This window comes from Pteronotus mesoamericanus, unplaced genomic scaffold (assembly GCF_021234165.1).
Source record: "Pteronotus mesoamericanus isolate MK-2021 breed Mesoamerican mustached bat unplaced genomic scaffold, CSHL_Meso_final contig_220, whole genome shotgun sequence".
Classification (NCBI taxonomy): Eukaryota; Metazoa; Chordata; class Mammalia; order Chiroptera; family Mormoopidae; genus Pteronotus; species Pteronotus mesoamericanus.
In genome coordinates this window covers 8,584,442-8,724,400 of record NW_026555091.1, presented here as the reverse complement: position 1 = coordinate 8,724,400, position 139,959 = coordinate 8,584,442, and the positions used below count along the sequence as shown (strand labels likewise).

The window sequence follows — 139,959 nt, the reverse complement described above, 5'->3', positions numbered from 1 at the left end:
GACCGTGTTCCCTGAGTTGTGCCCCATCCCTCGTTTAGAAGCAGCTGAAGCCAGGGCGGGTGTTCACGCGGGCGGGGCGCTCACCCAGGGCCCGGCCAGCGCCCCCGCAGGCAGGGCGTTGGGTAGAACTGTCCGCATTGTGACTCCAGTTTCTCTCGCCGGTCCTCCCCGCCGCTCTCCGCACCTGCCCGGTCTGCGTGCGTGTGGGTCCCGGCTCGCTTCCCGTCTGGCGTCGTGACCAGAGACCCCACATTGCACCTGCACGGCCCCTCACGCAGCAACCAGCTCGCCCATGCCTGGTGTCATTTCGTGTGCCCCCGCCCCCGCCCGTGCCCTTTACTCGTCAGTAAGTGGCTGACTCTCTCGAGTATTGAGGTAGATCAGATTGTTCCCAACGCATTAACTACACTCCGAGTCTAACAGACGGGAACTTCCGAGGAGGCAGAGGACGGGGCCTCACGGGAGAAGCACGCGCCGCCCCTGCTTCTCCGAATGCGCGCGCTGCTCTTCTGGGGGCCTGCAAGTCCCCATGCTGCCCCGACGCCCCGGACGGCTCGGTCCCCAGAGCGGTGGCATCTCGTGGCTCGTGCCCTGAGATGGTCGCGCTGGGGATGGTGGGAATTAACCCACCGCTGGTCACTCCGGGGTTGTCGCTGTGAGAAGATCCGTCAGTTTGTGAGTGTTGATGGGGCCCTTTCCTGTGTTCATGGTGCAGACACGGAAACGCAGGAGATGTGAGGTCACGCGGCAGGGGAGTTAACCTCGCTCGCGCCTGTGGCCCTGGGCACGTCCCCTCATCTGCCCTGGCTTCTGGGTAGGCGACGGAATCCCCTCTCCCTGGCTTCTTCCGGGAAAGTAAAAGAGTTACACGCGCGCACAAGCAGTCACGCGGGACAATTGCCCCACTGGGAGAGGACTGCGCCCTTATCGCCTTTGTCCCCAAACGCCCATCGCGGAACGGTTTAGCAAATAGCACGTGAGGAACGAACTTCTTTTCTCAAAAAGGCAGCGTATGTCACATCCAGGTGAGAGGAGGGTCTCACCTCAGACGGCACGGCCGAGTCAGGACCCAGAGGCCCTTTGCGCGACGCAGGCGGCCGATGGGCTCGGCTCCCTGGCCCCTTCCCTGTCACTGGCAAGCGCCCGCCCTGCTAAGTTTGTTCCTCGCGTCGTCCAAGGCCTGGCTGTCAGGGGGCTCTCCCCGGCCAACAGGCGAGGGGCGAAGTGTGGGTATTTATGTATGTAAATACCTGATTTGCATAGCTAATTGCCTGGGACCGACTGCCCGTGCCCAGGGCGGCCAGCGAGCGCCCAGCGGAAACCCTCCGCCCACAGCGCCGTGGCCGAGCGCGGGGACAAGCGGCCAGTGCCCGCGCCCCGGCCCGCACGCTCTGTACCGGTGGCTGTGGTTTATGTTTGTTTCCCAATTAACTGACTTAGTTAATAAATTTAAATTGCTTTGTAGGTGGGTGTTACCAAGTGTGAGTGTTAATTATTGTGATTTGCGAACACTTCTCAAGCAGTGCGTCTTGTATGCAAATGAGGCAATAGCTAGCCTAATTTGGTAAAGAGAAATAAATGGTAAGTGGAGGTTGTGTCAGCAAGTGCAAACCTTTACTCCGAGAAGAAAGGATGGATTAGAAGACTCTTTGGTGGGAAATCGCCCTTGGGCCACCAGGCTAATGCATTGTCGCTGGCTGACACTAAAACACCCCAAGGGGAGCTGAGGTGAGACGGAAGGACAGGATCAGCCCCGGCGGGGGGCCGGCGGGGGGCGGGGGCGGAAATCCAAACAGATCGCCTTGGAAACAACAGGAGGCCCCGCAGCCCCTCCAGCTGCCCTTGGCCGGAATGAGTTATTGGACTCATGCATCTGAACGGAAAGGGGACGAGGCGGCCGCGCTCCCTGGGTGACTGGTGGGGGAGTGGCCGCAGGAGGGACACGCAGGAGGGACACGTGCTAACGAGTGATTACCAGCCTCTGAGGAGTTCACAGTGGGATCCCAGGTAATTAAGCAGGAGGAAGGGAAGTGCTGTGGGGCGGCCCAGGCCGCTCGGCCCGGTGGGCAGTGGGCTAGGCCGAGGCTCTGGCCACCGCACAGTGGGGGACCGGACAGGACCCGGGAGGGCCAGCCGGGGAGGCGGCGGCGAGGACCGCGGAGGGGAGCAGGCCAAGGAAGTGGCCCAGCGGAGCAGCGCAGCTCCCTCATCCACCCCCACCTAGGACACCTCATCCCCCCCAGGGACAGCGTCTCCAGCCCACAAGAGCACCTCTCTCCCCGGGCCCTGGACCCCAGGGAAGTCCGGCGACAACAGAGGGAATGTGAAACGCCAGGGTTACGCTGGGAAACATGCGAGTCTCAGGAAGCCGGACGCCTCGAAGCCCTGGCATAGCAGGTGTTTATCTCTGCAGTCACCTGAGCAGGCGCATAATCATTTTCCCTCCTGTCTTCGCCCCGCCCTCTGGCCCACAGACACTCTCCCCGCTGCGGGGCTCTGTGCGGGCACCCACCCCCTTCCCACTCGAGGCCCCTGCTTGCGCGCTGTCGGGGGAGGCCGGCCGCCTCCTTCCAGGGCAGCCAATCGGGGACGGGTAGCCCCTGCCCTTCCCAGGCGGCCGGGGCAGGGGAGGAGGCGTGGGGCCCACCTCCATGGACGCGTGGGGACCATGCTCCGGCCAGGCTGTGCGTGTTGGGGGGCGGGGGCGGGGGGGGGAGGCCCTGTAGAGACACCGCGTAGGCCGAGAGAATTCAGGGTGGCCCCAGGACATGCTCGAGGACAGCCGGGTCCCTGGTGACATCCCGACCAGCCCCGCCCCGCCCAGACCACAACCCCTCACAGGAACCCTGAGAGCGGCCGACCTCGGCTGCGGCTGCGGGAGGCCTCCTCTGGTTTTCTCTGGGAGTGCGGACCGCACGGCACACCCCCCCTCGCGCCGCACCTGCAGGGGCACAGGGACGCCTGTTCTGCCCGGGGCCCCCGAGGTTCTGCCCGCGCCGGAGCCGGGGTGGGGGGCCATCCACGGTACCCCAGACTTGGCAGAGGGCCGAACCCCGAGCTGCTGCAAGTCCGACTGCCTCGTGTGTGTTCACAGGCCATGACCCAAGTAAGAGGAGATAAGCAGCCGCTCGTCTCTAGGCTGCGGCCTGTCCGCAGCCCCCTCCCTGCACCATCCCCCCTCCCTCGTAGCCACGCCTGCGCCCGCCCGGCTGAAACCCAAGGCTCAGGGAGGGGAGCTGGTTTGCGGATGACACGGCGTTTGCCTGACTCCCACCCCTCGCTCTTCCCACGTCACCAAAACACAGTCAGACCAGAAACAGGTGGCTTGTTATCTGTGATAAATGTCACTTAACAGCTTGTACAAGAAGGGAGGCAGCAAAGCAGAACAAAATTAAGAAAACAAGCACTTATTTTAGGCTTTCCTATATATATTTTTTAAATCCTCACCCGAGGATATGTTTGTTGATTTTAGAGAGAGGAAGGGGGACAGGGAGAGAGAGAAACATCCATGTGAGAGGAAAATATCCAGTGCCTCCCCACGTGCCCCAACTGTGGATCGAACCCGCAGCCTCGGCTCGCGCCCTGCCCGGGCTTCACGATGTCAATGAACGACCCCTAATGTCCGGCAGAGGTGGCCGCTGTGTTGCTCCAACCTCTCCACTGTCAAAAAAGAGAAAAAAATAAATGGGAAAAATATCCAAAAATTACATTATTTAGAATACACAAAGAATTTGTACAACTCAATAATAAAGATGAATAACCCGATTTAAAAATCAGCAAAGATTTTAACAGACATTTTTCCAATGAGCATATGCAAATGGCCAAAAAGCACATAAAAATACTCCACATTATTAGTCATTAGGGAAGTTCAAGTCCAAAGACAAGGAGTTACCACCGCCCCCCCGCTGCACCCCAGACTAGAATGGCTAAAATAAAAAACGACCAAATGAATAACAAATGTTGGCAAAGGATGTGAGGGAATTACAACTTTGGTGCCTTACTGATGAATATGCAAAATACACGTGGGAGCAGGCCGCGCTTCAAAACCTCACGCCAAGTGAGCGAAGCCAGCGACAAAAACCGTGTGTTTGTCATTTCATTGCAGCAAATGTGCAGAATAGATGAGTCTACGAGACAGAGAGTAGAGTAGTGGCGGCCTCAGACTGTGGGCCAGGAGCCTGGGGCCCAGGGGGTAGAAACCAGGGGGGGCGGGTAACAGGTATGAGCTTTGGGTGGGGCTTACTAACAATGTTCTAAAATTAAATGATGGTGATGATCCTAAATGGACATTGAAGCATCACACACTTTAAGCGAGTGAACTTTGTGATATGTAAATTATAGCTCCATAACGCTGCCCTCCCTCCAAAAAGGGGTGCTGTTCAGTCAGATGGATAATCAAGCCCTCTGAAACATTTTCCTACGCCAACAACACTAGACCGTTCGTTCAGGAATCGCTCCTCTCTGCGGCCAACGCACCTGGGGCTGCCGAGGGCAGGTGAGCTGCTCAGCGGGCCGCGGTGCAGGAGACAAAGGCACCCACCCCAGCGACAGCGGTCCCTCCCCTGACAGAGGCACGTGCTTTGTCACATTGGCAACGTCATTCAACTGAAATAGCTACCACACTTTGGGGATCGTACAGGTAACCATGCGATACGTTGGTGCTGCCTCTGTTATCTCCATTTTATGGCTGAGAAAACTGAGATGCAGAGACGATTTTTTTAAAAAAATTCCCCAGTTAGGAAGTGGCTCAGATGCACATTTGTCTGACTTCAAAATGGCAAGTCTTCTCTGCTGTGTGCATGGTGTTTTCTTGTTTAGAAGTTCAAATCTTTTGTGCTTAATTATTTGCTTCAAAGCCATTGAAAAGTCATGGAAAATAGCTGTTATTCCCTAAGGTGTACAAAGGGTAGACGCCAAAGCAGCGCCGAAGCTGTCAGAGAGAAGCTCGGGGCGTGTTCGCCCCGTCCTTAATCTGGCGTTCCTGAAACACGCTTGAATGGTGCGGTGCTACTCAGAGCCAACATCTAATTTGGTTTCCTTTAATTCCTGTGATATATTTAATCTTATTTTCTCCTTAGAAAAGCAATATAATTAATGCACTGATGTTAAAGCAAAAAAAAAAAAAAAAAAGAGAGAGAGAGAGAGACCTTTCCACTTAGAGCAGGCGTTAAATTACCCACCAGAGGACCCTGGGGATTTCCCAAATGTAACACAATGGCGTTACAGCGGCTGCATCATTAAAAAGGGAAACGCTTTTTAAACTCCTGTTCTTCTATCTGCACCAACCGCGTCTCGGCCCCTTGGTTCCCGGAAGGAAACACACCGAGCTGGTTTGCGCCTGCACGTGAACGGCCACATCACTCGTTCCCTCCGGGATGAGATCCACGGGAAGGGCGGAGCCGCGGGTCAGGGCCCGTGGCGGAAGGCTCCGTCAGAGGCCGGGAGGCGGGCCGGGGCGTGGATGCTGACGGGTGATCGTGGGAGGCTGGGTTCGCGGATGGGAGCGGCAAGGGGCCCCCACCCCGGGGGGAGTCCAGTTCAGTTCCGTACAAGGCACGTGCGGCGCCTGTTATGTACCAACCAGCACTGACCAAGGAACCCTTCCCCCTTTGAGAGTTTAAGGTCTCCCCAGTCCTGATGCAGCACCGTGAGTTTCATTTTGCAGGACGGGGGACAGAGACGGGGACATGGAAACAGCAGAGTCTCAAGATAAAGGGACCTTCACGTAAACCTTACATTAAAAGGTACTTAATGTTGGCACATTGTATTGAACAGGTTAAATGAGTGTAACACATGATTTATACAGATGTGATGTTCGTAAGCCCTGTGAGATACGACCGTCCACATTTCCCAGGTGAGAACAGGTTAAACGAGTGTAACACATGATTTATACAGATGTGATGTTCGTAAACCCTGTGAGATACGACCGTCCACATTTCCCAGGAGAGAGCGCACAGAGCAGTTACGTGCCCCCAAGCGTAAGGCCTGTGTCCCCTGCCCCTGGCAGCTCGAGTCCCCATCCTTGCGGCGAGCATCTTAGTGGCGGATTAGGCAGACAAGGTCGGAAGGACATCGCCACAGGCAGGCAGGCCAGCAGGAGCACAGTGCCGGCCACCGTGGCTTCCTCGAAGGGCTGCCATCCTCTGGACATCACTGGGGCTGGGAGTGACCAGGAACAAAGGGTGGGACGTGAAGCCAAAGGATCGGCAGGGACCAGGTTCTGGAAAGTGCTGTAAGGAATGTGCAACGGTCAGCTTTTGCCACATAACAAACAACCCTAGATCTCAATGGCGTGCATTCGCAACGCTGACTTCTTGCTCACATCTCCATGGACCAGCGGGATGACTCCTCCGCGCACATCTCGTCCGCCACGAAGGATTAGCAGGCCGCGGGGCACGCTCTTTCAGGACAACAGCAAGCCCAACGTAAGCGCCCGCCTGGTTCTGGCCAACGGTTGCCGGGGGCCAAAATGAGACACAAGGCACAGCCCAAAGCTGTGGGGCGAGGATGTGCACTTTGCCTTCGTGGCGGGAATACCAGAGGCAAAAGCAAAGGGCGGTGCCGGGGGGATGGAGAGCTGGGGCCGGCGACTCAGGAATACGCCGTCGCAGGGGCTCCTGGGGGGCCTGGCCAGCAGCTGTGCAGGAGGCGGACACAGATTCGTTCTAAGGGGAGGGAAGCATTGGAAGAAGAAATCCCTGCATGGGGCGCATAGTTAGAAATAACTTTTCCCTTCCCTGAAACGTGTATGGAACAGGGAGATCCCACTCTGGCCAAGGCTGGAACACAGGCGCCGGAGGGAGGCAGACGACGTCTGCGACCTGGCGCTGAGCAGGTGCCAGCTCTGAGCCCGGCAAACACATGTGTAGTTTTCATACATGTGTTTAAAAAAAGAAAGTAGAATGGGATTTCAAACTTGCTCAAAATTAAGCAACAAACTTATATCTTTACAGGTGTATTTTTCATAATTTTATTGAGTAGGCAACGATTTCAGTTTCTGCCCAAGTTTTATTCAACGTGGGCACCATGTCCCGTAGATGGAAGCGTGCGACCGCGCTGTGTCTCTGAGGTGCAGGAGCCTTTCTGCGGCCCTACTGAGCCTCCCCCGCCCCCTGAGCATGCTCCCTGCACGAGATATGGCTGAGCATGCTGGCTCTAAAAGAGATCTTTTTCTTCATTTCTTCTTTTAACTTTGAGGTCACGTATCTGCGAACTTAACTTTTCTGAGCCTCCGTGTCCTTGCTTTTAGAAGAGAGGCACTGATACGGACGTTAGCGGGCAGTGCAGACGTGGAGGACAGTACGCAGGGGCGGCGCGCCTCACCCAGCGCCTCGGGCGGCCGGAACTCGGCGTGGTCTCTGTGCTGCACCGTTCCGCGTAAGGGCCCCTGACAATCCTGTTGAAAACTCAACAATAAAAAGAAAATGCTTTTGTTTCTTAAAACTCATGGACTGGAGGACTAGGTTACTGATAAAGTGACAGAATCTTCTCCCCCGCCGCGGGCTGCAGTGCAGCTCTGCGGGGAGGGGCGGCGGGGCGGGCGTCACTGCCTGCGGGGCCGAGTGCAGCAGGTGGGCGTCTCCATCGAGGGCTGCGGAGGCCGGGGTCGGGTCCGGTGACACGGACATCCTTTCGTGGCCAGCACGCCTCACAGATCCTGAGACGGACGCAGATCCCCCTGGGCGTACCGGTGTGCGGCTGTGGCAGCTGCAGCTCCGAGGCAGAGCGCCTGGCGGCAGGGAGAGGCTCCCCGTCGGCTTGTGGGTTCTCCCCCTTCTGCAAGAGCGAGCTCAGCAACTCCACGCAGAGCATCAGCGTTGCAGGGCACCACGGACCACCCGCTTCAGACTGTGCTCACGTAGCGTCCGTGGTATAAACGCACCCACATTTTACCGGCTTTTTATTGCCACACACCTTTGCAAGTTGTGTGTGCTATGCCATTTCCTATTCCTTCCAAAATTGGAGTGTGAGACACCTTGATGGCCTGTTAACCATCAAGAGAAAAAAGCAGTGCATTTGGATTTAACTTCCCGGCCGTACGAACGGAAGAAGGGTTGCCTGGCAGACCCACCAGCTCAGGGGCCTCCCTGGCAGGTCTGAGGGGCTCAGGAATTGAAAATAGCCACACAGCATGTTCTGATCACACACACACACACACACCCCCACACACACACCACACACACCCCCCCCCACACACACACACCCTCCACTGAGCAGATTCGATTACTCTTTACCTTGAGCAAACCCCGTTCGTTGTTCCTGTGTGTTTGGAAGAGCAAACTTAGAGCATCAGGGCAATCGCTCCTCTAGGCCCCCAGAGACCGGTGCCTCTGCATCAGGGCGCGGCGGCCCCAACATTCCCCATCGTCACCTTTCCCCGAGGGCCTCTCTAAACCACGTATGTTAAATGGTAACTCACCTGCTCCCACTGGTGTGAAAAAATATGTAAATCTCCATTTTACTTTTTATCTAATTCTAGAGATTTCTCTGCTCCATGTACTCTCCCTGCCTCCCTCTGCCGCCAATGGGTTTCCTGTATCTTTTCCCTTTTTTCCACCTTCTGTCACCATATATTTGGTCCCTTTTACCCTCTACGGTCCCCGGTCCTTCCCTCCGGGGAGCACCATCCTGCTGTCTCTCTGTGGGTGTGAGTTCCAGTTTTATATCCCACGTATGAGTGAACTCACGGGTTCTCAGCTTCTGCAGACTGGCTGAAATCGCACAGCATGACGTTCTCAAGGTCCATCCGTGTCGCTGCCAAGGGCGGCATTTCACCCTCCCCGTGGCCGAGTGGTGCTCCGCGGTGGACAGGTGCCGCGTCCGCTCTACCCAGTCCTCTGCCGAAGGACATTTTGGTTGTCTCTCACGCATCCTTTCTTATTTCTCCTTCTATTCTCAGGTATATAAGGAACAGCAAAACTGTTACTCTTCGGAGCATTTTCTTAATCCTTTGAGATTTTTGTTCTGGTTCTGGTTCTCAGCTTTGGATCAAATCCACTCTTTAAACCTTTCTGCACATATGGAATTACCTTTGTTGAAAAGCTCAAGAGTCTTAAGTTTCTCACAAGGTTCCTCATTAAATGTTAAAGCAATTCTTCTCGTTGTACTTGCTTTATCACATGTGAAGAATATCCGTGTTTGTTTATTTGTTTTAACTACTTTGGAGAATAAGACTCTACCTTTTGTCTAAATTCGTCCAACAAATGTATCATTGATGTGATGGTATTTGGGCTCTGCATCATTTTCTTGAGGTGGACAAGAGCCAGGATAATTAGCAGATTGATCGGAAGCCAGCATCCCAGGTGACTTTAATAACAGGCCGTGACGCAGCCTATGAGGTAACGAAATGAACAAGGATGAGGTCCCACCCACTTGTTTGGGGAAGGAGGAAGGAACTAGGTTTTGCCTACTTTTCCCTGCACCTACTTGAAAAACTCTAATATTCCCTACATCTATCCCTGAAACGCAAGGACCAGTAAGCGGGTGGCAATGCCAGGCGAATCCCGCCGAGGCCGCCCATGAGACAGGCCACTATCGGGCTTTGGGAAAACGGGGCGGGAAGCGCTGAGCGCAGAGCGTGCGCCCGGGAAGGGCCACGCCGCGGTCAGGAAGCCGGCCCGCGGGCATCAGGTGCGGCCATCTCAAGAACACAAGTGAACGGTAGGGCCAGAGCTGAGACAGGCGTGAATATAATGTGGGGACAGAGGAATAAAGCCAGAGCTCAGGGCAGGGGACGGGCAGCCCGCCGGCCACTTCTCCACCGCAGCTTCCCGGGGATGAGAGGAGGCTCCAAAGACACTCTCTTCTGTTGGTGATTATGAGCAGGCTCTCAGTTTGGTTGCCGTATTCTAAGGCTATCATAGAGTCTTCCAGAAAGATACATCTGTAATCTCACCAAATGTAACATGAAAGCGACATTACCTTTGCCATATTCGGCTGGAGAAAAGCAAGCCGCAGGCCGCCCCTCCCACTCAAGGGAAAAAGACCGCCGACGTTGTGAGAGCCCGGCGGCAGAACCTCTGGGAGCTACCCCCCAATCCGTCCGCCACGCCAGCCTCCTTTATCTGAGGGTGGAGGGTGGCTAGAGGAAAGAAGGCTGCAAGAGACAGTGAAACAAAACCCAAAATTGCACAGCTCCACTGCTCACAATCCTCTCTCTCGAGCCCATTCTGTGAACGATCCCTGCGCTCGCAGGGCTTGGCGCAGGCTGCGTGGAGGGCCGCGAGGCACCACCGGAGGGTTCCCGCGAGGCGGGACACCTGACTTGCTCAGCTTCTGAAAGACAATGAAGCGCTTATACTATATGCACTTTCGATATCTGTTTTTCTAATATAAAACGCTGGAAAGGACATTAATAGGAGTTGGCCACCTAGTATTTGTCACACATTCTTAGAGATGCTTTACGTGGGCTTTTTAAAAAATAGCGAGACAATCCCATCGTACCTGTGTTTTATGGAAAAGGGACATACAATTCAGAGAGGAAAGAAAAAACTTTTCAAGGTTCTACATCTAGAGGCTGTCAGGGCTGGGCTTTAACCAGAGCTACTCAAGCTTTCTAATCTTATTTCATGGGAGGCTCTATTTGCTTCACCTCACAGCTCTGGCCTATAACCTTGGTACATGAGAAATGATTGTGCACGATCAGAATGTAAATCTGATTTAGTTTGGCCTTTTTCATCAGCAACTAATCACGTTATCCTGAGTCAAAAAGGAAAACAAATAAGGCAGCAGTTTCTGTGGAATTGTCTCCCTCCCGTGGGTTGGCAGGAAGGGAGTGAGAAAATCAAAAGCTACAAAAGCACCTTTGAAGATAGAAATAAAATATTACACTACTGAATAACATGGTGCCTTTTTCTGGCTGCTGACTCTTCTTAAGTCAAGAAAACGGTAACTTGGCAGGAGTCAAGAGGAGAAATGTGAAAAATAAAAGCTTTGCCCTTTAGCGGGGGTGGAAATACAGAAGATTTATCTAAAACCTAGCATCTCTACTCAACTCTCCAAATCCCAGGGCTTCCCTGAAGATAGAAATTAAAATTCCTGGAGAAGTACAGCCTGGCTCCACCGGCTGGAAATGCTTCCATGTTCCCTAACTCCTCCCTATGGACTTCCCATTTCTGAAAGAGTTGTCAAGGATAGAAAAAACGAAGATGAAACCTCAAACAAGAAAAAAAAATCTGCCTTTAGCCACGTTCATAAAAACTACAAATAGCCGCATGTTTGGAAAGGGAGAGTGTGAAGAAGTGGGCGGTCAGGGGTAGCGAGGGGCAGGGACAGCAGAGCGGGTAAGACCGGTGGCGACCGGTTTCTGAGGACAGAGGGACAGGGCAGCAGGCTCGCCCCTCCCCTTCAACGCCCCCACCTCGGGTCCAGAATTGCCCACAGCGCCTCACCCCCTCCTCAGTCCGTAACTGCTAGGTGAGTTTACGCCGTGGACGCTGTTCACTCTTCTAAATGTTGCTGTTGTACCAGCAGCACCAGGCCCAAATGGTCCTGTCCTTTTTAAATACGATTACAGCTGCTTTTCAGCGGTTTTAATAAGATCACAGCTGTTTTTCGCCTTGTCTGGAAGCCCATTTCGCTGCCTCAGTCACGGGGCTTCGTGGCCCTTCCCTGCGTGGGAGGCAGCGGGGCTGCGCAGAGCCGGACGGGCGGGCCCGGCGCGGGGCCACCAGGGCGGGACCCCGGGGCCGGGCAACGGGCAAAGCCTGAAGCCCTTGCGCGGCCCCGCCCTTAAGCGCTCGCCCCTGGAGGGATCATCGAGGCCTCGGCCGGGTCTCCGCTCCAGGCCCAGAAGAGCAGCACAGCCGGCCCAGCGATGCCAGGGCTGACGTCAGGGCCAGCGGCACCGACGCGTGACCCCCCGCCCCGGTGGCGCCGACGGATCCGTGGAGGCCGCGATGAGCCTTCTGTTGGGACCCTCCCCCGACACCTCCGCCAAGAGCCCCGGGGACGGAGGACCCAGCCCTGCCCCCTCTGTGGAGCGCGCCCGAGCCTGGCCCTATGGCATCTCTCTCCCGCCCTCTCTCCCTCCTCTTCCTCCCCTCGCCTCCCCTCCCCTCTCTGCTGCCGCCCTTTCTCAGTGAGGCAGGTTATGGAAGAGCCGAAAGCTGAGGGGAGGTAACGAAACAAGCCAGAAGCTGGAAGCCATCACCACACCTGCCGACCCGGGGGCACCCCAGAGCCAGCGCCTGGGCACTTCCCCGAAACACTGGACGACGGCGGGTGTGTCTGCCAGGGCCGGGCCCCGCACAACGTCCTGCCACACCTGGGACACTGCCCACGGCTGCTCGGTCCCTTCCTTCTCTCCTCCAGCCTCCCCCGGCGCCTCCCGCTGACTGACCCCATCAGGGGGCGGGTGACCGGGGAGGACGCTTGAGCCCGCAGGAGTGAGCCCTACTGTGCGCCAAGCAGAGCGGGGCAGAGGCGGGGGGACCCAGCAGGGCGAGCTCAGGGCCCACGTGGCCACCGGCGGTGCCGCCCGGCGTCCGCGCTCACGTCCCCCTCGAGGGTCACCGTGTCTCCAAGGGCCACGGGCCAGCGTCTGCTCCCAGAGCGAGCTCTCGCCTTCTCCCCGCTGAGCTGCGTCCCCTTGGTCACTGCAGCCATTGGAGACCAAGGACCCCGGGGACCTGCTGGGACGGGGACGGGACTCCGCTGGGTCTGATCACATCCTGCCCAAACGCTGCCGGCCCCCCTCAGACGGGAGAGTAGGAGCGAAACCGTTGCGTGCGCACAACCGACCCCGGGTCCGCCTGCCGCAGCGGGAGCCGAACCCGTGAGGCGGGTGCTGGGGAGGAGGAAAGAGGGTTATTCAAGCGCCAGCCGCCTGAGACGATGGCGGCTCCGGTCCCAAAGCCCACCTGCCCCTCTCAGCGCAGGCAGAGGCGTTTCTACGGAGGGAGGGGAAGCAGAGTGAGGAGCTCAAGGGAGGGGTTGGAAAGGTCTCTGTGTGCAGACGAGCACCGTCCGTCCCGAGAAGGACCTTGCAACTGGTCCAGTGGTGGTCTGCGATGGCCATCCTGGCTTTCATCATCTTGGTTTCATGTCGTCCTGGGTCTGTGGTTGAAGGCCAGCAAATGTCCCCAAGCTGGGACGCCTCGTGGTGCGAGACGGACCTTCTGAAGCTAGGTCCTAGGATTCCGACACAAACGTGCTGGTCATCCACAAGCTGCACAGTAACCAGAGTCAACACGGACAGAAACAACGTCAAAAGACCGGCGGGCGGGTGACAATTCCCCGCTGACAAACACAACAAAATCTACTGCTCCTTCAGTCTTCTTTTTTATAACTGGTCAAGAGGCAGTCGTTAATATTTATTTCTTCCCTCATCCCCATCCACTGCTTGACAATCTCGCCTCAATTAGCTCCTTAACTGATTTGCATTCTTTGCCTAATAAAATCCTCAGTTGTCCTCAATTACCGCATCTTTGTAGCTGCACGGTGACTATTACCGTTGAACCTGGGATTGCTGAGAGGCACTCTAAAGAATTCCCTCGTTTACAGATATGTAATTCCTACTCTCATGGCGAACATCAACCCAATTTCTCCTTAAAAATTGGGATCGATTATCCCAAAGAGTACAGCAACCTTAAGGCCCAATTGCTTCAGAGCCTAAGGAGCCAAAAAACAGTCAAATGGCGGACGCACCTCCCACCTGCACGGGTCCAATGTTGTACCCACAGATGCAAGCGTTCCTTTTCTGAAAGCGAGGACCCCTAAACCAACAAGTCTCCGAATTGAAGGAACGGGAAGCAAAAGCCCCCCACATGTTATTCCTGGGCCTGGTCCATCCCATAGGCCACCCTCTAAAGTAGCAATCCAGCCTCAAGGAAGGCTCTACGCTAGTGATACCAGGCGTACACGGACATTTAACACGAATTTATCAGGCTAGTTGCGTCTAGAATATAGGGTATGTGTCAAGACCAGAGCAGCTGACAGAAACGTGCTGGGCATGTAAATTGAGCCTGTCCCTGGGCGTGGAGCCCCCGCGCCCCCCATCCATCATGTTAATGTGATCAGCCCGCCCGCAGGGAGCCGGCTGGCCCCCCTGGAGGGGATCCGCAGGCCCCCAGCGAGGGGAGGGTAAAGAAATAAAATGGAGGCACTGCGGACGCGCTGCAGAACCGCTAAAAATCGAGTTGTCTGAGGCAGGAAGGGAGCAACTCCATTCTTGCTTTCACCAACCTGGGGACTGAGACTTTGGACCCTTTCAGCTGTGCCTAAGAGCACACAATCTCGTTCACTCCTCTGCTGTCCAATCGTAGGGCTTTCCCCCCCTGGCTTTCCCCCGCCTTCATGTAATCTTCCTTACTTCCCTCCTTAAGCCAAATGTATAAAAAAGAGCTGCAAAAGTGTCATTCCTCGGAGCATTGGGGATCTTGCTTCCTGGCAGGTGATCGTTTGGCTCACATAAACTCATAATAATTCTCTCCAAGCGTGGATGTTCCTTAAGTCGGCCACGCTGACTAATAAGCCAGCAAATGGAAGTAAAGCATTGGGTGAACCATTGCAGAGAACTAGGGGGCCCGAGGAGCTGCCTGTGGGAGCCCCGGATCCGTAGCCAGCCCCTCGTAAGCATGGGTGGCCCAGGACTTGCAGCTCATGTCTGAAGCGGGGACAGTCCTGTGGGACTGAGCCGTTAAGGCCGTGGACTCGGCCGCTAACACCGGGTAGCAAGCATCGGATTTGAAATAAACGGCTGGACACTCAGCTGGTGTCTGGAGAATGAGCTGTTCGTGTTGGAACCAAGCCTTCTCGCTGAATTCAGAATCCTTGGCTAACTGGCCAAACCGTAAGTCATTTCCCACGAATACATCACGTCTACCTCTCCAGCTATTTCTCCTTCTGTTCGAAACGGCCAGCCTGGTATTACCTGGGGAAGCTGCACACCCTGGCAGGACCACCCGTAACCACCAATCTTCAGCCCCCCGGGGCGTCTTAACGGGGCCACAATTCACTTCTGGCTGATGCCAGTATATTACGCAGAACCTGCAGAAAACCAGGGCAAGATTTTTTCCTTCTCACTGTCAAAAGTTCAGGAAAAGAATTAGTAAAACCCATGAACCACTGAAGTAGTGATTAGCAAAAGTTTTTTGCACACACGGCAGAAACAGTTTGCAAACCGGGAGCCCTCCGGTGGGGAACGAGGCTGGGGTGGGGGGGCGTGTGCAGGGGCCTCGCGAGGGAGCGCGAGGGAGCGCGAGGGGCGTGCACCTCTCCAGGGAGCGTCACAGGGGGCCCCCAGACAGCCGGGCCGGGGGAAAGGGTGAGTATCTCCCAATCGTGTTGGGGAAGATGATTTCAGGTTTTTGTGATTGTCAGAGGAATTTACAAGACATACCCTCAGTTAAGCTTTGCTTGCATTTACGAAATAGGCTAGATTTAGTTTTGCTGACGGGGCTTTCATGGCTTTGTCGGCTTAGGAAACCCTCAAGTCCAATCTCCATTTTGTATTTAATCTGAACATCACTCACCGGCCAACGTTTGCCCCGAGGCCCGCGATCTGGGCTGGGGAAAGGTTAGGGGGTCTGTCCGCCTGCCGCGTCTCCTGCAGGCCGGGCGCAGCCTGGGGGTCTGCCTGGGTATATGCTGCCTCCACGTCACGATGGATTTCTGCTGCCACGTCAGCCTTGCAGTTCAGTGACTAGATACCAACCAACTCATAATGGGAAACTGAAGTCTCGCTGTCCCATGATACCTCGTGGCGAGGGGCAGCCTCTGCCAGGACAAACCGTTAGAAGGCGCCCATCATCAACAGAGGAGCGGCGTCTTTTCTCTAAGCCTCTCAGGGCCGACCATGGGGCTCTGCCATCAGGGAGGCCCCTTCTGTAACCCCCGCCCCATCCCCAAGCACATGAGACCCACCGGACCGTGGGGCATGGGAGCTCGTACCCCGGCCCCAACCTGCCACTCAACAGCAGCTGCCTCGTGGGTTATCCCGCTCCTGGGTTGGAAGAGCACATTCCCAAATAGCCCCGGACGAGTGCCTGATAGGAGTGTGTAAGGCTCCTGAGGTGCCCCTGTGGACGCGCGCCGGCTTCCCACACGTGCCTGTTCCTCTGTGTGAGCCCCCGCTCGCCGCAGGCACTCCTGTGTTAAAAGCGAAAGAAAAGAGAGAAGCCTGCAGACACCCAGCCACGCCATGGTCAGGACCTCCAGAAATGTCCCCATTGAATGCAAGGAGGCCACGTGTGCCCTTGACCAAGGATCAATGAGAGCGTTTCTGACTCCCCTGCATCTTACCCCTGCAGGTGACAGGTTGCCTAGGCAACTGCTCCGCGCGCTCATTCGCCCCTAGTTATGCCCCGGCCTGGAGCCTCCGAAACACTACAGAGCCAACTGTTTCACCAAAACTTCAGTGGCACAATTCTCTCTGTTGTTTATTTAAAGTAAATGTTTTATTTTTACAGTAGGTTAGATTTCCAGAGAAATTGCAAAACTTGTACCGGTAGTACATACCCAACTTTCCCCATTTTTAATGTCTTATGCAAGCACAGTACATGTGTTAAACGCTACATTTTCCTTTATTTACACCTAGTATTTTCTCTTCCAGGGCCCCAACTGGGGCGTGACATTTAGCTGTCACATCGCCTAGGCTCCTCTCCACTGGGGCCGTTTCTCAGACTTCCTGTGCCTTTTTCCGGCCGGGGCAGCTTGAGAGCGTATTTGTCAGGGATTCCGTAGAATGCCCCTCAATTACTGTTTGTCTAATGTTTTGTCACGGCCGCACTGGGGCTCCGGGTTAGGGAGGAAGTGTCATCTCTGTGCCATCGCGTTGAGGGAGGACATGTCAACGTAGGCGGTCCCCGCGGCTGAGGCTCTGCCAGGTTTCTCCAGGGCGAAGCCACCGCTTCCCAGCCCGTTCCCCTGTCCCCTTGGGAAGGAAGCCACTGTGCAGGGGGTGGGGGGTGTCACGTTTCGCCCACCCGAGGGCCGAGTGTGGCCGCGAAGCGTTAGGAACCCTGTCCCACGTCTGACTGCCGGCCCTTCCTCATCCATCCATGCAGCCTTGCACATCCGTGTGGAGTTCGGGATATTGACTTTGTACATTGGATTATAACCCAGGAGTGTTTTCGTTCTTTGTTGGCTTAAACTTTTTGACTTTAGCCTTCGGAAGATTGTCAGTTGTCTTCTGAGTCTCAACGATCGCCATCACATTGTGGTTTTCTTCAGTGTGCTCACTTGCTTTATTTTGTTTTGGTTTGAGCACTTCCTCATTTTTTCTGTACAACAAGAAGCCTCAGGCTCATCTTGTGCGTCATTCTCTCAGTCCTAGAATTAGTCATCTGTCCTGGGCGCCCTGGTGCCTTTCACGGGAGAACAGGGTTAGAAACCAAGACCCGAGTTCCGGGGCGCTTGCGGCAGCTGGGGTGTTCCTGCTCCTCGGCCCGCTCAGCTGGCAGAGACAGGGGAGAAATGTGCCTACAGACCCAGGTGTGCACACACATCTACGAGCGCTTCTACCCGTGATGTAAATGAGCTCACACTGACGTCTGCGACTCCGATCCAGCACCACGTGGATTGTCCTGGGACCCTTCCCTAACTTGTGCCTACAGCTCCAGCTCCAACAAAGAGAGGCCCGGCTCCAACCACATCCTGCGCGTTTATTGGGTGTTTCAATGCCTGCAGATGCATGTAATAGTATCAGGGCCTCTCACCTGTCCCCCCGGGAAAAGCAACTTCAACAACTACAGTGCGGTGCCCATATGCAGCTCCTTCTGCCTTCAGACTCACAGGCTCCACTGATCTCCAAAGTGACTTAGCTCAGCAGCTGATTCCCTGACCCCCTTCAGGGAGACGGTTCCATGAACTTGTGAGAGCGTTAGAAAGCTTTGTCACATTCTGCGTTCTGGACTGGGTCCCCCGATTGCCTAAGTAATTTTTGAATTTTCAGACATTAAGGTTCACTCGCTGGGCTGTAAATACCTCTAAGTCTTCACAGACGTGTAATGTCACGTACCAACTAGTAGAGCATCAGACAGAATAGTTTCATCGCTCCGAAAATCCACTCGTCCACACCCCCTCCCCCACCGCCCCCGAACCTCAAGCAACCACTGATCCATTTGCTGTCTCTACAGTTTTTATTTCTCAATGACCTATAATTAGAGTCATGCAGCATGACGCTTTTCAGACTCTCTTATTTTACTTAGCAGTACGCATTTAGGAGTCATCCATGTCCGTGTTTCATAGCTCATTTTTCTTTTCAGTTGAATAATTTTCCATTGTATGGCGGCACCGTGGTGTTTTATTCAGCCACCCATTGAAGACCATCTCAGTTGCTTCCAGTTTTAGGTGATCACAAATAACATTTTTATAAGCCTCCTCGTGCAGGTTTTGTGCGGACAGAAGTGTTCGCATCCACTTGGACGACTACGTCTGGCGTGACTGCTGGATTGTGCGGCAAGGTCATGTTTAGTTCTGTAAGAAACCGCTCAACTGCTGGGCCCGTCGCGGCTTCATTTGCATTTCCACCAGAAATGACTGGGAGTTCCTGTTGATTCACGTCCTAAATAACTAGCATTTGGGGTTGTCAGTGCTTTGGATTTCAGCCATTCTAATAAGTGGTAGTGGTAGTGCACCGCTGTTTTAATGTGCATTTCCCTCCTGACAGATGCTGCTGAGCGGCTCGTCTTACGCTGATTCGCCATCTGTATGCTGAGCTTGCCCTCCGCCATCGCAATTAGATTGACTTGCTTTTCTCATACTCACTTAAGAGAATGAAAGATTTTGGCGGCAGTGATTGATATCGAGGGAGAAGGGGAAATACCTTTGGATTCTAGGTATCTAAGGGACAGCCGGAGCTACTGAGATACAGCAGAGAGGCTGTGCGCGGGATGAACCCGGGATGAAAAGGGACAGGCAGTAGAGACACAAAAATGGAGTCGCGGCACACACGGCGTGCGCACGCCTTCAGCCCTGCTCTGGCTGGGCGGGCGAGGGGCACCGGCGCACGCGCTTCCCTCCCCGTCCCTTTTGTGCGGAAGAAGTTTTCTAACTTTTACAGCCACAGATCCTCTCCCTGGCCCCACCCCCACTCTGTGACCTAACGTGTTTATGAAGATTCTCTTTTGAAAATGACTGTGCATGAAAATATAAGAGAACAGGGCGGTAATAGACACATTGATACGGTGATAATGAACCCAAAGGAAATGAGAGTACTTTCTGATGACCTTGAGGCGCTACTGAACTCAGACGGGCGAAGGCACCCATAAGAACATGCTTGGGTCAGCGGCGAGAGTATTAGGACGCAGGGCCAGAGGAGCAGGCTTTGTAGAACTTGCGTGTCTCCCTCTGTAGGCGAAGCATCGACACGGCCAGGAAGATGGGATCAGCTCAGCCCGCTCACAGCCAGGAAGCAGCCCTCTGACGGCTTCCTGCGCGGCCCAGCCCCATGTTCCGCGGACGGAAATCGCGGGGACCCTATGCCTCCGTGCAGATGAACAAACGGGGGCTGCGCTCCCCAAGTCCTGCTTCCCCAGGAGCTTCGATAACTCTGTTCAGCCTCTTCAAGCCGGGCCATTTCAGGGGCTGACAATACTGAGTAACCGATGGGCAGAGCTTCAGGGCCAAGCCCTGGCTGGGCTCACCGAGGCCCCCAAGTCACTCATCCTGGAGTGACCGCACGGTCCCATCTCCGCCAGCTTGCCTGTCAAGAGCCGGCCACACCGCCTTTCCTACAATATCAGTAACCCCACGGACGAAATTATGTTCCAAAAGGCTTCAAATGGTAAAGTAAGAGGCAACGTAAAAGGTAAAGTAAATGGTAAAAAAAAAAAAAAGGGAAACGGTGGCCAGTCCCTCCTGGGGAAGAGCCTCCCCTCAGGGACTCATTGGGCTTCTTTTCAAGGCCTTTCTCCTCTGTCTCTTCCTCTGAGGCTGAGCAGGCCACTCAACCGTCCCCTGGCCTGAGCGCGGGGGAAGGGCTCTTGATTAGCAGCAGAAGTGATTGCACGGAAGGCTCTGGAACAGCGCAATCAGACGAGATCTCCGGGGGCCTGCTTGGAGAGGGGCAGAGCCTGTGCCCAAGCAGCCAGGCAACGGCCAGAGCGAGCGAGGGACTGAGACACAGCTCGGACGCAGCGCGGGAGAGGAGCGCACCTCTGAGACTCTCTTCTCACGGGCTCCGGAGCGCGGCGTCCCGCACGTCCGCCCAGGCGTCTGCTGCCGGGTGGGATGTGCGTGTTCAGTTTGATGAAGGCTGCCATTAGTGACGGACGGGGCATGGAATCCCTTCTTGCAAAAAAACCCCAAAATCACATAAAGGTGATTCGTGGCTTTGGCGTGTAGGTGAGTGCATCTGTCTTTCTGGAGGAAAACCGGCAACGCTTCTATTCCGCTTCTCTGGGGAGGCCTGCAGAGCAATGTCCCCAGTGTCCACAGGATGGCGTGGAAGGAACAGCCGCCCTCAGAGCCTCAGGCCCGGCGGTTACAGCTCGGCCCCGACGCGACCTGGGCGGGGCCGAGGAGAGGCTGCCTGGGGGGGTGAGGCTGGGTTTCTCTAACCCTTCCCCACTCTCCCTGGGTTTTTTCTGATAACACTGACACAGCTCACAATATGTGCTCAGCTTCATTTTGTGTGTAGAATAACAACGATAATGCAAAGCCTGATCAAATATTAAGGACACAAACAAAATTCTGATTAAATTGTGGATTTACCTTCTTCCGAGAGAAGAAACCCGTGCCAACTGATACACACAGGGGAGAGCAAAGGCCGGGGTGCTGTGGCCCCTCCTGGGGGCGTGGGGACACAACGTTCCAAACCCAGGTCTGCAGGGCAGTGGCAACTTCGTTAGATACTCGTCAGTGGGTAGATAACCCAAATACTCACATGGGAGGAGTTGTGCGAAGTACCACGTAGAAACAACTGAACAAGAGGGGCGCATGGCCACCCTGGGCCCCAGGGGGTTTGCACAAAAGGAAACAAGAGCTCCTGGCCACGAACTGCCAGGCCGTACCGCTCCAGTGAGAAAGGGCAGGATCCCCGGACAGTGAGGACTGAGCTGGCTCCACAGAAAACTCAGAGGCCTTTGCCCGGGAGGCCTGGGAAGGAGGGGCTGTTGGGCAGGAGGGTGGGCAGAGAGGGCGCGCGGCTGCTGCAGCCGGGAGCGTCCGGGCAGGCAGCAGCCGCCGCCACGGTGAGCTCGGGATTCACGACACAGGCCTCCCGACATCTGATGTATCCCTGGCAACCCAGGGAGCCCGCGTTGCATCATAATACCCATTAGAGTCCTTAGGGCGATTAAAAGGAGTGATGTATTGAAAGCGCATTAAACATCCTTGAATTATGGAAGTGACTAAACCTAGCAGATGACGCAAAGTTCGCTTTTTTGGTCTGCGGTTCCATTGGTTTTATTTTTGTTTGTGCTTTTAAGTGAAGAGTATTGCCTATGAGCTTTGCTCGTGAATGGAAAAATCAATCTTCTTCCCCACGGCCGGCGAGCAGGCCGTGCCAAACGCGCCACCGGACTTGTTTCTGCCTGGCCTGCCGCCTGCACAGAGGGGCCGCGCAGGGACGGCGGGGGCGGTGAGCCGCTGCCTGGGACACGCCAGCCGGGTCCTCTTGAGGCGGGCAGGGCGCCCAAAGGTGTCAGGAAAAGCTGGAGCGGTCCGCCCAGCTCACCGGGACCCAGGACGGCAGTGCAGCGCCGGGCAGGACGCAGGGAGCTGGCAGAGGCCGCCGGACGGGGGCAGCCTCTATCGGGCAGGAGCTCGGTGGGGACTCCAGGCACAGCGAGGACCACGGGCTGCTGAGCGCGGCCCTGGGGTGGAGCGTGGCTGCCAGCAGCGCGCCCCCTGGCGTTGGGGGTTTCAGAAAGACAGCGCGCGGGTCTTTGCCTTTTCTAATAAAACTTTATTCTTGAGCCCTGGCCCTTGAAAAGGGTAATTACTCTTCAAAATTAGGAAAAATGGAAAAGTGTGAAAAACGTTTTAAATCAACGACACATCACCTCTGAGAGAACCACTGAATCATTTTTTTAATATATTACTTCCAGTATTTGTGCCAAACTTTTATATAAACTTGAAATATAAATGTATGCATGATGCTTCCTGGGGCTTTTTCACCAAAAGTTACCTCTATAAGCCCATTAAGGAACCCTCATAAATATCTGAATCACTGCATAATTTTTTTTACTATATGGATATAGCAACAGATAAAGAGATAAACTCTACGTATTTGAAAAATTTAAACCTATATTAAACAACTCATAGGTCAAAAAAGAAATCAAAAAGTGATTTGAAAATATTTATATTTGAAAAATGACTACTTCTACCCACTGAACTTTAAAAGAAAATTCGTCGTCAGAAATGCTTGCTCTGTAAGAGAAGAAAGCCTGTTAGGAAGGACTAGGAACAGCCAACGCGGCGGCAGAGGAGCCCACGGAGTAGGTTAGAGCAGGGATCAGGGAAATACAAACAAGGCGGACTCCCCAACGCCAAAAGGAATGTATTCGACTCTCCTAATGGAACAGTCAAAGCAACGGTGAGCGAGCACAGCGAACACCGCAGAACCGCCCATCCTCAGCCTGGAAAGCGCAAGGCTCCTCTGCGCCTCATGCCAACTTTGTTTTAGACTGAAACACACGTCCGGACCGTAAATTGCCAACTCCTAGCGCTGTTCAAAGGCCAGCTTTTCTTGCTTACAGTGCGGAGCGGGGCAAGGTCTGGGGCCAGGGCTTTTCTTTGCACAGCAGGCCAGCAAGGAAGCGGACTCCGGCCTCCTTTGCAGAGCTTTGTTCCAACGGAGAAGAGTCTCCCCCGTGGGCAGCTCTGCGAGCTCAGGCCGCCGCTGCGCGGAAGCTCCCGCCCTGCTGTGCCCACCACTCGCCCCGGGGGCGCAGCTCCTGAAGCCCTGGAACCAGATGGCTGTCCCCAAATAACGGCCCTGCGGATCTGCGCTGCACTTGAGCTGTGGCATTTCCTTTTTTCCCTTTAAAAAAACTCAAGTAATCTAGTCCTGGTAGGAGAATAGGAAACACAAGTAAACAAACCTCAGAAAAGCCACAGAGAATTCCATTTTCTATAAAGAACCATACTTAATGTATTGGTTTATATTCTTCCAGGCTTACATGCATATACAAATATAATAAACCTATGCCTCTACTAATCTACATTTTTTCCTTAGAATGCAAGTCTCTCCTTGTGATAAATAAAATAGTATATCATTTTAAATAACTTCTGCTTTGAGTATGCCATAAATTAAAATTTTTTTTTTAGCTAGAGGCTAGAGAAGAAGCTCTATCAATAATAATGGACTCTTAAGGACAGAAAATGGCAAAAGATCTTGGGAGACCGTGTGGCTGAGTAGTTTATATTTTAATAAATGAATCAATTTACTAAAACCATTTGCAGCAAGTCTTCTGCGTACATGGCAATCTCCTAGGGTGAAAGAAAGGAGGTGAAGCAGGTAAGGATTATGATCTCACAGGCTTTCCTATGAAATGAGGGAAGGGACAAGGTCCTCGAATGAGCATTTATGCAACGCGCTCCAAAGCACATGAGAGCTTCCCAGGTGGCGTAAGAGCAATTGCAGAAAAGGTGTCATGATTATACAGAGAGGTAGCGATCCGCGCTGGGTGAACGGAAGGAGGCGCTGTGGGGAAAGTGGCATTTAACTGGGAGCTCCAAATGGATGCATCTCCGGTCCCAGTCGATTAGCAAAGTAAATGCTAATCGGGTAAGTAAAGAACAGCCATGCAGAACACGCGGCAGGGAAGACAGAGCTGAGCCTGGGCGCTCCCAGAATGCATTGCAGGAGAGACACACCTGGGCCTGGGAGCTCCCAGAATGCACTGCAGGAGAGACACACCTGCGCCTGGGAGCTCCCAGAATGCACTGCGGCAGAGGTTGCCTGGGAGTTCCCAGACTGCACTGCAGGGAGAAGGCACGGATGCCGGGGGGTCGGCGGACCGCCGCAGCTTCCGCCTCAGTGGGAAGAGGGGCCACGGGCTGGAGCTGTCAACGTCAAGGTCCACGTCTGGGTCCTCGCTGCTCTAAACGCAGCGCGGGAAGGCAGCAGTCAGAGCCGCAGTTAAAGCCATCACAGCTCCACGCCCCGAGCTCCCGGCTGCTTCAGCGTGATTTACTGGGCGCCGTAGAGGGCGCCCCCGCCTGTTTGCTCGGACCTGCCTGACCCGCTGGGACTCAGCGCACCCGGCCCGTCCCGCAGGGACAGTGCAACTAAGCGCTGGAAGTCACCGCACGTTCACGCGAATGAGCTTAGAGACTTTCTCGGAGCTCCACCATGGCCGCCTCGAAGGGGATGAAATGCAGGCAGAGCCCTGAAATGAGAAGCTGCGTGCAGGGGAGGCCCGAGTTCGTGGCAGAGCCCCAGCGGGGAGTTGAGGAGGAGGGGCGAGAAGAGGGGGTCTCGGGCCTGCCGAATGGCAGGCACGTGTGAACGTGCGCGCAGCCCGCACTGGAAGTCACCCTGCAAAACAGTGGCTGCTGTGGATGCGTCTCTAGCTATGGTGACAGGCGACTGCTGGAGGTTGAGAAGCAATCTGTTACACACACACACACACACACACACACGTCTTATATGTACATGGAGCGTGAAAGCGACGCGTAAAAGTTCGAAGCTTCTCTTGGGCCATCAAATTATCATCTTCTTACACAATGTCGTGATTTTCCAAATGCCCTTTTAAATGAACACTGACCAAGTGCCCTTCATACGGTTTTTAACATCAGTAAAAAGAGTGCGTCCCCTTCCCTCAGGACGTTACAATATAATAAAAGAAATTTTAATTCCATAAAACGTGTGCTCAGGTCCTTTCCACAGAACCCAGGATCATAAAATGCTTCCTCTATATCAAATATCTTGATCTGCCAAGCTCTGGTCACATAGGAGAGTGGAATATTAAAAACTCATTTTTTTCCCTTTTGGTGTGGTTAAAAGAGAAAACTATCATTATAACGCCTTCTTGTAGGAAGTGTCCACATAAATAGTCAGTGTCACACAACGGAACTCGGGCTGTCAGGGTCTGCACATAAAAAGGACCCTCAGCTACACGTGAATTTCTGACGAACACAGTATGGTTAGCGCCAGCTGTCCCCTGCAGTGCTTTGTGCGCTCCCCCAGCTACTGCAAGTGGAGAGGGGCCGGGCGAGAAGGCTGTTTGATCTCAGACTCTCCCCCGGGCGGGGCCTGGGCTGACCCGAGCGCCTACGCCAAGGGCTGTGGGATGGGACGATGCTCCTTCTGCGGCTCCCGTCCCGGAGAGGTGCGACTGACGAAAAATTTGGGGACGAAAGCTTTGAGGATTTTACGTGTGTTTCATGGACTTAAGGTTTTTAGCCTTCTTTTTCTAATAATTTTTAAAGTCATATAAGCTGTTTCCAGGTCCAATTAGCATTTAGAAGGATGTGAGGGAAAGCCCTCCCATTATACCAAGAAAGAGTCCAAAGCAAAGTTTTAAAAATTTCACCGAAGAGTTGAGGATGCAAAGAAACTGGAAAGAGTTTGTCTCTGAGGACAAGCCCCTCGGCGGGTGGGGGACTCGGGCCCCCTCTGGTCTTGAGGGAATCGGCGGCAGGTGTGGTAGAGGAAGCCAGCCAGAGGGAGGCGGCGTGTGAGGTGAGAAGCAGCGATGCCCACTACTGATAAGTCACCTCCGAGTCTGCAGAAAATGCAAAGGCAGAGACGGGCTTGTTCCCCAGGAATTCTTTCCTGCAAGGGTTTTGCTGGGGGCAGGGGGGCGCGGAGTGCAGAGTTATTGCCGTAGGCTGTCTGCGTAAATCCCCAGAACAGAACAGAGATCCAAACACATAGTCCATGGCAGACAGAATTTTGAAAACTTCTGAAAGTTGTTTTCATAGTGATGCTGGAAAAGGCAGGGTCCTCTGGAATGGAATATCCTTGACCTCTAACTTGAGATAAACCATAAAATTACCTTGAACTCCATCACAGAACTAAACACGGAAGCTAAAGCTATAAAGCATCAACAGGAAAGCGTGGAAAAATTGTTCTCAACCTTGGAGTTAGCACAGATACCTTAGAAAGTATACGCACAAAAAAAGCACTAATGAATAAAACATAAATTTATTAAGTTGGAATTTATGAAAATTTAAAATTACTGCTTTTCAAGAGACTGCTTAAACATGAAAACATGGACTTATAAATCTTTGTTTCCACGTTATTGTTAAAAATGAAAAAAAGCAAGCTTTTCAAACTTTTTTAAAACAATGAAAATGGGAGAAAATAGCCACAATTCTGGTAAGGAATTCTACCAAAAAAAGGTATAAACTCCAGGAGCAGTAAGAAAAGATAAACAACTAATTAAGAAAAGGTAATTGGAAACAAACTGCAAAACAAGATAGGCCAAAGGCAAAAAGCACATAAAAATGGGTCCAACATTGTTGAGTTAAGAGGCAAATGCAAATTAAAACCGCACCGAGATCTACTTCACATCCACTGGGGTGGCTGAAATTAAAAGAAACAAACAAACAATCACATCAGTGTCGACAAAGACACGGGGCAGCCGGGAAGCTTGAAAGTAGCAGGTGGAAGTGGAAAACATTTTCAGCCATTTTGCAAAGTAATGTCTTTTAAAGTTATACATGCACTTACCATAGACTCAGAAATTTTACTTCCCAAAAACGCAAAAACAGATATCCACAAGAAGACTTGTATAGAAATGCTCTTACCAGCTTTTATTCTGAAATCCAGAAACCGCCCGGGGAACGAAGCACCGACCGTGGCAGAGCCCGACGACAGAGCACCGCTCGGCGGTCAGAACGAGCAGCCTCCGGGGCGCAGAACACGTGCGGGCATCTCCGAGGCGGCGCAGTGCGCCAAGGGGCGGCCCGGAGGCTCCAGGGCGGGGCTGCAGCCACACGCCGGGTCCCGAACCAGCCAGGGGGAGGGGCTTCCTGGGACTGCGTGTGAGGGACGGCAGATAAGAGATTGACCAGAGGGGTTAATAAGGAACTTTTGGAAATGGAACAATGTATATACCTTGATTGGTGTGTTGGTGACGCATGTAGAGAGTTTGTCAAGGCTCATCAAAGCCTATAAAAATCTGTGCAGTTTATTGTAAATGAAGTCGGCTGGAAGTGATATGAGCGAGCTCCAGACCCCCAGAGGACCACGCTATGGGGGACCATAACGTGGCTGCGTTTCCTCTGGGGGTACCGTTTGTGGGACGCTGACCCCGTGCCTAGCACAACGTTGATACTCACAGACGCCAAAGGAAAGACCGCGAGTCTTCACAAATAAGTGCTGCTGCTGTGTCGAGTGGGAGCCAGTGACGTCGCTGGAAGCCAGCTAAGAAATCATTAAAGTGCTCTAAAAAGAGGAAAATGGGGGCAAATCCAGAAGCCACCAGACACAAATCTTGTCGTGATGCGGAGCTCACTCCCGGAGTGGAGACACGGGCCGCCTGTGCTGTGAGCCGCCCAGTCCCCTGAAACGCGCAGGGTTAACTCCAGTCCCGTTGGCTTCCTCGTTTCTCTTTTATCTGATCTGTAAATGTCTTTTGTAGTTACCTAAAAGCATACGCCAAGCATCTGTAGTGTGTTGTGTTTGCGCATATTTAAGTAAAGCTGCAATAAAAGGAACGTAAGTATAAACATTGCAGATCTGGGAGAATACTTTCTTCTTCTAAAGGCGTCAGCACGTCATTCAGAGCTGGGCTGCTGAGTGTGGCTGAACGGCAGCTGGAAGAGGCCCGGGCGCCTTGATTGGATGCCGGGCCGCCAGAAGCGGGCAGCGGCGCTGGCAACAGCGGCTCTCCGCACAATTCAGAAACAGTCCTGTCTCTGGGCGCCCAGAGCGGATCCGCTGGGGCGGCATGAAAGGAATTCTTGTGTAGAAAAAGCAGCGGCTTACATTCTAAGTGAGCAGGCACTTTGGAGAATACTGACTATAGGACAGAAGCCGCGTACAGTCTAACCATTATGGTGGGATTTCGGTGTCTCCAGACATACTTGGGGCCCCCATTTGAATTGTGATCTCACTGAGTCCCATCAGTGAATTGCTTTGTTTGTCAGGGCTTCTGAATTTGCAAGTGATAGAAAACTTCAATTCAAATCAACTTGGTGAAAACCGACATCGGGATATGTCTGCTTTGGCGACTGAAGACACCACTCGGAGCCCTTGCTGACGCAGCGCGACGTCGCACGGTGTTTTCCGGAGTCCATTTGTCGTCCCCTCCTGCGTCCATCCCCTCCTGTGCTGTGGGCACTGCGGGTGGAATCTGCAAGCCTCGCTGCCCCGGGAGGTCTGGCCATGATGTTTTTCTATGACTCAAACCCAAAGAAGAAAACTCGCGTTCTTGGATGGGTCAAGCGGATTCCTAGGTCCGACTCTCACTGTGTCAGTAAGATCCTGTGAGAGCCCCTGACCGTCCACGGTGGCCTGGTGACGGTGCCGCTGGCCGCACCAGGCGCGCTGCCCCGTCCCTCGCCGCCCAAGGAGCGGGTGTCTGCGAATGGACTGGGATTTGGTTCTCCGGTGGAAGATTAGGTTAGCGTTTGTTCCCATAAGAGAATGGATATTGGGTGCAAATATTTATTTACAGCCACGGCTTTCTATGTGCAGTTACCTGCGTGTGGCCCTGAGAGCCACGGAAGGTGGGTTCCAGGGCACCACCTGCCGACATGTGCGGATGCTCAGGTCCCTCCTACACAACAGTGTAGTATTTGCAGGTTGACCCACATCCTCCCGTATACTCTAAACTTCTCTAGATTCCTTATAATACCTAAGACAATGTAAAGTCTATGTAAGTAGTTGTCACATACATTGTTTAGGGGATAATGACAAGAAAAAAATGTCTGCACATGTAGCGATGCGAACATCCGGGGCCGAACTTCGGAGGACACAGCAGCAACAACGCCGACGCTTTTTCCCGCCATTTTCCATCCAGGCTGGTGGACTCCACGGGGACGCAGAACCAGCGGGTATGGAGGGCTGACTGTGCGGATATAAATAAGAAGACCTCTGATGAGTGAGTAGAAACAACATCTCTGGGGCACCAGGAAGATACATGCTCTGAATGCAAGTCTAGAAGGCGGCTTCGGCAGGTTTGAAAACCTCGCCGCAGGAGGACGCGGTCTCACCCTGGAGCGGAAGGCCCAGCGCTGTGCTGGGCCGTCCCGGGCGTGGCCGCAGGACCTCAGAGCTGTCTGCCCATCATCGACTCTCCAGATGAAACGAGCTCTGGCTGGCGGTTTAACGTATGCTGGGAGGTACGAGAGGGTCACCGAAAAATGGACCGCATTGAACGACTTGATGTGAAGAATAAAATGAAGGCTGTTGTTACCAGGCAGCTAAGACCAACTCCCCAAGTGCCCGATGGCGGAGCTGCGCCCACAGTCAAGCTCTGTGAGCCCCGGGGTCACCTCTCCTCTGACCAGCGGTGGGGACCTGCTGGGGAGCCCCTCAGTGGAACCCTCCAAAGGTGTTTTTCTGGAAGGTGGCGGGAGGGTGGGGGTGACAGGTACGGAAGGCACAGGCAGATCAGTAGAATCGGAATGGTTCTGGGCTCAAGACAACAGAGCGATTCCAGGTGGCCTTATGCCTGGTGCTCAGTGGAAGGAAGGAAGGGAGGGAGGGAGGGAGGGAGGGAGAGAGGAGGGAAGGAAGGAGTCTCTCATTAGCTGGAGATAGAACCGAATGTGCGTGTTCTTGGGCGAGAGGGGGAGGGGACGTGGCTGGGAGGCCCTGGTGAGGGGCGGGGGAGGGGGAGAGAGCGCTGGTGCCTTTGCAGGGTCACCCTGCGTGGCCGTGGCTGTGCAGGCCTGGAGGTGGGAGCGGGACAGGAGAGGGAGACAAAGGCACGATCAGAGAAAGCACTCCATGTTCTGTGGTTTGTATCTCCTCAAATCACCTGATAAGCACCTGTCACTGCCTGACTACAGGCGAGGAGGCGCAGGGACGACTGGCCAGGCGTCTCAGGGTGACTTAGGGCAAGGGGGGCGGGCATGGAAGGTGAGAGAGAGAATCAAGTATGTGCGGGGCTATCTTACCAAAAAAAAAACCCTGCAGTGCGGGTTTGCGGTGGGGGTGGGGCGGGCAGCGGGGCAAGAGGCTGTGGGAGGCGCCCTGGGCAGTTTGGTGGGGGCTCTTAAGCTGCAATGGAGCTGCCTCTGCCCGCTGGTAGCCTCCCGCGGAGCAGAACTTTATCCCTTAACAGCCAGGCCTGCCCTGCGCACATCCGTAAAAAGCCCTCCGAGCGCCGAAGGCCGCTTCTTCGCCCACTGAGTTGAGTTAGTGGTTGACCTTCTGCATGAACCAGCAAAATCCTGCTGAACCTCAATTTCAGGTGGACGTGGCTTTTGCTTCCTCTGCCTCCAGAAGATGCAAGTTTCACAGCTCTTCTTTTTCCCTGGATCAAGTTCCGATCTCAAGTCGATGGCGGCTTTGCCCACGGTGGGAACTAAGTGAAAGCAACACTCATGTCTTGGGTCCCAGCGATCAGCCGTCGGCTGGACATGGTGAGGGGCTCTGCCTTTCCTGCGAACGCGGCACAGACAGCTCCCGGGGCGCCTCGCGCGGGGTCCCAGGAGCCCCGCCCCGCCCCGCCCTCCGCCTCCCCAGGCGCAAAGTGCGTGGAGCGCTTGCTGCCCCCGCGCATCTGCTCCGCAGCCCGCGCCCAGCCCCGCATCTCCTTTTAGTCACCCTAACCTCCTTCCACGTGTTATTTCCGGCTCCTTTCTGCTCACGCTCAAGCCACAGACACGCCCTCTGCCCACGGCCTCGCCTCCTCCTTCCAGCAGCAGATCCAACGTTCCCAACCGGGCGTCTCCCCTGCCTCAGCTTCTGTCTTGGTCCTCCGATGTGCCCCCCCGCCCCCCACGCACCTTGCCTTAGGCCTCCCTCCGAGGAGAGCCCGCTCCTCCCACTCCCTCCTCCTCCCGGCCTGAGGCGTCTACCAGCCAGGGAACCCCGTGCCTTCACATGCGTGCCCGTGTGCCTTGATCCGCAGAGAACAGCAGCTGGGCCCTGTCCTGGGCCGGGCTGGCCCAGGCACGTGCATGCCATGCAGCCCCAGGAACTGAGCCAGGGGCGCCCTCATCACCCTGCCTTCTTAGGAGTGAAGCCGCATGGGGTCTGCGGAGTCGGGGCGCTGGGGGCCGGCGGGCCTCTTCCCTTCGCGTGACAGGAAGGGAGAGGAAGGGCTGCGAAGGCAGAGGAGGCTCGTTGCATAGGAACCGTCCACCCAACCCCGGTGCGTGCCTTCTCTCTCTCTCTCTCTCTCTCTCTCTCTCTCTCTCTGTCCCTTGTTCGTTTGATGCAGAAGGAGAAGGAGCGTCTCCCCCAGGCTTCCTGTGGCCTCCCTGTCCCTCCAGCACCTACTGAAATCTGGCCTGTCCACTGTGAGGTTGGGCGGGGGGGGATTTGTCTCACAGCAGCCCCCACAGCCCAGGGCCCGAGCATGTGGGGCAAGGTCCCCTTGTTTTTATGCATCTGAGCATTTTCAGTGATTCCAAGGTGACAGGGCTAGGAACCAGGGCCCTGGGAAGAGAGATCTCCGCGAAAAGTCTACCGTAAGGGCTCATTTCAGCAGTCGCCTTTCTCCCTTTATCCAAGAAAAGCGGCACATTTCTTGACAAAGATCAAAGACTAGAAACAAATCTGAACCGCACAGGCCTGGCTGTAGGTCCAGCCTAGGAACAAAGTTGGTCATCAACGTTTCTGTTTGGGACAGAAAGGCCAGTGGGCGGGCACCAGGGGGCTGGTGGGTACAGCAGCGAGTGGCAGGTTTTCAGAAACGACGCTGTGCAGATTTTGTTTGAGTTTCTCACTGTTACACGCGGACCCCTCTGGGTTTGTGAAGCTAAAGAGGAGAAAACTCCCAAGAGTCTGCGAAGCCAGCCCGGCCTGCGAATTCCAAATCCAACACCGTGGGGTCCAAGTTTTCCAACAGCGTGGAAACCAAGCCGCCCACAGTGGGGAGAGCCGGAGGGGCCCCATTAGGAAGGAAGGAATTGAAGAAAAGAATGAAAGGAACGGGGTTGGGGGTGCCCAGACGAGAGGTCCAGTGGGGAGTGGCAGGGAAGGAAGGGGAATGGCAGCTTCGGTCAGGCTGGCGGCTGGACGCGGAGCGGGGGACGCGGCCGCGCGCGAGAGTGACAGGTAGGTTGCGTCTCCAGGAAGGGGGGCAAGCGGGCGGGAGGTCCCGCAAACCCCAGGCAGCGCGGCCGCGGCGGCGGGGGGAGCGGGGAGCGCGCGGAGCGGGAGGCGGCTGCGGCAGGCGAGCCGGGCGCGCAGTCTCCCAGGCCGGCCCCGAAGCCACTCGCCCGCCGCGCTCCGGGCGCCTCCCCTGCCTCGGACGCGCCGCCGCGGCCAGGCATCCCCGCTGCCTGGTCTGGGGAGCTCCTGCCGGAGGGGAGTGGCGGAGTCGAGCTGCGGCTGTCCCGGGGCGCGCTTCGTCGCGGCGGCGCGGGGACGAGACCCGGGCATGAGCCGCGGAGGGCGGCGCGGGCTCTGACGCTGGTTGGGCAGCCGCTGCCGGCCGCCGGCTGCGCGATGAGCAAGCCCGCGGAGACGCCCTAGCCGGGTGCACGCGCCGGGCGGAGCGCGCAGGTGGGGCTGCGCCCTCCGCGGTGCGCCCCGCGCGGGTCCCCAGCTGCCCGGAGGATGGGTGCCAGCGCCCGGGGGCCGCGCCCTCAGCGGCTGCCTCCGCGCCCGCCGCGAGCCCGGAGTCCTGCCGGCGCCCTGCGATCATGTACGTAGGCTGGGCGCCCAGCCCCAGGGTGAGGGTACACGTTGTGTGTCCGCTCCCGGGGCGCCGTTCAGCCCCCGTGCCGCTGGGGGGAAGCTTCCCCCTCCCCCAGCTGGTAAATATGGGTGATTCGCCCGGGGCTGAGGTCCTCCGGGCCTGGGCTGGGAGTGAGCGGAGGACGCAGATGACCCGGTGAGGGGGAGGGAGACACACGGAGCTCGCTCATTTGGGGGGGGGGGGGTCGGAAGGGGAGGTGGAGGGTGGCTGGGTAGCCTGCACCCTGCGGTATCTTGGGATCTCTGGACCCCTTTGGGCTGCAGAAACTTTGGGATCTAGAAAGGCTAAGGGGGCAGCGGCAGGGAGAGGGGCTGGCGACCGCCCTGCGCCCCCGTCCCCAGCTGCCTCCACCGCAAACTTTAGCGTCCCGACCCCCCTCCTGGGTAGAGAGTAATTAGGAGGCAGAGCGCCTCGGCCCGCGCGGGGTCTGCTCTCGGCGCCCCAGTCGCGGAGCAGCGGGCTGGGCGCTGCGGCCAGTGCGGAACCGGGTCTTCGGAATCCCCCCACCCTCCCGGGCAGCGGCGGTCAGGGACGCGCTCGCGGGCAGGGCGCCGGGGGAGGAGGCGGGAAGCGGCGTCTGCTCCCCGTACTGGAAGCGTTTGCAAAGTTGTTGGAAATGAACCACGGGGTCCTCGCAGCTTTTGTGTAACCCCCTGCGGTCCCTGGGGTGGGGTTGGTCGGGGGGTCCTGCTTGGCTCCCTGCACGGTCGTGCGTGTCCAGCTCCACAGCGGCATCCTCCATTTGGTAACTTTTGGGAATACGCGGCCAGGGCCCAGGGAGGGGCACCCTGCGAACCCGAGTTCCGTGGCCACCCTCGAGCGCGCCGGCGGGGGCCGTGGGGGCTGCGGCCCGGCCGGCGGCTTCCCCGCGGCCCCGCCAGCTGCCCTAGGCCGTCTCGGCCGCCCGTCACGACTGCGGGAGAGACACCGCGGCGGGCGCTTCCCTGGAACTTCGCCTCCGCGCCTGGTCCCGCGAGCAGGGATGCCCAGGGAGCCCGGCGGGGCGCGGACGCCGGGCCGGCGGCCCCCGCCCGCGCGGCCCCGCTCGGCCCTCGGAGCGCTGCGGGAGCCGGGCGGCGCGGGCCGGGCGGGGGCCGGGGCGCGCGCGGGCCGCGGGGCTCAGCTGTGCTGCTGTTCTCTCCACAGGGACGGCGGCTCCCGGCTGGCGGCGGCGCGCCCCCGGGCTGTGAATGCGACTCGCCCCTCGGCCGCGCTCCCCGCCCGCCCGCCCGCCGGGACGTGGTAGGGACGCCCGGCTGCACTGCGATGGCAGTTGGCGCGCTGTCCAGTTCCCTCCTGGTCACCTGCTGCCTGATGGTGGCTCTGTGCAGCCCGAGCATCCCGCTGGAGAAGCTGGCCCAGGCGCCGGAGCAGCCGAGCCAGGAGAAGCGCGAGCACGCGTCTCGGGACGGCCCCGGGCGGGTGAGCGAGCTCGGGCGCCCGGCGAGGGACGAAGGCGGCGGCGGCCGGGACTGGAAGAGCAAGGGCGGCCGCGGGCTCGCCAGCCGCGAGGCGTGGAGCAAGCAGAAGCAGGCCTGGGCCGCCTCGGGCGCGGTCGCCAAGGCCGGGGACCTGCAGGTCCGGCCCCGCGGGGACACCCCGCAGGAGGAGCCCCCGGCCGCCGCCCAGGACGCGGCCGGCCCAGACCCCGCGCCTGCGACGGAGCCGCCCGAGGAGTACGCGTACCCGGACTACCGCGGCAAGGGCTGCGTGGACGAGAGCGGCTTCGTGTACGCCATCGGGGAGAAGTTCGCGCCCGGCCCGTCGGCCTGCCCGTGCCTGTGCACCGAGGAGGGGCCGCTGTGCGCGCAGCCCGAGTGCCCGCGGCTGCACCCGCGCTGCGTCCACGTCGACACCAGCCAGTGCTGCCCGCAGTGCAAGGAGAGGCGCAACTACTGCGAATTCCGGGGCAAGACTTACCAGACGCTGGAGGAGTTCGTGGTAAGGGGCGCGGGCGTGCGGGGCGACTTGGCCCCTCCCGGAGCCGGGATGGGGGGTTGTGGGTTTGCTCGGAGCGCTGTGTGCCCCCGCTGCCGAGAACGGGCGCCCTCGGCGCTCCAGCGGAGGCAGTGCCGGGCCTGGACCCCCTAACACCACCCCCAGCTTCGGTGCAGCGGCAACCTCCGGAGCCACGGGGCCCCCTGGCGTGCATCCCTTTTGCCTGCCCTGTGGAAGGGCTTCCTTGGCGGGAGCCCTGCCGGCTCCGGAGGGGCAGGCCCGACCGCTGTTGGCTGTGCTTCTGGCAGGATGTCCTGCCTGCTCCTCCGGGAGAAGTGTTGTCTTTGAAATGCCCAACCGGCTTTTGGACACAGGGTGACTTGCCCTGCCATTTGGGACACATTTCTTAAGCTAATAGCCAGTCAAGAGAGGTGGTGCATATAAATAAGCCATTTCCCCAGAGTATGTGTTGGGGGACCACGCACATAGTCTAAAAATTAGAAGAAAATGCTTGCTCATTGGATGCCAGAACCCAGTGGTCAGCAAAAACAAGAAGCCAGTTCAGGGGTAAAGAAATGTTGTGTTTTATAGGAGCGCTAGTAAAAACACCACCGGTGGCGGCCGGCTCCCAAATGCCAGCTGTGTGTCTGGCTCCCGGCGGCTTCTCGAACCTCCGTTGGCCGAGTTACCCCTCAGAGCACGCTATCGGCTATTTTCTGGTGTCTCCGCTTCATGGCGAAGAGGAAACCGAGACACAGAATGTTTGAGTAACACGTCGCAGGCAACGCGGCTCCCCGGAAACAGCCGCACGCGTCCAGCGCAGCGGGTCCGCCCTGGGGCCTGTGCGTTCGCCCCCGGCGCGCTGCTGGAACCAGAAGCCAGTGGGCAGGGGGGCGCTGGCCCCGCGGGCGCTCAGGGAGGCCTGGCTCTCTCCACTGGCGGGCCTGGGAGGCACCCATGTGCTCTCCATCCATTCCGACCCCCCAAGGCAGGCTCACCCCGAGGCCCGCCTGGGCTTGGCCTGGGTGCACTGACTCGGAACGCCGGAGGTTTGCTGGGCTGCAGGAGGCTTCCTGGGACCTAGAGCCCCCAGAGCCGAGCAGGAAAGGCCGGGTGGGTGTGGGGGGATCCGGCTGGAGTCCCCCGGGACGGAGCCACTGAGCAATGGAGACTCAGGGCGTCCCCAGGGAGTGAGTGGACGTCCGGAGATTTGGGATTGGAGTCCCGAGCGCTGTAGAAACAGAGAGCCAGGAGGGCGGAGCGCCAGGCAACGCACGAAGTGTAGAGAGAAACCCCAGGATCAGCGCCAGGAAACGTGGGTCTCCCTTCTGGCTTTGCCACTGGCCAGCTGCGTCCCCTCTGGGTTTCTTTTCTCCCCCTGGTGAGACAAGGGCCCGCGCCCCCTCGGCTCACGGGAGCCGACGCCACCACTGCTAATCCTCACAGTCCGGGCCTTGGCCCTTGGAGAACCCAGGAAACTTCAGTGAGAAACGCCCGGGAGCCAGGCCCCAGCCCCACCCCAGAGTGAGCCAGGCCGCGCCCCCAGGTGCGTTGGGTGCTGCCCGGCAGCGCGGAGGCTGGGACGGGGCTGTGGGCGCGGACCCACCGAAGCTCTCCTCTTGAGATCTGGGTTCCCAAGAAAATCTAAGTGTTGTAAGATCGAAGACAAGTGGTTAGTTTTTGGTTATTAACACGCGTTATTGCTCAGTATGGAGTTGCATAGCCCTTTCACGAAAGGGTCCCATGAGGAAGGCTGAGGTATGATTAGGGTTTTGATCCGCAACGTCCAAACACATCGCAGAGCCGGCATTTGTGTCCCTGAACCTCGGCTGGAAGGATGACGTCAGACCCTGTTCCGGAACTCACTGCCAAGCGTGGGTCGCCCTGCGGCTGCCTTTGGGTTCGCGGCGGGGGCCTCTTACTTGGCTCTGGTTTTCGAAACCTAGTCACCAAGTGGAATGCGCGTCCACCTCTGGAGGTGAGAGATGACAGGTGACAGCAGCGAAGGAGAGGCTGCAACGAACACAATCTTGGGAAGGATTAAAGGACCCGTTTTAGAGCATTACCTGCATCTTTCCCCTTCCAGTGACTCTTTGCTCTTCACTTCCGCCCAGTCGTTTCCGGCCACGAGTCTGCCCCCGGGCAGGAAAGTCGCACGGCAGCTGTGGCCGTCTACCTGTGAGGCGGCTCCTGCCGTGCACACAGCCACGCGGCAGTTTCAGTTCTGTTAGCGTCGGGGAGACGTCCGCACGTTTCCCTAGTTCCATGGGGCTCTCTGTCCATCCGCCAGTGCCGCTGTTTTGGTTTCCTTCCACATCAAGAGAGGATGCTTTCTTCGGGGTGTCAGAGGGAGGAATGGAGGAAGGGCCTAGGCCAGGGGTGTCCAACCCTCAGCCTGCGGGCTGCATGCAGCCCAGGGTGGCTGTGAACGTGGCCCAACACAACATCGTGAACTTACTTAAAACATTGTGAGATGTTTTTGTAATGATATGTTGCAATGTATTTAACGTGTGGCCCAAGACAACTGTTCTCCTTCCAGTGTGGCCCAGAGACGCCCAAAGGTTGGACACTCCCGGGGGGTCAGCCGAAAGCCCAAGGGGTCTGCGAGGTGCACATATGGAGAACTGAGCGCCAGGGCACAGCTGCTGTTCCCGTGCCCGCTCGGGGGATCCTGGGCTGCGGAAGGGGAAGTCGGAGCCTGCGGTTCGCAGAGCGCGGCACGCGTGGAAAATGAACAGGGGGTGCGTTCGCCGCCCAAAACGTCAGCGGGGGTACAGCCGGGTCAGGCTGGGCACACTGTGTCCCCTAGCAAGGAAGGAGAGGCGAGGGAAGCACAGTGGCGCTTGGAGAGTTTGTTTTCTGCGTCCCGAGAGAGGAGGTCCTGACGGGCGCCGGGTGCCCGCTGCGGGGCTGCAGGGAGAAGCAGACCGAACGCCAGGTTCCCCGCCTGGGGCCCGGGAGGCGCCCTTGGTCCGTCCCTGCCTTCTCGCGCTTCTTTCCGTGGGCCTGTGTCGACTGCTGCCTGCTCTGCCCAGGTTTCTCTGCATGTCACGCCTGCCTCCCGCTCCCCCGCCATCTCTCCCTGTCCCTTACCCCACCGAAGCTCCCGTTTCTTACAGCCCGAGGAGCTTGGCCAGATGTGAGCAGGAGACCTCCCTCATTGCTTCAGCAGAACACCATTCAGCTGCTAATGGCGATTACAGTAATATCCTCATTCATCCAGGATGTTTGCAATTTAGTTTGTTTATCTGAATAAGGACGCAGTTACCAGTAGAATTTCCTCCCCTGCCCCTCAGATTGACCAAGTGTCCTGTTCTTCGGCTCCTCCCTGCAGGCGTCCAAGCTCGGAATAGGCAAGTCTGTCTGTTGTTTCTCTTGCTTATAATTGAAATGATTCCATTTGGACCAACAAAGGACACTGTTCCTCTCGTGGGCGCCCCGACCCCCTGGGGGATGGTGACCGTAGAACTGGGGTCTGCAGGCTTGTCTCGCTGTTTTGTACCCGTGGAGGTTGCGTGAACCCCTGAGATGGGACGCACAGGAGAACCAAGGCTGCGGGCAGCGGCTGCTGTTGGCCGGCTGATGCCCATCCGGACAGTGCGTCCGCACTGGCCACCGCAGCCGGTCAGGAGCTCTGATCGGCCATGGGACGAGCCATTGAAGGAAAAGGAAAAAATGAATGATGAATGAGGGCAGGACAGAGCTTGAGGACTGCTGGCCTGCGGCGGCGGGAGGCCGCGCAGCAGGAGAAACGCGTTGAGCCCCCTGAGTCCGGCGGCCGCCCACCGGCCTTCAGCGTCGACTTGTGACCGACACTGTTGCGAAGTCGCGTTTCTAGAAGTGTAATAATGAATAAAACCTTACGTGGAATTTGGATGCAAAAGATCCATCTAAATGCATCTCTGTTGCCATTATGATGCAGTGCCTGTGAAGAGGAAGACGCGATTCTTCACGTTTTCAAAGCAGTGGAGTTTACAGTCTGTTGGCTGATGGTTCTTCACATAAAGCAGAGCTGCCGTCGCTGAGCTTTGCCGCATCACACGGACCCAGCTGCGCGCAGCTGATGTTCTTTTCATCGTCAGCCTGGTGCTTGCGCTGCCGCTGCCCCCGCGTCGGCTCGGGTTCCCAGTGAGAGTCGGCAAGCCCTGGACCCCTCGGGCGGCTTCCCTGGACCTTCCGCCCAGGTCCCTAACTCGGTGGGGGAACCACAACCTGCCTGACTGCGTGGGCATGCTCCACGCAGCATGGATCGGCCGACATGGTGGAGGAAACGCCGTGACATTTGACCTTTCATAATGGGAAGAAGGAAACCAATGCTCACTCAGCGCCTGTATGCTTTGCAGATCCTCTTGGTGATTTACACAACAGACCGATGAGGTGGTATTTTATTTTAAAAGAGAGAAAACTAAGGTTCAAGTCGGTTAAGTAATCGAATCGAAGTCATCGAGCTGGTCAGCGGTGGAGCTGGGATGGGAGGCCTGGCCCGGTGGGCTCTGAGGTGGTGCCCTTCCAACCGTCCCGCCTTGTCTCCGTGACCGCAGGGTGACGAAGCGGCATTCTCCGCGTGTGGCCCGGGGACTCTCCAGTGCATGGAGAAGGGAAAGCCGTGCAGGCTGGGAGCACCTGCCTGCGCTCACGCGCAGTACCTGCCGGACGGGTTTGGTGAGGTGTCAGCGCGTGTGGACTGTCTGTCCCAAGCCGTGCAGGACGGTGGGCGATCCATGCCCTTCACGGCGGGGCGTCTTGAGCTGCGGTAAGAACCGAAGCTTTTGTGCCGTCAGCTCCCAGAGGGCACGGTGAGTGACCCCTATGGGCAGCAGATGGGACATCGGTCTCCAGGCGTGGCCAAGGCCTTGGTGATCCACAGGCCCATGGGGCAGACACGTGGCCAGAGAGCTGGCTCCCACCCAAGGCAGCGCTCTGCTTGGCGCCCAGCACAGAAGCATCGGTTTGACGAGTGCAGATATTTGCCAAAGGAGAGGTTTGCACAAATACCCAGGTTGCCCAATTGCTGTGAAAACAGGATGATTCCCAGGTGGCAGCCATCTGCTGGAGCTGAGCCGGCTGTCCCTTCGAAGGGGCGTCTGCCCTCCAGCTGACCACACGCCCCTTGGCCGCCACTTACCTGTGGCCCTTTGGCCACGTGGATCTGTCCTGTCTCTCTTTGCACAGGTAGAGAAATTTCATCTTAAGAAACAAATGCTTTATTCAAAATGATACAGCCAGCCGGTAGGCGAGGGCACAGGGGAGCCCAGGTCCCAAGCTGCCAAGCCCCACCGCGTGGGTCTGAGTGGGGAGAGTCGGCCCTTGAAGGCCCACTCGCGCTTGAAGGACACAGTGCCCGCCCCCGAAAGCCGTTGGTCGGTCTGGGGCCTTGTTCCATTTCACCCTCATGCCCTGGGTGGTTCTCGGAGCCTCCTTACTTTTCGGTGGTAAAAATGGGAGCATATCCTGCTTATCTGTCACATTATGAGAAGTGAGTGAGATGTATGCGAAAGCAGTTTGAACCTGCTCAGCTCTGGAGGAGCCCGCGGCTGGGTGGGCGTGCCGCGGCGGGGCGGGCGCAGAGTGTGCGTCTGGCCGGAGGCGGCCGCCCCCCGCGCGGTCTCCCGCCTCCAGGAAGGCGGCCCCGGAGGCAACGGGCTCCCTGGGGTGGTGTTTTCCTGTATGTACTTCCTTCTCAGATGGTATCTCCACCTCTGGTAAATTCCAAGTAATAATAATAAAAAAAAAAAGCCTTGCATTTATTTATTCAAAATAGTGTTGGAATATTTACCTGCCAGGGACAGGACTGGATACTGGAGACACAGCGGCGACCCACCGGGTCCCCTGGAAAACGGGCAGCGACCTATAGCCGGTGAAGCGTGCTGGGGTGCCGGGGGCCTCGGTGGGGACACGGCGGGAACCAGGCCTCTCGCCTCTGTTGCCGTGGTGGTTTGGGATGACATGACAGAAGAGCCCAGGGAGGCTTCCTGGGGAGAAGACCGGAGCCTGTGCCCCACGGGGCGATTGTGCGTTGGAGGGGAGGCTGACGCAGCCTGTCGCCATCTTTCCTGGCCCGGCCCTGACCGCGTCGCTGGAAACCCTCGCTGCTGCTCGTCTGTTCCACGCCTGACATCCTGCCAGCTGGACTTCACTGAGCGTTCTATTTCTGTCGGGCACTGGGGTGCAGCCAGGACACAGAGTGCCTTTTGAATCTGCAGGAAAGGATGCTGTCTGGCATCTGCCCCGGCCCTGTGGGCGCGCTCCGAGGCCCGCGGCCCGCGGACAGGCCGGCGGCGGGAAAGGCAGGTGCCGGCGGCTGAAACGATGCTGCTGTGAACGCGAAGGGACCACCGCCCGCTGGGGGCCCGGAATAACAGCCTGAACACCCACCACGCGCAGACCTCAAGAAATCCTGAATGTCGCGTACGATTCTTCTTCTTAAAAGCTGCAGCGGCTAAAAAAGTAAGAGCAGTTCGTCCTGAGACGTGGAAGCCAGAATCCGGAGAGGAAATTCAGTCTTGTAGCGGCAGGTGTCTGAGGGCTTCCGCTGACACCTGGGCCGGGACCCTGGGTGCCCTCGGCCGGGCTGGGGCAGGTGACGCGTCCAGGGCCCTGTGCAGAGAGAATCAGATCAGACCAGAAGGTGTCGCACCCAGAGCCCGTCCTGCCCAGGGGCGGGGCAGACACGCGCCCGGACGGCCTGGGCCGTGTGCGGAGCCGAAAGGCCTTTCCTGGACGGTTGCCGTCTGGAGTGTGCGCCCCTCTGGGGGTGTGAGGCCCAGATCCGTGCTTCTCTGAGTGGTTCAGAACGCCCAAGCGGGATGCTTTTGTTTAAAGGGGTTCCAGGCTGGTACCTAACAAAGCAAACGCCCTTGGCTGTGAAGAATCCCCTCAAAGAGTGTTCTGAGGAGCGATGTCAAATAAATTACACCCAAGAAGAAAGAGCTTCGTAAGCAAGAGTCAGCTGAGGCGGGCAGTCAGATCAGACCCGGATGCCGGGCATAAATGAGAGCACTTAATATGCAGAAAGAAACCCGCGCCAAAGTCAAACGTGGGGGTGAACGGTACCCGCGCCCCCGAACCCCAGTCAACTTAACAACAAGAACAGAAACAGAGCTCGCATAAAGGAATGATATAAAGATCGGATCGCTGTTCCATAGGAGGGTTGCCCAGTGGGTTAGACAGGGATTCCAGATAATTTCGTGAGCCTGCAGGTAGATCTGAGTCGTGACCCGGAGTGAACTCCGGGGACGTAGACAGGGCGCAGGGAGGGCCGTTAGGATAAACAGAGAGAGAGGACCTGAGGCGCCGTCAGATTCGAATTCTGACAGAGGAAGTGGAGATCGTGGGAGAAGCGGACGGACAGTATCCAGGACTCTGGCTGACGGGCCACTGTCTCCTAATTCGTATTTACATAATCTAAGCTCGTGGACGTAAGCACACAGCCGCACCTCGCAGGCTGCAGCCACGCTGTGGACCCCACGGCGAAAGAGCAAGGTTTTAAGAGCGGCGGAGAGAAAAGACTTCATCTACCAAGTAATAGTGAGTAGGTTGTCAGCTGACATCTTGGCAACAGGAGAAAAACCCCAGACAGGAGAAGAACGTCTTTAAAGAACAAAGAGAATAAGTGTTAATCTGATTTCTGTATCCAGCAAAACCGTCTCTCAGGAGTGAGCCTGAACAAAGATATTTTCACCAAAACAGAGAGCACAGCACCAGAAATCCTTTACTAACAGGACTGAAAAATGCAACCCCAAGGATGAAATGGGGACAATGAACATGATCCCAGAAGTCAAGTCACAGAGCCAGGGAGGCGCAGAGCGAAACCTGTTGTTCACTTAGCCACAGCGCCGGGTCCGCAGCCGCGGCCCCGCGGACCTGGCAGGGCAGCCGGCACACGGTGCAGGCGTTTTTTGTCGTCGTGGCTGGGGGAGGGGTGGCGGGAGTGCCGGCCCCGGGTGGGCGGAAGCCAGACACACTGCCCGAGCCCAGCAGGGCGCCACGCGGCCCCCGGGACCAGTGTCGGGCGCGCCAGTGTTGACAGCCGACGCAGACTAAACCCGGGGCGTCTCCGCGGTGGCGTTTGCTCCCTGGAGGTGGGCCTCACGCGTCTGCGCTTCCCGGGGATCGATGCATCTTGCACTGAATTTTGAGTTGAGCACTTTATCTTTAAACAAACAGAACTACCATTCCACACAGCTTTGGGATGCTCTTGGGAAAAACGTTATTCCTGGGGCCGGCTCTGCTTTAGGCTAAATCATGAAACAGAAGAACATTCCAGAAAGCCCTCCTGTCGTCCGGGGCTGCGGTCACAGAAGCCATCAAGCTCCCGCAGGCCTTGGGCGGTTGCTCCTGTGCTCCCAGTGACAGAAGGCGGAGCCCCGCGCAGCGACATGACGCCGCGTCCCTCAGGCTCGCTTCTCTGCTCCCTTTGCTCACCGGGCAGCTCAGACGTAAACAGCGAGGTTGCCTCTACCAGACGGGCCGGGCCTCCCGGACGGCGCCCCCGCGCCCCCGCAGGCTGCCCCGCTACCCTCCCTCGCACGCCCCCCGCTGCGCTGTAGAACAGCTTCGCGCTTGCATGTCACTCTCGAGTTTCACCCTGTCTTTGTAGAGGGAGCGTGATGTGTCTGCTTCAGGAGGCTTGGAACAAACAGCCTGCAAACCGAGTTTCAGGCAAGTCACAGCTCATATTTATTGATTTCTGTTAAGGTGTCGGGAGCCAGAGCTCTGCCCCTGACCGCGCTCCTGCGTGGCTGACAGTCACGTTCTGGGGACACAGGTCCCTCGATGCTCAGGGCGGCCCCGAGCGCCTTCGCCTCAGCCCGCTGGTGCGTTAGCCATGCTGTTGCACGCACAGGAGTGTCAGGGCCGACAGCTCGGAACGGAATCGGTTCTGACAAGGCCGCTGCCTTTCCCGGGGCCTGTGAGGAGCAGGGGACGCCGGTGGCCGGAGGCATAAACTGTGCTCTGAAGTCGACCTCAGCTCGCTCAGGTCCCCTCCCGAGGTGCCCAGAGCCCTCCAGGCGCCGAGGATAGAGGCTCGCCTGGCTCCTTGGTGGCCGCGCAGGCCACCTCACACAGTGAGCGGTCGGCTCCCGGGGGCAGGGCTGCCTGCCTGTCTCAGGGCAGAAGACGGGCCCGGTCTCCGGGGCGAGCCCTGCAGGGCCTCCTCCGCCCGAGCGTACCAGCCCACGGAAAGGGACATCGTGACCGGGAAACCGCGGGTGGCCCTGCGGTGATTTCAGGGTGCCAGGGAGGAGGCTCGGCGTCAGCCGGAAGCACGGCCGAGGCGGGAGCCAGCGGACTTGGCCGGGGTCCAGGGCCTGCCGGGCAGCTGGCAGCCCGCGTGCCCGGACGGAGCGTCAGCGAGGAGCCAGGCTCTGGCCTCCACTGGCGTCCAGACCGGCGCCCGCGTAGCTGCCACCTAGCTCGGGCGTCAGCCCTGCTTCCGGGGCCGCGCCAGCTCTGGGCGAAGGAGGCCGACCCGCTTCCTCGTCACCCTCCCTGCAGCCTGCTGACGACGGTGAGCGTTGTTCCTGCCGCCTCGGGCGAAGGGAGCCCCAAGGGACGGCGGGCTTGTTCCCGCCTGGCGTGGGCCTGTGCCTGTGTCTTAGGGGCAGGGGGGCCCGCCGGTTTCAGCGCGCACTGGTCTTGTGCGTGGCGGCCGGCACCGCTCCCGAGTAGGGGCTCACGTCCCTCCTTCTTGTTTGCTGAGACCCCAAAAGAATTTGAATCTGTGACCCCACAGAGAGCCAATCCTCTTGTTACGCCCCCACACCCACCTGTTAAAGGCCTGCTCTGTGGGAGACGTTTCATTTTAATCATTTCTACAGTAGGTGAAGCTCAGGCCTCTGTTTCTTTCTCCCAAGTATCGCTTATCTTTAATCCTTTACTCAAATTCCAAAACAAATGGGCTTAGGTCTTTCATTCTTTTTTTTAACATGAGCAGTTTGTCCCCCTTCACACCCCCCAAGTCTGCTCCAGACGGAGACACCCAGGGGACACCCTGTCCCTTCAGTTCAGGGACTCATTCAGGGACCTGTGCATGAGAAAAGCACCTCCTGAGGTTACCCGTCCCAATCTCAACATGGCCCGTGTTCCCGAGGCCCCTCCCTGAGTGGGCCCAGCGTCCGGGGAGGCCTGCGTCCGGCTGCTGGGGCCTGGGGTCCCCGGGCTGCTCCCCAGGCCCCTCCGCGCTTTCTGTCCCGCTCGCTTTGCCGCAGGCCAGGGCGCGGAGGCCGGGGGCCAGTCCACCGCGGGCACACATGATTCTACTGCCAAGCAGGGCGCAGGTGGTGTCTTGCTCAGCTCTGCCGTCACACTGGGTGCCAGGGACGGAGCGGCTTAAGCAGCAGAGACCCGCCGCCCCCAGCTCTGGAGGCTGGACGTCCCAGGTCAAGGCCCCGCGTGGCCAGGTTCTACACAGGACCCTTCTCCCCGTTGCCATGTCCTCACAGGGCAGGGAGAGGGGAAGCAGAGTGATCCCCAATCTCTTCCTCTTCCTAGAAGGCCGCCCCCCCCATGGGGCCCACTACCCTCTGGACCTCATCAGGCTCTGAGTGTCTCCCAAAGGCCCACCTGCAAGAGACGTGGGGCTTCGACCTACGGAGTCTGGGGAGACACAGTCACACAGGACACAGCAGGAGGCACGTGTTGTCGCTCTGTGGGGTCCAAGGGTTCTCTGTCGGGTCGAGGTCTCCGGGAGGCTGGCCAGGCCTGGGTCCCCGGCCGGGAGAGCCTTCCGCGTCCTCCGCCCAGCGGGGCCGCTGCCCGCCCCCCGCCCCCGCGAAGCGCGCTCCTGCACAGCCGGCGGGAGCCTGAAGAGACCGCCCCCAAGAGGGCCTGTGGGTTCTCCGGCGGCGGAGGGCGCGCCGGCCCCTGGCTGAGCCGGGGGGAGGAGAAGTCGCGCTCCGCACGAGAAGACAGCCACCGGGGGACGGACAGGACATCACACTGTCACAAGCCCCCTGTCGGGCCGCGGGCGGACTTGTTTTCTTCCTGAGGCTGGAAGCTGACAGCTTCTGGGGACAGTTCTTAATTAAGTCCCTTTGTGTGCAAATCCATCCTCTGACAGGATGAGAAGACAAAGAGAACCACAGAGAAATCTTCCTGGAGGGCGCAGGAAGCAGAGGCTCTGTGGCTGCCTGGCCAGCAGCCTGGGGAGTGGCCGGGGCGGGGGCCGTGGCCGCAGCCTGACAGGGTCCCGCGGGAGCAGGCAAGGGCGGGGCGCCCGGGGCGGCCCGAGGGCGGGCGAGGGCTGCCGGGCAGGTGCCCCTGCCCCTGGGAGGCCCCGGCCGTCGGCTTGGAGACAGAGCGCTGAGGTGCCCCGGGCGAGGTTGATGAGACAGTTTCAGGTCAGCACCCAGAGCAGGGCTGGGGAAAGGCTGAGTCTGAGGAGACGGTTGAAGAGAAAGCGGTGACCTGCTTAGCCTCTTGCAGGCTCCCTGCCGGCGCGCAGGAGGCGCGGGCGGATGTGTGGGCGCATCGCACAGGGGGCGCCTGAGCGGGTGGCTGGGGACCCGGGTCCGGCCGCCTCCCTGCCTGGCTGCGGGGCTGCGGGGCTCTCCCCCAGGCCTCCGGGCGGGGGTCGCTCCCTACGAAGCAGAGCCGGGAGGCGTGGCTCCCGCGTGTCCCCCCAGCCCCCAAGGCGCACAGCCGCAGGTCACGGGAAGGCAGTGGTTGAAACAGAAGGGGCTTCGTGACTTCCCTCTGAGAGCCTCTTGTTAAGAGCAGCGCGTTCTGGGAGACAGACGCAGCAGCTGGGAAGGACACTTTCGCCATCTGGTGACAAAACTGTGACAGCGACTTTGGGGGGCTGCTTGTCATCCAGGGCCAAGCAACGTGGGCGTCCGGGGAAGGGTGTTTGCAGTGCGCGCCTCTGGCCGCGGGGGTGTCAACCCGAGGTCCAGGGAGCGAGCGAGGGCGCCACCGGGGTGGTGGGCGTGGGCGCCGTCCTGGAGCCGCTCCCCCGGAGCGGCCGCGCGACCCTGCCCGAGGCGGGTTCCCCCGTGTTTTTCCTCACGCGCTGCGCCGCCGGCGTTTCCCTCCGGAGTCTTCCTTCACTCCGTCAGCCCTGAGCCAGCTCAGCGCGCTGCCCTGCTCGGCCGCCAGAGCGGCCTGGCCTGACGGGCCCACGGCCTGGCCCTTGCTGAGAAGTGGCGGGCGCGGGAGCCACCCACGCCATCGGGCCTCCGGACCCTGACGGGCGAGCGGCAGGGAGCCGGCCTTCGCTCTCCTGGCTCCGAGAAGCCGCGCCCCCTTTGCCCAGCGGGCGCCCGGAGGACGGCGCTTCCCCTCGAGTGCCCGCAGGCCCCTCCAGGCTGTGCGCCCCAGTTCTGTTGGCACAAAGCTTGGACTTGCGACTGGAAAGTGGCCACGAGCGGTACCCCCGTGGGAGGGGCAGGCTGCAATGGGCTGTCAAGAGGCACTGGTATCTTAAAGTAGGGGTGTCGCTCGGTGAGTTTCTTCGGGGGACATGGCAAGTTGGGGTGAGGAGAAAGGGCGGTGCGCCCCAACTCCCCGGGCTTCAGCCGCTACCCCCAGACACAGCCACGCACGGGCCCGCTCCTGCTCTGTGCCCGCAGTGGGACACAGCACTTGGGCGCCAGGGAACCTGGTCGTGAGGCCTCTTCAGCGTGGGGGGTGCTCAGGCCCTGGGGCTCCGGTGGGGCCGGCTATTTGGAGTCTAAGCGGGTTGGGGGGCAGGACACCCTTCCGCCAGAACCCTCGGTGCGGGGGTCAGCGGCCCGCTCCTGCCGCTGGGTGGGCGGGGCCGCCGCCGCACCTGTGCGGAGATGAAAGGCGCCGGGAAGAGGGTCCCTGGGACCCAGAAGGCCAGCTGGGCCCCGAGGACTGTTTGGGCCGCAGCCCCCACCTGGATTCCCGGTGGCCGTGCCTGGTCGGCTCGGGGGCCCCTCCGTCTCAGGCAGCGAGGCCCCAGCCTTTCGGTCCCGGACGAGCCCCAGCAGAAGCCACACTCATGGGTGAACTGCCGCCCCTGCAGTGCCCATGGGCGGGCAGGTGAGCAGAGCCCATGGGTGGGTGGGGGCAGAGCTGGGGAGGAGGGGGTGGGGGCGGGAGGTGGGCTTGCTCGGTGGCGGTGGTCTTCAGTTTAGCAACACAGCACCCGGCGAGCACTGTGGGAGCCCGAGGTAGGACATAGGGTGGTGGCCTCCCCGCTGGAGACGACCGGCTCCCCCTGTGTGGACACCAGATGCGGCTCCCGGAGGGGGGCGTTGAGGGGGGTCTGAAACAAGCAGGGGAAAGGCCGCGTGGGAGCCCGGGAGCCGTGGAGCGTGGGGGGCCTGCGGTCGCTCCCAGCGGAGGGGCTGGCGTGTCTGTGTCCGCGAGGCGCGGCCTCCTGGCGGCGAGCTGTGTGGCGCCCGACCGGTCGGCGGCTGGGGCCAGACCCTGGAGAGGGACGGGCCCAGGAGGGGCTCTGTAGGCTGGGACTGGCGCCACTCTGGGTCTCCGGGTCCTGGAGAGTCCTGCTCTGTGACTTGGGCCTGGGCGGGGTCCCGGGATCCTGGTCATCAGACGGGACGCTGTGCCTGGGCACCGCCCCCCGGGGTCCTGACCCCCAGCCAGGCTGCGCGTTCCAGGCCTCTGTGGGCAGGTGCAGCCTTTGCTTCAGGACGTAGCCAGGCCGCCGGGGAGAGGCTGCCGTCCTCCCTTCCGGCCGTGCAGGGACGAGGAAGCCCCCCAAGCGCTGCGTGCATTTTCCCGTCCAGGCGCTGCTGTGTCGCGGGCGTGGAACAAGCCCTGTGTTAGCCAGCCCGCCCTGCCCGGGAACACGGTCCCTGTCTCGGGGTCTTCTAAGCTCACATTCCCTGTCCCAGCTCCTGCTTCTGATTGCGGGGTCCCCACAGGCTGGGTCCGCCCCGTCCTGGGTCAGCCCAGGGGAGAACGCGTCGCCCTGGTCTGCGGGAGGCCCTGGCCGCGCCCGGCCCGGCCCGGCCACAGCGGAGGACCTGGCGAGCGCTGCCCCGCCTTTCCAGGAACGGCGCCGATGCCCGACTGGAACGGTGCAGAGGTGGCGCTGGGCCACAGGCTGCCAAGGACAGCGAGGCGCGGGGAAGCTGGCGTCTGGCCGAACAGGTCACACCGGGTGACGGGCAGGGAGCGGCCCTCAGCAGGCCGCCGGGACGGGCAGCGCCCGGTACCCCCGAGCCTCAGCTTCCCTGCCAGGGAGCACGGCCAGGCCTCGCCGTGGGCGCCTTTCGGTCGCCCTGAGGGGACGTGCGTCACGGCCAGACGGCGCCCGGTCAGGGGCCCGGCTCAGCTGAGCGCCCCCGTCTCCCCCACCCCCCCCTTTCTAGGCCACTGTGCGTCCCCGTCAAACGCGGGGCTGTTCCGGGCTGGGCTGGGTGGCACCGGGCAGGTCTGTGGAAAAGGGACTTGTCCGCATGATGGGCCCCCCGGGACGTGTCACTTCTTTCACATTTAAACAGAAGCCTTTTTTCAACACCCTCAGCAGGCGGGTCCCCAAGGCAGCCCTCCCCCCGGGCGGAGAGGGAGCCCCGTGCCCTGTCACGGGCCGATGCCCCAGGACCTCCCAGACCCCGGGACCCCGGTCCACACCCTGAAAACCGCTGGCTGGGGGCGTTTTCTTCCGTTCCTGAGACCCTGGGGCGCCTTCCCAGCACGTGTCGGGGGAGGAAGGGGGCGCTTTGCAGGGCGAGGACCGCGGCCGCGCACCTGACCGTGGGCTTGTGTTCCAGGCGTCGCCCTGCGAGAGGTGCCGCTGCGAGGCCAACGGGGAGGTGCTGTGCTCCGTGTCCGCGTGTCCCCAGACGGAGTGCGTGGACCCCGTGTACGAGCCCGACCAGTGCTGCCCCATCTGCAAAAACGGTACGTGCGACGCCGTGGACACGGGCGTGCCCCCTGCGTCCCGGCCCCGCGGACGGGCGCTCCGCCTCCTGCGCGGCGCCCGGGAGGTGAACGGGCGTGGGGGCTGGGCTGTGTGTCCCCATGCTCCCTGGGGGGGGGGGGCGCGTCGGAGGGACCTCCGGGCGCCGTCGGGGGAGGGGCCCCTGGGGCAGAAATTCAGCTTCCACCCTTGAGGAGAGCCACTCACTTTCATTTAACTTTGTTTGTTCTCGCAAAGCAGTCCTTCTCTTTCCAAGACAAATCAAACATGCTGGCTGGGTTCATTTACTTTTCATTACGAAGCAAATTAAAACTTGAAACGTAATTGAATATTCTTCATAAGCAACTCAGGCAGGAAGAGCGCCTCCGCCCAGGCCCGGGGAGAGCCCGCGGGAGATCAAAGCCGCGGCGGCTCTGCGAACAGGGGGCGGCGAGGCGCCCTTGACCGCAATTCACACAGGCGAAGCGCTGCCTCATCTGAGTAATGAGAATTACCTCTTTTATCTGAGGCGCGGAGTGCCGTTCCGGGCGTCACACTTGAAGAGGACATTTGACAAGAATGTGTTCCCAGGGAGCGCGGGCCTGAGAATGATGACTCGAGAGGGCGGTTTGAGAAGGCAGCTGAGTGGACCTTCGCAAAGAGTGGACTTTGGAGATGCAACCCTGCCGTGAAGCACATGAGCCTCTCTCCCGGTGAGAGGGACAGGCGGGCGCTGCGTGGCCCGTGGCCCGGGGCCCGGACAGCCGGCGGCAGCTCCGCAGCCTGAGCCTCTCGGAGGCGGGGTGCTGCCCCGCGGGCGCTGCGGCTCCTCGCGGGCGGCGTGGCCGGGCCAAGCTGGGCGGCCCTGCGCTGTGGACTTCGGGAGTGGCGGGGGGCCGCCCAGGGCTGCTACGAGTGTCCGAGGCAACGCTGCGGTTCTGCGCTCATGCCAGTCAAACTCGCGTGGGCCGGGGGGCAGCGCAGCCCTCTCCCCGGGCGCCCGCGGGTACTCAGGCTTCACCACGAGGTGCGATCGCAGGCGTTTTCTGTGGAAGGGGGTCCTGAGAGGAGAAACGTGGGGTGTGCGAGGTGTAAGGGTGCGAGAGGTCGCCACGGAGACGGGGCGTGCGGCCCGCTGAGCCCCTGCGGCCGCGCGTGTCCCAGAGCCCGTTTGCGGCTGGCGGTGCCCTGGGCCTGTCAGTGCGGAGAAGGGGGGCCGGGCGCTTCAGCGTGGACCGAGCTCTTGAAAACGCGGTCGCAACAGTGGCTGCGGGTGGCGGGAACCCACTGCCCTTGCAGGGAGTCAGGGCTCTCAGCAGGGAAAGGACTTGGGTTGGGGAAGGAGACGCCGGCGGAGCGGCTGGTGGTGTCTCGCTGGGGCGGGAGGGGCGTGAGCCCGCGGAAGGGCCCCGGCGCCAGGGCCTGCGCACAGGTGGCAGTGCAGACGTCAGTCCCTGGCCCGAGGGGGTGGGTGGACGAAGAACCTCCCATGGAGTCAACAGGTGCTTAGTGAGTGGCTTCAGTACAGGAAGCTCACATCGTTGGCGTCTTCAAGGTCCAAGACGCTGTGTGTCCTCTTGCCCGTTAGGGTGAGAAACGACGTTCTGGCCTTCGGGAGGTGGGGGACCCTCGCTCGGAGGTCCACGAAGGCGGGAGGACACGATCCTTCTCCCTGAAATGCGACAGCAGCCTCAGGCCTGCAGAGCAGGCGAAGCAGCCGGGCGACGAAGGCCCCTCCGCGGCGCTGCCTGTTGCTGCCGCTCCACCGCGTCGGCTTTGTCTTCTGTGACCCCGTCCCCCGGTGTCCCCCCGCCACAGCCGACACCGCCTTTGCTCCCGCCTGTTCTTGCCCGCCACAGAGACAGGGTGCCCCTTATCGACACCACCGGCACGACGCCCGCTGAGAAAGCGCAGGACGTCTGTGCACGTCGTTCTGCCCTTCGGATAGATTCCTCTCGGGGCCCGGAGTCGGAGAGCTGTGCTCAGAAAGTGTTGGAACGAGGGCTCTATCGGACGTGGCTATGTGAACATTTTGCAAGGATTTAAACGCATGTATTTCCATTTTTTACTTGATTTTTGTCATCAAGATGTAATCTTTTTTTGAGTAAGCAAATTACGTTCCGAAGTACCGTGTGCATAAATAAGGTCTACCCTGAAATTCGCAGGACGCTTAAACCCGCGCTGACAGCCCGGGAGCGGGGGCCTCCCTGCCCGGCCGGGGAACCTCCGGAGGCCGCCCCCGCGCCGCCGCCCCCGGGAAAGCAGGGGACGGGGGGAAGCAGGACTGGGGGCGGCTCAGGAGCGACTCCCAGGAGGAGGATGGGGAGGTTTCCTAGAACGAGATTCAAGAAGGATTACCGATTAAAGAAGGATTTGTATTAAAAGGCTTGATCCAGTGATATCAAATGTCCACGACCGGAAACAGCGGCAGCGGGCCCCGTCCCGCCCGCCCCATGGTCTTCGCTGGGGCGCGCTCACCGGGGAGCCGCCAGCTGTCGGCGGCCTCCAGCGACCGAGGACTGTGCCCTTGAAGGGGCAGACGGTGCTGGGAATCCTTGGTAAACTATCTGCTTGAGAAAGGAAAACAGTTTCTATCAGAACTGAATGCTCTACGGTAATTGACCAAATAATGTACGGCAGTTCAACCATGGCCCCCACGCGCACACACAAACATGTTTCTATAAAAAAAAACCAAAAAACAAAAAAACAATGACTTGTCTGAGGGCTCTCAGACTGTAAGACATCAAAACGGTGCCTGGTATGAAATTAAATGCTCGGGCAGGCTGAGCGTGGATGGACCGGGGAGGTTCTTAGCTGTTCATCTCAGGGAGCTGGCCCTCACCCCTCGCTCTCCGAGGTCTCGGCCTGCAGCACGAAGCAGCTCCGTCTCCCGACAGGAGAATTGCCGTTCGGTTGCACGCTGCCAAAGTCACTTACCTCAAAGCCGCAGAAGCCGGGGACCGAGAATGCCTGGCATATAAATAAATGATCACAAATGAAACGCAACTTAATATATTCACTTTGTTGACTTGTACAGATCGATCACGCAAGGATTTTCTTTTGATAATAAGGATGTTTGGGTGGTGATCTGTGTTTTCTGTTTCTTCCCCCTCAAGTCCAGGAACAGCGGGTGTTATACTGCTCCTATAATTGAGGGGGTTTCAGGTTCTCTCTGGTGACGGGGGCCGTGCGGGGGGCCTCGCTTTAGCATCCCCCTGCCCCGTCTTCGATGCCTGGTGAGTGTGAGGGAGTAGGTCTCCCTGTGGGTGCACACAGCACCGCCGTCCGCGCGCAGGGTGTGCGGCTGCGGGGCTGAGCTGCGCGGGCCAGGCTGGGCCCGCTCCGGTCCTCGCCGGGGCCCCGCCCGAGGGCACAGCGCTCACAGCCGCACCCTGGCCCGGGCGGTAAACATCGCGGATCCCCCGCAAACGTCAGTGCTGCGGGTGACAGGCTCAGCTTTATTTCCACAGCAAGCGGATGTGGCCATGTTTTGGAGGAACGTGAAAACTTTTATAACATTTTAAAGATAGATGCTGAGAATTCAAATTATTAGAAGTAATGTTATGGAAAGTATGTGAGAAGCACTAATACGGTTTGTTTTTTTCTTTCAAAGAGTAGGATAAGGTCTTAATTAAATCACAAGGAGTGGACAGAACAGAGTGGGGTGTGTGTGTGTGTGTGTGTGTGTGTGTGTGTGTCTCACACAAAGGTCCTTCTCACAAGGAAAGGACTCCGTGAGCCTCACTGTGGAATCTTTCCAAAAGGAAGAGCCATCGTCCATTGGATGACGCTGTTAGGCCTCTGCAGAGCTGCCCACGTAGCCGGAAAAAAATATAAGCGATGCCTGTGTCTGGTAAAGGACTAAGTAATCCCAGCGCGTCAGAGCAAAGCGGGACGATGAGAAAGGAAGGGGCGTCTAGGGGCTCCCGGCCGGACCCCCGCGTCTCGCTCCCGGTCCCGCTGGTCGGAGAGACAAGTTTCCCGACGCGTGACAGGGCGGTTCTGTGACAGGCCCTGTCAGTGGAGCGGAGACTGGAGGGAATAAACAAAGGTGGACTTCCTGCCCCCGTGGAGGCAGCTCGGGACTAATCTGATCCAACTGTGATGCACGCAGATGCGCCGTTTCCTTCTCAGAACAGCCACTAAGGAAGTCGGCAGGCGGATGAAACGGGACACACCGTCCCTTCCCTTGGCTCCCTGATGCAGGGATGGCGGAGAAAGTGTGGCCCAGGGTGCTCTTTCTGGATTTTTGGAGAGGAGTGTGTGTGTGCTGTGTGTGCCCACGCAAATGCACGTATATTTTATGAGACATTAAGGCAGTGTTGCCAGCTTCACTGTGGATACAGCGATGAGTCAAGTTCGTGATTCTCAGCCCCGATGCCCTTGCAGCCTAGAAGGGGGCCCCGTGAACAAGGTGGGTTTGCTGCTTTCCGGGGGGAGTGCGGGAAGGTGAGGAGGAGGAGGGAAACAGGAGCAAGGCTGCGGGACAGCTTGCTGTGGGCGTGGCCTTGGTTTGCTTTTGATCGTTTCATTAGAATCAGTTCCCGGGAGAGACACGACTGGGTCAAGGCCGGGGACATTTTCATGACCCTGATACATAGGACCATGTTGTCTGTCAAGGCCTTCGCACATGGATGAGGTCCCGCGTTTTATGAGGGGCTTGCTGACCTTCCTTAATTTATGCAAAATGGTGCTCGCTGTTTCCGTAGGAAGCACCGGAACTTGAAAGCATTTCCAAGGCATTGTTCCCTACAGTGTATGACGCTTGTCTACGTCCCTAATACAATCACTTTGAGCAGAACCTAAACGGTTCTTGACGTCTGAAAGTCATGGCTGTGCAAAGCAATTATTGGGCTGCCCCAAAGTGCAAGGATGGCGTCGGGGTGAGAGTTCAGAAAGGCAGCTTGATTTCTTCATTGTGTGTGTGTGCGTGCGCGCCCGTAAAATAGACATTAACTGGCTCCCTCTGTGGGTGTTTCGTGACAACCAAGTAACAGGGTGGGTTTGGGAGCACCGCAGGAGATGGGATGGCCAACAGGAGGCGCTTAGAGACACCGGCGCTGAGAGGGGAGGGCAGGGAGCCGGGGGGTGGGCACGGGCAAGGCTGCGCGCGCCCGGGGAGGTGGAGGCGCCGTGTGGCTGGAGGAGGCACTCTTGCCTGGAGGCGGAGTGACCACTGAGCCTGTGATGGGGGGTGGGGGCGGGGGCAGACGGGCTCCCAGGCGCCGTGTGTCCACGTGTGGGGGCAGGTGAGATCCGGAGGCAGTGCAGTGCCGAGAAGAAGGGCCTTAGGACGGGGACCGTGCCACTCCGCTTGAACCCGGTGGCCGTTCTGGCTGTGGGCTCCGAGCCCTTGGGAGGGCTGGTCAGAGCTCGGGGGGGGACAGGCTCCTGAATGGCCTTTGCTGGCCAGTCTGAGCTGCCGACTGAGACGCGGTCCCTCGGGGTGGCGAGAGGCGCCCTGGCTTTGGAGCTCGGCGGATAGACCGTCCAGCTGAACCCTGGTCACCTCGCTGAGCCCGCGGGTCCCCTTCAGTTTCCTCGCCTGCAAACGTGATGGTCTCCCGTTGGAGCCACCAGGCTTCCTTGCAGGGGGCGGGGGGTGGGGGGACCCCGCCTGCTGCCGGCGCAGGGCGCAGGGCGCTTTCTCCACCGCCGGCCTCCTGAGCTGCACTTTAACTTGCGGTTCTTAAAAGCGATGCCCACAGGCAGATTTCCTTTCCAAGAAGCCCCGAGCTTGTGCCACGAACACCCCTGAGGTCTGCCCAGCCTTGGCCGGGAGGGCAGAGGCTGCCGCCGCGTCTGTCCTCTGGAAGATGACCCATCCACGCGCCTTTGCCATCGTTCGCCTGTGCACAGCACTCGGTCAGCACTCAGCAGTGCGGGCCCCTGCAGCCCGGGCTCTGTCCTCAGCCCCAGGGAAGTCAGTTGTCACACAGAGTAATAGCACGACCCATGCCAGCCCGGGCAGGCAGCTTCGCCGTGTCTGCAGCGTGGCCCGTGGGCCACCACCCGGGGCGCCTTGAGTTGCATCCAAAACCCCCAGAAGGGGCGCCTTCGGGAGAGATGAGCTGTCAGGGGAAGGCGTCTGAAGACAGATGGCCGCGCGCGTGGCTTGCCCAGTCCTTCCCGGTCCCCGGAGGACGCGCTGATGGATGTTCTCAGCGAGGACGCCCAGCGGCTGCGTCTGAGGGATGGCAAATGCCCTCTTTGCTGATCAGGAGACGCGTTCTGCTCACAGCAAACCCCAGGCCCTGCACTTGCCTTTCAGGAAGATGGACTTCAGGTGAAGAAGGACCGTTACCCCTGGGGACCCCTGTCAGCACCGACAGTTGCGCCTCCCCTTCCCTAAGGGCGGCCGGCCCCGGGGGGCAGGGCACAGCCGATCGTCACCGACCGACCGTCAACGCCCCCTGCCCCAAGTGTCCCCTGGGCGCACACTCGCCGTCCCCGAGTGAAGCGTCGGTCCTCGGAGAACACCCTCCCTGGGTCTTCCATTAGGAGCATCGAGCGCCTAAGGTGACTCTCCTGTCGGCCTCTGGGAAGCGTGTCTGTGTCGTAACCTGAGCTGTGGCCTGGCTCTCATGACACTGGGTGAACGTAGCAGATGTTTGAACAACTTCTTGGTCCACCTGGGCTCTGCCCCAGAGCAGCACGACACACTGGCGGGTCTGCTCAGGGTCCCCTGTGGCTGGGTGGACACAGGCAGGGGGCAGATGGCAGCGGGGGAGACAGGCCCGCCCCCTCGACCGTTGGGACCGTTCCTCAGACGAGCTCAGGGCTGGGATCCGAATTCAGGGACAGGTGCTCTCTGGGCCGGACCAGGTGACTTGAGCCATCCAGTGCTGCAGATCTGGGCTGCTCTGTCACGAAGGCGTAGCCCGCTCAGACGGCACCACTCAGCCAGCCACGTCGGCAGTGCGGGAAGAGCGGTGTCCTTGTCTCTGGGTAATTCCCACGCTTCCTAGTTTTCCTCCGTCTTAGTTAAGTAAGTAAGCCCTTCAGGGCATTGACAAGATCAACACTTAAAACTGGGGAAACACTTACCCCTTGAACAGGCGCAGAGAGGAAGCCCCACGGTGCCTTCCCCTGAGAGGGACAGAGGCACAGAAAACTCCGGCAGGGGACCGGGGAGGCCCTAGCCGGCCTGGAGCTGGGCAGGGGGGCTGACTCGGGGCCAATCGCCTGCTCTTCCTACTGTGTCCCCAAGGCGGTCACCAGACATCGGGGGCTCACTCTCCTCATTTATAAAAGGAAAATATAAAATGGGAGAGAACGCGCGTGAGCCCACCTTTAAAACCGTGCGCACATGCGCACACTCGCGGTCTGTCTGGAAGAAGTCCCGCCCTTGTTAATATAACAAGAACAATTTGCACGACATCGATGTAACCGGGCAGCCAAGGAGAGTGGACTGGAATGCACATGTGTGAACAATGACGACTTCTCTACTAGTCAGTGGGGGCGGTAGACGCTGTTCAGTGAGCATGTGTGCTGTGTGGCCGTCGCTTCAAAGTGACTGAGTGAGTAGAGCAACAAATTTGCATCCAGGTTTGCATTAAGCGTCAGCATTCCTCCACGGAAACTATTGGGATCATCAGAAGACCGCAGCTCAGGCAGCTGGTGATTGGCGGCGTCATTACCACAATGTGCCCACTCATGTATCACGTCTCGTGCTGAGTTTTTTGGTGAAACATCAAATCACCCACGTGACTCAGCCCCCCTACAGCCTAGATTTGGTGTCCTGGGACTTCTGGCTTTTCCCCAAACTAAAATCACCTTTGAAAGGGAAGAGGTTTCAGACCATTGCTGAGATTCAGGAAAATACACCGGGGCAGCTGATGGTGACTGGGAGCGTGGCGTGAGGTCCCAAGGTGCCCATGGATTCTACAAAGCCAAATAAAATCTTTCCTGAAGTATTTCCGGGGTTGCCGTGTTTTCTAAAGAAAATGAGCTGAGAGAGACCGAGCTGCCCGTCCTTTCTTTGAGAGAGGGACCCAGCCGCGCTCTCTGAGTCCCTGCGGGGAACTTTGTCCGCTCAGCTCCTGTGAGCCCCTTTCTGGCCCTTGGCCCACGGCCCGAGCACCATCGCCAGGGCGGCCCGACCTCCAGCGTCCAGATGCAGCGTGAGGATTAGGAAGACGTTCCGCTGGTGCCCGCCGGGCCCGGGAGTGATGGGGAGCCTGAAGCAAGGGCTGCATTAAGATTTCATAAGCAACTGGAGGATAAAAGGATATCAGTGTTAACAAAATCAATTTTTATTCAGTCTCTTCTGACTTTAGAGGAACTTTGCAGAGGAAGTAAATTTATCTTTAAAAAATTAAAATGAAATCCAGCGCCTGCCAGAGGGTCTTTTACCTGCTTGTGAAAAGTCTTGCTATTGATTGACGTTTTGGTCACAAATTCTAATCAAAGGGCTGACAGTTCGGTGTCTGTCTTGTGTTCTGAAGGAGCGTATGCGTGTTCAAATGCACATCCTTGTTCAAACGCACACGCTTGTTGCAACGCACACGATGGGAGCAGAGAGGCGGGCTCACCGCACAGAAATGGGCCCTTCCCGCTGACCAGACTTACCCTGCCCTTATGTTCCTCATTCCACCAGCAAAATCCGGTCATCGGGAACTACAGAGAAGAGGAAGGTTGACCATCATACCCCGAAGAAGCAGCCCGGGCCTGGGCAGGGACGTCGGGCAGGACAGGAGCCCTGGGGTGGGGAGGGCGTGGGCAGAGGACCACCGGCCGGGGGCCTGGAGCTGGGTGTGGGGCCTCCCGGACGGGCTCTGAATAAAGATTTCTTTTCTCAGCTAATTACCTCATTAGCGATGACCTGAAAAACAAAAAAGGAATGAAGTTAGGAAGGAGGTAAACGTTTAGCAAACCCATAGTATTGATTTTCGGCGTCACGGGGCTACCGATGCTGAACTTGGAATTCGCTCGGACTTTGTTTAGTCATTGGTGGGGGAGGCAGTGACCTCACTGAACACATACAAGTAAACTAGAGACATAAATCTGCTCAGAGAGCCCTCAGCTTCTAGTGCAAAGGTTAGCAGTCGTCTCAGGAGAGTGTCTGCAGCCAATGACGGAGCGTGCGAGACAGTGGAAGGGGCACACGCTACCCATCACTCTCCGATCCGTGAATTCTCCGTGGCAGCCCCTTACTCTCAATTAACTTCACTCATGTTCAGTGGCAGGTTTCTTGTACTTGTACAAAAGTGAGGCAAGAGTCATGAACTGCCGGCTGTAACAGCAGAAGAAAAACCTATTGAAAAATTAATGTTGGGTTTAGATCACTTTATGTGCTTCAGATAGGAAATCGATCCCGTTATTTTCAAAAACAAAGTCAGGTTATTTTTTTAAATTCAACACCTGGCATCAAAACACAGCTTTTGGAAATTAATTTCGTCAGTGGTAAAATATCTCATGCTGTTGCTGGTGCTATTCTTAGGTGCATTTTTAAGAGCTTGGCGTTGCACGTTAAATTGTTTTATGACTGAGGCTGTGAGGAACTTTTGGTCGAAGCAGAGCCTCCCGATAGAGACATGACCTTACGAACCTCAGGAGCAGGCGGAGGGGAAGTGCTTTTCAGGTTGGGGGCGGGGGGCACACGCCATTCATCATCGCCTCCAGCAAACTGTGGGGTCCTAGAAATAAGCATCAAAGCCGGAAAGGTCGAAAATGTTAAGAGAGGCTTACAACCACGTCTTTTTGTGAATAAAGAAACCCCCAGCCCGCCTGGCTGGGAGGCGCCGTGGCTGGCGCGTCCTCCCGGTGCTCGGGAAGGCGGTGGGTTTGCTCCCCAGGCAGGCCCAGCCCGGAGGCGAGCGGCCGAAGTTTCTCGCCCACATCAACATTTCTCTCTCTCTCTAAAATCAGTAAACGTATCTTCGGGTGAGGATGAAAGGGAATCCTCAGGTGCACAGCGGAGCCCCTTGCCCTGCGGGGTATTCTTTACCGATGGGCAGCGCCGGGAAGAGCTGGTTGGAGTCCACCTCAGTGCCTGACGAGGTGTTTTGACTTATTTTTTTGTAAGTGGATTCTCTGTGTTTTGGCTGCCTGCTTCAAAATCAATTAGAAATCTTTAATCCCAGTATTCAACAAATAGGGGGGGGAAAGCCAAACCCTTCAGCTTTACAAGTTCTAGAAAGTTACCACTGTTGAGAGAAAACGCCCAAAGAGAGCCAATTCACAACAGGAGTCCGTGTGGGTTGAAGATTTGCTTTTTGATGTGTTTTATTGTGCTTTGGAATGTATCAGTTTTGGGGAGGAATAGTTTGATTGAACTCACATGTTTACTTGGATCTTAGGTGTTCTTTTTCAAAAATAATTTATTGTTACTTCTTTAACGAAATGACAAATTTGGGAAGGTCTGTGGTTTTCCCAACGTCTAAATGTAGAAACACTCAGAAATCCGAAACAGAGACAGCTTGCGTGGTGAATCTTGTCTTATAATGCACTTATTAAAGAAAGTTTCTGTACAGCGTTACAGAGGTAGTAGCTATGACAGTATTTGGCAGATCCATGAAAACAGTGATTAGAAACAAGAATGTCTTCCGTGAAACAGGCATTCTGAGTTCAGCAGACATCTCGGCATTTTTAGAGAGCGGATTTTCTCAGTTAAAAAAATATACTCTTCAGAGGAGTCAACTTAAATGGGCCAACAATTCCAAACTGACATCCCTTAAAGTGTCTGGATCCTGAGTGCTATCACGTGGCGTTTATAGATCACAACCGGGGAGAGCAGACCTCCTGGCCAGACAGGCAGGCGTTCCGGTCCGTGGGCATGACCTGTGTCCGCATTTATTTGGGTCTCCTTTAACATCGCTCACTGACGTCTTACAGTTTTTATTTCCTAGGACTCACATAGCTTTTTGTTAATTCAATTCCTGGTATTATTTTTTTCTAGTATTAAATGGAAATGTTTTATTAATTTCATTTACCAGTTGGTTGTTACTTCAAAACTGAAATACATTGGATTTTTGTTTATTAATCTTGTGTCTTCCTCACTCCTGAATACACCGAATTTATGAGACTTTCAGTCATCATTTCTTCAATTATTTTTCTGCCTCTTTTACTCTTTCTTATTCTTCTTCGATTCCTACTACTCGTGTGAAAGTTCCTTGCATTGTCCCACATACCTTTAAGGACCTGCTCATTTTTTCCTTTGTCTCTTTTCTGTTTGTTTATTAGATACTTTGTACTGAGACATGTTCAAGCCTAGTGATTCTTTCTCCTGCCTTCTCTAATCTGCTGTTGAGTTCATCTAGCGATATATTTTTTAAAATTTCAGTTTTTGGACTTTTCAGCTGTAGAAATCCCACTCGCTTATTTTTCATAATTTTCATTTTTTCCATCTCTTACATGCTCACTCATGAAGTCTCGGGAAGATCATATTTTTAAAAAACCTTTATGCATACCTTAACAACTGCTTTGACCAATTTGTCCGTAGAATCCAACATCTGAGTTAGTTTCTGTGGCCTTTTTCCTTCGGCTTGGGGCAGACATGTTTGTTCTTGTTTCTTTTTGTGGCTCCTAATCTGTGTCCAAAACCGATAAGATGCTGCCCCCACCCTGCATTTGGTGGTTTCTTTTGAGGACGGACGGCCTCCCGCCCCAGGGGGCCCGGGTCACCGGGGCTCACGCTGTCAGCATGGGCCGCCCCTGCCCCCACTCCCACCCCCGCCCCGCCGTGGGGTGCAGCCGCCCTGCCCGGCACTTGGCCCTCCGGGGTCCTGTCTCAGCCCAGGCCTCCTGTGCCCTTCGGGGGCCAGCGTGTGCTTGCACAGTTTACACTAGAACTGACGCCCACCCTACCTCTCTGTTTTCTTGCAACTTGCTGCCTCTCTGCCCAGCCACCTGTGTCCTCTGTCACCTCCAGCCAGCAAGGCTTCAGCTCCCTCGGCCCCAGCTGCGCCCGTGGCGGGAAATGGGCGTAGTCCAAAGAACAGCACCCTCCCGGACGCTGCTTGGGTGGTGCGCCCTGGCCTTCAAGGACGGACTCCGCTCTCATCTGCACCCGGTGTTCGGCTGGTGCCTGACCGTCCGCTGCGCAGGCTTCCTCGTCGGTCGGCCAGGTTTGCAGGCAGAGCTCGTGGTCGGATTTTGTGCCTTGTCCTTTCTGTGGCTCTCTCTCTCCAAGGCCTTCCCACTTAAACTCGCCTGGCGCCGTCCCTGAGGTAGGAAGGCTGACTCCGTCTCTGAGGCTGTGGCGTCTCTGGGGCGGGACTGAGAAGGGGGGTCGGGAGCTCCCTGCGCAAGAGCCACGGAATCCGAATTCCTACCCTCTGTTGTCAGTGCCTGCTCGGAGTGAACGCGCTCAGGCTTCCTGCCTCTTTTTGGTGGTTTTCCAGCGCCTTCCGGTTACTATTATCCCTGTCTCGTCTTCATCGCTGCCTCCCACAGGAGGGTTTCCACTGCAGCACCGCCGTCGCGGGGGTCTTCAGCTTTGAGGTTTAAGAAGGAAGATGTGATCACTTTTTTAACAAGCTCAGTGCAATATTCTCACAAAATCTTGTAGCCAAAAAAGAAAATAAATTGTTAAACATTTAAAAAATGGGTCACGTATGAAGCCGTAAATAAATTATTGGTGAACTTTAAAAGGCGGCGCTCTTAGCCCACAATTCGGCGTTAGCGAAGTACCTGCGAGAGCCCAGGCGCCGCTCTACGCGAGCGCGCGGACGGACAGGCCGGCGTCGTGTCTGGGAGCTCGCGCGTCCCAGGCCTGAATGTTCGGGAGGAAAAGTCCTTCTCGTAATTATTTTTAGCTTAAAGAAGAAATCATACTGAAATTACACACTGTTTAGATATTAATGGAAATAAATATTGCATGTCAAAACCAGTGATAATTATCAATATTTTATGCACTACAAATCCGTTAGGAAATTTCAGCAGTCACACTTAAAAGGTCGTTAGTACATTTCTTAGCGCATCTAGATTTGACTACTTACTGAGTTTGGAAAACATTATAACAGGAGCTGACTTACAGAGCCTGAGACATCATAGGTTTACTATATAAATATACATCTGTGCATTTTTTAAACAAGTATTATTGCCTTATGGGCAAAGTTAATATTACATGCATTCTGTATATTTTCTTAGGTAAAACTTTCATCTTTAGCAAGTCAGGAAAAAATAGTTTATCCACAATTATGTTTCTCTTTCTCTTATGCACACTCTGCACGGTGTGCACAGCCCATCCTTTTAAGCTTCCCCGGTTTTAATGTCATGTTTAATACATTTTGAAGTATATTTTAGTATTTCTGGTTCAGCTTGCTGTTTCATGTTCTCATAACACAATTAGGCATCCCAGATTCCGGCTGCGTTTTTGAGTGGGGCTTACATTTTTCTGTGTTTAGACTTCATGTCCTTTTCAATGCTCTCAGTTCTACGCTGACACCCACGCAGCAGAGGGAAGCATTGTCCGTTGAAGGGCGTCTGTGCGTGTCTGCAAGTGTTTTTTGGGTTTTTTTTGGATATTTAGCGAAGTTGTTTGGCCGACTTTAAAATTTATTTTCATTCATCTTAAATGCACTCGTGTCTTCTTTTATTCGTGGCGGAGACTGGCCCACTTTAGCACTTTATTGATACCGAACTCCATCTCCCCTTATGTTCAACATAGCTGCCCATCTTTGTTGTCTCTATTTTTGTGTCTAACACTGTATGGAATATCACTCTTTTTATTCTTTGTATGCGAGGAGGTAATTGCATGTGATTTAGTGTATCCTCTAGGATGCTGTTATGTTCGAACCAAAGTGGCGTTTGGTTTTTTTCTGCCATTCCTACCCTTCCATTTCTTACTAACCGTTGGGATCGCTTAGGAGGCTGGCGTGGTGCGAGGAACTGCCCCGAGCTCTCTCCGAGCACGGCCTGCGGGCCCCGCGCCTCCCCGTCCTTCCGAGAGACGTCTGCTCCAGGGCATTGGGACATCCCTCCGGACGTTCCACAGCTCCTTCATCTTTCGGTTTTCCGCGATGAAACGCGGTCCTGCCCCTGCGCTGTTCTCGGAATACGTTCTCCCCATGGAACCTGTTGGCAGAGTTGTCATCAGGACTTTGTGGCAGCCTTTATTTACATACAGTGACCTGCACAGGCCCTAACCTCCCCGTTGGCGTTTCTGTAATTATGCACATCCACCCGGCCGGCACCCCCGGTGGTTGCTCCATGCTCATCCTCACTTGCGTCCCACCCCCAGCCACGCACCAGGGGGCCTGGCTTTCCGGTTTGCATCTCTGTAGAGAACTCCCGCGTGTTCCTAGACTGCGCGTAGGTGGAGCCATACTGGGATGTCTGTACCTGGCTTCTTTCGTTCCACACGGTAATTCTGGACGCCCGGGGCGCGGGGCGTCTGTGCACTTGGCCCGCTTCTCTTGCTGAGCGGTGTCCTCGTGAACGGTCGGCACAGCCCTCCCCCTGCGGACTGGCCGGGGCTGTGATGGCTACCGTGCTGTGAGCGTTTCTGTGCCTGTCTTTTCGTGCACACGCACTCCTGTGTCACTGAGGTAGATCTCAGGGACTAGGCCCTGAGTTCTATGTCACAAGAGACCGACAGCACCCATAGAGTTTGTAGCGTGTTGCGCTCCCGCCAGCGGTTTACGGGAGCCCCAGGTGTCCATCCTCCTCACCAGCACAGGAGCAGCCACCGGGCTCCTCAGCCACCCTGCGCTTCCCGCACGTCCCTGTGCACTTGGGGAGCTCGTGGGGAAGGGCACGTGTCAGGGTGCGGGCTGGCTCCTGGCCGGTGCCCCCCGCAGTCTAACACATCTGCTCTCAGGCTGCTGGCGAGCCTGTGGCCGCTCCTGGCGGTCCCTCGTCAGCCGTGCACGCGTCTCCTCTCTCCGAGGGCACGGCGCCTGCTGGGGGTGGCCCGCCTGGGCCCTCGGCACCCTCAGCTCTCGGTGGCCGACAGGCTGTAGGAACGACCGCAGCTCTGTTTATGGAGGGTGCCGGGCCCCTTCCCCTCAGGGCTGCGGGGTGGGGGGCGGCCGTCCCTTGAGAGGCCGTGTGCTCCCTGCAGCAGGTGCTCGTGGGGAGGCCAGCAGCCAGCTCCCTGGGATTGTTTCTCTAGGCAGCCTGTTCTCAGGCCTCCGCGGCTGCGTGTGGCTGTTTCACCGCAGCGGAGCTGTGTCTACGGATTCCTCTCACACCCTCCAGTGACTCAGACGTTGCTCTTCCGACCTAAAGGCCGTGGTTAGCCTTACCGGGCTGGCGTTTGCGGTCGGGACTTCCTTGTGACTGTTCAGCTCTGTGGTGCCCTCCTCCAGAACCTGCAGGGAGGAATCTGAGGCATCTCCTGCTCTCTTGCCCTAATGAAGCATAGGATATATATTTTTTTTAACGGCTGAAAAATATCTCTAGTAAGTCGGACTCTCCAAAGAGAAGAGAAGCTCTTTCCTAAAGACTTGCTCCTGTGCGGGGGGCTGGGCGCCACACGGGCGCAGCGGGGCTGGCTGGGGGCCGCGCCATGTTGCAACCCTCTGATTTCTCTGGTTTCTTGGTTTCGTCACCTGTGGCGTCGACTGGATGGGACTTCACAATTGGCGAGCTCGCCTTTTGGAGCTGTTGGGATTCCTGTCCACCTCGCTGGTGGTCACTTCTCCGGGCCGGCGTTTATCTGGCGTTGCACTTCCAGTGTGTCTCTCTGTTCAGCTGCTTTCACTTTCGGGAAAGTTGGTCAGTCCCCAGGTGCCCAGGACGTCGCTGTTCCTCTTGCCTGACGCAACCTTGCCTGCCCGTCTGCTTCTGCGGAGCGTGGGGAGGGGACTCTTCTTGCTGTTGCTTTGGAAGCTGCTCCTGGCTCCTGAGTGCAGGGGGCCTGTCCCTGCAAACTTGTCTGTCGTGGGCGGTTTTGATGTTTCAATCCTGGTTGTTGTTTGTCATTGTGGTCATTTACTTTGGTGCGGACTTCTCTCTTTTGAAGCGTTGCTTTTAGATCGTTGCTGTTGTAAATGTTTACTTTTCTCAGGGGCGGTCCCGAAGAGGACCACGCCACCCTGTCCGGAGCTGGGCCTCCAGGACGACGGGACCACTGTCCTGTCTCGGTGGCGTAAGCGTTTTGCCTGCAGAGGAGCTTTCGAGGTTTTCGGTGCAGGGGCGGATGTGACATTCGGGTACTGGTTTCACGGCGCGGGGACGGGGTGGACGCCACGTGGGGCCCCCGGGAAACAGTGCAGGCAGCGGGTTCAGGCTCAGTACAGAGGGAAACGCCCAGCGGGGACGGTCGCCCCCACAGAAATGGGGGCCGAGGAGGCGGGGACCCCAGCTCCTGCGGGGTGCGGGGAGCACGAGTGCGGCCGTGCTTCCGAGACGGTGAGAAAAATCCTGCCCTCCTGTTCGACCCCCCAGGTGATGTGCTGCCAAACGAAAAGACCCAGACAGGGCGGGAAGACTTTTCTTTAGAAAGATCCTCACAAAGGGAAAGGGGGGGCCAAACGCTGCGCCCGTGAGACCTGTGCGTTCCTTCCCTGAGGCCAGCCCTTCCGGGGCAGAGGCGGGATGAGGCGGAGAGGACCGGGGGCGGGCAGGGGGGTCGAGAGGGCGGTGGGGGGACCGCAGGTGAGGGCACGGGCCCCCCGTCCCGGGCCGGGCCGTGCCGGGCTCCGCAGGCCGAGGACGCCCCAGGGGGCCGGGGCCCGGAGGGAACTTGGCCCGCGTTGCGCTCTCGTTCCCCAGGGGGGATGAAAAATTCAGTTAATCACTGATGAGGAAAAACACAGGCGTCAGAGAGTTGGCAGCCGGGCCCAGGGGAGCGAGGAGGCGCCCGCGCGTCCCCCCGTGTCCCGCGGGGGAGGGCGATGCTCTTCTGAACACAAAAGGCGGTGTGTGTGCTGGGGGGAGTCCTTGACCTTCGGACAGAATTCATGTCGCTGAGGTTTCTCAAGCCTCATTAGCTTCTGGACAGCGTGCTTCCCAGCGGCCCTTGAGCTCCCCTCGGGCGCTTGCCGAGCGGCCACGAGGCTCCTGCGGCCTCGGATCAAGGGCGACAGGGCAGACATTGGCCCAGCCCCGAGGAGGCCGCACTCTGACAGCGCCTCACGGAGACGGATGCTTCCAGAATCGCCCCGGTCGCCCGTGCCTGGCGGGAGCTGGAGCTGCGCAGAGCCCAGGAGCGTGGGTGGCCGGGCTCCGGCACAAGGGGCCGCGCTGGGCAGGCGGGGCCCGAGGCCCGCGACGGCTGGGCAGGGGCCGGGGCCGGGGCCGCCCAGGTGGCACGGAGGGCGCTGGGAAGGACGTGGGCAGGCCGAGCGCGACGGCGGGGGCGTGTGGGGGTCCAGCCGCGGGTGTGCTAAGCTTTATGAGCCCACTGGGGGTCCGGTGACTGGTCAAGTAGGTGGCGGGAGTCTGGGGTTCGGAGGTCGGCCGGACCAGAGAGGTGCCTGTGGAAGTGACCTTTGGGTCATCGAGTCCGGGGCCAGAGGCGGCCCTCGCGTCTCGGGTGAAGCTATTGGTTGGCCAAGGTGAGCCGGGGCGCCCGGGCGCCCGGGCTGGCGCGCAGGGTTTGGGTGGGAGGGGGCGGCTTATTTCCCAAAGGTCCTCTCCGATCCTTGAGCCGGGCTGTTCGCTCTGCTGCCTGACGTCTTACGGGCTCCGTGGGCCTGGGGGCGGACATCGCGGTCGGCCTGCGGCAGCCGCCTGGCGGGGCTCAGTGGGAGGGAAACCTTTCAATTAGAAGGAGTGTGGATCTGGGCAGAGTGTGTCCACCACACGCTAAGGATCCCAGGCCGGAAACGAGGCGCGGCGCTCGGGGGGAGGCCCTGGTTCTATGACATAGAGCCGGGCGGCAAGGCCGTGAGAAAGCCGGGTACCCCATCGATTCGCTAGGCCTACTACGTGTCAGTGTCTGTCCTGTATAATTAAGTGTCACTAGGAAAGACAGACGGAGCCGAGGTTCCTGAAAACCCTCCTATTGCGCATCTAAACCACAGGGCAAATATATACACACATGGCTTGTTTTGTTTTTGAACCAACTACACAAAGCAGGCAAAGTCCCTCAGGCCCTAGAAATGGACAGAAGTAAACACGAGAGTAACATGGAATGGTTAATGCCACGGTGACTCTGGGCGTGAGGGGCTGGCTGGAGACGCAGGGACCGGCGTGGCGATCCCACGTGGGGACAGGCAGCTTCGCTGTTGGTGGTGTGTGTGTCTGAGGATCTAGGACGTCCACGGAGGGAAATGTTGAGTGTGGACCATGTGTGATCACGGAAGTTGGGGTAGGAGCGTAAAACTCGGGGTTAGAGCCTGTCGGTGAACAGCTGCGCTGGACGCTTGGCCGGCTCCCTTCTGACCCTGCAGTCGGGAGGGAGCCCAGTGCAGATGGAGCTCAGCCCCAGCTCCAGGCGCGGCAAGGGCGGTGCCCAAAGGGTGAACAGACGGAGCACAGGGGCAAGTGAGCAGTGGGGACAGAGAGGGGACAGGCTGCAGAGAAACGGGAAAGGACAGAAGAGCGCTGATTCACTATTACAGGTGACCGTTTGGCTACATCGGTTGGAACCAGGCAGTGATGAGCTCCGTTGTGGTTTCTCCAGCAGAGACTCAGCAGAGCCTTCAGCGGCTGGGTGGCCCTGGGGACCGCCTGGTGTCGGGGGCTGGGGGGCGGCCCGGCCCAGGCTCCCAGGACAGGGCTCCGGAAGCCCGTGGCGCTGCCTGGGAGAGCCGAGTGCGCACGCTCGCACCAGTCTGCAGGCTCCTGTGGACGGAAGCCCGAGGCACTGCGTGGCGGCTTTTCCACAGACTGCAACGGAGAATCGCGGGAAACGGAGCGCCCCACTGACGATAAGGCATCATTAAAAATGATAAAAAAAACTCGCAAGAATGAGCATGAGACAAGGGAAAAAGAGACAAGCAAGGGGTATTTAGGAGGACGAAGATCTGAGGGCTGGCGGCAATTATAAGGGAAGTTCTGTACAATTGAGAAAAATAATAGAATGAATAATTTTGTGCAAGAAACATTGAACCTAAGCAGAATTGACAGTTTTTGAGAAATAGAAATTTCCAAAATTGGCTCAAGAGAGAAAATTAAAGTCTTAACAGATTTAATTTTTTGAAGTCTGCTCACAAAAACAGGTACAGGTTGTTTTGCAGGAAGGTGTCACCAAACTTCAAGAAGCAGGGGTCCCTTGCTTTTTTTAAAAAAAAAGGATAGAACTCTCCCCACTCTTTATGGGCCAAAGGAAAAAAAAATCCTTGCAAAAAGACAGTGCCTGTGATTTAGTCTCCCACACCTAACTAAAACAATTGCTAAATAAAACACTGTCCACCAAATCCGTGGGCACGGAGCAAGAGCGCACTGGGAGGAGGGCCGTTTGCCCGTGACGCCAAGGCGGGCCAGACGGGACGGGCGGCTGAGCCATCGATCGCGCAGGCCTGTTAAATGAAGAATGTGGGATTTTTTCCAAATGCTCAAAAGAAATAGCAGGCGAAATTCTGTCCGCATTCATGACTAGAAAGTAGAAAATCGTCACAAACAAGAAGAAATGCAGCGTATGAGGGTGTGAATGGGGCCTGAAAGTGAACAAAACTTAAAGCGAATTCATTTCAAGGAGAAACATGGAGCAGATTCTCTTCAAGAAAAAAGGAAGAATAACCATTCTCGCCATTGTTTAAAATTCAACACTTTATTCAATTCTACCTAATATATACAATGAGTCAAGGAGTACATATGAAAGAAATAAGAATTTGAAGATGGAGAAAGTTTTGTTCCAGAAGACAGGATGGAGAAAATCCCAAGAGTCTATAGATGAACCCTTAGAACTAAGAAGAGAGTTCATTAAACAGATATAACACAATCATTAGCATCAAACAGATATAACACAATCATGTGCGTTCCTAAACACCAGGAACGACCAACTAGAAAATGTAACAAAGTAGGCTATTCGGTTATTTATGGGCAGTGGAGGCACAGACACAAACTACTGCCGTTAATTGTGCAACTTGGAAAGTTATTCATATTTCAATTCTTTTTTACCTATTTCTTTTTATTTGCTATAATGACCATTATCTTTTAAACCAGAAGGAACAATAGAATTGAAGCCTTTGCCGTGACATCATGACTGAATTCCTTATGTAAGAAATTGAAGGTAATTTAAATTGTTTCCCCAGAAAATACAGCCTCCAGGCTATCGATTCCTGGCGGCTAAGTGGTGGCTTGTAGGTGACAAGGGCGGGGGGAGGGGAGAGGGGCTTTGTTAGGTCATCTGTTTTCGTTTCGAGTTTAACCGAAAGCTGGGATACTGTTCCTGGATTAATCCAATATGGCATCAAGCCATCGCACTTAATCTGGATGGAATATTTTATTCAAATATCTCAAGATTCGCATTTATATCTATAAAACCAAACTGGCAAGAAAAAACTGAAGAAAAATAAGACATAAATGTGTGGGTTGATGGCTTTCATTAATATGTTTACACTGAATGTTTGTTTCCTTTTTCCCCTATGGCTTTTATTCAAACCCTTGACTTGGGTGTGTGTAGAGTTCATACAAACCTTCCCGGGGTCTGGCAAAACCTTTCAAGATTTCCATACATGGAAGGAATAGATGCAAATGCGCTCTGGAAAGGAGACCAAACCCGTATCTCTCTGTCTAGGAAATAAACTTCTCAGCGAGAATTCAGGCCATGCTACCTTTGTTTGCCCTTGAACAAAATTTCAAAAGACATGAGAATGTGTGCACAGTTTGTTGCTAAAGAATATAGTCAATAATTACTTGAAATTTTAGTGCTTGAAGTCTAAGTCTTTTGCTTTGTGTGACATTAAAAATTGGCTTTACTGATAATATGTGGCAACTATTGAACTGAACTGAGAACCTTAACAAAAGTGACCCAGTTCTTTCCAAACATTTTTATTAAACATATTCCACAGAGACGTGAGGACTTTAAATTGAGAGCCGCAGCTGCGATCTTCAACGAGGGGAGATTTAAATGCACGGAGCTCTGCGGGCCTGGTGGGCCAGGCAAACACGGCGCGCACCGCCTTGTATAATCAAACTTAATTACATTTAGACATTTTTGGATTAATTGCTGGAAATGTGTCTGTCTTTTGCAAAACCTGTTATTAAGTGCCAGGAAACCAATCACAGTGAGTAACCTCAACTGTGTGTTCCCCTTGCCAGGGGAGAACACGGTGTCCCCGGGACACGGGAGGGCTTTGGGGCCCCTCTTACCAGCTAAAAAGGAAGAACGGCCCTTCACCCGCTGTGCGGGGCGCGGGGGCGGGCAGAGCCCTGGACAAGGGCCCAGCCCTCCCGACCGGAGCTGCACTCCTGCTCGGGAAACCGCTGGCGCCCCGGGGGTTCTCTGAAGACCTGTCAGCACGCATGCCCGGAGGAGTTTCATCTGCTGCGCCCACTTTGTTTGCAAAAGGCTTGACAAGGCTCACGCAAGATACAGACTGTGAAGATATTTACAATTTAAATGCGAAGCAATTTGAGAGGGCAGAGAAAAAATGGTAAATCCAGTAGCAAGGTCAGGACCCTGAAGGTCACATCCACTTATTAGAGATGAAATGCAAATTTTGTTTTGCGTTTTCTAGTAGCCAAGGGGAGACATCTAATCCCTTCCCTGATCCATGGTGCTAATAAGCAAAGAAAACGTGTTCCTTAGAAGGAGCCCATTTACTCCTTCTTCTGAGGCCCAAGTGAAATATTCCCTTTAGTCCTTATGATGGAACATGAAAAAAAAAAATCTTTGAAAGCCACAGAAATTACAAGCATAAAGCTCACAAACCTCCCTGGAGCTGCGGTGCACGAGGCTGGGCTAGTGCGCCTCAGCGCTCGGCGGGGGGGCCATTCCAGGAGCTCAGAGCGAGTCCCAGACGTGCGGCTCCCTCCCCGTGCCAGAGGCACCGCAGCCGCGGGCGCAGGGCCGGAGACCCCGGGGTGCCTCTCGGTCCTCCTGCAGGGGATGGGGAGCCAGCCAGAGGCAGCCCAGAGGAGGCTGTCGTCACTGGGTGTGGGCGCAGCAGGCCAGGCACAGGGCCGTCACCAGAAGCGGAACAGCAGTCACCCCGCTCGTGGCCCGCCCCCCTCCCCACCCCCGCACTGCCTCCAGATCTGTGATGAAAGCATTTCTGCTGTCCCTGCCCCTCAGGTGGTGACATTTTGTGTTGGCCGCCTGAGCTCAGTGAGGCAGGACACCGGGCGGTGTTTGCACGTGGCCCAATGCTCACTCGCAGGAAGCACGGGCACGCGTGTCTGTCCACGCGCGGGGAGGCTTCAGAACTGGAGGGGAGAGAGGCCTGTTCCTTCGGAACAGAAATGCCGGAATCCCACCCTGTTCTTGTTTGAAGGAAGGCTGCTTCGCACTCCTGGGACTGAAGCAGAGGGAGGCCGGCATGTGGGCCACGTACCCCTGGGGATGGTCTGGGGGTCCCTGGGCTGGCTGGGGAAGGGGGCTCTGGGGTCTTTTCCTGACCCCACAGGTCTCTGCGTGGTGCCGGGTGTTAGGAGGCCCGGGTGGCACACGTTGCGTGGGCGCCAGTGGCGGCCGATCCTGGCCGGGCAGGCCCTCGGGGACAGAGCCACCTCCCGCCGAGGAGGGGCCTCCGGCCGGAACTCAGGTCTGACGCTGGGGCTCGACCGGTGAAGCCCAGGTTTCTAGAAACTCAAGTTAGAACATCCAAAGCAGGCATAGTGGCTTTGAGGCCAAGTCTATGGCTGTTTCCCCAAATGAGCGATTCTGAGGCCAAGTCCCGTCTCCCCAGGCCGAGGCCCCAGGCACCGGGGCCCCCCTTTCCCCTGCGGGGTGGGGGCGGGGCCGTTTCTCTTCACCACCCTGTGGACCACCTGAGCCTAGGAATCTTCCTCCCATCCCGCCCCATCGCCTGCCAGGAGCGGCTGCCCCCTGTCCGGGTGCAGTCGGTCTTGGAGCTGCTTTCCTAACCTGGCTTGTAGACAAAGACATGTTTCTTCGGATACTAAGCACAGACTGTTAGTATCGCCAGCATGTTCCAGAACCTTGGAGAACGTAGGCTGCGGGGGCATCCCCAACGCTGCCTGTGGGAAGCTCCGACAGTGGACGCAGCTGTGGGCATCAGGCAACCCCCGCTTAGACCCAGCGGAGCAGGCGTCTTGTTTTTAGAAGCTCCCTGCCTCAGAGCTCTACCATGGCCGTGCATCCGGAAACCTGACCGCCAGTAACAAATGTCCTGAAGACACGTGGACACAAAGCTTCTTCCCTCAGACCTCCCAGCAGGAGTGGTCCACAGGCCTCAGCAGAAGGCTCCGCCATAGGGACCGACACCGCACAGCCTGCTGTCCCCCGGCCGCCGGCCGCCGGTCACTGGCCGACCGTGGGCCGGCGTCTGCAGAGCTGCGTCTCACAGAGCCTGTTCCTGTGGGAAACGCGTGTTCCGCTCTCCAAATCCTCGGGTGGGCGAGCTTGCCTGCCGGGGGCTCCTCTCCTGTTAATAGATGAGTCCTCGGTGGTCACCACGGCCGTGTGAACACCCTGACCGATCATAAAATAAGCAGGGCTTCCGAGGAGAACATTTTAAGAGTCCACTCGTTTAAGCGACATCATGAGCATCGTACCAGCACGCGGTAAAGGCACGCCGAGTGTTGGCGCGTGGCACAGCGAGCAAGGGGCCCGCAGCAGCAGAGCTCGCGTGAGAATCCCATCCCTCAGGAAAAGGCAAGAAGCCTAAAAATACCCGACCCATCTGCTTTCACTTAGAGTCCAAACAAGCCACACCTGCCGCAAACGTCTTTTATTTTTAAGTGAGTGCTTGCTCGGTAGGATAGGTCAGACAAGTCGATAAAGGAAGGAACCGGAAAACTTAGAGATGTGAGGACAAAACAGAAGTTAGGATATGAACCTTGGGAAGGGTTCCCCGTGACACCTGCTGCCGTGAAGTGACTCCACGCCGCTGCCTGCAGGAGCCCTTCTGGTCGGTCGCCTCTGGTCCTGTGTGAGTTTAAGGCCCTTTTTCTTTGTTAAACTGGGATTAGTCTATACACTTGATACGAACTGTCATTAATATTATTGGGACTAAATAAGGAGATGATGGAATTAGTTGTGCAAACCCAGCGTGAGCGGTGCCCACAGAGATGTGGAAATAGAGGAAGTTTCACCGTGTGAATTTGGTCGCAAAGCTTCGAGGCGGTTTTGATTAGAGCTTGGGTTTGGCCGGTCGGAACCGCGCCGGTGGGGGCTGGGGCGCGGGGCCTGTCCCTGCTGTGTGGCCCCCGCCCCTGGGGTGGTGGGGACGGGGGACAGTGGCCAGTGAGAGCCCCACAGAGGAAGCAAGGGGCGCGGGCTCCGGATGGGCTGGTTCACGTATGACAATGCCCCGCCCACCTCCAGGAGGCGCTCCCGCAGGGCCCTGGGCGCTGCCTAAGTCCCAGGAGCCAGGACGCAGGGCGGCACCGCAGGGCCTCTGCCAGGCGGGCGGCCGGTCCCGGGCCTGCGTCCCGGCCGATGGGGCCCCGCCCCAGCCCCGTGCTGTGTCGGTGGGTGGGGCGAGGACCCTCGCAGACCCCGTCCCAGCCTCGCCGCAGGCAGCGGCGGCTGCAGTGACAGGTGCCACCGCGGACTTCGGGAGCACCGCGGCCCGCTTCTGGACCGGGCCCTCGCGATGGCCTTAAACGCGGCGAGGCGGGGCCGGGAGCAGAGCCGGCGCGGCCGCAGCGGTGGGTCCCGCTCGGACGGCTGGAGGCTTCCGCTTCGGGGTGGAAAGGGTGGGACCTGGTTTGCAGGTTAAGGGGCGCATCCTGAGGCGCAGCGCCGTCACCTGCAGGCACCGGGCCACGCTGCTCCAGACCCGCGGCTCGGGGAGTCTGTGCCCCAGATGCCTCCCTCCAGGGCCTGGTGCAGCACAGCCTCTGGCGCCTGGGCCTCTCCCCACGGGCCGACCGCCCCCTTCCTTTGCCCCGACTCCCAAATGAGCAGCTGTGGTCGCGACCCGGACAGCGGCGCCACCTGCGGGCCGCGTGCTTGAACAGCGGGCTCAGGCGGAAACCGACCTCTGCTGATTGATCAGGACCTGCTGGTGGCTCAGGGGACCCAGGGGAACACCCAGAGACGTGGGCGCCCCGGTGCAGTGCCGAGTCGGGAGGAGAAGCAAAGCCCCTTTCTCTCGGAGGGTGGAGTGGTCCGGAAGCCCTTCTGTGGCCCCTCGTTGCTAAGAGGCTGCTAATTGCCACTGGAAGAAGAACGACAGGTGGCTCGTGAAACTTAAATGGCCACGCCCAGCGCTCCCCAAGTGTGCCAGGCAGTCTCCTCAGCGCCCAGCGCACACGGGGTGTGGGTGAGGGAAGCCTTCCGTCGTAGCCGGCTCCCTGGGAGGGGGTTTAGACCTTGTTTGCCCACGTCCTTTAATAATTCCACAGGGAAATGGTAGTGACCAAATGTCGCTACAATAAACATTTAAAGGTTTGTGGCTCCTGAAGATTGCTAGAAAGGAAGACGTGAGAAAACGAGAAAGGCTGTGTGCTCCCAGATTCATTTCATGTCAGGATTTGGTACCAGCACAGCCAGGTGCTACAAGGGAGCAAAGGAAGTGGGGTGGGGGCGGGTGGCGTCAGGCCACCCCGGGGCGCTGCAGAGCACAGCCAGGAAGCCATGCGCCACGCTCGGGAGTGCGCCCTCTGCTGGTACTTACACTCATTGTTTAAATGAAGGGATGAGGGGCCACAGAAGGCGCTGAGGGGGTGCCGGTGCTGACCCGAGGGTGGGGAAAGCCTGGGGACCGCGGTCTCCGAGCTCCGGACCCTGCAAACCTGACGCCTGGTCCCAGCACATGCTGTCCATCAGCCGGAACTGGAGGGAACGGGCTGGTACCGAGCAGATTCGGGCTGCCCACTGCCTACGGCAGCACGGATTGGGTTAAAGCGAAATTACATCACAAACGAGAAAGACTTGATACCTTTTCTGTCACATCCTTGAGCCTCCGTTCCCACGTCTGTGGAGTGGGACCGCACCTGCCTCCCAAAATTCAAAAAATAATGAAAGGGATGCAAAGGCTCTTTGAAGACACACGCATGTCTAAATGCAAGACCGTTCTCAGGGTATTCGCAGACACGCTTTCTTGGTAACTCGTGTTTTACTTGGTGCTTCAGTGAAGTATGTCTTTGGAAAAACCATCTAGCATTTGCCAAGGGCAGCTCCCGGAGCCAGGGCAAGAAGTTTTTTTGTTTTTTTCCATAAGCCTCAACATTTTGTCCAATTTTAAGACTGCCCTGCCGCCTCCCTTTTCCTGACAGCTTGTGTCTGCATTCAGTCATTACCTGTCAACACAGCTTTATTTGGCGTGAATAAATATGGCATAATTAGCTTGCAAACGATTCTCTTAATTACAGGTGTGGAGTTGCTTTATTTGCGCAACCTTCACATCTGAGGCGCCTGACACGACCCTGAGCGTCAACTCCAGACACAAAGTCTGTGTCCACCGGCGTGGTGCTTCCAACCTGCTCCGTCAGGGCAACTCTGCCCAACTCCTGGTGGCAGTTTGGAGGGTTCAAAGGCACTCAGCCGCGTTTATTCCCCGGGACGCTGGGCGGCTGCAGAGTTTTCCTGCTGAATGGCCGCTTTCTGCAGAATTAGGGGGAGCTGGGCAGCAGGAGCGGCCGCCAGCACCCTGCACGTGGCTGTGGCTTCAGGGGACAGGGCACATGGGAAACCCCGGGCCTCCCCCGGCCCCCAGTCCGAGCCTCCCAGCCGCTCACTGGTTCCCCTTGGCACCATTTCCGTGGCCGAAGCTCAGCACAGGGGGCAGGCAGATTCTGCTCCTTAACTGCCAAAATCGCTGTTAGTGGGGGGACCTCATTTTTCCAACACTGTTCTGTGGGACATCAATGTCCACAAGGTGTCAGTGACTGTTTGTGAGAGTATCCTCCATAGTCGTGGGAAGGTCACCACCACGAGGTCCTCCGCCACGCTGTCCAGGACTTGACAAGCGGAGGTAGGGAGGGAGGGGCGAAGGGGCGCGCTCTGCTCCGTCGCCGGCTGAGCCCTTGTTTCGGCCGCAGTGAAGGCGGGGCTGCATGTGAGAGGGAGGCTCGCGGGCGGCGCCGGGTTCGCATCCTGTGCCGCCACGGCATGGAACTGTTCGTCTCGACCCGTTGGAAGTCTGTGTGACGCCGGGGGCCTGGTGTCCTTGACCTTGACCTCGGGTCATGTGTGGGGCGGCGCCTGGGCTGGCTGAGAAGCTGCCCGTGGATGCCGACCGAGGATCTCTGAGGTCCCCGAGGACGGGCACGGAAGAAGGTGCGTGGCAGACGGGGCTCCTCAACGTGCGGCCCCCAGAGCGGGGGTGGTGGCATCGCCCGGGAATTCGTTACCAGAGCAAATTTCCAAACCCGGCAGCCAGGAGCTCTGGGGACGGACGGCGGCCACGCGTCCGGGGCCGCGCAGGGGACTGTTCTGCGTTGTCAGAGCCACGCTGAGTGCGGTGGACCTGAGAGGTTATAGGCTGCTTCCGGCAGCTGGCTCAGCTCGCGCTCCGCAAAGGGCCACGTGGAATAGGGTGGTTCTTTCAAAGTCACGGTTGTGTTTTTTTCTAATGATTTAGAATTCATCAACTCAAATGATTGCAGATGTGGCCTCCGGGGGAGGCCCCCAGATGGGATCATCTTCTAGTGAAAATGACAGAGGTGTCAGGTGTAGTAACATTTTTAAATACCATTGGTTCCATTTCAGAAAGAGTGTGAGAGCTTCCCGCTACTCAAACGGTGACTTTCCCACCGTCCTTCCTGCCAGAGCGAATGAAGCGGGGACTGCCGGGCTATGTGCTCCCCGCACGCGCGGCGCGCCTCCCCACACACGTGCCCTGAAACCTGTCTCTGCCTTGCAGGGCCGAACTGCTTCGCGGAGACGGCGGTCATCCCGGCAGGGAGGGAGGTGAAGACGGACGAGTGCACCGTCTGCCACTGCACCTACGAGGAGGGCACGTGGCGCATCGAGCGGCAGGCCACCTGCACGCGGCACGAGTGCCGGCAGATGTAGACCCAGGCCGCGCGCCGCGCCGACCTCTCCTGCGGGGCGCTCCCCTGCTGCGGCCGCGCCGCCAGACCCTGGGAGAGGCCGCCCGGAAGGAGAAGACTTTGGCTGGGGGCTAACGGAACATTGCCAGTACTTTGGCTTCTCTTGGTAACGGTTACCCCAAGAGAAGGAAATGCATATATTTCAAAAGCTCCGCGAGAACTGGGGGCGTCCGGCCCCGCTCTAAATAAATGTGCTATTTTCACAGTAAGTACCCTCCCGTGCACTGTCATATATGAACTGTGTTTCTATAATCGCTGTTAGAGAGCTTACACAGGTGTTTTCTATAGATACCGATTAAAGATGCTGTGCTGTTAACCGTCCTCACCGTGGACCTGGTGTCTTTTTCGGTCCTGACCCCGTCAGGTGACGCTGGTGTGGCTGAGTCCCTTCCCACCTCGGGACCGTGCGCCCCTGATGGATCACGAAATAACGGACTGATTGCTCCTGAAATCCTGCCCGAGTTCTGTTTCCTTTCACAGATGGATGCAGCGTCTCTCCCTGAAGATCCAACCTGACCCACGTGGACACAGTGTCCCCTCGCGCCAGCCACTTCCCGCCCGTCACCTCCGCGCTCCGGCGCTGGGGCCGTGGGGCCGCGAGATAACCACGGGGCGCGTTTCCTTCCGCCCGATGCCCCCAGTGGGATGGACACGAGTGTGTGTTGTGTTCACTGGCATCACTGTCTCTCCGCACCCTCACTATAAGTTGTCCCCAGACCGGGGTCAGGTGGGCTGGACCCCACGGTGCCATCAGGCAGGGGCCGCGGCAAAATTGGGGTCCCCTTGCTTGTCTGGGGTGAGTTAAGGCAGACGAGCTCCCCGGTGAGTCTGTGCCTCGGCCTGAGTGTGCAACCATAGCCCCAGCCCCCTCCGCAGGGGGCGTGTCTCCTCGGCCGGACCGTCCACCCCGCGTGACGGGCGCCTGTGCCAGTCACCACTCCACAGCCGGGGACGAAGCCGTGTTTCCCTCCAGTGTGTCAGGACGGCACTCATTTTCAGGAAAACACTCAGGGGAGGGTGGCCTAGTACCCCCGGCGGGGGCGGGGGGCGGCTTTCCGGATGCTCGCTCCTGGGATCGGAGGGTGCCCGGCAGCAGCCGCCTCCCCACTGCCGACCGGCAGGTGTTCTTGGTGACAACCTTCTGCAAAGGGATGACTCTGCACTGGCCCAGCCCCCGTGGGGAGTGGGTCGCTAGCACCTCTAACAGCACATACGTGTGTGATGCTTTCCAAGGTACCAGACGGATGAACAATCACCGCTTCTGTCTTCATTTCAGCAGACCTCCGCGGGGACGCTGCCCTAGAGGGTTAGCGCTTACGATGCGTATGCATCATAGTTTCTATAGACTGAGAACAATGACATGTACTTCCTACAGCGAGAGCGGGGCCTACGAGTTTACAGACGACATCGATTTCCTCCGCAGAGCAGGCCAGGGAAGAGCCCGCCACCGCTCCCCCGGCTCGCCTGCCGGGTGGGAGGTCGCGCACGCGCTGTGAAAGGCACCTGGAAGTGAGGAGAGAAACGGAGAAGGGGAAGCCCACGCTGGAAACAGGATAGAGGGCGGAGCGCGCGCTGGTTGGGCAGGTGGGTCTGCACCAGCAGGCGGTGGCGGGGCGGGGGTGGGGCGGGGCGGGGGGGGGCAGGGAGGGGCCCCTACAGCCGGCATGGACCTCAGTCCATGGCCGAGCATCACGTCACGTCACCAGAAACAGAGGCCGGGGCGCCCTTGTACCGTGGGTGTCAAGCATTTCCTTGGCGGGCACGGGCCATCTCTTTGCTCTAAGTCATGAGCAGCGAAGACTTCGGCCTCTGGAGGCTGGGTTCCAATCCCAGTCCGACGTCACCCAACGCTGGCCATCCCCCCCTCTCAGACTGCTTGTCGCTACAGTGGGGTGCAAACTAGGTTAATATGTACAAAACAAAGACTAGAAAATAACACGCATAGAGCACACGGTCCCTATGGAAGTGCTTATTACTTAAATACGATACATACAGGAGGACGTAGAAACTAAACCATTTGAAGGTTAAGTCAAAGTGAATGTCTCAATTTAGGGCTCATTTTTTCCCTAGTCTATGCTTCGCCTATGTTTAAGTTTAAAACATAATTATATGAGTATTTTATGTAAAATGAGTATTTATCCCATTTATATAATATCTGCCAGGAAAAATGTTTTTGCAATACATTAATTTCACGACTGAATTTACATGATTAGGCCCATTTGTCTGTGGTGTTGCGTGGCATGCGTGTTGAACTGATTTATGACACAAACCACTTCGTGAGCCAGGTTTTGCACCCCCACATCCTTGAGAAAGTTATATTTGAGAACACTGTTGAGATATGTTCCCCTTTTAAAGTTGATTGAACAAGAGCAGTGAAGTGTATGTCATTAAATAGTACTCAAAATGCTTGAAGTATTTTGAGTTTTTAGGATACCGCCCTTGGGGTTTGTTCAAACATACAGCGTGACTTCCACTCCTGGTATGTAAACAGAGGACGGTCACCGCTCACACTGAACGTAGCCATGCCCCGCGGTGCAGGCTGGCGACCGTACGTCTGCGCCCTTTCCTAAAAGTGATCGTGACGCTTGTAACCCCACGGAACGAGAGACGTGGAGTTACAGTAAGAGCTGACGTTCAGACTCTTTGTGGGCTCTCGCTAGTGTCCCCCGCCGCGCCATGGGGAAAGGCTTCTTTATGAGTAAGAAACAGAAATCTCCCCTTGAAAGCTAAAACAGCACCTCTGGCGCCACCAACAGGGGAAGAAGTGGCAGCAGCTTTTAAGACCGTCACCCGGGCGGGCCTTTGCCCAGGCTGCCGCCGTCACGGGGCAGGACGCTGACGCCCCCCTGGAAGGACCGCGGCGCCCAGAACGACACTCCAGCCCTTGCTGGGGCTTGGAATCTTGCCGTCAAGCGGCATGGCAGTGGCATCTGGCAGAAGGCACTCAAGAGGCTTGCCCAGGACTTGAGAGGATTGGCCGAGGATGGGGAGGTGGCCAAAGCCGACCGGGCTGGCCGAGGCGGGACACCGAGGAGCTCCCGGGGGCGGCCCTGCAGGCGGCCCAGCTGGAACTGGGACAGGAGTGCACGGCTGAAGAAGGGGCAAGAGGGGAGACCGCAGGGGAAGGAAACAAAGAACCTCGGAAAACGGAGAGTGGAGGGCTTCGCAGAAGCACCGGCAGAATCCAACGAGGATGCGCATGTTTTCCGTTTACATGTGTCTATGTGTAAGGAAGGAAATCTGGAGAGAGAATTCCCAGGAGAGTGTAAAGTAACTACATTTGGAAAGCAGTGCCCGAGGAAGTGTTTCGGAGTCACAGACGGGGGCGGCATGAGCGGACGCTGCGTGTTCCCTTCATGGAGCACTTGGACCTGGAGTGTTCCGACTAAAACGACGACACCGTTCTTTTTGTAAAATCGGATACATTTAATTTTGGCATAATAATGATTTACGATGTATGTCTTTTTCAGAAACACTCCCTCGCGCCAGGCGCGCCACGGGCTCCCGGCGCGGCTACAGGCAGGCCTTCGCCCCGAACGTCAGGCTGCTGTTGCACTGCAAGCAGTGGGTGCCGTCGCTGGGGTTGTAGGAGCCGGGGCTGCAGATCACTGGGGGCAGAGGGGGGGCGGTCAGCAATGGCCCTGATGCCGCCGCCACGGCTGGGGGCTCCGCTTACTCTAAGGCTACTGTCCTGCTGTTGGCTGTGGTGTGACACCCGCAGCACAGAGCTTAGCACGCTGACCGCTTCCACGCTCACAGCCCGGCAGCGCAACTGCACCCTCAGGGCCGCGCGGCCGGCCCCCGACTGGCCGCACCGGGGCAAGGCTGCAGCTCTGTGCCCGCCGCCCCGCCCCGCCCCCGCCACCCCGCTACTGGCTTCTGGGAACGTGAACGCTCTAAAGACCCCGCACGAGGGGAGAACTTTACCCTTCACTCCGGCCCTGGCTAGACTAAGGCTGTGACCTAAAACAGTGGTGCTGACCGCGCGATGCTGAGGTGAACAGGCTGAATGGGTCATGGATACGTTACAGTGGAAGCCACAGAGGCCACGACTTAGGAGCGACATGCGTGACGGGAACATCGCCCACAGTAACCGTAGTTCAGATGCAGAGAGACGGGACGGATAAGGGGAGGGCATGTAGCTTTTTTCTAACGATGCCCCCATTTTGAGTCTTATTTCTATCACTTGCTAGACATGTGATTTTGAAAACATTACTTAGCCTAACTTACCTGATTTGATCCCCCTACACGGAATAATTGATACCTGGGTGCTGTTACTGCGGGGAGCGCCCAGCTCAGGTGACTGGAGAGGCTGCGCCGCTGGCCCCACAGGGCGCCTACTGCACAAGGCCACTGCGCCAAGGCCGGGAACACGGCAGCCCCACCGCGCACACAGCAGCGCGCACCGGAAAACGGACAGATGCCAAGACAAAGAGATAGGTCCCAAGTGAAAGAACAGGAGAAGTAGCCAGAAAAAGAACTAAATGGAGACATGCAGACTACCAGATATAGAGTTCAAAACAACGGTTATAAAGATGCTCTAGGAACTGACTGAGAACTTCAACAGCATGATAAAGAACACAGAAACCATAAAAAAGAACCAGTCAGAGGGGAAGGGTACAGTACCCAAAATGAAGAATAATTCACAGGAAATCAACAGTAGAGCAGATGAAGCTGAGAACCACATCCGTGATTTGGAATATAAGGAAGCACAAACCACCCAATCAGAATGGCAAAAGAAGGAAAAAGAAATCCAAAATATATGAAGATAGTATAAGGAACTGCTGGGACAACTTCCAAAGTACCAGCATTCGCATCATGGGGGAGGCGTTAGGAGAAGAGAGAGAGCAAGAAATTCAAGACCTAGTTGAAAAATAATGACCCAAAACCTCCCTAACCTGGTGAAGAAAAGAGACACCAGTCCGGGAAGCAAAGAGTTCCAAACAGAATGAACCCAAAGAGGCCCACACCTCATAATTAGACACATAATTATGAAGACACTTCATAATTAAAATGCAAAAGGTTACAGACAAAGAGAGAATCTTAAAAGCAGCAAGAGAAAAGCAGTTAGTTACCTACCTACAAGGGAGCTCCTAGAAGACTGTTGGCTGAATTCTCTGCAGAAACTTTGCCGGCCAGAAGAGGTTAGCAAGAAATATTCAAAAGTAATGAAAAGCAAAGACCAAGATTACTCTACCCAGCAAAGCTATCATTTAGAATTGAAGGACATATAAAGGGATCCCCAGACAAGAAAAAGCTAAAGGAGTTCATTACCACCAAACTAGTATTATATGAAGGGTTAAAGGGTCTTCTTTCAGAAGAAAAAAAGATAAAAAATATAAACCATAAAATGGCAAGAAATACATATCTATCAACAACTGAATGTAAACAACAAATAAACATGCAGAACAGAAAAAATATACAAACACATAAACTACAGAATAAAAAGTAATAAATTGAACTTCTTAACTTTTCCCTTTAAAAACAAAAATGCCAACCTCAACTGAGGAAATATTTTCACAGCACATATATCAGAAAGAAATTTTGTCCGTACTGAAATAAATTAGGTTTCAGTAAAAGAAAGATCTCAGGAAATTTCTTTTTGGAAATTAAACATCGCAGTTTAACAACCAATTGCTTAAATAAGTCAAGAGAGAAATGAACGTTTTGAAGTGAATGAAAATGAAAATACAACATGACAAAATCTGAGGCTTCACTGAAGCAGCAGGAGGCAGCAATTCATACCTAGAAGCGCCCATTTATCAAAATGTTCCCAAGGGAAAAATAATGTGAATAGCCATGTGGATTAAAGAAATTGAATATTTAGTAAAAAGACAAAAAAGAACACAGTACAATGACAACAAAATCGAAGGTGCACTCTGGCTCCCCCTGGCAGGGGAAAGTGCAGAAGCAAAGCAGTAAATTGAGAAGGGCACCGTTCAGCGAAAAAAGACCCAGCACCTATAGCGTGAGAATCTCCCGGCCTATCCAGATGGGAAAACATGCCAGAACTGGGAACTTCACCGCCCACAGACATGCCCTGGAGCGACCGGTGGTGCGCCCAGACACGCTTCCGTGGCTGAGGGGCTGCGAGCCTCATTGCGCCGACCCACGGCCCCCAGAGACGCTGGGGTTGGGGACACCGCTCCGCAGGGAAGGTCTGCCGCCCAGATCTATCCCCCTTGACTAACGGTACGGATTTGCAGGACATGCGCAGGAAGCCTGCAGGGCCTTTGAGAATGTTCTGCAAAACGGCTTATAATCTCACTTACATCAGTAGAGAAGAGGAGAGAACAGAGAAGACTGCAGGAAGGCAGCACTAACTCAGCGGTATCACTAATACGTTAGAAAGCCTCAAGGCCCAGACACACGGGCTCGCCCCACGCTGGGGAGCTCGCCCGCGGCCCCGAGCCCTTGCTGCCCAGCCTGCCTGCGCGGCTCCTCGCTCAGGGGGCAGGGCGGTGCGGCCAGGCCAGCCCCAGCCTTCAGCGCAAGGACCTCAGGTCAGAAAAGCCGCTGCTGAGGAACCGGTCGCCACGCTCGCCCCAAAGCGGCAAGCACCACCTGCTCTAGAAGGGACGCCCGTGAACTCGCCAGCGGCTGGCTCTAGGAGAAACAGGATCTGACTCTTGCCGGGCAAAGCTCCCACCCGCCGCTACTGCCATTCCGCCCAGGCAGATGCCCGTGGCTCCTGACCCCGCTTTACCGTAACGTGAGCACCGAGGCTGACCCCAAACAGCTTTCCCGCCCTCATATGTTCAGTCACCCAGTCTTTGCAAACACTCTTGTGAATACACTAAGGAAATATTTAAATACAGCTGAAAACAAGCGGCAGGGGTTCGCTTTGGCACGATGTCAGGAAGGGGCCCAGGCCACAGTGGGCCACGTACCACAGCACTCGGGGCACTTGGGGTGCTTCACGGTGTTGATCCCATAGCCCGGGTAGCAGCGGTTGATCCAGACCATTTGGAGGGTGTCTTCAATGTAGTATATCTCCGGCAGCGGCTCGGCACGCCTGCCTAGAACTGTTACTTGTTGATTGAAAAATCTCTCTATGAGATTTTTAGCCTAAAATAGAAATACAATGTGAAAAAAATTGTTTTCACAAATAAACATAATTGCAAAATTAACAGATTGCTTAGATATTTAGAAGCCGGGGAAGCCTAATTCTTGAGGTCCTTATTTTCTCTTGCATTCATAGAACATAAATAACACATGTAAAAATGAAAAGATGGCAACTTCAAACCTCAGCTATTTCCCAATGCTTTCCCAAACCCAACACGGAGGGGGTGTCTGGGCGCGCGCCAGAATTTCCTGGTCCCCTGGCCTTTCGAATGAAACGTGGATGGGATGACAAGCAAAATCAGTACAGCTTTATAAAATTAAATGCCCTCTAAGAAATGTACTCTAACAATTAAAAGTGCTTGAAGAAACGTACTTTAGGAATCTCTAAGAAGCCTATCATTCGCTCTTTCTGCAAACAAATATCAGGTTTAAAAACGGAAGAAAATACAGTACACGCTGAAACCTCCCGTTCTGTGTTTCAAAAAAATTCAATGCACAGAATAGTTAAGGCGTCACTGTGGCCCGTGGTCAGTGGCTCTTTGTTGGCGATGGGCATCGGGGCAGACTCAGACCGTTCACTCGGGGCTCGTCCTTCTCAGGGGCCGGCAGGCTCTACCGGCTGGGGACCGAGGTGCGGTCACATGTGCAAACCGCCCGCAAGCCCGCGAGCTCTGCCTGGCCCCAGTGGCGCCCCCAGGCCAGGCCGGGCGGGGACACGTGGGCGCCCGCCAAGGTGGGCGTCCACTTACACACTTCTCCAAATGCCTTCCAATCGTACCCCTCCACAAAAACTGTAAGTAACTATAAAATGTTTTTCAATACATTGCATTCAGCACATCTATGTAATTCTAATTCTATTACTTGGTTATTATCTTTTTACAGTTTAAATGGTTTTCTTGTGCTTTTGATAAACCTGGGTGAATTCATTGTTATTTATTTCGTCAAACAAATTTTCCTTAAGAAAGTGCTTAAGAACTAATTAGATACACACCTTGTGTCTAATTAATTATATTTAAATGCCAAACTACAATTAAGTTTCAAGAAACACAGTCATAATCTCTTAGCTCCCTAACACTCCATCCAAAAAAAAAATCAATGAAACTAGACCTGGGAAAACCTGATAGGAATAAAAGTGATCATATAAATCAGATTCCTTCTCCTCTCTTTTTAAATTTTTTTATTGTTGTTCAATTACAGCTGCCCCCCTTATTCCCCCGTTACTCTCCCCTGCCCTGCCCACCCCCCTCCACATTCAACCCCCCTTTTTTCCCTCTGAAAAGAATAAGAACAGATGCTTTATGTGATAAAAATGGAGGAGGGAAGGCATTGTTTGGACCATGAATTGAATTCTTATGAACATACCAATGATTGGCATGGGATTAATTATCTGAGCCAAACAAAGGGTGGAATTGAGGAATTATCTGAGTTGAGTAAGGATTGCAGATATATAAAATGAAACTTTTGCACCAATTTGGATAATATAAGAACCAACCATAGTTATAGAAACTCTCCGTAAATTAACCATCTGGTTAAGATGCAAAGAATTAATATGGCTGAATGAACATTAGAGGGTTTGGGGGGGTAAATGGTGATGGAAGGAGGCTTGACTTGAGGGGGGACACACAGTCCAACATAGAGATGGTGTGTTATAGAATCGTCCTCCTGAAACCTATGTAATTTTATTAACCAATGTCACCCCAATAAATCCAATAAAAATATACTTAAAAATAAATAAATTATTTACTAAAAAGAAAAAGAGAAATCACCAGCTTGTTAATTTCAGGACAAAAGCAATGGATACTGACCTGAATATGCAATACCTATGCCTTAAAGAGGAAAAGTTTTACAATTATCATAGTATAAATAATTTAACATTATAAACATTTAAAAGTAATTTTATAAAGTGTTTATGGTCATTTAGGATAATTAGAGATAGGAAAATATCATCATAAATTTACAGAACATGAACAATATGCTAAGTACGACGTAGAAGAAAGAATTAAATTGCTGCTGAAAGTTATAGCATAAATTTTCATCCTAAGCATAGATACAGGATGCTGGGTATAGAGTAATATAAAAATAGTCAATAAACATTACAGATCAAATTTACTGCTTAAATAATAACAGTGTAAATTAATTTGAAATACCAAATAAAGCCAAATAACTGGGAAATCACCTAACTTCAGTTAAAATGCTGAATTTCAAAGTATTTCATAAAAATAGTAGCTTGTTGAATTCCTATCCGTTACTATTTCATGGGGTTTTGTTACCACTGAATTCCCTTGACGTGTGGGGCCTGATCTGTTTGGTGAAGGGCCAAGGAGCCGAGGGCACCTGCGACGCCGGCGCCCTGCCCGCCCCGCCGCCCGGCCGCGCGCCCTACCTTGGACAGCCTTTTGGAATATTCACAGCTCTGGTCCTCACACGGCTTGGCTTCTTTTTCAGTATCTAAGCACGAAACTGAGAAAATACGTTACATTTTATAATGTATCTAAAGTGCTGTTTCACAGTATTGAAATTAGCTTCTGAAACAGAAAACAGCTCATGTGTCGACTATTTCTCCTCCACTACAAAATTAAGCAATTTTCCTAACGTTAAAGCCCCCTTTTTCAGCTAAAACTCTAAGCCAAATATTTCCTTGACATACCTCAGGAAAACCTCACAATGAGAGTGGACTTAAAAATTATTCAACTTGTTTGATGGTAAATGTCTGGCTACTTTGTTCATAAAATGTTAACAACAGGGTCACTTTAACCACGGGGTGTGTGCCATTTTAGTGACTAATTCCTAGCGACCCGGCAGCGACAGCCCACAGTGACCACGCGGGACGGAGACCGAGGCGGAGCGCAGCAGAGATCATGCACCTGCCCGCCGCGCGGGCGCGTGAGGACCCACGCCCGCGACGAGCAATCCTCGGGGGCTACTATGTACCGGGGGTTGTTCCAGGGGCCGAGGACGCAGAGGCGATCAAAGTCGACACACTCCACGCCCTTCTGGACACTATATTCTAATGCAGAGAAAATAACAAGACGCAGCGATCAGGACACAAACTTGTGTAAAAGGCGGGAAGTCCCAGGGTTGGAGAAGAAAACGCGAGGGCCCGGGAAGAAGAGCTGGGACCAGGAGGCCGTCAGGGGCCAGCGAGCGTACACTGGGCGGGAATCAGCGCGTCCGAGCCAAACGCGGGGGCGTGCGGCGGGGGAGGGGCCGGTCCGCGCCCAAACGCGCGGGACGCCAGCAGGACGTCAGGGGCGCGGCGTGGCCACCGAGCGCGGGCGGCGGGGGAGCCGACGAGGTCACCAGCGTGGGGCCGCGCGGTGCCGGAGGCGTGACGAGGCAGAGCAGCAGGACAGGGGACCGAAGCGTTGCCCTGACTACGCCCCCTCCGCGCAGCCACGCCGCTGCCCCGGGACGCGGCTTGCCAGTGGCACCGGGGGGACGTCCAAGCGCGAGGTCCTGGCCCTAATTTGTTTGCAGCGCCCCCGCCCCGAGCCGCGCCTATCGCCAGGTGCGGCCTCCCCGAGGACGGGCTCTGCGCGCGCCGGGGCCCGGGGCCAACCGCGCGCCGCGCCGGCCCCTGACCCCGCCCGGGCCGGGCCCGCCCCTGTCAAGTTCACACGCTGTGCAAATAAACGACCTCCGCTTTGCCGTCCTAACCTTTACTGTGACTTATTACGGTGCACTTTTGGGTTGGAAGAGGAGTTTTAAAAACCTGGAAGGCTCGTGTAGCGAGTCAGACTTCGCAGCCGCAGAGCCGGTGAGGACGGGCGCCCCGACTGCGCCGTCAGACACGGAAGTCCCGCCGCGCGGGCCGGGCGGCGGCGCCGCGGTTTCACAGATCAGCCCGGGCGGCGCGCGCTCTGAAGCGGCCTTCCGGGGAAGGCGGTAAGTTTCGAGGAAAAGGTTTCTTATGGCCTATTTTTACCTTAATTTTTTTTTAAAATGAGACCTTCCTAAATCTAGACCAAAGAAAAGTGACACCTCTAAATTTAGGTGTCACAAATATACAATGGAGTTACAAAAGGCACTGGCAAAATGCAGCCAAGCCTGTCAAACATTCCTCACTTGAGGTAAAGCTCCCGAAAGCACTGCCTGCGCAGTAAATCGGAAGACGGTCGACCAGGCTTTGCCCGTGTGTCCGGACGTGATTAGGAGGTCGGCTCATCAGGACAGTGTACAATCTTTTTTTACTTTGACTCTTTATAAACGTTTACATTACAGAGTTAATTAGAATCTGTTCACTTAATGAAAGCAAAACTACCGGAACCAACCACAGAATAAGCGCAGACGGTGATCCCTCAGGTGACTGACCAGCGCACTGTGAGGGGAAACGTCAGGAGCCGCGGCAGCGAGAGCCAGCAGGCAGCGCCCCGGCGCCGCGCGGCCGCGACCGACCGGCGCCCTCGGGGCAGGGGCTCCCGGGCCTGGGGGGGCGCGCGCCCGCGCTCCCGCCTCCTGCTGTGTGTCGCCCTCTCTCCTGGGGCCGGATGGCTAACCTCGTCCCGCAGCAAACTGCCTGCCCGTCAGTCAGGATGAGCTCCCGACCAGATCAAACAGCGAGGGCACCCGGGGGACAGCAACAGACACGGTGGGGGAGCAAACTGCGGGCGGCGTCCTACCTCAGAAATGCCGAGAAACGGCCAAAGCTGTCCGAATCTGTTTGTTGGAAAACAGTTAACTGCTGAAAACCACCAAGTGAAAGCTAAATTAACAAAGGTTGACTTAAACACAACGTTTAAAGAAATCTGTATCGACGCACAACCTACCATCAAGTGACACGTCAGAGATCACATACAACGAAGAACACAATTTTCACAAAAGTAGTTTAAAAAGTCACTGAATGGAAAACTAGACCCACGCAAGCAACAACAAACACAATGGAGGTCGATGAGTCTGATCTGATCCCAAGAGGATTATATTAGAATATTCAAAATGCACACTTTTCAAAAGAATTTACAAGGCATGCAAAGGAAGGAAAGTATGGACCATTCATTAAAAAGTAACAGAAATTGTCACTGAGGAAGCACAGCCACTGGACTGACTAGACATGGCCCGAAATCAGTTATCTTGAACACGTTCAATGCCTGGCCTGACTGGTGGGGCTCAGTGGGTGGGAGGGTCGTCCCACAAACCAAAGGCCTCACGGGTTCGATGCCCTGCCAGGCCACAGGCCTGGGTCACGTGTTCAGCCCCAGGTGGGGCACATGCAAGAGGCACCCAACGGATGTTTCTCGCTCACATTGACATTTCTCTACCTCTTTTTCTCTCCCTCTCCCTCTCTCTGGAATCAATAAAAGAAAAAGATTTTTTTTTTAAAAAGCTAAAGAAAATAATGGACAAAAACACAGAAAAATGGTGCCTTGATACGCAGATAATATCAATAAAGAGAAAGCACTCGTACAAAAGGACCGAAGAGAAATTCTGTACCGGCAATCACAACACCCTGGGTGAGGAACCGGCTGGAGGCTTCCTGCCACACACTCGGGCCCGGGGAAGAGTCCAGGGGCTCAAGGGCAGCTGCGCCAGGACCACCTGGCAGGGCAGGGGGAGAAGGGACGAGGGCGCCCACGAGGCCGAGGGCCGCAGCGGCGGGAAGGACAGACAGAACCGGGGACGCCCCCTTCCTGCTGTGAAATCCCATTTTTTTCCAGAAAATACTGGGTCTCCACTCTGCATTACTAGGGAAACCACCCCAAGCTGTTAGAATGCTCGCTCTGGTTTATAACATTAACCAGTCTTACTGTAATTAGACACTTTTACAAATTAAATTTTTATAGCTAAATAACAGACGTTCCTTATACTAAATTCCATTCTAAAGTAAATTATCAGAGAAAAACTTAAGCTCTTTGAGTACAAACTTCTCACTAAGTACATAAATGAGTAGGATTTTATTTTGAGAGCTGTTAGAACTAAGTCAAAGTAGAGAACGTGAAAATGCCAGTTTCATAACATTTACATTTTGAAACCACTGCTGGTAATTCACGTGTCTTGAAAATTAGCTTTGTATTCTCAACTTATTTTCTTTAAAAAATTGCGTATACTCACCTGCAAATTTAAAAAACAATTCATTTTGAAAACCAGCTTTTTGCATTTTAACATGATGGCATTCAGACTTCAGTAATGAAACTTCACACGAAAGGTCATGAACCAGTTTGCTTAAAATCTGTAGAAGTTTATTCTCAAAAGACACATTATAGACGCTATTGCAAGGAGCTGCGTGGTACCGAGCTGTGAACTGGTAATAAAAGCGAGGATCACGATACGCTGGGGAAAGAGCAAACAGAGACGAAAACGGTTACTTGAGTGGTTCCACTAGATGGCAACTCGTCAGGGAAGTTAGTGTCGGGGTAAATACATTATTTACACCATCTCACTGCCTTCTGGCCTCCATGGTTTTTGATAAGAAATCTGCCTTTAATCTTCTTACAGACTCTTAGTATGTAACAGGTTACTTCTTTTTGTTGTTGCTTTCAAGATTATCTCCTGGTGTTAGATGTTTGACTGTTTGATTATAATGTTTCAGTACCAAATTCTTTGTTTTTGTCCTACTTGAATTCCATTGATCTTCCTGAATATGTAGATTCATGTACTTTATCACATTGGGACATTTCTGGACATTAGTTTTTCAAGTATTGCTTTAATCCCTATCTTTTCTTCTCTCCTGTGTCCCCCCATTATACACATGGCCAATTTATTCATGACAAGGGAGCAAAGGGCACACAGTGGGGAAAAAGCAGTCTCTCCTGGACAGCCACAAGCAGGAGGATGGACAGGACCGCTACCTCGCACCGCACCCAAAAATCAACCCCGTATGGGTGACAGCCTTGCGCGTTAGGACCTTCAGCCGTAGCTCTTTGCAGAGCACAGGCAGTGAGCTCCCTGACATAGGTCTCAGCAGGGACTTTTAAATCTGACGCCAAGAACAAAAGCAACAAAAGCAAAAATAAGCAAGTGAGACAACAGCAAACTAAAAAGCTTTTGCACAGCAAAGGAGACCATCAACAAAATGAAAAGGCAACCTACCAAATGGGAGAAAATATTTGCAAGTCATATACCTTCTAAGGGGTTAATTTCCAAAATATATAAAGAACTCATACAACTCAACAGTGAAACAAACAAACAAACAAACAATCCAATTTAAAAAGTGGGCAGAAAACATGAAGAAACATTTTTCTAAAGAAGACATACAGCTGGCCCACAGGTACATGGCAAGATGCTCACCGTCCCTCAACCTCAGGGAAATGCAAATCAAAACAATGAGACGTCACCTCACAATTACCAGAAGGCCACCCTAATCAGAGCAACTAGTATGAAAAAAGCAAGAAACAGGTGTTGGCACATGGGAAGGGGGACCCATGTGCACGGCTGGCAGGGCTGTGCATTGGTGCAGCCACTATGGGAAACAGGGCAGAGGTTCTTTAAAAAACTAAAACTAGAGCTGTCATAGGCTCCAGCAGTTCCACTCTGGGTATCTACTTGAAGAAAACAAAAGCATAAATGAAAACCACACTCCCTCTCACCCTAACTTTGGGTAAATTCCAAAGAAAATTAACGTAGGAAGCCATGAATAATTCTTCTGAATTTCTAACCAGTACACACATGTGCACCGCCACGTTCACTGTAGCGCCGTGCACAATGGCCAGGCTTTGGAGACACACTGAGCGTCTGCTGAAGTACGAATGGCTAAGGAAGTGGTGCTGTATATTCATATATACATAAAAACAAAATGTTCCCATTTGCAACAGCATGGATAGACCTTGTAGGCATTATGCAAAGCGAAGTAAGTCAGAGAAAAACAAATACCATGTGACACCGCATGTAAAATCTACAAAAGAAAAAAGAAAAACAAACTCCTACAGGCAGAGAACAGACTGTGGATTGCTGGCTGCCGGAGTCAGGGGCTGAGGTTGGGATAAAGGGAGTCAAAGGTAAAAAAAAGTTAAGGTTAAAGAAAGTATTCTGGATATGCTCCCTTTGCGGAGGTCGGGGAGATCCCATTAAGATACTGCACAAATTACAGACCAAAAGAAATAGTTGAAAATAACAATCAATAAAAGAATAGTATCTATAAATATAGTTATGAAGAAATTCTGAAAAACTCAACAGCAATATATCAAACAATCCGTTAGAAAATGGGACAGAGATATCAAAAGACATTTCAGCAATGAGGATGTACAGATAGTAAACACGTTCATAAGAACATGCCCGAGATCACTAGACACTGGGCGAATGCAAACGAAAACCACGACGACGTGTCTCTTCACACTTTCAAAACAGCTGACGTTACAGACTCTGCTGCCGCAGGTGCCAGTGAGGACCCAGACGTGCCCGCGCCCCCCATTGCTGGGGGCGCGCAAACCGGCCTGCCCTCCCGGGAAGGGCTCGGCAGTTCCCGGGACAGGCCGCCGGCACCGCGCATGCGGCCTGCCCACGGCACGCGGGCCTCGGCGCCGCAGAAACAAACATGTCCGCGCAGCCTCTGAGCAGGGCCGAGCGCCTGGAGGAGCGGGCGCTCCGCAGCGGGCGCGCGACGACCCGCAGGGGAGCCCGCGGCGGAGGGGCCCGCAGCCACGGAAGGGGCGAGGTCACAGGTACACGGCCCGGACTACCTCCCAGGGCCCAGGCCCGGTGGAAGGCCAGCCCCGGGAGAGAGCACGCTCGCCCCCGCGCTCCTGCCATTCAAGGGCCTGCAGTGCCCACCACCGACCATCGCCCCAGGATGAGGCCCTGTCCTCGCCAGGAACCGCTGACAATGTGCTTTGTGAAGCATAGAAACCAGGCAGTGGTTTCTCCTCAATTAAAAGAGAGCAGCCCCGACAAAACCTAACACAGAACTGCCACCGAGGCCAGCGCTCGGAGGGGACAGCGGGCAGCCACAGGCGCGCCTCACCGTAGATAAGATACTTCAGCTGCAGGTTCTTGACCACCTCCTCCACCGTGGGCTTGTACTCGAGGAAGCACGTGTAGGCCCCGGTCAGGCCCTCCTCGAAGTCCTGGAAGACCAGGCTGCCCGTGGAGGTGATGTGCATGCTGCTGTTTTCTGCGGGAGAAACGGTGCTGGGGTCAGTTTCTTCAAAGATGGCGACAGAAAAAAACGACAAACTGTTTCCCGACAGAGCAAAGCCATCAACATTTACCCACAGACTTATTCCAGGGGCCGGAGGCCTGGTCGCCGTGGCGCCTGCTGTTCACTTACGGCAGAGGCTGATGGCCTTCACCCCGGAACGGCACTGACCATGGCCGGCCACCGCGCGGCTGCCCATGTGGCGAAGGGCCAACGGCCACACAAGGAGCCGGTTCTAAGCGCTCCATGGGCTGAGCGGGGCGCTCTCATGGGCGTGTGCACAGCAGTTCCACACGCACGTGGGGGGCAGGGCTGGGCCTGCGACCAAGGGCTGTGGCACAAAGGAATGGCTGGTGTGTGACCTGCTTGGAGCTGCACCAGACACGGCACGAACAACGCTGCCTGTGCTGGTGGCCTGTATAAAACTCCAAATAAAAACACTGGAAGGACTCTTGCAAAATACACACAGACATATACATTTATGCACATATGTGCGTGTGTGCCTTTATATGCATGGTAAATGCATAAAGAAAACCTAGGGAATAATACCGTAAAAGTTCAGGATAACGTTTACCCGATGGAAGGGCAGGGGACTTTTTATACCACTGATCAGGAGGTCTGCGGTCCTGGTAAAAGTGCATCTTGACTTGTATCCACCCTCGTGGATGTTGTTTTGTTGTGCTTCATAACGTGCATACATCTTATATACATGTGCGTATGTCAGATGCTTCATACTAAGGTGCAGCTGAGATCTCTCAACTACATATTAAAACATACAACAAAACAAATATTTCGCATGTTTCTTTAGCAAGCCTTTGTACAAATACATTTCTTCCTCCAAGAGGACAAAAACCTGTGGGTTTTCCTTGGCAAGGAGGAAAGAGTATGCCTACCTTAGTATGCCAATAAGGGTTAAAAAAGAAAAAGAGAAAGAAAGAGAACATGGTGAACAGAACAGGAAAGAAAAACATCCTTAGACCGTGTGCGAAGATGATCAGACGCTTTGCTGAACTGACCTTTACGATGAAAACTCATCTGAACTCTGAGCACAAGGCTGAGCTCATCTGTTTTTTTTTTTAACTACACTGCAAAAACAAATCAGTATTTAGCAAATGAAAAATCAGAATAAAAATAAGATATGCATTTCAAAATGACAAAATAAGAAGTCGAATGGAGAAAATGTTCATCAAATGAGTCATACCAATAGCAACTGCTGTGTGGGAAAGAGCGCCTCCGTGAGAATGAGCGCTGGCTTCCTCAGAAATGCGGGACACGCGAGGTGCCACGCGGAGGGACCCTGCGCCCACCTGTGCCCGGCCGAGCCCCACGCCCGCACTCCCTCACTCTCTCAGCGTCGGTTCTGCAGCGACACATGGCCGCTCTCAAGGCACACAGGGGGTTTATGCGCGTGCTTCTGGTGGGAACGCATTCAACATTAAAGTCAGTCGTTATTTTCAAAGGTGATAATAATATTTAGGTTACATTCAAATACCCACATCGTCAGGACTTTGGTCAGATAGAAATACAAAATAAAAAGTATAAAATTGTAACTGCTAATGAAGTCCCAAACTGTCCCTGCTTGGGGCCTCAGAAAACAAACAAAACCACATTTACAAGCCTAAGGCCCAAAGCATTCACTTGTGTTTTTTAACAAAAGCCCGAATCACATTTGCTTCTTGGTATAGGCACTACTAACAGAAGTCTGATCAAGGGGACCAAAACGATTCTATGGACTTTACAAAAGTGCGACACCTTTTGTGTGGAACGCAGATGGTGAGTGGACCCTCCGGAGAGCATCCTCACTGGCCCGCCTGGCTGACCCCAGCTGAGGACCTGTGAGAAGCGGTCGCCCCTCCACGCCGTTAGACTACAACTCCGAACAACAGCACAAGGAAAGGGGGCAGGGGTTCGGTAAGGGCGTGTAGAACCCAGACATTCTCCTTGTCCTCGGTGCGCCCCGGCCATGCCCAGCCGGCCGTGGCGGTGGCAGGAAGGGCCGAGCGGCCTACCTGAGACGATCTTCCCCTTGGGCCCGTGCCACTGGAACTGCGGGTCTATCAGCTCCGAGTTCCGCAGCCGCTGGGTCACACACAGCACGTGCGGGCTCTTCTGATGGAGCATAACATAGACTTTCACTGAAATACAACATTCAAATGTGCCGGTAACATTTTACGTGCATTCGTTTTTGCAGTTTGGATTACATGTTTTCATAAGTTTTGTTTGGATTATTGCTACTAGGCAATAAGAAATTCAATTTCATTGCATTCCATGTGACTAACATTTAAAAAAATATATTTTACCTGTGTGTGTGTGTGTGTGTGTCTCAATCAGAGCATAATGCGTTGGTTGTTTTTTATTAAGAGTTCACATATACTAATTTATTTTATTCTCAGAATATTACATTAATTATAAAGTATTAACAAAATTCTATATCTGTACTTTTCTGGCTAAGACACCACACATGAAAGAAACAGATAACTTTGTTTAAAAGAACAGAACATTATTCACAATGATGTACCACGATGCACTGAATTAAAAAACTCTAATGTAATGAAAAAGTCAACAACTATGTACTTTGATTTTAATTATTAAGCATTTTACCACTTTGCTTTAAAATTTAAATAATCCTGATCATTAAACAAGCAAAAATCAGTCTTTAGAAGACACAAAAGGAACACAGTAAAAATTAAATTGTCCTGAACTTACTCATAAGCAAGCTTTAAGAAAAGGTTCCAACAGCTTCTCAGTAATTGCTTGCCAACTCTTCACCGCTTCAACATACACAAAGATTTCTGAGACCCAGTAATATAAAAACGGTTTTTAAGAATCAAAATTCTTCTTAACATGAAAGAATGTGTACGTTTTCACCAGTCAGCATGATGTTTACGGAATGTAGCTCTTAGACAGATGTCCTTCCTTTGCTTAACAAAGCTCCCCTTTATTCTTGGTCATCTTTTAACCAAAAATTGAGGTTAAATCCTAAGAAATGTTTTTTTCCTGTATTGACTGAGGCAATCATTTAATTTTCTTCTCTTGAATATATTAATGAGATGTTTAATGTCACCAGATTGCTTTTCTGAAGTAATTCTAACTGATCATGCTCTTTTACTTAAAATCTGCTGGATTCAGTTTGCAAACACCTTCCCTAGGATACTTACATATATATATATAATACATTATATATATAATACGTATCAATTGCCATATACTACCTTTTGTGCTTTCCCAGTGTCAGCATCAAGATTGTCATCCAGCGTTCGGGACAATGAAGGCAGGCATAGATCTAAGGCTGTAACAGCCACCACACAAAATGAACTGGGAAGATTTCTTCTGTAAGTTTTCCCTAAAATAATATGTGGTGTTTTTTGTCCTGGAAAAAGTCTAAACTTGGTGCTCTTTTATTTGGCAAGGGGAAGTAGAAAAACAAAATTTTACTTACCAATCAGGAGAATGTAACTGATTATCAATGACTAAGTAATGGAATCAAGTCTGTTTTAGAAATCTATGTTTAACCATAGTTGTCTATTTCAAGTGTATTAGCATGAAGTTATTCAGAATATTGAGTTGCCATGTTTAAATTGTACTCTCTCTGTGTGCCCATGAGCTACATTTCACTTTCCCATTCTCTCACGAAGCATTCCCCAAGTTCGTCCACGCGTGGTTCCAAAGGCGGCCTTTGGATGCCTTTCACCTGTGACTCTGCTCCGATCCCTTCCACCAGTCTCTCCTGTTACTGCTTTGCCATCCACCTTAGTTTAAACTGCCCCCCTCCCCTCGCTCCCTCCACACAGGCTGACGGTGTGAGGCCGCGCTCCTGCAGCCCCTCAGCCTGGCCCACTGGCCCTGCCCCCATCCCGCACCCTCCCTGCACCCCTGCCCACGCCTGGCCAGGCCCCCGGCCTCCCGGGGCTGCAGGCCGGGCCGCTGCTGCCTGGCTCTCCTCGCCTCGGCGGCTGGTGCCTTCGCATCTTCGGAAGCCTGGCACAAGTAACACCTTAAATGCTAACAGTGTCTGTTCACTTCTGTACAGCACAGGCAAAGCCAGTGCCCGGGACAGGGAGCAGGACCCCCGACACCTGGCAGACACCTGCAACAAGGACCGCCGCTCATGGATTCATAACTGAAACGGAAACAGCATGGAAAGGCCTCCTTTGAAAACTGCAAGAAAAGCGATGTGCGGAGGCAGCATGCCTTTCAGCTTAGCACATCGGAAACACGCGGTGACCTTTCGAGCTGGCGAGGACGTGGGCGGGGGCACCCGCAGGTGGGAGCCTCGGCTGACGCAGCCCTTCTGGAGGGCAATTTCAGCGGGACTGAGGCTGCTCCGGCCCCAGGATGATGAACGGAGACCTGGGGCCCTTCGCAACAGGTGCATAAAGGAGTCCACAGAACGGGGTTCATCTCTCTCTCTCTCTCTCTCTCTCTCTCTCACACACACACACACACACACACACTCCCAAAATGGAACGGATTACAAATGCAACAAGGATGTAGAGAAATGACTGCTCAACCTATGGCTACATGAGTGAATGAAAATAAAGACCAGCGGGACAGAGAAGTGAGCGTAACATGTGCGTGAGCGGGAGGAGGCTGGCGGAGGAGACGCTGGAGCCTGGGGTGGCAGAAGCAACTGAAGGGGTTCTAGGCAGGAGAAAAAGTCAGGCAGCCGGGCTTCTACGGAGGCGAATCAGTGAAATATCACATAACGCTATGCTTTGTGACATAAAAAATAGATGATGAACTGAAATGCTAATCTATTTTTATAAATAAATAATAACCAATAAAAAAGCAGTGGAAAAGGAAATTACTTTTACATAATTGTTTTATAATTTAGGTCTAAAGTTACAGTTTTAAAAGAAAAGCTGTAATAAAAGCTGTGAGAGCAGTGAAAACGATGGAACAAAGAACTCCAAAAAGTATCTCCTTAATAAAGGTAATGAGAAAAGTGGCAGAAACTGCTAGAACTCACCATTTTCGTAACTGTGGAAATTAATCAGACCTGCAACAACCCAGCAAAAAGGTACCGAAGAAAAACAACCGTATCTCGGTGTGATGGGTGGAATTACGCGTCTCCCCGAAGTCCTGTGGCCAAATCCCTAGGGCCAGCACCGTGGACACCAGCTTATACGGAGACGGACTCCTGACAGCAGCCATCGGGGTTCCGGCCAGGTCGCGGGGGAGGACCCAGATCCAGCACGTCGGGGTCCTGCTAAAGCGGGTGCGTAGCCACCCCGACAAATGCGGGGGGCAGCCCCGTGAGGCGCCGCTGGAGGGGACGACCGCGTGCCAGCGGAGCAGGCACTGGACCGGGCCCGCCCCCGCCCCCAGCAAGAGCGCACGCCTTCGGCGTTCCGGGCGTCGTCACTGCGGCCCTGGAGCGAGGACGCCGGGCCTGACAGGGAACCGCGGCCTCGCTCGCCTCGTCCCCGCCCCCGGCCCCGCGGGAGCCGAGAGAAGCCACGCGCCACCGGGCCGCCCGCTGGCTGGCCGCCAGGAGGAGGTGGAGGTCCCAGGGTCTCCAAGGCCTCCCCGACCCCGACCCGGGGGAGCCGCTGTTCGCTGACGCTTCTGGCAGTTTCCTGAAAGACGCCATTCCCAAGGGCAGGTTTCCTTGACCCCCTTTGGGGCGCGCCCGCTGCGCGAGGCTTTCTCCCGCGTCATTCGTCGCAAACGCCCAGAGGCTGCCCCCCAACTCTGTGGCTGCCTGGTGCCCGAGGGCCAGGGCAAGCGGGGCTCGGCGCGTCTGCGGGGGCGCACCCAGGAGGACCCGGGAAGCCCCGCTCTGCCCCGGGGAATCCGGCAGCCCCAGCAGGGGCGGGACCGGCGCGTGGCCTAGCCATGTGCCCGCAGAAGGCCCGAGGCCCCGAAGGAGGATCAAAGAACGTCGTTCCTAAAGCGCTGAAGAAAAGAGTGAAGGAGAGGCTATCAATAAAGAGACAAAGTATTTAAAAGAATCAGAAGAAATTCTGGATTAAAAAGCATACCTGAATTGGAAAATTCATTATAGAGAATCAACGGCAGATCTGAGCAGATGAAACAAAAAATAAACTGGATGGTAAATCACTTTGGGATCATCCACGCTGACAAGCAGAAAAAAAGAATGACTATAAATGAACAGCACTCAGCGGCCTGTGGGCACCACCGAGTATGCCAGGGTATGTGCGACGGAAGTCCTACTGACAACTGGAGCGAAGGGGACAGAAAAAATATTTGAGAAATGAAGACAAAATCTTCCCAAAGTTGATTAAAAAAAAAAAACAAAACATGACTCTACCCTTCCAAGATACTTAATGAACTCAAACTACAGTAAATTCAAAGAGATCCACACCTAGACACATCATAATTAGCAGTCAACATCCCAAAACACAGGCAGAATTTTGAAAACAGCAAGAGAGAAGCAAGGCATTACACCCATCTAATGCTCAGTAAAATCAGTAGCTCACTTCTCCTCTGAGACCGTAATGAAACAGGAACTCTGAATAGACCTAATACAAATAAACTGTTTGTACTGGTGATCAGAACAATTCCCACAAAGAAAAGCCCACCCCAGATGAATTCACTGGTGAATTTTTCCAAACAAGCAAAGCAGAATCAATCAACAATAGCTCCCAAACGCTTCCTAAAAATAGAATAAGAGGGAACACATCCCAACTCGTTCTGCAGAGCGGCTGTTACCCTAAGACCAACACCTGACAAATGCAGCGCAAGAACAACACTACAGACAGGTTTCCTGCCTGAACATAGACATAAACATCCCTCAAATACTAGCAACCAAGTCCAGCAGCGTGAAAAGGTATTGATTATCCATCACAATCAATGGCTATACATCGCAGGAATGCAAGGCTAGTTCAAAAGTCAAAAATCATTCAATGTGGTACCATGCCATATCACTAGAATAAAGGGCAAAACCCCATGATCATCTCAATATACGCAGAAAAACACTGGACAAAGCCTACCACCCTTTCACAGTCGTGCTGCCTGCAGTTCACAAACTAGGAATGGAAGGGCACTCTCTCCACCTGATTAAGGGCTTCTACCAAAAGCTCACAGCTGCCACTCTGCTCACCGGTGAAAGGCGGAAACCTTTCCCTCCCTCTCAGATCAGGGATGCGGCTAAGGCATCTGCTATCATCACTGCTGAACTGGAGGAGTTTCCGGCGGGAGCAACGGGCAAGAAAAAAAGCATCCAGATTGGGAAGAAAGAAATAAAACTCTCTCTACTTGCAAATGGCATGATGTTACATATAGAAAATCCTGAAGATGAATCCCTCTTCCCTTTGCACACGTGTGCGCACACACACTAGAGCTAATAAACGGTTCAGCAAGGCGGCAAGGTGGCAGGGCACCATGTTAGTTCGCAAAGCTCAGTCGTATTTCTATCGAATAGGCATGATCAGTCCAAAAACTCAACAAAAAAAAACCACTGCCTTTACAATAACATCAAAAAAAATTTAGGAATTAATTTAACAAAAGAAGTGCAAGACTTGTGCACTGATAACCATAAAACATCACTGAGGGAACTTAAAGACCTAAATAAGTGAAAAAATACTGCATGTTCATGAATCGGAAGACTTAATATTGTTAAGGTGGTAATACCCCAAGGCTGATCTACATATTTAAGGCAACCCATACTAAAATCCCAATAGACTTTCTGCATGAATTGACAAGTTAATGCTAAAATTAATATGGAATTTCAAGGGACCCAGAATAGAGATAACAATCTTTAAAGTGACAAATTTGAAGGAACTACCTTTATTGATTTCAAAACTTACTACAAAACAACAGTAACGGAGACACTATGGCACCGGCCTAAGGACAGACATACAGGTCGATGGGACAGAATTCAGAGGCCGGGAAAACAACACACACCTGAGAAACGGCTCTTCAACAAGAGCACCGAGCCAGTTCAAGAGAGAAAGAGAGAAGGAAAATCCTCTCGAACAAGTGGCTTTGGAACAACTGGATATCTACGTGCAAACAAAAAGTATGACCCCTCACCTCACACCATATTCAAAATTAATTCAAAATGGTTAAAAACCTAATACAAGATCTAAAATCATAAAACTCTTATAAAAAACATAGGCTTAAAACTTTGTGAGTGTTGATTATGCAACTGTTCTGAAGACATGACAGCTGAAGTACCAGTGTCAAATTACAAAAGGAAACTGGACTTTATCAAAGTTTACAACACATGCATTAAAGGACACAATTTAAAAAATGAAAACACAATCCACAGAACAGGAGGCAGTGTTTTCAAGTCAAATATTTGATAAGAGTCTAATATCCAGAATGTATTTTTTTTTAAAAAAAAACCTCTTTCAACTCAATAATAAAAATACTAACCCAATTTTAAAGTGAGTAAGGAACATTTACAGGCATTTCTACATGAAGATATATGACTAGTTAATAAACACACGAGAAGAGGTTCAACATCATTATTCACTAGGGAAATGCAGATCAAAACCACAGTGAGAATCCACGTCACACAGACTAAGAGGGTTGAAAACATATGTCCACAAAGACACTTGACCAGGAATGTCCACAATAGCATTATTTAAAATAGCCACTAAGTTGAAACTCCCCAAATATCCATCAATTGGTGGATATACGAAAGTGGTACGTCCACGCAACAGAATATGAGTCGGCCATAAAAAGAAACGAAGTACTGACAAGTTCCATAATATGAATGACCCTGGAAACATGCTGAGCCAAAGAAGCCCGACACGAAATGCCACGCGGCGCGCCATCCCACTTACACGCAGTGTCCAGAACAAGCAGATTCACAGGGGCAGGGGGCAGATCGGGGTTCCCAGGAGCTGTAATGTGGTCACTTAATGGACATGGCACTTCGTTAGGGAGCGATGACATGAAAACTACGTGGGGTTGGTGGCTGCACCGACTTGTTAATACACTAAAAACGACCGGATCATAGGCTTTAAAGGAGGGGTTTTAAGATGCATGAATTTACCTGATTAAGAAAATGTTTCTAAAAATTTTACTTGCTATGCTTCATGTGACTACTGCAAAATCTTATGAATCCAAAATCTTTATGATATGTAGATCTCACTTGAAAAAAGTTCTAGTATATTTCAACTGTACACATTTAATAATATGGTAATTATTACATAATAAGAAAACACTATAAACAACTCTACATAACTTTTAGAAATAACTATTTTTGCACACTTAAGCAGTTACAGAATTAGATTTGGATTAACCTAACTATATAGAAACAACTTAAATCCATTGTCATAGAAGAAAAAGTGCCTTAGGAGACTATGATAAATGAAGAACATTAGACTTTTGGACAAGGCTAATAAAATTTACATAAATGCTAATTACTTCCTTAAAATTACTGAAAATCTATCTATTGATACCTGGATAATTTGGTGATCCCACTATTTTCAGCACATCTTTGGTCAAATGAAAACCTCTTGGTAATCGAATCAAATCTCCAACTATCAAAAATACAAAAAGAAATGAGCAATAATCTGCCTCATGAGAAATTCCAAGATATTCCAAAAGTACAGCATCAGAGCATATTTGACCTTGGTTGAAGGGATGAGCCATTAAGCAGTGTCCCCTGACCCCTGCCTCCCTGTTCCAACTATACTGCCCTGATGGGCACCAACGTAATTATCTATGCCCTGCTTCCCCGACCATCTCTTCCCCCCAGCTTTTTCTATATCCACTTAAAACACTCTTCATTTGCAAAAGTCTAAACCCAGCATCCTTCAGATCACAGGATGTCCCCTCCTCCTTCAAACCCTCTGTCTGCCAATATCACCTCCAACCTTCCACAAGGCATCAGCACCTCTCTTGTAACACCCACTCAACACTGTTACAGTTCTTTGTGCACATATATAATTTTCCTTATTATTTTAAAAGCCCGATTTCTAATAGGATCAGTGTTTGGGTCAACATATCAACAATCAGTAGCAAGCACTCTATCTTGCACATAGTGAATATTAAATGATTGTTAAATGCCATGTATTCTGATATTCTCCAGTCATTGTTGAATGGCCAAGTGTGATGGACACAATAGTGTGCACAGAACTAATGGAAGGAAGAGTATTTTAAAAATTCTATAAAGCATTACCCAAATTACCTTTAATAGAGAGGGAATAAAGCAAAAAGAGTATAGTATGCAAAGTCAGAAGGCTTGAGTTTAAATCCTTCGTTTTTCTCATCTGCGAAATGAGACTACATTCCAGATTTATGGAGTTGTTGCAGGAACTCAATGGAATAAACTACACACTGCGTTAACATCAGTCTTGATCCTTCATAGTGTCCAGGTTATAATAGTGCCTGCGTCTTGTACTTTCTATACCCGTAAGTCTGATTTTCTTCCTGGATCAGAAGAAGGCGCGCGCACCCTATCGTGTCTAGTATAAGACCCTGGGTCGAGCTCAGGAAGCACCCTTCCTCTCCAGGGTAATGACAGGTTCCCGGCTATTCCCTGCTTCCGCCACAAGCACGACTCTCACAGCCCTGACGCCTAGAAGTGGTGTCCCCTGTAACTTTCCTTCAATTGCCTTCCTTTCTCCTCCTAACCCCATGCCTACCTCCACAGCCCTTCTACCTTTATATTCTTGGCGGGACTTCTTTTCACATTCTCCCTTATTCGAACAATTTCTAGAATTTTAAACAAATCACGGTCATGCTTTTTGTTATTCGACTCTTGGAGACACTTTATTATTTTTTTTTTAAAGTCTAAAATCTGAACACAAAAGAACGCCACCAAAACCTTTCCAGTTACGTGACAACAGTTCGAGTCAACTCTCAGTTGCGTGCTTGCTCATCAGCATCTTAGACGTAACTTGAAAACAGGATGGAAAAGTATATCGGTTGAGTGCGCACACAGGAGAAAACAAACTGGGGCGGCAAGATGTCAAAACTAAACTCCGAGCGTTCCCTGCATGAACAGCTAAAACCAACAGGTGGCGCTCCAGGACCGCCGACAGTCACAAACGGCGGCCGCCGGCTCCTTCGGAGCCACACTGAGCACCGCCCGGGCGCAGGTGGCGCTGGCGAAGCCCGGCCGACCGCTCAGGGCGCTTAGTAACAGCCGACCCAGCGAGGAAACGTGACTGCGGGCGTGTGACGGCCGCTCCTGTGCGCACGTTATTAACGTCCCCGTCCTGCGCCCCCGGGACATGTGGGTTCCTCCCTAGGACTCCGGCCAGGTGTCAACGGGGAGGACGCTTCTGGGGGGGTCCGCGGTGCACGTGACACAAACGCCCACGTCCTGAGCCACGCCCAGGCCGACCGGCGGCGGCGCCCAGGCCTCACCTGCCGGGGGCGCCTGCACTACGAAGGCGGAGAGCAGGAGGACGACCGCGGCCCGGAGGAACCGGAAGCCCGCGGCCCGGGCCTGCCGCCTGCCCCGCCGCGCCCGGCTGGGGGCCGAGGCCTCCATACACACGCCGCCGCCCGCCACCTGCCGACCGTAGGCGCAGACGGTCGTTACCCAGCGCGCGCCCACTCCCGCACCGGAAGTTGGCGGGCGGCGGACCGGAATGGCGGCCGGAAGAATGAACCGCTATTTCCGCCGGTGGGGGCGGGGCCGGGCCAACATGGCCGCCGCGCCTCGGCCCGCTGTGGTCCCCCAGAACGGCAGTGTCACCTGCCCCGCTGGATGCGCCTGGGCCCCCGGCACCACGCTGCCGCGCAGGGAACCCTAGGAGCACCGGTGGCCTGTCGAAGGATCTGGAACTGAGAAAAAACCGAGCGCGCCTTCGCCTTTTGCCTTTGCGTGCGTGCAGAGAAGGCCTTTTCATTAGCTGATGGGAGGCTGAGTCTCGGCTGTGGGGACCAGCCCTGAGGAACAGATACTGAGCATTGAGAGGATCAATAGGCCGGCAGCCTGCGGAGGATTGCCCCAGTCTCCGCATAGCGGCCATTAGTTCTTATGAATGTGTTGCGTTTACGGGGTGTTCACGCCACGCCCACCCGGTAGCCTCGCCAGTAAGGCGTTGACCCCCCGGAAGAAGCCGAGTGGGAAGAACGGGGGAAGCCGCGTTACATAAAACTGATTTTCATGCCACGCACAGCCTGGAAAATGGCCTTTTATCACCTAAGTTCAGAAAGATATATAAAACCCCCTATCAGCCTGCAAGGGCATTTGTAGTTAGAACGTGTGAAAGAGAATCATTCTCTCTGCTCTTCTGCAGCTGGAAGGGTTTACTTAATGGGAACAGTCCTATGATAGAAACACATCTTATCCAGTTGGTGCAAATACATGGGAGAATGACAAGACACAATGCCTAATGACAGTGTGCACTGCCACCTTTAATAGGAAGAAATGAGTGATCCAACATGTTACAGTTCTAGCTGTTGCTAAGCAGCAAGGGTTCTGTTTTTGTTTTTCTGTCCTGGTCTGTTACTGCCCTGTACGGCTTTCGGTCAAGAAAAAAATTCTTACCTTTCAAAGGAAAAGAAAATCCTACTCTGTCGATATTTAGAAAGCCACATCAATATTAGGATAAGTTAACCAACTCTCAACGATTGGAAGTGTAAGTTTTGTGGTTCTAGAGAAAGGAGTCATCGGAAACAACTTACAGTCATCCAGAATTCCACAGGAGAGAAAGGCTATGGCTAGGCATTCACAATACGCACCTGGAAAGATAAGTATCTCTGCACCATCTATTCTTTCAGGAACAAAGGCTGTTGAGAATATAGATTACCCACACTACTCTGTCCTCTTCAGAAAAATGAACATGCCTTTTGTGAAGGGAGTTGAGGACAGACATGACTGTGACAGAACTGAAAAGAAAGGCAACCCCACTTTTCTCAAATTTCACCCTTATCCTGCGCCAGGCCCGCCGGACTACCACTTACACTACCCCCGCCCCCCACCGTATGGACCGGACTATCCGCTCTCTCCGCTGCGCGATGACGTGCCCCTATGTGACCCCTGTTCGGGGTTTTTGAGTCCCGGTGCTGATGCCGATTTAAAGCCTGGTGTTGGCAGAGCCATCCCAAGCCTGGTGGCCTTCAGCGATGTGAAACCTCAGCAGCGAGTCCCCAGGCCAGACATGGGATTGCAAACAACATTAAAAAGGCAAAAAATTTTATTAGAAGAACTGAAGCAAGACTGGAAATGGAATTCCAGGGCAGTACCAGACATTTCCATCAGAGCAAGGCTTGGAGGTAAATAAAGCGACATAGGCTTTCTAACTTTTAAACATTGAGACAAGGGAGAGGAGCATGGATATAAGATTCATTATTTAGTGTTTGACTTAACATAAAGTTGTAATGAACAGAATAAGAAAATTTTGTTTTTGAATTGCAGATTGTAAGGAAAGGGTAGGAAAAATGGAAAGCTTTCTTATAAACCTATCTGTAAAGTAAGATTTGGTTTTTAAAAGTGCATTTATTAGTATAATCGACCAACACAAAGTATATGTTAGATAAGCTATGCTAGACATGTAGATAACATACTCTTACCACCAGGCAAATTGTATCTGGCGTTCATAAGCGTGTAGCGTGCCTCCCCCCTTCTCCCTCTCAAAAAACGAACGGGATGGTTATGCCAGTGTTCGTTCACAGGGGCTGGAGGAAAGTAGGAACATAACTGGCAGCAAATCCGGGGGCCCGGTAAGGGCAGGAGCCACGGGGAGCAGGCCCCACAGGCGCAGCGGAGGAGCCCGCTGACAGCCCTGCCCTGTGACTCTCCTGCAGGCGCTCCCACAGAGCACACAGGCCTGGCCCAGAAGCGCTGGGACACGCTTCCAAACGAAAGCCATGGGAGACGGTCCTGGATGGAAGCATGTCTGGCACACAGGGAGTGCAAAGAGATTAGCATCTCTGAGCACATGGAAAGGGAAGGGCAAGTGCTGCACCAGGAGACGCTGAGCTGCCCCCAGGGTCGGAGCCGCGCCAGCCGCACGCTGCGCCTCTTCAGCCCCCAGCCGTGGACCCGAGGCCAAGCAGGCCACGCGGGGTGGGACAGGGGCACCAGCGCGTGGTGGAGCATTGAGGGACCGTGGGTCCGGTCGCTGCAAGGAGGGAGCCCTAGGCAGCTGAGATCAGAAAAGCAGTAAGGAGAGAGGTAGAGGTGACGGAAATGAATAACCCCACAACATCACATTCCCCGGCCCCATCCCCTGGGCACCCACTTTTAAACTGGAAAGAGCAATTTGAAGACACCTAGCATAGGAGGAGAATGATGCTTCAACGTGCACTTCAGCTGTGGACCTAGCAGGGGGCTTAGGGAAGTTTTTTCACTTGGAATTTTCATATGAAGCGTATAAATAAAGTTCGGTGACAGGTTTAAGACATCATTATTTTACAGTCCATTGGCAATACTATCTAGGGGAAGATAGTATTACTAAGTATGGAATGCACTTTTATCTACCAATGATAAATAGTAACTACGGTGTAAAGATGCTTTAAGTATTCGCTTTGAGGGGGCCATTGATGAGTTCTGGTCCAGCTCATGCAGCACATTTCACTGATTCTGAACTGGTGACTTCTATTTTAATCTTTCAGCAAAGGCGTTGAGCTCAAAAATTTGCTATTGTTTCACTTTACAGCAGTAGTCATTGTCAAGGACCCTTCCTTAGAGGGACTGAATTCCTTTTTCATATAGTCCCATTTAAGGCAACGATGCCATTTTACTTGTAAGCAGAAAAACCCAGCCTACTGTTGGGCTGTTTTTGTAAGTTTTTCTAAGAAGTATAGGCCAACAAACTACAAGTTGAAGAAATAGCTTATTAAAGCTAATTTCTGACTAAAATACGGGGAACAGAGGTGGCACCAACAGCTCAGAACCAAGTAGAGAGCTCCCCTCACCTCCGCATCACCCCGCCTGAGCCAGAACCACAGAATTCAGGAGCGAGGCCGTCGGGCCTGACTGGGCTCGAACCAGGCGAGAAGCTTACTGTCACTGTGGCCTAGGAGTTATCGTTTGTCTCTTTAGGCCTGTGTGTCCTTCTTTGTAAAATAAATTCACATGCTAGTAATGCTTCATGAGGTTATAGTGAGGGCCATTCATGTAAAGGTATCTACCATGAAGGAATACACCAATAAATGTTAGATATTATAAAGTTAAGCAAAGTCTACAGTTGTTATTCCCTTTTTACTTAAACTGGCAGTAATAGTTCTTTTCTTGTGAGTTGTAAGAAGTAATGAATTAAAATGTAAAATAGCAAAATTTCTGGAACATGTTAAAGCATGCAATTAATAGTACTTGTTATTGGTAGCTGTTAATATTTTCCAAGAATAACACCAGGAGTTTGGGGGTTGGTTGCAATATCGTCTGTCCTAGGCTTTCAAGGACTTCGTAGATCCTGGAAGGAATCATTCATTGTAAGTAAGTGCTCTCAGTTTTTAGCAACCCTCAGTACCTAGGGTCCGAGTTGGCTGTCTTCCTCCTGCACCATCAAGTATTCCACTCTTACTCTGATCGTATGCAAATCCTACACGGGTTGGTCTTTTTGCCTCTCCTTGCAGCAGATGACACAGTTGTCCTGTGCTGCGAAAAAGAGGGTGCCTGTTGCCACCTCCCTGATTTCCCTGCCTGCGGCCTCCTGATACCCCTGTTTACAGCAATTTGCATGTCTTCCCGCCATTTTAAGATGCCTGCCATAGCCTGAGCCGCTGTCACAGGGTGCTGTAGGCTGGCTGGCTCCCTCAGAGCTCGGCGCACACCCCAGCTCTGCCACCCGAGGGAAACACCCGCGTGGTCGTGGCGCTCGGTCCGGCGCGGTGCCCGTACTGCCTGCGAGCACGTTGTAGGGGAGCCGTGTGCCGGCGTCTGCGAGGGATCAAGTCCGGCTTCTGTATGGCAGTCACGCCGGCTTCCCAGTGAGTGAGCCTGGCGGTGTTCCCCTTCCTTAAATTCTTACATTAATTTCTTAAAAAGAGAAGGAGGAGCGTTCATGGCGTTTGTTCTCTTAGATGTTTTGTGGAATTCATTAGTGAAGCCACCCGGTCCTGAGCTTCTCTGTCAGGTAGGTTTCTGATCACCGATTCGATTTCCTTTGTAGTTACAGGTCTGTTCATAGTTTGTTTCTTCATGATTCAGTCTGGGCGGTTGTGTGATTCCAGTAATTTGTCCACTTCATCGGGGTTATATAATTCGGTGGTGTACAATTACTCATAGCGGCCTCTTATAATTAATTTTGTAAAATCAGTGCAATGCTTTATTTTCTCTCTCATTTGTGATTTTACCTATTTGAGTCTTCTTTTTCTCTGAGTCAGTCTAGCTAGTTGTCAATTCTGCTGATCTTTTCAAAGAACCAACTCTTGCTGTCGTTGATTCTCCCTATTTTTCTATTCTCTCTTTTGTATCTCTGCTCTAATCTTTTTTATTTCCTTCCTTCTGCTAGCTTTGGGTGTGGTTTGTTCTTTTTGTAGCTCCATCAGGTGTAAATTTAGGTTGTTGATTTGAGCTCTTTCTTCAATGTAAGGATTTACACCTCTAAATTTCTCTCTACTTTAGCAATGCCTTTGCTGAACCCCATGACTTCTGTTCGGTTTTGTGTCTTCATTTTAATTTATCTCAAGATAATTTCTAAATTCCCAATGAGTAATAAGTACAATAGCAAGTACTTCTATACTATTGTAATAATCCTAACATAGAAATTTCAGAGCTACTCTGTTCTCACTGATGAGAAAAATTGTTCGATAACCTGTTGGAAAAAAATCAGTTAACAGCACACAGGGTAGCCTTCTAATCGGAAGTATTTCCGGTAGAAGAAGAAACATGTCCTGCCGTTTGGTGAAGGCAGGCGCGTGCTTGTTTCCAGGCTGGACGAGCCCCCTGAAGGTCGCCCCCTCCCGGCCCCGACACGAAGGACGCTCAGTAAACCACACGTACACGTTTGATGAGGACGCCGTGTGCACGGTAACATTTCTCCCCGGGTGGTGTATACAGTATGTGTGATTAATTTATTGTATTGTCTGTGCTTTTGATATCTTGAGCATCGTCAAAGGGCTCGGGTTTATAGAACACGCCCCATGTGCCAGGCACATGCAGACCTTCGCGGTCACTGTGTATGTTGCACCCCCTTGTGCCATCCCTTCCGCTGCTCTTGGGGGGAGGGCTGAGTAGGGGAGGCTGGTGGTGACCGGTTCAGGCCCTGCTACTGGCGCGTGTGCCCCCTGCCACCGCGGTGACAGCCACACGTGGCTGACGATGGCCACTGGCCCGGAGGACTGAATTCTCAGACTGGAGAAGCATAATAAGTCTTAACACAGATGAGCAAAAATATATCTGCCCCTAAACCAGTGATACGGAGACTATAGGGGAAACTGTAACCGGGGCGGGGGGAGGGCCCCGAATGCCCGCACACCATCCAACCAGCACGGCCCAGGCCCAGGGCTCCGCTTGCTGTTACAGAACCGTGACCAAAACCCTCGACTCAACTGCCGCCCACCTGGAGCACGGTTCAAATGTAAAGATGAGTTAAAAAATAGAACTAGAGGAAATGTACATCCTTGGAATTGAACTTTAGTGAAAACCGAATAGAACCGAGAACCAAGGGGGGAAAAACAAGGACGATAACAAGGGACAAAAGTGGACAAAGGATTGGCAACATGTGGTGGGAAAGCTAAACAAACAGCAACCATTAAAGACGGTGATAAAAACGCTTCTAATGATAATTAAATAATCCTATAAGAGTAAGCTGAAAGATAGGAAGAGGGTAATATTTCAAAGCTAATGTCTTTGTTAAACAAGACAGAGATTTTTTTAAAAATACTGTAATTTCATGGAACTAAACACTATCTGCCAACATTTAACATTCAAAAGCTTTCTCATAAAAATCTGACTTTCCGTGGACTTCAACGTACATTTTGTAAGTTTTAACTCAATCATTAAAATACACAAAATGCGAGTTTCCAAGACAGTAGCGAAAAGTAAGGCAGCATGCGCTCGTTGAATCAAAAGGCGCTATAAAAGGAGAAAAATGACGAGAGAAAAGACAGCCTGGTGAACAGGGAGCGGTGTCGGTCCCCACAGCTGTCTGACCCTTTTTATTACTTGTGCCTTCTAGGCTGACGGCGACCCACTTCCACGACCAAACCAGAAATACAGCGCGAAGGACTCATTTTATAAGTCCTCTACACAAAAGTAAGAAGTTCCCAAATAGAATTTTAATGTAAAAATATAACTCTTTTATCTTTAATGATATATCCCCTCTGTATCTACATTATCCTGAATTTTATGAGAAATTCAAGAACGTAGATGCAGATCTTTAGTTACTTACGTTGATTGCTAACAAACAGGTCAGGAAGGAGTGTTTCATAGCAGAGCGGAACCCGACAGAAAGGGAGCGCTGAGAGAGGGCACGTGTGCAGCGTCACAGAAAAGAGGAGCAGAGAAAGCCTGAAGGAGAGTTTACATAGTGAACTTACGATGTGTCTGGGCCCTAAACTGTGAGGTTTGTCAGCGAATAAAGCAAAGCCCTCCCCTCTCTAAGAGCCCCAATTCTAACAGGAGATGGACAGCAAGCAACAAACATAAGCAAACGGCTCAGCCCCCAGAAGGAGATGAGACACTAAAAAATAAAACAGATGCTGTCTTCTAGGCAGAGAACACAGTGGCTTAGGGTAGGAGGGTAGGGAGTTTGTAAGCAGTGCTTGGCTTCTGGATATGTTTTGAAAGTGGAGCCAAGACAGTTTCCAGCTTGGAGGGTGTGAGCCGGAAGGAAGAGAAGCCGGGTCTGGGCTGTGCAGCTGGGCACGGTGAGCAGCCACCCCCTCCCGCCATGAGGGCGGGCACCGCAGCGGTGGAGGGAGAGACCGCAGTCGGGGTTGGACGTGCTGAACACGGAGGTGCTCAGTGGGCAGCCCGGGGCTCAGTCCGCCAGGCTCTGGGTGCGCTGGTCTGGAGTTTGGGAGAGACGTCTGCGCTGGAGAGCTGTTTCTGGGTGTCACGGTGCGTAGACGGGTCCTAAAGCCGCGTCACTGGCCAAGGCGCCGAGGCAAGAGTCCCTGCATCTCTACGTAATGGAGTGTTTTGTAACCTGGATGGTGCGCATAAATATACGCATCAGTTCCCCACTGCCGTGCAACGGAGGACGGCCAGGTTAGCGGCTTGAAGCCACGCCCATTCATTACCCTCCCCGTCTGCAGTGCTGAAGTCCCGGCTGGCCGGACGGGGCGGAGGCTCAGGGCTTCTCAGGCCGAGCCGCCTTCCAGGTCAGGCCGGTTGCTGGTGGGACTCGTCTGTGGTAGCGGTAGGGCTCGCATGATCTGCCCAAGGGCAGCTGAGGGGCGTCCACTGCTGCTTTGTCTCCTTTTAGGACTCGCCAGCTTAGATTAGGCGCACTTAGAGCCATCTGCCTTTTGATGACCTCACATTGAACCGATAGGGCCCTGGTTCTACGTGCACAGTCCCTGTTGTCATCTGAAGTTGCCATACCAAGTGTGACGAGAGTGGGAGTCTCTCACGTCCACGTGCCCTGCCCACACCCGAGGGGAGGTCATGACCGAGGGCACGTGCAGTGGGGGCAGGGGTCTTGGGGGACACCTTGGAATTCTACTACCACCGTGCGTGATACGCTGATGAACTATACCAACTGGATGCGTGTTGTTCGTAAAGGGTCATCGTTTAATCGTTTCACAGAGCGTATGAAGGTGTTCCCTGGGACAAGATGCTGCCACCAAGACCCGGTCCGGAGGAGACAGCAGCGGAGAGCGCGGCCGACCTCGTCTCGCAGTGCTTCACACTGAAAAGATGCGAGAGGGCGCCGGCACTGACTCAGGTCAGAGGGCCCGGGCCGCAGCGCGGACCCCGAGCTCTGAGTGACAGCGAGAGCTGTTTCACTGTTGCACATCACGGACAAGCAAACATAAGCCTGTGCGGAATTGGCAGTGCCGCACCCTAGGGTCATCGGCAGCCTCATACACTTCAGTATTGTCGGTGCTAATATTTTAGAAATTTTACTTATCACTGCCTCTTCCTCAAAAGTCATTTGCGTTGACTGTGTTCCTTTTAAAAATTGAAAAAGAAGGAGTCAACAGTGAGGACACAGAGAAGCAATTACTGTGCCACTGGAGAACCCATGCTGAGGACAGTTTCTGAAACTGAACCCAGAACAAACCCCTGCGTCTCCAGACGGAATGGGGAGGCCCGCCCACGAAGGCCAGGGCTGTTGGGATCTAGCGGACGGGGCCGCGGTGGGGCTGCGCGTTTCCTTCCGGAGCGGCACGGATCCGCCACCGGACGGCTCTGTCCTCAGTGCAGCCAGGGGCCGCCGCCTCCTGCCGTGGGGTCCCTTCCTGGGGCCCCGCTGAGTCAGGCCCGCCCTCTGCGTGAAGTGGGCGCCCGGCCCCGCCGCGGCCTCGCCTCTCCTCCTGCCCCCCGACCCCCCACCCAGCAGACCCGCGCCCGCTGGTGCCTGCCCCCTGCCCCGGCCCGGCCAGGCCGAGCTCCGAGCCTTCAGGGCTCCCGTCGGCCTCGCCTCGGCCCCCACGCCCTGCTCTGCGCTGGCACCTCTGCGGCCGCCCGCGTCCTTTCCTGCTGCCTGTCACCTTCAGGAGCCTGACAGCCCCTGCGAGGGCGGCGCATACGGCAGCTTTTGCCGCACACAAACCCGCCCCGGCGCCGGACGGGGGCGGTGGCGGGGGGCGGGGGCGCCAGCGCAGTGAAAAGCAGCCCTCGGCCCGGACCCCCGGCGGCTCAGGAGCTGCAGGGTAAGAAGCCCACCTTATCTTGACCTTTTTTTTTTCAGTTTTTACAGAGAAAAATGATATTGAGTGAGGCGAACCAGCATTAATATTGCCTCACCGGGGATTTTCACATAGAAACGAAAATCGATTGAAAGACGAAGGCGAAGGCGCCCGGCTTGTCCCTTTTGAAGGCTCTCTCCCCTCCCCGAAAGTAGCCCATCTTGCAGAGCTGGGTCATTTTATCACCCAGTGTCTGCTGCTAAGTTACACGGGTGTCCGAAGGCCTGCCCTGCGCCACGAGGTTCCGCGCTCAGGCCTGGGCTGCGCTGGGCGGCCGGGCGGACTGTCTGGGGCCGCGGGGCGGGGAGGTGGGGTCTAAGGCGCGCCCGAGTGCGCAGGTCTCTGGGCTGAAAACCGAAGCCGGGCCTCCGCACCGGCTTCACCCTGAAGGGGGGGGACAAGGCCGATCCCCGCGTCGAGAAAACAAACGGAAATTAGGGCCCGAGAGCGGCTGCCGCGGATGCTCGGGGAGCACTATCCGCGGGCAGTGCAGCACAGCGCAGAGGACGGTCAGGGCACCGGCCCTCACAGGCTGGAGGGGACAGCAGCTGGAGCTTAGGAACTAGGCGTCCAGTGACTAGTCCAGTAAATCTCTGTCATTTGTCCTGGTGGTTTTAGATGGTCGGTGGACTCTGGGACAGATTCCAGACAAGATCTTTCTCGGCGCCGGTCAAACCAGTGAATTTGTAAGTTTTGTCTCCTAATGCTCTGATCACTAGATTTCTCACCCTTGTCTCTGTCATCAAGGAGCTCTAGCTCCTGGCTGGAGGGTCCCCAGAGGCCACCGCCCCTGCGCGTGGTCGCTCAGCCCCCTTCAGACTCCGGGCTGCTCGGCGCCCCCAGCAGCCTGAAAGGCGGGGCTGCTTTAGAAAGGCGTGAGGCGCTCCGATGTGCCCAAGTGTGTGAACTCCAAGGGATTCTACATCACTTTTCCAAGCTTTGTGTCATAGGGTTCTTTAGGCTTCTATGGATGCTAAAAATTATGACTGTTAGAAATCCTGCACATGTAATTCTTTTCATTTAGTCTCAAAAATGGCATTTCTGCCTTTGAAAGCCTCTTTATTTTTGTTCTCACTACAACCGGTAATTCATGTCTGATCACTAAGGAAATGTGCAGCAAACAAACAAAAATAAATAAATAAAAACAGCCGCGGGGAGAGCTTTGCATCAGACGTAAGCCATGGGTGTCCACAAAGGCGTGCGTCCCTGAGGGCTTGGCGTCAGCTTGCTCTGTTTGATGGCCCATGAAAATTATGTCTTTAAGTTGTTTCTGTTTAAACTTAGAAATGTTGGAGGCCAGTTCCTATGAGAGGGCTCTGAAGGCTTTGTTTTTATTTGAGTGACAGAAATACTGTAATAATTTGATGTTTATTAAGTCAATGTCGGTATCTCCACTGCCCATATTTTCTCTTTTTCCAAGTGTGAGTCCAAGTTCTAGAAGCAAATACATTCCTCTCTACACGTAAGTAACATTTCTTAATACTTTAAAAATGACTAAATTTACATCTAAATTGTTTGTGCCTCGCTCTTTATGACAACTCGCGCTTTCTAACAGATTTCTAACATTTTCCTGTCTCAGTGCACGTTTAATGTCAGGACTTTCAGCAAGGATTTGTTATAGACTTTCATAAAGAAAGGAGGAGTGGAATTTTTATGTTTCCCCAAATTGGTTATTTTGGAAATGAAATACCCTGGATGATGCTCCTAATACGGGGCGTGGTCAGCCCGAAAGATGCCTCCACCCGCCGTGGACGGCACGGCGCGTCACCAACGCTGCCGCTGGAAATGTGGCCCGTAAGCGCCTGACCCCCGCCCCGGGTCTGCGGCGAGGGCGCGGGGGTGCGCGCCCACCACTCCGGCCTCTTGGGCCGCAGACGCGCGCAGCGCCTCAGGCTGCAGTCGGCTTGGGCGGCTGTAGCGGGACACCCCCAACTGGGCGGCTCACGAACACCGGCCGCTACCCCTCGTAGTTCCGGAGTCCGGGTGCGGCGTGGCCCGGGGAGGTGCCGCTCTGGGTCCCGGATCTCTCTCCGGGTTGCTTGTGGTGGGAGGGCTGAGGGAGCTCCTGGGGTGCGCGCCTAAACACTCCAGGCCTGTTAAGGGGGCCCCACCCTCCCGATGGACGCGCTGCCGCCCCTGCTGCCCGCGCCTGTGACGGGAACTCGGGGCGGGATGGAAGCCGGCAGCAGGCACAGGCGCGCGAAGATCGCGTGGCACCTTGGAGCACAGGGAGGGCAGAGAACGGAGGAGAGGGCGTTAGCCTTCGCCCTCCCCGCATCCCGCGGCCTCCTTGGCACCGCCGTGCAGCTGACTAGCCTGTCCATCCGCGGCCCCTGCGGCCCCTGGCGAAGGGTCTCCGTCAGATCGGGCGCAGCCCCCCATCCCTGCAGCCCAGGGCCCCAGGTGCCGCCCGTCTCCATCCTCACAGGAGACCCGTGAGCTCCAGCCGGTGCCGGCCCGGCCTTGCCCTGCCCCGCGGCCACCTGCCCGTGGCCGGTGCAGGCCGCGCCGGCGCTGCAGCGGCAGCTGTGCGCTCACAGGCACACACCGGCCACCGCCCCCGCTCTGGGTCACACTCCCCTTTGTGAGGCCCCGGCAGCCCCCTTTCCACAAGCGGAAAACCTCCTTGCTTTACTTTTTCCCCTGGCAAATGGTGCCGTCATCACGTGTTATTTTTTTGCATTTTCAAATTTTGAGGTATTCTGGCAGATGAGACCTCTCTGGAAGCCGGAGCACAGTCTGTCTGTGTGTCCGTGTTCCCTGTAAAGAACCCGCGCCGTTTCGTCTCCTCGCCCTGACAGGGGCTGCGTGCAGTCCGCGGACGCCGACGCCGTTGACAACCCCTGGGCGGACGCCGCGTGCCTGGGCGAGCCGCGGCGTTCCAGCAGCCGTCGCTCCAACACGAGCCGGTGAGTCCCCTCACAGCCGCCCCCTCGCCGGATCAGTGTGGATGAGACACGTGATGGGAATCGCACGCGCGGCCCGCTGTTGCACGTGGCATAAGAGGGCAGGCAGCCGCTTCCTCGGTGAACTGCAGCTCGTCACAAAGGAGATGGCAGTTCTGGGCCCTGACGGGGCCAGGCACCTGACACACGTACTTATTTGCTTTTACCGATGGGAAGACCGAGGCTCAGGAGTGACTTGCGCGTGACTCACAGGGCACTCTGGGGGACGTTGACATCCTGGGCCAAGTCTCCAAACAGAGGGGAAACGCGGCCCTGGACGGGGGCGGTGGTAGCGGTGAGACTCTACTGCCCGGACACACCGGAGGCCACGACGTCTGCCGGGGCAGCGTGCTCGCTCGCCTCGCGAGGGCCAGCCACGTCTGCAGGACCGCGGGGCGGGTGCGTGCGGGGCGGCCTACGGGTCAGCGCAGCCCGGCCCCGCCCCCGCCCTGTGCACAGCACAGCTTTCTCTGCCCGCCCCCGCCCGCCACGCCGCAGTTAGCGTTTAACTGCACGCTGTCTGTGCTCTATTTTCTGAATCGCTAAACTTCCTTAGGCCCTGAAGTTATGTAATTTCTCCTTGACTATGCTTTGTTGAACAAGACCAATTGGTTGTAAACTTAGGCAATAATTGATTCAAATTTACCCAGTAGTGGAAAATCTAGACATGTTGGCAGAACCAGGGCACAAAAGGTGTTCAAAGGACTAGAAACTATGGAGCAACAACAGGAAATGAAGGCTTTTTAAAAAATGTTTAAGTGGGTTCCTCTTCTCTCTGCTTTTATCAAATGGGGGTGGGGGGAATGCTCGGAACATTGAACTCATCTGCAAGGCCATTGGAAAGGCTGCACGTTTCATATCTTCAATAACTTTGCTTCTTCCACCTGAAGAATAATGGTGCCTGGGAGCCATCTGGGGCCTGCCTGCCAGGGGTCGTCCTCCAAGGGACGCGAGGCGGGCACGGTGCCCGGGCCTCAGAAGGGCTCAGTGGCCGCGCTCAGAGCCGGCGCAGGCGAGGACTTGGGCTCGCGAGCACGGGCCAGTGCCTGGTGCGACGGAGGCCTGTCTCAGCCTGGGCCGCGAGCCTCTGACCCGGGCCTGGCTCCCGTTTTGCTACTTTTAGGTGCGATGGGCTATGATAGGAGCCCTCCCTGGAGAGGCAGTGGGCGACGCCACTTCCCACCAGCGCGGCGGAGGCTGGGGACAGGGGGCCCACGTGGTGCTCTACGCCCCCGACCCCGAGACAGAGCAGCGGCTCGCTGCCCACGGCGCCTCAGCTGCCGGCTGGCTGCGGCCGCGGGGCGCTGCGCCCGGCAGGCGTTCGGGGCTGGGAAAGGACCCGCCGCCCAGAGGAGGGGGTTTCCCTCAGGAGGTGCAGGGCAGCTTCAGTGGGCGCGCACGAAGCACGTTCCCCCGAGTCCATCACCTTCCCGACATTCGGCCATACTTCAGGAAAACGCGAAGAAACCCTGGAGGACGCTTCCCGGGTGGGGCGGTGCTGGCCTGCTCGCCCGGCGCCTCCCACAGCCCCGCGGCCCACGCTGAGTGGCAGCTCCCAGCGCTCCGTGCCGCGGGGCTGCCCGGGGAGCGAGCGGAAGCCCCGCCCAGGCCGCCCAGACCACAGGTGGGGCCAGAGCGGCTGGGGCTGGGAGCCCAGCACCAGTGCCCAGGAAAAGTCCCCCCGACAGGCGCCCAGCGTGCAGCGCGGTTGGAAACCACCGCCTCGACCTCAGACAGCAACCTGTGCTGGACCTGCTTTACCGCCGACCCGGGCTCCTCTTTGCAAATCTGATTTCTCTAAACTCTCGCATTTCCACTAAAATTAGCCAACAACGTGGGAGACACGCTCTTCTGAAGTACCCATTAGACTGTTTCTCCTGAATGTGTGTTTGGCTTTAGACCGAGGGACCTCCTACACACATGGGAACATGCGTGTACATATGTGTTTTCCTGGTCTCCCTCCCCCCCGCTGGCGGGAAACGGATGTGGAAGTAGAGAAGTGGGATTGTACTTGTTTAAATTTGTGCAGCTTCAGGGAATCACGTGAAATCCATCCTACATTGCACTAATGGCCACAAGAAAGAAATGTTACGCAGAAAGGTGGCATGTGCCCACCCACGCTGGCGTCGGCGGCCGAGCTCAGGCGGGACGGGGCCTTGCTCCGTGCCTTCCTCAGGGAACGGGACCCAGCAGGGCCGTGCGGGTAAAACACGTGCAAACTCAGACAGCCCGAGAGCAGGGCCCTGCGGCAGCCTCCTTCAGACGGCGGGGAGCTGCCACCCACACGCACGCGCCCCCTGCTCCCAGCCTTCCCGCCGGCAGCCGCTGCCAGAGCCTGCGAAGGACAAATCGCCCCTGCATCTGCCTTCCTGCTTCCGGGTTTGGGGGCGGGCGACCATGACCCTTTCCCAGGTCACGAGCTTCATTTCCTGCCTCCCCCTCCCATTCTGACTCTTCCCTTCAGCTCCGCAAATACCCCAGGGTACACCGGCAAGGTCCATGTCACCGCCACACACCCGGCCAACCCGAGCGTTCCGGCGGCGGCCCCCTCGCCAGACTCGGCCGTGCACCGGTGAGTACGAGTCCTCCTCCTCGATCTGCTCAGATGCACCGGGAGGCACTCTCATTACGGTGATTCCATTAAAGAACAATTAAATACTAACAGGCAATTTACATGGTTGAAAAAATGGGGTGTCAAGTCCAAAGGGACGGGAGAGTTTGTCTCCCGCCGCCGTGGCTGACAGCGCCCTGGATCGAGGCTGGGAGCCCGGCGGGGGGCGGGGGGCTGCCCCGTGCCCCCGCGTCACACCGCTGGCCCCACTGCCTTGCTGTCCGAATGGGCACCACACTCCACGGGACGCGTATGTCCTTCTTGTGAAGAACCACCTGAGTGGCCATCAAAGGCAGCATGCTGTTGAAAGCTATGCGTTTTTAAACTCCATTCCTCAAAGTGAAAGCAGGAGACGAGGCGGAAAGGAGGCGGAAGGGGCGGCCGCTCCGTGGTCTGAGCGCTGGTGCGGAGCGGCCCGCGCTGCCCGCCGCGGCGCCCGTCCGGAGGCCCTGCAGGTCGTCCCGGCCCTGTGAGCGGGGTGACGCGCTCTGGCTGAGGCAGGTGCAGCCGGGCGCAGGTGCTGCCCGTGCGGACCAGCCAACCCTCCTGGCGGGAGGGGCGGTCCTCAGCATGGGGGGCGCCTTTCCTCTGTTCGGGGGCAAGTCCTGCACCCACCCGACGCTCGCTGGGCGTCCAGGCGGCACCGAGCAGGAAGTGCCGGGCCCCTCAGGAGCATGAGTCCTGGCGGAAAGGCAGGAGGAAGGAGGCGCCCGCGTCCCCGAGTGAGGTGCGCTGGGAAAAGGGGACGCGGGGCGACGTCACAGAGCGATGGGCCGGGTGGTTTTGCTGGGCAGTGTGGGCAGGCTCCCTGAGGAGGTGACCTCCGGGCGGAGCCCAAGTGCCACTCCTAGGACTTCTGGGATGTTTGGCAGGGTAGCGGCCGGGACGGGTGCCGGGCCCCGGGCGCTGCCCACTCGCTCATCCGCTCGCTGGTGGGCTCACGTGCTCTCCCCCAGGCCGTCCGCTGTCTGCCCGGTGCCCCCGGGTAACCAGGCTCCCCACGGGCTTGTAGGCGCCCGCTCATGCCGCCAGCCCGGCCACCCTGGGAGAGGCCGTCTCGTTCCCCATTTCCAGATACGGAAGCTGAGGGGCACACCAGCTCCTGGGGATCTGGGGGGTGTGCAAAGGAGACGCCGCACAGGAAGCGGCCCTCGCAGGGGCCCCCAGGAGCCTGAGGCCAGGCCGCCTTCCGCAGGGTTCCAGTCACTCGCGGGCGCCTGTGGCGGGCGGTCCCTCGAGGCAGAACCGGGCGTCTCAGGAGGGCGGCCCTGGGCCCCGCAGCCCCTGGTGCCCTGGGTGTGGGGACATGTGTGGCCTGCGTCTGAGGGTGGTGCCCGGAGGGAGGGGGCGGCCTTGCCACCCCTCTTGAGTCGGGGTTTGCTGCCGGTCCTGACTCTCTGGGCCACCCGGCGAGAGACGTTCTCACGGGTCGCTCGCTTTCTAGGCTGGTATTTTACGTTCGGTCAGTCTTCTCCCAAGTGACATTTTCAGAAGTCACAAAGCCACTTCCAAAGGCAGACTGACCGGATTTCAGACGTTCTGTGTTCCTTATGTTATGGGAGGGGCCTAGCAAAGCCACATCAAAGTTAAACCCACCCCAACACCTGCCGCTGAGCGTCACGGCGCAAGAAGTCCTGCTGGCCTGGCTCGTCCCCGGCCACGCGCTGCGATGCTGCGGTGTCGCCCACACGGGTCAGGGGAACCTTGTTTCCGAGCGGGAACCTGCCCCCCACGGTGACGGCGGCAGCCCCTGCCGTCACGACTGCTTTCCCTGCTGTGGCCCGAGGGGCAGACGCGGGCTGGCCAGGGGCCCAGACCGCCGCCGCTCGCGGCCCCTGACGGGCCCTGAGGCTCTGCGGGGAGGGCGCCCGGGGCGTAGGGGTGTGCGAGCGCGCCCGCCCCCGGGAGAATGGCCCCGCGGTCTGCGCCCCCCGCCCCCCGCCCCGTGCCTGTGGCCACAGAGAGCTCGGCCAGGGGCAGCCCCTGCGGCGGAGTGTGGCCCCGAGCCTCTGTGATGCCCTGCGGCAGGCGCTTCTGCTCGGAGGCCCGGGGGAGCGGAGCCGGGCCCCTGGCCGACGCGTGTCACGGGGGCCCAGCGAGCAGACTCCCTCCCGGCCGTGGCCACCGGGCTGCTCCGCTTCCCCGGGCCCTGAGCCGCGGGCTGCGCGGGCCTGCGCTGGGCGCCCCGAACACAGGGGCCCCCCACCGAAGGCTGCACCCTCTGCTGAGGGACGGCGCCTTCCCTGCAGCAGGTCTGCTTCTCCGAGCCTGGGGCCCGTGGCCGCCGGCCTCTCGGCTGGGGGGCTCCCCTTTCCCTGCCCGACACCGAATCTCTGCTGTCACTGCTTCTGTTTCCTTCCACCCCAGGAAGGCGCGCTCTCGCCCTGCCCTCCTGAACCCTCCATCCTTCCCCCGACCCCAGCTCTTGGCCCTCCAACCTGCCGCCGCCCTGCTGGCCCTCGAGGGCAGGAACCGGCGGCATCCCCGCGGCCCAGCCGTGCGCGCCCCCTCGGCTGCTGTCCTCCTCTCCCTCCTGCCTTCCGCCTGTAAGCTCTGTAGTTTTTATTTTTATTGTGTTTTTTTCCCTTGCCTGCCTGCCTGCCCGCCCCGCCTCCAGCCTCTGGCCCACCCTGCGCAGTCCGCGACCTGGGCCCGCTCTGGGCTCTTCCGTAGAAGCCAACACCCCTCTCCCCTTCCCACGGCCTCACGGCCTCCCAGTCCGGCCCCCCCCCTGCCCCGGCCTGAGCTCCCACACCACCGCTCACAGGACACACTCCCCCGGCCAGGCGGGAGCGGAGCAGCGAGCGGGGACAGAGCCCAGCGAAGTCCCTCCGGCCGAGGGCGGGCCTCGCGCTTGCCATGGATGCCTGTGGGCGGTGGCCCCCCAGGGCTGGGCCGTGAGCTGCGCAGGCCGGGAACGTCACTGCCCAGCAGTCGGGGGCCACGTGGTCCCCACCCCCGCTGTGAGTGAGGCGCACAGCGGCCCCTCAGCTGTGATGCCGCGATGCAGAGCAGCAAGGAGAGCGGTCACCGGGAGATACTGTCATTGAGGAGACGGTGCGGGCGGTGGGCCAGAAGGGGCGTTGGGAGTCCCATGCCACGAGAGTAAGGGGGCGCCTACCAGGCCCTCGACCCCGTTCCCGCTGCGGCCCGGGGTCCCTCGCCCCAGGCCGTACCCTTGGCGGCGCCCGAGCTCTCCCTTCCGCGGCCGGGGCCCACAACAAAGTAAGAAACCTGTTGCCTCGTGATAATCGCGGCATAAAACCAAACCTCTCCAGGTTCCGTCGCTGTGCGCTCCGTCAGCGCTGCCACACAAGGGCACACGGCATTGCGCACGTGACTCAGGGAGCAGCAGGTTCCCGGCAGCGTGGCTGCAGGCGGCGCCGCCGCCGCTGGAGAGAGTTGCGGTGACACAGGCCCCGCTGAGACAGAGCCGGCGGGGCGGCGTGTCGGCGTGTCGGCCCGGCCAGGGAGAGAGGCGGCCCTGCCTGCGTCCCCGCCCACAGAGATGTGCTGTGGGCGCCCTTGGGCTCTTCAGCTGCCTCTGCTGTAGTCTTTTCCAAACTTTTAAAAAATGTATTCATTTTAGAGAGAGAGGAAGGAAGAGAGGACGCGGTCGAGTCTCTGCTCCTCTCACTGGGGCGCACGTTGGTTGAGCCCTGCAGGTGCCCCGACTGGACCGAACCCGCAGCCGCGCCGCTTCGGGGTGACTCTCTAGCCCCCTGAGCCACCGGCCGGGGCCTCACTTCCTGTGTTCTTGAACCCGCTGCGGTTCTAGACACAGAGTGGGTGCTCAGTCCACTACGCCGAGGGCAACAGGGTGCCTCCAGGACAGCACGTGAAGCCGAACGCAGGGAGCGAAGGGCATGGAACCAGACACACACGACTGCTGATGCCGATTTCTCCCCGCTTACGCCCTCCCTCTCTGGCCCTCGGGCATGACTCGTCGCAGAACAGAGGGGGTTGCATGTGTTCATGTTGGTTTGAGGCGCCCACTTTTCTTTTTCCCCCCCACTGTGTTTCAGCATCTTCCAGAAAGAACTGACGGGCGGCCGCTCCCGCCGCCAGGCGCCGCTGTCCCGGATGGTCACGACTGTACGGCCTTACAACCCCTTCAACAGGAAGGAAAAAGAAGCGACGGCCGGCTACTGAGGGGTCGCCGACCCCATGAGGCCCCGGACCTCACGCCGGCCACGCGGGCGGCGCTCCGCGGGCGGCGGGAAATAAAGGCTGGGCATGTGCTCCGCATGTGTGTGCAAGCGGAGTGCGGCGGGTGCGCTTTTCTGGCTGCGGGGGGCGGGGCGGGGGGAGTGTCTCGGACGAGTTCTGTGACGGCAGCCCCGGTTTCGGGACGCCGCCAGCAGCAAGGGTCTCGCCTGGGAAGACCCCTGCTCAGAGCTGGGATGCCAGGCCCCGAGGGGTCTCTTGTCTGGACCAAGTCCATGTGGGCACTTCGAGGGTAGAGTGTGGGTCGTCGACCTTTGCGATCACAGGTTATCCAGTCAGAAATCCGTATGTTGTCGGTGGGGCACCCGGCGACCGGGAGCGAAACTGCCACTCTTCGCTGCAGGCCCCGCCTCAGCCGGGGGGGGGCAGCATCCACCCCGAGCAGGACTGCCTTCCCCCTCCAGGGCCTCCGGGCGAGCACCCCCAGGCCCCATGAGGCCGGGAGGCTGGGGTGACCTCTCGTGTCCATGCCACGGTCAGCGTGTGGCCCGGCGGAGGCTGATCGGACAGGGCGCCGGCCCAGGACCGGTCCCACGTGTGCGCAGGCTGTGGGCTGTGCCCCGGCCCCGGTACGGTCATGCGACGCACACAGGGCTGTCGGCCCGCGAGCGTCCACACGGCATTTCCACAGACCGTCGCCCGGGCTCCCGAGCTTGCACGCGCACCGTCCCCCGCCGTGCGTTCGCAGATGGGGCGATCTCCGGGGCTGTTCACAAGCAAAACCAGCAGAGCGGGAAAAAGACTCCCATGTGCTTCTGAGGGGTTGCTCAGGGCTCCTTTCTGCCGTCTTTTTCCAAGCCATTCAGTGTGGGACTGGGACCCCGCGGGGCTCTGGGCAAACACGGGGCTCTTTGGGGTGCTTCCTGCTCGCCCCTCCCCAAGGCGCAGCCAGCCTCTCTGCTCCGGGGTCGTGGGCCACCTCCGTCATGGCCACGTGCAGCCTGGCCCCTGGCCCGCAGACACGCCCTGTGCGCTGGCTTCTGTCGGGACAGGCGGGAGGCGTGCGGCCGCCCCTCCTCCTCAGCGGACTCTCCTCGGCGTCTCTGTACAGGGGGAACGGCTCCGCCTGAACGCAGCCTTGCACGCCAATCGCTTCAGAAAACGTGATTCTGTAAAAAAAAAAAAAAACCCACAATCTCCATGTCCGGGAGATTCTCCCCAAACACCGTGGGAAGGGTCAGCGACTCCATGAGCAGCGAAGGTCACGGAGGCGGCTCGGGCCGGGGGCGCTGCTGCTCAGAGCCTGAGGCGCCTGCTGTCACTCGAGGCCGTTCCGGGGCGGGCCCCCCGCTGCACCCGGCCCCGTCCTGTGCCACACAGGTCGCTGGGCCGCTGCCCCCCTGAGCACCTGCAGAGCTCTCTCCGGGGCGTCCCGCCCGGAGCCGGCATGGCCTCCCTGCCCGCTGACAGACGGCGTCTGCTCTCCTGTGGTTTGTCACCAGATGCTGCCTGAAGGTGCGATCCTTTGAAAGCCTGAGAGACAGTGTGGGGTGTCCAGGCGCATGAAGCTCCACTGCGTAGCGGAAGCTGCACCTGAATCCGCCTGCAAAATGTTGGACTTTCTGTGATTGTTCTGCAGAAACTTTCTCTTCCTTTGGGAAAAGATTTATCCTAACTTGCCTCTGAAATAAGGGTCAGGAATGCACATTGTAGGCCATCAGCTCTCATGGTTTTGCTATTTAAAGACTATGTTTCTACCGCCGTCCAGTAAAGGTCACAGAAACATTAATGCACTTTTAAAACGAGAGGCGCAACGGCTCAGCCCTCCGCGCGAGGCGGAGGGGGGGATGCAAATTGCCCGGAGTCAGTGGCCTGTGTCTCCCCACGAATTGCTGTGTAACGAGTTTACCAGCAACGAACTCAGAGGCCTCGGGAGTCCGCCTTGTCCGCGGAGGGACTGTGGGCTTTCCAAGAGGCCATCTGAGAACAGCAGGGACAGGTGTGTGATGTCCCAACGCCCCGGAGGGGCCAGGGCCGGTGGCCCTGCAAGATCCGGTCCTCGCCCAGGGCGCCGGGGGACGGAGCATGTGCGGCAGGAGACCCGCGGGGCGGGGTGCTCCTGAGGGGCTGACTGGCGGAGACGCCCTCCCCGTGGTCGCCGGGCAGCAGCCACGGGTGGGCTCCCCATCGCCCAGGGAGGGCGGCTGCCATCTCCCGGGGCAGCGCCGACCTTTTCCGCCGTGCGCTCGGCGCTCGGCCGCGCAGAGCGATGGAGGTGCCCTCCTGCCCCTTGGCCGGAGCCAGGCACGTGCATGGGCCGGCACAGGGGACTCCGCAGGCTCGTCAATGGTGCGGCCGCCCCCCACGAGCCCCCGGTGGGTGCCGGGCTGGCCCCGCAGAGCCCCGCAGTGCTGGGCAGAGCTCAGAGCACGGGGACCTATGCAGACGTTCCTCTGACGGTCCATCCTGCAGGAGTGCCACCTGCTCTCTGCAGAAAGCGGCAAGCCTCTGCAGTCGCCGTGACAACACCCCCCCTCCCGCCCTCAGAGGGGGCAGAGAGGGAGCCCCCCATCAGAGCGCCTCCTGGGAGTGAGCCGCGAGCATCCCGCGGTGCGCTTCCTGCCCGAGGAGACAGTGGCAGGCGCAGAGGCGGGGCGCAGGGCCAGCAGCGGGACCGGCTTGCTGGGGCAAGGGGACACACCGCTCGGGGTACAGAGGACCCTCGCTCTGTGCTGGGGCCCGGCCCCGGAATGTGGGGCCGGGGTTTCCCTTACTCTTGGTGCTCGTTCTCATTTTCCTACTTTTCTTTCTAAATCCGCTGGGCACCCCCGCAGCCCCCTTGCCCGGCCCACGCGGGGGCCAGGGTCCCTCAGGGAAGGCTGTGGCGCTCACCTGGGTCTGTGGCAGGGACGCCTGTCCTCGCGCCCACACCTCTCGTTAGGGGCCCTCCGGGTGGCTGAGGGCGCGAGGGGAGAGTGCGCCGCACGCCTGGCCATTGGGGACACTCGCCGGGGACAGCAGCCTCTGCCACACTGGGGCGGACAGGCCTCTGGAGCCGGCAGGCTCCCCGGGGCCGCAGGGCCAGCCTACAGCCCACCGCCCGCCCGCCCGCCTGCGCCTGCGGCTGCCACTCCGGACACGCCCTGCGGCGTCGCCCCGGCCGCCTGCTGGGCAGTCCTCAGGGCAGCGACCTGCCACTCACTGCACGGCGCGTGGAGCGAGCAGCGGAGCGTCCTGCCCGACGGGGAGCCGGCTTCCCCGCCTGCCCTGCGCAGTGCGCCCCGGAGGCCCTCGGTCCTGGGGCTTCTGGCGCTGCCTGGCTGGGTCTCCTGTGTGAGGTGGCGGCACCTCGTGGCGGGGAGCCTGCAGCCACGCGTCGGTCACCGCGGTTTCTCCCAGGTGCGGGGCCTGGTCAGGGAGCGGCCGGCCGTGCAGGGTCTGCGTGGTGCGCAGAGGCGGGTTGGGGGTGCTCCCCGTGGGCGGTGGCTTCCTCCGCATCCTCGCTCTGCAGCCTGCAGCCCTCAGCCCGCAGCCCGCGCAGGCCGTGGGTGCTCTGACTGCAAATTATTGCAAACTCTGTGCCATCGGCCACTCTTATTTTGAAAATGCCCCCCAGTTCAGACTTTACCTGTCAGATGAGAAAGCAACATCTTACTCTGCGTGGCTGTTCCATTTGCTAAGAAGGGACTGTCCCGGGCCCGCATCCATGGGAGTGAGCGCGGTGGGCCTGGCCCCACGACCATCCTGCACCTTCCTTTTATCTCCCGGGCTTGTCCGGGGCTTCCGCACAGGCCCGAGGACACGCTGCCATGCGGTCCTGTGACTCAGCTAACACCGCGCCCAGGCAGGGGTCCCTCCGGCAGGGCTGGGTCCTCCTGGGCCGTGTGCGCCGGGGAGGAGACCCCGCTGAAGGCCAGGCCCGGCCCAGGGCGGGGGCGTCGCCAAGGTGCTCGGAGAGGAGCCAAGGCCGCTCTTCCTGGGGGAACAGACGACTCTCCGGGCCCCTTGATGGGGGTCCCTGCAGCTGGACAGGCACAAGGAGCAGCCGCGCCAGACAGAGGCCACTCCAGGGCTGGAGGGTCGCGTGGGGAGGCAGGAGGGGGTGGGGGGCAGCCGCTGTGGGGCCCCAGACACTGAGGCCTGCGTTGCTTGTGCTGCCCAGGGATCGGGCCGCTGCCCCCAGGATTCCATGGAGACTTTGCTTTTTCTTCAACCTTAGAGTTAATTAACCTACCGTGCTGGCCACACACCCCCACAATGACACCCCGACTGCGTGCGCACGTGACCAGGCTCAACCCCAGAGGACCAGGCTCAACCGCAGTGCCGCCGCCGGAGTCCCGCCCAGGCCCGAGGACTCGCCGCGCCCCCGGGACTCCTGAGGACCCCGCCCCAAGATGGGGCACCTGGGACCGGCCGCTCTTGCAGGCCCCGGTGAGCTGCAGCCTCAGAACGCGCGGCCGCATGCAGCCCGGAGGGAGGCAGAGGCCCGAGGCCGAGACGAGGCGCCCGGGACCCCGAGCGTCACCGTGTTTGTCGAAAGTCCCAGGAAACAACCCTGCCAACTTCGCCAGGTTCCCTTCTGCCCAGGCGCTTCCGTTAGAAACGCGTTTTGTGTATAATAAATTGCTTCTACTTGGCGGAAAATCGTTTTTCGCCCTTATCTCTGTGATCGGTGGCTTCTGCCAGTCTGTAATGGACTCGCCTGATTATGCGGCTAGTCATTAACGGCTTAGCCCCGCACAATGGCGCCCTACGTCGGGTGATCCATGGGGGCTTTGCCGGGGCTTACCAGCCGCAGCCATAATTTTACTCATTCGTCTTAATTTTTTGTAATCATTTTTTGTAAAGAGGGTATAATGTCAGGCTTGCTTCCCTGCCTCTGACAGATCCAATCTAGCAGATAATTACCATAAGGAAATTGATGCTTTAGTGTGCGGGAGAGAATTTAATTTACTCAGACATCCTACAGAACAATGCATTCCAGAAGATATGAGGATTTAAGTTTTTAAGAAATTAAATTTTACTATTTAACATGATTACTTATGTTGAACATCATTAACTAGCTTTTTTAAGTGTTTGAAATAATTACCAGCGCACTGGCTGTGTCTGAAATCCAGGCTCTGCTTTAAACACGGGTTAAGGATCCATGAAATGAGAAGAAAATCCCGCGGCCGCCTCGCTGCCCAGGCTCCCCAGATCTGCTCTGAGAAGCCCGCAGAGAGGCTGGGCCGCCCCCTCGGGAGGACGCGCCGTCTTTCCAGCGGCGCTAGTACTGCCACGCGGGCGCTATCTGATGCGGGCTGTCTGCGTTCTCTCTTCACCTGGTCGGCTGGCGAGGCTCCGGTGCGAGGCCTAGAGGAGACGGGGACACCTTCGGCACAGGGACAGGGACCGGCATGGGGACAGAGTGGCCCTGTGCTTTCGGCGCAGTTTGCAGAACCGCGGGCGTGCGCCCAGAGATACACCACCGCCGGCATTTCCTGTTTTTCTTTCTTTTTTTTTAAGACCTGGAGAAAAAAAAGAAGAAAGACAATGCCAAGTGCAAGCTCAGGACCACCAGAAAGTGGAGATACAAAGACACAGGCCAGCCAGCCGCCCCCTCTGAGTAGCCAGCCCTCCCCGCCCCCACGCCCGGGGGGTGAAGCCGAGTGTCCCAGGGGCCTGGGGCGGGCCAGCGGCAGAACCTCTTTTCAGTGAGCCGCACCCCTTGTGAGCTAGATTCCCAAGAGTTCCTCAATCCCATCCTAAACGTGAAGTGAAACACCCAACAGGAAATTTCTGGACAAAGCCAGCCCAGAAGTTCCCTTATCCAGCACCTCTGCCGGTCACATTTCCTCTCAGGAGACTGTCAGCGACGCCCTCCGGCCCCACGTCCGCGGCAGGCCCTGTGACCGTTTGGGTGACAGCCGGGGGATTGCCCAAGGGTCCCAACCGAAAATCCCCCCGTCCCGCAGCAGAGGAAGCTGGGGCCCTGCTGACCTCCGCGGGGGTCCCACCCAAGGGGGCTTGGGGAAAGCGCCACCCAGCCACCTGCCTCGTCCTCCCACTTCTGCAGGGGGGGCATCCGTTCCGGACGCCCCGCTTCCGGGCACAAATGCGACATGTCCTGGGAAGCGGCGAGGTCCCTTAGAGCCATTGCACGGGCAGGGAGCAGAAACGCCAGGGTTTTAAAAGCTGCAGTTGCTAGATCCAAGGATGGTGCCCACTGTCCTTCCAAAGAAGTCACCTCCCGGATCATGGTTCAGTCACCTGAAACCTGAAATACGATTTTACTTGACAAGCAGCTTGTAGTTGAGTGCGTTTATTTTTCAAGCACCAAGGGACAAAAAAAAAAAAGAAGCAAAAGTGTAGGGGACACAGAGCTGTAACTCGGTGGTCGGGGTCTGAAGGGGTCCCGTGCTCGGACCGGCGGAGACGGCGTGTGCCTCCTGCGGCGCGGCCTCCACAGCCGCCCACGGCTCCCTCCCGAGGCAGCCCCAATGCAGGCGGTGTCCGCAGCTGAGCTCACAGAGCTCCCGCTCCCGGGATGGCCCCCCGCGATGCCTCGGACCTGCTGCTGCGGCGGGAGTGCTGGTAAGCGTCTCTCGTAAACTGACTCCCTACACACACGCAGACACACGCACACACTACCGCACTCGCACGGCTCCGGGGTGTAGCTGCAGCGCTACCGCGGCTGCAGGAGAACCCACGTGCAGAGGGCTACTTAGCAGCACTACTCGACGCCTGTGGTAGCGAGCGGCGGCCGCACCGGCTTTGACCCCAGGGCGGCTGGCCCCTGGGCCGCATTCTCAAGCACGAGGCTGAAGAAGGGAGCCAGGCCCCCCCACCCCAGCCCCGGGCTGGGGTCCAGCTCTGCCATGCTGCAGGCTCTGTGGCGGCTGGGACAGCCTCCTGCGTCGTTGTCACCGGTCTGCCGGGTGGCTATTCAGAGACACCCGTGGACACCTGCCGCATCCCGGACACCGCGTGAGACACCGAGGGCGCCGGGGCCGAGAGGGGTGCAGACAAAAACTCGGCCTGCGGGACACCCCCTGTTCGCATCCCCAGAGACGCGTGGGACGCACGAACCTGCAGGCAAACCCCTCGGCTCTCGGATCGCTTTGGCTTTTGTTGAAAACACGGCTGAATCCCACGAGGCCTGGCCATGGCTCTCCCAGCCCCCTGTGCTCCCCCCACTCCGACCACACAAGCACAAGCCAGAGCTTCCTCTTTCCATGGGGCAGGCTCTTCCCAGGCTGTGGGCTCCTCACTTCTGCCCCATGGGAAGGCAGCGCGGGCCGGCCAGGTTAACCATGTCACAGCCAGATTCCTTCTGGGTCCCCTCAGCTGCGATCCAGGCCCCTGACCGCCTGGGAAGCTCAGCCTGACGCGGTCCCGCAGCAGAGCCTCAGAGTGGCGGGCTCCTTCCTGAGACCCACCTGCGGCAGGGGACTTGGGCCGGGAGGGGGCACCACCAAGGCCCAGCCCGCCCTGTGCCTTCTGAGCTGCCCCTCGATGACACGGGAGACGCCCGCGGAGGTGGCCTGGGGGTCGTGCAGTGAAACCATCTCTACGTCCAGAACTGCCAGCCTTTTTTTTTTTTTTTTTTTTTTAAGGAATGCAGGAGCTCTGGAGATTCCAGGAGGCTTCCAGCAGTTGCTTGTTAACCAGGGGCCACCCCGGGCTTGGCATGACAGCTTCCCCTTCTCTCCTGGGGCTCGTTTCCCGACAGCTGCGTTGCACATGCAGTCCCAGGAGGCCACAGGTCCTGCTCGCTCCGTCACGGAGGTGCTAGCGCCCAGCGCGGGCCCGGGCACATGGCGGGTGCCGGGAAGACAGCGGCTGGGGGCGTGAGTGGACGAAGGGAAGCGTGAACGGCCTGGGAAGACAACTGCCTCAGGGTCCCTGTCGACTGGTTTCCAGTCCTTGTTGCTCACCCTGTGGCCCCTGGAGCATTTTAAGGACTCAACGTCCCGAATCGGAAGCAAAGGAGGTGCCCCGGAACTGACGCATTTGCTGGACTTTCTGAGGAAACGGAGACTCACAGATCTAAATAGTTTTGCCCGAAAGTACACCCCTAAGAAGTGTCAGGCTGGCCCCGGTCATTGACCCCAGGTGGTCGCGTGCGTTTTGTGCTGGACGCCCGGCCCAACAGCCCGGCTGCACCGCGTCCCTCAGGCCCCAGGCCCCCAGGCCCTGGGTGTGGGCGCTCAGTGGGCGCTGCCCCGGACAGATGACACCCTGGTCCCCAGGCAGCCACCACGCATGTCCCAGCAGCACTGAGACCTCCTGCCGCCAAAGAGCTTCCTTCTCAATTGGGGGTTGGGGGGGTTCCTTCTTGAAAGGGGTTTGCATTTCCCAGTCGGAAATAAGATCCATGTGCTATAAATCTCAATCTTTTTCACTCGTTAAAACGCAGGCCGTTTATCTTGCTTTTGGGCCACCCCACCTTTTCTGGAGGGGAGGCCCATTGGCCGTCCTGGAGGGCGCTTGGCCGCCGCCCCCGAGCCCTCCGCCCGTCGGGCTGTGCGTGACCGTCCTGGCCGCCTGTGGTGCTGCAGGGCGAGCCCAGGCCCGGGGCCTCCGCTGAGCCCCCCCCCCCCCCGGCACCATGCCTGCAGGGCCTGTCCCCGCCTCCGGCCGCCGCCCGGGCCGGCCCGCGGTGGGTCCCACGCCGCCCGCCTCCGAGGCCTGCTGGCTGGCGCCCTTCGGATGGGCCTCTCTCTGGCTGCCGCCCGTCAGGGGCCGCTGCCCACCCTGCACAGCAGGGTCCTGGGCGACCAGCCCCCGCCAGCGCCACGTGCACTTCCTCACCAAGGGCCGATGGCTCTACCACGAAGCGGCCTTGCAAGGCCTCTCCCTCCGCTCAGGGGCCCCGCCTTCCCGTGCCCGCCCGCCCGGCCTCACCTGGGTCCCGGACCGCCCCCACCCCCACCCGTGATCGCCCCGCGGCGGGACCTCTGCCCTCTCCCAGGGCGCCCCCCGCGCAGGACCAAGCCTCTGGCTGTGCACGGCCGCAGGCCCCCGCGACCCAACCCCGGTTGCCACTTCCCCTTCTCGCCCTGCCTGGCCGCCGCGCCCCTCACAGGAAGTTCACTTGAGTAACCCCTGCGGGAGGTTCCCAAAATGCCAGGTGACCTTGACCCCCGCCACCAGTGCATTCTCTTTCTTCAGCTGGGAATTTTCCTTTCTTGTTTGCGTGGCCCGTTGTTACTCAAGCTTTTAAGAGTCCAACCAAATGCTTCCTACTCCATGCAGCCTTCCATGGTTTTCTCTCTGCTCTGAGGGTCTGTCCTCGATCCACGTGGAGCCTTGAGGGGGGCCAGGCGACAGATCCCGCTCTGCAGACACACACTCCCACCCCATCCCCTGATGGCCAGGGTCTCAGGGAAGTCATTTCACATCTCTACACCTCAGTGTCCCCACACGGAAGGCAGAAGAGTCATAGCACACCCTTCATGGGGCTCACAGTGACAGCTGACCGGGACCACGCCTGTCAACCCCTAACACAACATGTGCAATAGAAACAGAACATTGCGAGCGCCGGAGCGATCTCGCACTGCCGTGCTGTGTTAGCTGTGTCTCTGCACTAAACTCTGGCTGTTCCTTCTTACCGGAGGCTGGCTCTCCTCACGGGCAGGCGCCCCGAGCTGGTGCCCGGCGTCTGTGTCGGCATGCTGGCCGGGAGAAGCGGCCCCTGGCCAGCGGGCACGGGGTGGCTTTGAAAACCTTCCCCACCTAAAAGACACAGCTGAGGAAAGGTCAGCCCCAGTGCTTTGGTTCCCAGAAATGCCTGCGAACGTTTGCCCCAGGGCGGGTGGCAGAGGGGGAGCCCAGCACGCCCTGGGTGGCCATGAGGAAGTGCCTCGCAGAGCCACTCAGGGAACTGGTCGCCGTGGTGGGCTTCGGGCTCCTTGGCAGGGGCGGGGGGGATGCTGAGGCCAAGGGAAGTGAGCGGAACAGCGGTTGTATGGCAAAGCCAGCCCAGCCACATTCTCTTTTCTCTTCCGAAAGCCACCAGCGTCAGGCACTGTGACCCGAAGCAGAAATGACCCTCTGTCCCCAGGGTCCCTCCCAGTGCCCAGGAGTGTGAGCACTCAGGGCATGGACCACCAGGTCAGGTGAAAGTCCAGCTCTGCCACGTCACAGGCGCCTCCTGCGAACCCGGGAACCCAATGCCTTCGAGCCTCGGGGTCCTCGCAGGTGAAAGGGCAACAGCATGCCCGCCTTTGGGGGCTGCTGGGAGGGTTAGCGCTCCCCTGTGTCAGGAGGGCCTCGTGGGGCGCCTGTCAGATGCCAGGAACTCAGCAGCTGCTGCCAATCGAGGCTAATATGTATTTTAAGATGCTTCCTACAGCGTACTGTATAGTCGCAATCCAGTGGGACTCTCCAAAGGCTGGGGGAAGGAAAACGAATATGACTTTTGAAGAGCAGCAGCTGCGAAGTCACCATCCACTTACGAAGTGGGAGCTACTGACTGCGCGCGGACTGTGTGTCAGGCGCCAGGCTGGGGGGCTCTTGCCTCGGCATCCCGTTCACCCCCCGGCACCCCAGGGCTGCTCCCCAGAGTGTTAGGAAGCCCCGTCTCCTGCCAGAAATTCTCAGGCTCGGAGACGCCACACCACGCCTCTCGATGCCTCTCGATGCCCCGCACAAGCATCTGTGTTCGCAGTTCGCTGTGTGTTGATCAGCAAGAATGGGGTTAATGAGGCCTTTATTCAGAATCTCAATTACGTTCCAACATTAACGCCCAGGAAGATGAATGACAACACATCATAAGTAATGTTTCCACTTGAAACTGAAATTGTATCAATTAGCCTTTAAACTAGCCTAACTAAATTCCGTTTGGTGGCTCAAAAATTATTCAAATGCCACGATTTTGAAATGAGAGGTTTAAAAACAGTTCTGGTTTTTTTTTTTTTATTATTCCACTGTAAAGATTCCTACTACTGATACTCATATCTGTGCCTACCACCTCTCGTTCAAAGAGGCTGGAGGATCCGGGACCCTCGGCAGGTGGATCCCCGCGGGCTGACGGACCCGGAGCGGCTGTGAGAAGGAAGGCTTCCCGAGGGGGGGGCGCGGGAGCAAGAGGGACGGGCAGCGTCCCTGCCGCCGCGGTGGAGGCTTCAGTTCCTCACGCCTGGGAGGGAGGGTCCACGTGTCTCAGGGCCTGTCAGCCTGGAGACCGCCAGGGGCTCTCTGGCTCCCGTCGGCGGCTCCTCCACGCAGCGCCCCGGCACCAGGCTGTGGGCCGGGAGTGGGCAGCGTGTCCCTGGTCTCAGTCCCCAGGGGCCTGCCCGCCCCGCCTGGGCCGGGGACGGCGGGGCGCCGAGGACGTCCGCAGAGGGCAGAAGGGCCCTGGCCTTGTAGGGCCTCGGGGTCCTCCCTGGGCGGGGGGGGCTCTTAGCCGGCACTGGCCCACGGCGCCCCGGGGGGATCGGGTGAACGTGTCTGAGACCCTGGGAAGCCCCGTGCGGTTGTGATCCTGGGGAACTGGTCTGGCCCGGGAAGCACGTGCAGGCCTTGCTGCTCTCGACCTTCCTATGGTGAGGAGGGGGCCACCGCCCTGCAGGAGAGGGCTCCCTGGTGGAGCGTGGGTCCCCCAGTGGGCGACAGGTCAGCTTGGACTCCTCTGGGTCGTTCCCCCCTCCATCCTGCTCGTCCTCCTCAGAGACACAGGGCACCATCCGGGCCCCACAGGGCGTGCAAGGGGGTGAGAGCCCCGGGCGGCACCCCCTGCTCCGGGCGACAGGCCAGGGGGCCAATGCCCACCTGTGGCCCCAGCGGGCAGTTCGGAGGCACTGCCAAGGCCCCTCCGAGGGCCCCACTGGACGGAGCCCAGGCCCCAGTGGGGACTTTCCTCCCTGCCTGGTCGCTGTTCCCCATTCCTGATCCCGGACCACTTCCTGCACGCCAGCCCTCGCTCCCCGCGCGCTGTCCAGAACCGCGGGCACTCCGCGTCACGGGCTGTCTCCGACCCGGCCTGGCAGCCCCTGTCCGCGGCCCCGCCCGCGTCGATGCGGCCGGGGCTCCGTGGAGCCCCCAGCGCCCCGCTGAGAAGACAGGCTCAGGGGACCCGCGCGTGGCCAGACGGGTCCGTCCCTCCGTCCACCTCGGACGCAGAGCTCTCTGGCGAGCGGCAGGGCGAGCGGCAGGGCAGCCGTCCGAAGCCGCGGGCTGAGCCCCAGCCCACGGTGAGGGCCCCCGGGCACATCTGGGAAAGGGGAAGGTAACAACATCTCCACCCAGCAGCGCCAGTCGCGCTGGACGGCGGGGGCAGGGCCGCTCCGGCGGGCGGCGGTGAGGGTGACGATGACGAATACTGTGCACTTGTTACCGCGTGCCGCGGAGTTGACTTTCTCCCGAGACTGATGGGACACTGTTTTCCCACACGCTCCCTCTCCCTGGACGGGTTAATAAAAAAAAAAAATTCTCATTCCTTTTCACGTTGTTTCTGATTTTGTCTCCTCTCCTCTCTTCCCCAGAGCCTTAATTGACCCTTTATTATGCTCTTGGTCCCTCGTTTCCCATTTCCAATATAGTTCCGGGCGGGTAACTCTGAAGCCGCTGTGTGAACCTGTCTAACCGTAAATACGATTTGACAAACTATTTCCAAGCACTCAGTAATGTGAGGCGGGAGGCGGCCACGCGTCGCGTCCCATTGAGCTTCGCGCATCCTTTCCGAGCGCACAGCAGAGCCCATGAAATGATATTATTTTGCTTAGATTTCAGACAATAAAAACTGTGATCACCAACCCAGGGTCTCTTCTCTTTGGTGATAGAAAGGGCAGGGCCTGTCGCAGAGGGACAGACAGACAGGGGACAAAGGGCCCGGAGCCGCCGCCTCTCCCCTACCTGGCGCTGCGCGCGTGCGCGCCTACCGAGGCAGGAGCCCAGAGCGTCGGTTCTTGGCTTCTCACCCTGAGGCCCCCGCGGTGTGTGGGGGAGGGGCACGCCCCCAGAGGGGCAGGCAGGCAGGAGCAGCAGCACATAGTAGCATCTTGAGTCCCCACGAGCAACCCCTTCACACGACCCCGAAAGTGTGAGGGCGCCAGCTCTCTGTCCCCTCCCTACAGACGGGGCGGCGAGGGCCCCTTGGCTGCGTCTGAAGGGGCGCAGCCACCCGGACAGATTGGACTAAAAGACACATTTTTTTTTTTTTTTTGGTATCTGTACATGACCTCTTTTATTCACTTGGGGTACAAATTGGGGCACTTCTTTTTCTTATTATGAACAAGAAGGCTTGGCTTTCCCCGCCCAGGACGGCCCAGTCCAGGCGCCCTCTCAGGCCCGCGGCTCCGGCAGGAGGATGGAAAAGGGACACCTGGCCGCTCCGCCGCCCGTCGCCAGACACCGGTTCTGCCCGGTCGGTCCAAGGGCTCCCCGCCGGGCATTGGCATGGGCCCCACGCGCCCCGCGTGTGCTCCTCTCTCCCTCGCCCCTGAGAGCAGCCACCGCGCCCAGGGTGGCCTGGCACAGGGCAGCCGGCCTGGCGTCAGGCCCAGCTCAGCCCCCGCGCGCCTGCGGAGCGGGCTCCTTGCTCGATGCAGCCGACCCACAGTCCCTGTTAGAAGCCTGGGCTCCTCATCCTTCCCACCTGACGGCCTTCCCACCTGAAGGCCGTGGGCTCATTGGCCCACGCCCCGCCCCCTCCGCCGTCGGCTGGAACCCCGAGGGCGGGGCCATGTTTAACGGGAGGCACACACACAAGGGGTGGGTCCGGGAGAGCACCGGCGGCCGGGTCCCCGGAAGAACGGGGCCAGCAGGGTGTGCGTGCGCGCAGGGAGCTGCATTTCACGGATCGGACTCACACAGGTGCGGGGGCCCGCAGGGCTGGCCAGCAGGCAGGCGAGCAGGCGGGGGCTGCCCTGCAGCTCAAGGGCGGAACCCGCGCGCCAGGGGACCCTCCGTCTGCGGCCTGCAGAGCTTCCCCGGCTCGGGCGAGGCCCGCCCACCCGCCCGTGGAGGGCGCGCTGCCCTGCCCGGAGGCCAGGGCTGTGGAAGCCGCCTCTGTCACGCACACTCACTCACAGCGGCCGTCACCTCCAGATCCACAGGGGCGCGTGACTGGGTCTGGCCACCACAGGGTCACCCACGGACCCGCGACATTCACCTTGGCGCGCAGCGGAGGCGCGGCGGGCCGGGCGGCGCAGGGGGGGCAGCGCCGGCGCACCGGGGCCGGGCTGCCCTCAGTGGCCGCGTGCGTGCTCAGTCCCAGCCCGGGCCGGCCGCGGCGTTCTGGGGCGGCCCCGTCCTGCCCGCGGGGGCCCTGGGCCACGCACCCTCATCGCTCTGCTCTCCGGGCCCCGCGCAGGCCCCGGGTGTCCCTGCTTGTCTGGTCCACGTCGATCCTCGCGGCACGAGCCTGGGCTCACACGACAGAGGAACAGGCCTTGGACTCAGGACACCCTGACATCTGATCTGTAACAAGTGGCCTCTAGAACCGCACCAGAATGCTGAGCATACCAGCGTAGCTGGACCGTCCCCAAGCCTCCCCACCTCCTCTGCCACCCTCTGAGCAAGCGCCGGCTGGGCCCGGTCCCCAGGGGAGCCTCCGCCTCCTTCAGACCCGTCTCACCCGGACGGTCAGCTCTGCCGTCCCCCCGGCGACCGGAAGTCTCCCGCCCGCTTGCAGGGAGGTCGCCCTCCCCGCTTACCCCGTGCGGCCTCCAGGCGCGGCCCCGCTGCAGGCCGTCCTTCCTGGCGCCGCCCTCGGGCTCGCGGCCGGCCTAAGGAGGTCACGGTGCGGGAGGGAAGCCTTGAGCAGGTGTCGGCGTCCCCCACGCCGCCCGCGGCTGCCTCCCTGGCCCCCCGGGGCTGCTCCGTGGCTGGACCCGCTCCGTCCATCTCCAGACGCCCTGAGGCCCGTGCCACCTTCGCCCCCTCCCACAGGGCAGCCTGGGGCGCAGGCGGCTTCCTGTCACCATCGCTGTCACCAGGAGCCCTCCAGGACCGTGGCTTTCCCCCACCGTTACCAAACGCTCTGCCTCTGAAAAGCTCATCACATGAGGTTGCCCCCAAGGAAAGAGGGAGAACCTACCCCCCAAGGTGGGCATCAGCCTGCAGGAGCCGATCCCCATTCAGAAACGGCTCATTTGTCCCCTCCCCCTGTGAGCAGACCAGACGTGTGTGGTGTGCTCTGTGAGCACAAGAGACGCCAGGTCAGGGGCCCCAGGTGACAGGAAGCTCAGGTCCCTGGAGGGGGTCCCAGGAAGGCCCCCGGGGCCGGGGGTGAGTCACACAGCCCCGCCAGCCCCAGGGCCAGAGCCGCTGTGAGTCACCGCCACCCCCAGTGGGCACTGGGCCTCACGCCCTGCCGGGTGGGAGGGGGGAGCGGAGCCGTGACTCACAGAGGGGCTGCCGCTGGCCCCGGTGCCCGTTTCCCAGAGAAAAGGGATGTTTTGATTCTCACTTGTTTTTTTTCACTCATAATGCTGCTGGATATGGAAATTATGTTTGAAAACTTTGTGTGTAATTTCCAAGTATCTGAGAACGTGTTTGAGTCTCAGAATGAGAAAACAAGAGGCCAGTGTCTCCAGTGGCATCGTGATAGAGGTGCAGTTAAAAGATTTTCCCACGAGTAATGAAGAGATTTTCCCCCTTTATTTTTCCAGAGGAATAGAAGCGCACCGGTCCGCCACGAAACACAGTTCTTTGTTGTGAAAACAGACTTTAAGGAGGAAAAACTAAGCTGGAATTTCCTCCATCTTCCATTTCCCATGAGTCCTCATGAGCAAGCGGGGTGACAGTTCTGCCCCGGTGGGACGCGGTCTGTAGGGCCCGGCTCTCCAGGATAGCGACCCACCTGTGCGCTCCAGGCGGCAGGCCGCCAGGCATCTCTCCGCGCTGGATGTCGAATGAGAGGACGGGGGCCTTGATGTTGATTCCTCTGGGCTCAACTCTCTCTCAGGAGGGCGGGCACCTGCCTGATCTACTGAACATGGTCAACGCTCCAAGAGTTCAGGCCGCAAAGGAATGGGCCA

At 56.5% G+C, this 139,959-nt stretch overlaps 3 protein-coding genes across 3 annotated transcripts; 2 read left to right on the top strand and 1 right to left on the bottom strand.

Moving 5' to 3' along the window:
- Positions 1 to 33,986: 33,986 nt before the first annotated feature.
- On the top strand, positions 33,987 to 77,711 carry VWC2 (von Willebrand factor C domain containing 2). The gene is made up of 3 exons (XM_054571282.1): positions 33,987 to 34,661; positions 49,367 to 49,496; positions 77,271 to 77,711. The coding sequence occupies exons 1-3, from the start codon at positions 33,987 to 33,989 to the stop codon at positions 77,420 to 77,422; spliced, it is 957 nt and encodes a 318-aa protein (XP_054427257.1). The 3' UTR covers positions 77,423 to 77,711.
- Positions 77,712 to 80,973: 3,262 nt separating this feature from the next.
- On the bottom strand, positions 80,974 to 105,023 carry ZPBP (zona pellucida binding protein). Its single transcript, XM_054571281.1, has 8 exons — positions 104,882 to 105,023; positions 102,967 to 103,047; positions 95,599 to 95,724; positions 93,416 to 93,565; positions 90,571 to 90,789; positions 86,909 to 86,985; positions 84,351 to 84,528; positions 80,974 to 81,068 (listed from the first exon to the last, which is right to left on the bottom strand). The coding sequence occupies exons 1-8, from the start codon at positions 105,006 to 105,008 to the stop codon at positions 80,974 to 80,976; spliced, it is 1,053 nt and encodes a 350-aa protein (XP_054427256.1). The 5' UTR covers positions 105,009 to 105,023.
- A 1,159-nt stretch (positions 105,024 to 106,182) lies between these two features.
- SPMIP7 (sperm microtubule inner protein 7) lies at positions 106,183 to 123,979 on the top strand. Its single transcript, XM_054571312.1, has 9 exons — positions 106,183 to 106,741; positions 110,344 to 110,441; positions 111,592 to 111,668; positions 113,166 to 113,304; positions 114,890 to 114,957; positions 115,692 to 115,733; positions 117,073 to 117,180; positions 119,681 to 119,788; positions 123,853 to 123,979. The coding sequence occupies exons 1-9, from the start codon at positions 106,183 to 106,185 to the stop codon at positions 123,977 to 123,979; spliced, it is 1,326 nt and encodes a 441-aa protein (XP_054427287.1).
- Positions 123,980 to 139,959: the final 15,980 nt, after the last annotated feature.

Coding starts and splice junctions, on each gene's coding strand:
- VWC2 (XM_054571282.1), top strand. CDS start 33,987: ATGGCAGTTGGCGCGCTGTCCAGTTCCCTCCTGGTCACCTGCTGCCTG. Junction 34,662..49,366: donor AGACGCTGGAGGAGTTCGTG/GTAAGGGGCGCG, acceptor CTTGTGTTCCAG/GCGTCGCCCTGCGAGAGGTG. Junction 49,497..77,270: donor CTGCCCCATCTGCAAAAACG/GTACGTGCGACG, acceptor TCTGCCTTGCAG/GGCCGAACTGCTTCGCGGAG.
- SPMIP7 (XM_054571312.1), top strand. CDS start 106,183: ATGGCTAGGCATTCACAATACGCACCTGGAAAGATAAGTATCTCTGCA. Junction 110,442..111,591: donor ATGAGGACGCCGTGTGCACG/GTAACATTTCTC, acceptor TGTGCCTTCTAG/GCTGACGGCGACCCACTTCC. Junction 111,669..113,165: donor TATAAGTCCTCTACACAAAA/GTAAGAAGTTCC, acceptor ATCGTTTCACAG/AGCGTATGAAGGTGTTCCCT.
- ZPBP (XM_054571281.1), bottom strand. CDS start 105,008: ATGGAGGCCTCGGCCCCCAGCCGGGCGCGGCGGGGCAGGCGGCAGGCC. Junction 103,048..104,881: donor AGTGCAGGCGCCCCCGGCAG/GTGAGGCCTGGG, acceptor TATTTTTGATAG/TTGGAGATTTGATTCGATTA. Junction 95,725..102,966: donor GGGATCACCAAATTATCCAG/GTATCAATAGAT, acceptor GTTGTATTTCAG/TGAAAGTCTATGTTATGCTC.